This window comes from Sitophilus oryzae, unplaced genomic scaffold (assembly GCF_002938485.1).
Source record: "Sitophilus oryzae breed Bouriz unplaced genomic scaffold, Soryzae_2.0 scaffold_1583_pilon_pilon, whole genome shotgun sequence".
In the NCBI taxonomy this organism is placed as follows: domain Eukaryota; kingdom Metazoa; phylum Arthropoda; class Insecta; order Coleoptera; family Curculionidae; genus Sitophilus; species Sitophilus oryzae.
The window spans coordinates 827053-948948 of NW_022146262.1; the positions used below are offsets into that span (position 1 = coordinate 827053).

At 32.5% G+C, this 121896-nt stretch overlaps 4 protein-coding genes across 8 annotated transcripts; 1 reads left to right on the forward strand and 3 right to left on the reverse strand.

Annotated features, from left to right (window-relative positions):
- Positions 1 to 1596: 1596 nt before the first annotated feature.
- LOC115879653 (sodium/hydrogen exchanger 9B2) lies at positions 1597 to 34235 on the reverse strand. Of its 5 annotated transcripts, none has more exons than XM_030896560.1 (10): positions 34204 to 34235; positions 22806 to 22886; positions 17785 to 17953; positions 13412 to 13541; positions 11945 to 12090; positions 10901 to 11132; positions 10371 to 10604; positions 8984 to 9224; positions 6964 to 7365; positions 1597 to 2879 (listed from the first exon to the last, which is right to left on the reverse strand). In XM_030896560.1, the coding sequence occupies exons 2-10, from the start codon at positions 22881 to 22883 to the stop codon at positions 2538 to 2540; spliced, it is 1974 nt and encodes a 657-aa protein (XP_030752420.1). In that variant the 5' UTR covers positions 22884 to 22886; positions 34204 to 34235; the 3' UTR covers positions 1597 to 2537. The 5 variants fall into 5 exon arrangements, with proteins under 5 accessions (XP_030752420.1, XP_030752422.1, XP_030752419.1 ...); XM_030896562.1 differs by lacking the exon at positions 34204 to 34235 and adding an exon at positions 32247 to 32372; XM_030896559.1 differs by lacking the exon at positions 34204 to 34235 and adding an exon at positions 31778 to 31854.
- A 7453-nt stretch (positions 34236 to 41688) lies between these two features.
- On the reverse strand, positions 41689 to 81396 carry LOC115879652 (sodium/hydrogen exchanger 9B2-like). The gene is made up of 10 exons (XM_030896558.1): positions 81200 to 81396; positions 75901 to 76014; positions 65941 to 66037; positions 65660 to 65847; positions 65409 to 65604; positions 59592 to 59825; positions 55899 to 56139; positions 52825 to 53028; positions 51518 to 51715; positions 41689 to 42297 (listed from the first exon to the last, which is right to left on the reverse strand). The coding sequence occupies exons 1-10, from the start codon at positions 81246 to 81248 to the stop codon at positions 41743 to 41745; spliced, it is 2076 nt and encodes a 691-aa protein (XP_030752418.1). The 5' UTR covers positions 81249 to 81396; the 3' UTR covers positions 41689 to 41742.
- Positions 81397 to 87376: 5980 nt separating this feature from the next.
- Positions 87377 to 99446, reverse strand: LOC115879685 (eukaryotic translation initiation factor 2A). The gene is made up of 9 exons (XM_030896620.1): positions 99231 to 99446; positions 99023 to 99167; positions 98743 to 98961; positions 98474 to 98677; positions 98208 to 98419; positions 93920 to 94165; positions 89502 to 89858; positions 89110 to 89285; positions 87377 to 87600 (listed from the first exon to the last, which is right to left on the reverse strand). Exons 1-9 carry the CDS (start codon positions 99253 to 99255, stop codon positions 87475 to 87477), a joined length of 1710 nt encoding a protein of 569 aa, XP_030752480.1. The 5' UTR covers positions 99256 to 99446; the 3' UTR covers positions 87377 to 87474.
- A 136-nt stretch (positions 99447 to 99582) lies between these two features.
- Positions 99583 to 120903, forward strand: LOC115879687 (uncharacterized protein C05D11.1-like). The gene is given in 16 exon segments (XM_030896621.1): positions 99583 to 99931; positions 99994 to 100235; positions 102004 to 102213; positions 102265 to 102387; positions 103491 to 103745; positions 105762 to 106028; positions 106795 to 107220; positions 109912 to 110052; positions 110055 to 110085; positions 110147 to 110217; positions 110219 to 110396; positions 112304 to 112541; positions 112603 to 112789; positions 116533 to 116834; positions 117660 to 117812; positions 120189 to 120903. Coding segments are annotated over 16 exon segments (3060 nt in total). The 5' UTR covers positions 99583 to 99759; the 3' UTR covers positions 120253 to 120903.
- The last annotated feature ends 993 nt before the right edge of the window (positions 120904 to 121896 follow it).

Below are 121896 nucleotides of genomic sequence, written 5' to 3' on the forward strand. Positions count from 1 at the left end.
CGTATAAATGTATGTCCTAAAATGCTTAGTTTCGGAGATACAGGGTGTAGAAGTTACATTTTTATTTTGATTTTTTCCAAATAATTTCCGAAGTATCGTCAATATTTGGATGAAAATTGATCTCTGGGAATTTTTTCACACGAAAAAAATTTGATTTTGATGTCAATATGACTCCTACTTATAGAGGGCGCCACCTACATATTTTTTTAACTGGTTTGAAGAATAATAACTTTTCGTCCGTACCTGTATAAAACTATTAAGTAAAAAAATATACTTTTACGACGTTTTATGCGTAAAAAGGACCTCTTAATACGTGTCATCATTGACATAAACATGTTGACTAAATAGTTATTAGACTAAAATTATAAATTTGAAATGTTTTTGTGCCAAAAGTTCAACAGAAACTGTTTTATCATCATTTTTTCGAAGAAAAATTTATGATTAATTTAAAGAAATAAATTTCCCAAATTTATAATTTCAGTCAAATAACTATTTACACAACATGTTTATTTTTTGTCAATAATGAGAGGTATTGACTATTTCCATCCTAAATATCTCAAGAACGGTTGTTCGTAGCAATTTTTATCAAGAGACATTTATTACGTAAAAAATCACGGAAATGTATATTTTTTCACTCAGTAGGGTTTTATACAGACGAAAAGTTATTACTCTTCAAAAAGTTAAAACACGTGTAGGTGGCGCGACCTACAAGTAGGAATCATATCGACATCAAAATCAAATTTCTCGTGTCAAAAAACTCCCAGACACCAACTTTCTGCACCCTCTATCTCCGACATACATTTATACGAACTTGTTTACTTATTTTTATCTTTAAATTTCCGGAGTACAGTTCGGACTACCCTGTATAATATAAGTAAAGAGTACAGATACAATAAGTTTTTTGCAAAATATGAGTATTTTGCCAATAAAACAAAAATCTAAAAATAAAAATTAGATTTTATCTAAAGTCTTAACGTTAACAAACCTGCCTAACCAACAAAAAACTTAACGTTTAAGGAGAAAGAAGAAAAGACAAGGAAGAGAATAAAAAGTTACAAAAATATTCTTTTATACTTTAGATTTCTGTTTGAGTGGCAAGATACTTTGACATTTTTAATAATTAATTTAATATTTACAGTAATTTTATTTTACAAAATTCTATAACGAATGAGCTTCTTGTGCGCCTCTTGTTACATTATGAAGAAATATAAGTAATCATTAACTTATAATACTGAATAGATTAGGATTAGGATGAATATAAGAACAAAAATACAGATATGGTTGTGTAAAATACAATATAAAAAAACGGCGTCAGCGTTGATAATGAAATGAAGATCGCTGTTATTTTATATGTAAAAGTATATGGGAAACGTCATCGATGTTCATTTTCAAGCCAACTGGATGTCGATTTTCTTCGATCATACCGTAGCAACAAGTTTTAATTTCACAACCGAGTTATTTATGATACACAATTTCTAAATTATACCATTAATTTTTTAGGTATCACACTGTGTAACAGATCACCCTGTTTTCCTAATACGTACAATTTATATATGTGAGGAATTTGAATATTAAATCAAGTAACATATAATCTACATTCTTTCATAATATTATTTAAATAATATAGGTATATTAGGTTATAAATCATATTATACCACTCTAACGGTAGAATTTAATATCTTATTTTTCTAATAATTATAGGAATAATTTATTTTCAATACTTTCGAGAAACTAATTCTAGTATTTTTTTATTTATTTATAATCACAGTATATTGGTGTTTATGAAGGTACAAACTATAAAAGCAGTATACCTTTTAATACTGATAAATATAGTATTATAGGAAATAGTTTGCTTCATGTATAGCTTGCAATATAGGTAGAGTTTTTTAAGCATTATTAAAGTTTCTAAATAATCATATCAACTGAAGAATATAGTTTAAGCACGAATTATAGTAAGTTTTGGCTTGACATTTGTGACAATAGATTATTACATATTCAATACAACTTTTTGATAATAAAATTATTAAAGATAAAACTTTTAATAATTGCAGATAATAAAATAACCAAAAAGTTGTGATTAAAACTTACTTTAAATGAAATTTTAACTTTATAATTATGATTATTTACCATTGTAAGCAAATTTTAACACAGGAATGTAGCTCCATGGGAGCCAAATAAATGCTCAGTGATTGAAATAGTTGGCAATACAGTGTTAGGGCATTTTAGAATTAGTGATTGATACCAATGCTAAAACAAATTATGGACCAAAAAATTTTCGTTTATATTTTTTATTTATTTCGAGATACTTGTCCAATAATTAAATTAGAATTAATTCTCGTTTTGATTAGTTTCACCAATATGGAAAACTAATTTAAATATCATTAAAAAAATAATCATACTATTTACTTTTTGGTTTGTTTTGAGGCTAGTGATAACAGCCGAAAAATATTCGAATTTCTTAAATTTATTACTAACCAAATGATAAAAATCACAATAGATTCCATCTATTTCAATCATTTTACATTACTTTTAGCTTCCTAAAGCTTTGTTTTGACATCTATGCCTTTAATATCATCAGAAATGATATTCTTAATAGGCGAATTAGTTATAGTACTTTCAATGTCACCTCTTTCTTCCTCTTCATCAATGATACTGATGTCTCTGATGGAAGGCCGATGTGATCGTCTCCAACCATCTGTGATCTGTGGCGTTTTGGTTTTGGTCAGCAATCTGGGACCGGAAAGGGTGATGAGTATGGCTCCGGTGGGAGCGGTGAGCATTATGGAGAGGATGCAGACCATGCAGACTTTTTCTGCGTAGCCGTACTCTTTTGAGGTGTGGTCCGAGATGACGCCCATGGCTACTGGAGCTAAGGCAGCCTGAAATTGATAATTTTCAAATGATTTTAAATATTCTAAATAAAAAAACTGTGTGGGCACTATGTGAGCATATTTGAAGTGAAACTTCTAACTATCAGCTATTAAATTGAACGATTTGAAGGACATGTTTGAAAAAGTGACATATAATGCTGTTTTAATATAAATATTATTTTAAATTTATTTCTGTAATCTGTACATTTTCTGCTTCCTCAATAGCCTGCAAATTTTATGGAATACCACCCAAAAAAACTTTTATGCAAATACCTAATAATGTTAATGCTTAAATTTATTTAAGAAGAGAAAAAATTTTGACTCTAACCAACAATTCGTATTTACAGTGATTTACATAATTTTATTAAATTATACGAATATTATCTCATTTTGAAATAAATATGAAAGTATCCTCCCATGAAAATGCGAGTTATTAACTCTAATAACTCGAATTCTAAACTGGCAACTCAGCTAGATGCTTTACCTAGACCGTTATTTAGAAGCTACAGATCTATCGATGAAAATATACTATATACTATACTAGAGGATATTGGTACAGGGGTAGAGTATCAAGTTTATTATACTGATTTTCTTAGCTTCGTATGGCACAAATCGTTACCCAAAGCGAGTTAAATTGTTTTACAAAGAATATCTACCCCGAATGAAGTAGCTGTGACAACACTGCCGTTACCACTTTTCCTGACGCTAGCTTGAATTTTTACTGCCAACGCGCGTGTAAAGAAGTTTCACTTCAAAAAAATTATTAGGTACAGTCTGTCCAATGGATCAAAAAATATTTTGACAGTTGAATGAAAAAGTAACAGGAAATAAAATTTCCATTTCATGTAAATTAAAATGACAGATACAACTTTCTTTGCAATGGATCCTCTTGTTGGACAGACTATACATTATATATACAGGGTGGCCCATCGAAAACGTTCCGCAAGGCATAACGGCCAGGGTAATTTTTTTCTCAGAAAATTTAAAAACACGTCAATTTTGTTTTTGAGGGGGATCTTCAACCCTCTAAGAGGGGGTGTCATCCCCCAATTTTTTTCAAATGGAACGGGGGTCAAGTGGTACCGCAACGAAAAGGGTTTTCTGTTCTCTATACTTTCCTGCTTCGTTTTTGAAGATCGGTCGAGTCATTGAGAAAATATGAAGGATTGAAATTTGAAAAGTTTATTTAAACATTTATCAGAGTAAATGATAAGGATAAATTCCTTCAACCGATTTGCTGTTTTTTCTTATTATTTCTAGATGTTTACGCATTTTTTCACTTGCCACAAGGTTGAGCGATCAGATGGGGTAGTTGCTAGATAGCTGTTCTGTGACTTGTGCGTTGAAGTTCTTCTCAATATCGTTAAACTTTTTGACAATTCTAGTGTACTCACTTGCAGAAAAAGTAAAAATAATCGAACTAAATTTTAAAAATAATGAATGTGGCAATCGGGTTGCGCAGATATTCAATAAACGCCATCCTGACAAACAGGTTTATGGGAAAATTGTTCGCGAGTTAGTAGCAAAAAACTGGTTTCGTTATAAATAAAAAGATGCAGAGGGAAAATCCTGTAGTAAATGAAGCTATGGAGGTATTCGTATTGGGCCAAGTTGCCATGGATAATACACTGAGTACAAGAAAATTAGTCAACGAGACCGGCGTGAATCGTACAAGTGTCCAAAGGTTATTAAAAAAACACAACTTCCATCCGTACAAAATTCGGTTGGTATTTGAACTCAACGAAGACGATTTTGATCGTCGCTTGCAATTGTGTGAAACTATGAGTGAACGAGTGGCCAATGATAATAATTTCCTATTTAATGTGTGTTTTTCGGATGAGTGTACTTTCTTTTTGAACGGTGTAGTTAATCGGCACAACTGTCGGTACTGGGCTGAGGACAACCCCAGGGTTTTTCACGAGGTGCACACACAAAACCCTCAGAAATTGAACGTGTAGGTTGGTATTTTTGGAAATTCTATTGTGGGTCCTTTTTTTCTTCCTGGAAATCCAACAGATGACATGTACTTGGATTTACTGGAAAATACCATCGACCCAGCCCTAACTGACATCATAGAGAACAATCCTGGATACATTGAAGAGGAACTAATATTTCAACGAGATAGTGCACCTCCACATTGCTCTCAAAATGTGCGTAATTTTTGAACAATAATTTACCCGGTCGGTGGATAGGACGAAGGGGTGCAATTGAGTGGCCTCCCCGGTCACCCGACTTGACTCCTTTAGACTTTTTTCTATGGGGAGACATAAAAAGCAAAGTATATAGCACTCCACCCGCCTCATTAGAAGTCCTGCGAAGACGAATTATTGATGTTTGTCGCGAAGTGACCCACCCCGCAAGTTCTTCAGAATGTTCGAGAACGGTTTGAAAATAATTTGTATTACTGTATGGAGGTTGACGGGCAACATTTTCAGCATTTGCTTCATTAATAAATTAAGTTTTTTTTTAATTAATTCAATTTATGCGTTTTTTGCAAAAAGTACTTTTCAAATTTCAATCCTTCATATTTTCAAAATGACTCGACCGATTTTTAAAAACGAAGCGGGGAAATATAGAGAATAGAAAGCCCTTTTCATTGCGGCGCCACTTGAGCCCCCTTCCCATTTGAAAAAAGTTGGGGGATGACACCCCCGCTTAGAGGGTTGAAGATTTTGCAATCATTTTTGGGCCAAAAGTTGTCCCCCTCACAAACAAAATTGACGTGTTTTTGAATTTTCTGAAAAAAAAAATACCCTGGCCGTTATGCCTTGCGGAACGTTTTCGATGGGCCACCCTGTAGTCTGTCAAACAAGAGATTTGCAACTTTAGTTCAAACCAAAGATAAATAAATTTTGTATGTTTTAATATCTTTGGTTTAAGCTTTGTCTAGTCAGAAAGAGGACGATTTAGACAGTGAACATAAAAATTGAAAACATCATCACTTATTGAAGTTAAAATCATGTTAAAATAATAAAAACTGTTTCAAACAATAAAAATCATATATTTTTTGAACAATAAAAAAGATGTTTTTCTTGCAATCTGGTAAAAAATCATCATGGCATTTGGGAGGACATACGGAAAGAAAATAGAAGTGATACAAAGATGGCATCACTTCCGGTTTGCGAGATCCTTAGCAAGGTCTGCTAGTAAAAAATTTAAGCTTAAAGTATCACAACATCATTCATTTAAACAAAAACTCGTAAAACAAAAGTAAAATGTCAAAACTAGAGGAACTAAAATGTCATAAATAGAGGAAACAAGTTTAGATTGGAATACTCGGCTTGCCGCCAAAACTTATAATTGTTTTGGGGTGCATAGTTTGTAAGGGATCTTGTGCTGCTATAGCGATTGCTAAGAACAACCGTAAGCAAGAACAGAAATAATTTTCTCTTGTCAAAGTCAGAATCTTTAAAAATTATAAAATCTTTCTAACTTTAAACTGCCCTCGTTGAAAAAATACCCAAAAATGTTTAAAGCGTCCATTTTCAAAGTAATTGTTGCTATCTTGTGAATTTAATTTAAATTTTATTTACTCAAACCCGTGATAATTGTGAAAATGTGGCATTAAAAACTTAAAAAAACTGTGTGAACTGTGAAATGCTAAACTATCGTGGATCGTGGCATAACGTCGGTTTTCAATGTTTCATAGGTATTTCATACATGTCCTAATATACGAGTAAAATAAAGTTTCTTATATGCAACACACTGTATTTAATTTAAAAAATTAAAAAAATGTGAATAAATAATAGTTGGCGACATAATTCCGGAAAAACTCGAACTGTTCCGAAATTATAAAAAGCTTTGGAGAGCGACCGTTGTAAGAATTGCGCCAAATAGTATTTACATTGTCCTTATGGGCACTTTCCAATCTAAACTCGTTTCCTTTATCTATGGACAATGGCAGGAAATAAATAAATTAATGTGGCAAGTTGACATTTTTTACAGCAGATCGACCACCTGAATCCCCAGCGGGAAATTTAAATTCCAGTTATACAGCCCGGCGCGGAATATCTCCACGGTTGGCAACAATGAATTTAAAAACCGCGCCCTCAATTACGTAACTAAAAGTTTATTTGGTATCAAATATAGGTACCTGTACTGTAGCCTTGGACATCAACGAAAACGCGATAAACACCTTCTCCTTCAGGTTCAGCTTGCACCCAATCCCCACCACTATCGTGATCAATATCCTCAGCACTATGGCAGCAATCAGCACTCCAGCACCTATCGAAACCACGGTTCCGTCCAGCTCGCTGAACTTGATTTGAGCTCCGGTGATACCGAAGAGGATTGGCTCGAAGATCATCCAAAAAATCTCGAACGCAGTGGCAGCAGGGTTGTCCTCTATGTCCCAGCCCTGCCTGGACCAGGAAACTAGACAGGTGAAAGCGGCCGCTACGCAGGCTAGAGGGCCTGCGCCTCCGTAGCCTATGAGTTCGCTGCCAAAGACTGAAACGGTACCACCAACTAGAAGGAGAAGGATCCGGAGTGGTACCTAAAAAGAGAAAACAAATATTTAGGGCTTGTTAACGTTACTGGCTTTTTTGGGCTTGTGACTTGACACAAGCAGTCACAAGAATGAGCAAGTCACTTGTTAGGGTTCTCTTGTTAGCGAAATAGTGTAAGCAGTTTAATGCCGATTACTCTTGATATTTTGTCGATTTCGGCCTCCTTTATGAGATAAATGCAATTTTATTAATTTGCCTTGATCCAAGTCTAAGAGCAACCTTTAAAAAATGTTAATATTATTAACTTGCGAAAGTTTTAAATAAGTACTCATTGATTCCTCATCAAAAATATGAAAAAAAGTTCCTATAAACATGGGTATGGAAATGCATAGTTTTAGAGTTATAGGATAATAAAACTTTTCAAAATTAGCCTTCTTGCAATTATCTTAAATAGCATTATTTTTTTATTTGAAATTACTGTAGGTTGGACTAATAGTAATAATATTTAATAATAAATACACACACCGGAAAAGTCTAGGGATATTACAATTTTATCAAGCCATCGTCAGTAATTTTATTATTTGCATTTCTGATATAATAAAATTAAAATAAACAAATAGTTTACAGGACGTATTGGAAATAAAAATGCGAAATTTACCGAATTTTTCAAATTTACCTTGATTTTTATTGAACTCAAAAAAATACACACATTTTTTTTTATTCTAAACTGTGAATTAAAAAAAAAGGTAAAACCATTTTTACTTAATAAAGGGTATAGCCTCCTCTACTGTTCATTTCAGCCCTACATCGTCTCTCCATGCTCCTGATCAGGTTGTCGATCTCTTCGATGAGGTACAGCCTGCCACGCTGCATTCAGAGCCCAAACCAGATCCCTACGAGTTTTTCGAGGCATACCCATTCTCAAAATTCTTCTTTGGACCGCGTTCCATACGTGCTCGATGGGGTTGCAGTCAGGAGATTGTGCCGGCCAGGGTAAGATGTTTAATTGATGAGGTATTGATTACATTATGTGTTTCCTGGAGAATTAAACTAAGCTCTGGTGCTGTAAGAGTCAGTCGGCGTCGAACATTTAATTGTAAAAAATGATCTTGCTGAGGGGTAGTAATGCGATGTCGCCCTGTGTGCCTTTCAGCAACATCACCACTTTCACGGTAGCTTGCACTTAATCGCGATATTACACTTTGCGTTGTATTTAATGCTCTAGCTAGGTCGATTTGGGGCATTCCAGCTTCGAGCATACCCATGGCCCTTAGCATTTCGTCTCTGTTAAGATCTCTACGCTCCATAATGTCGTTTAATACTAAACAGAGTTATTTGAATGAATTCTGGTCAGTTATCATAAAAACATAGGCAGTACAGATTAAATTCGAACAATTGATGCTAGGTGCCTTTTATACATTTGACAAAAAATGCTTCTGCAAATATCCCATATTTAGAAATAACTAGTGTAACTACTTCGTTTCAATCGAAGTAGAAAGAATCGGCCTACAAATATGTGGTTGTTTATTCAAAACATTTATTTTTAACTTTAATAAAATGATATCCCTAGATTTTTCCGGTGTGTGTATATAATTTATTAATTTCATTTTAAACCAAACTCTAGGGTGGTGGTAAATTCAGCATCTAAATTCTTAAAAAACTTACCATAAACGGATCATGTTTCTCTGGAATATAGTTACACACTACGCCCCATAAAACTCCAAAACCAATGCCACCCAAGATGGATACAGGTCCTTGTAGAATCAACTGTGTTACGGAAGCACTAGAGAACATTATGCTTTTGACTATACCGAAGATAGCCACAGATATGGCATCGTCGATACCTGCGGTGGCGATAATGAGTGTAGGGATGCCTTTGGCAACACCGTAACCCTTGGTACGCAATCTGAAAATTAAAAAAAATGCCTTTAAATTATTTTTTATTGCGTTTCTAAATTTACATTTACTTTGTCATAATTCATAAGGATATGATGCTAATATTATAAATAAATGTGTTCTTTGTTCTATAACTTTCTGAACCAGTGTACTGGGTTTACTTAGGATTTTAAGGCATAATATCTTACATAAACATAAAGGTTGTTACAAGTAAGGTTATAGATATTTACGATACAAGTGAGTTAAGAGCATCATTAAGATACGCGTGCGAAAGTTGCACGAGTGCGTAGCACGAGTTGTGTAACCACACAAGTATCTTAATGGAGTTAACTCGCGTGTATTGTACAATATTTTATCTTCATCTAACTATAAAAACACACAATGAATTTTAAAAATTATTGTACTTAACTATATATGTACCTATCCTAAAAATCCATTACCTTTGTTCAAATAACACCATGCATGGCAATGTCAATATGACAATAAATAATATTGATGTCGCTAGTTTAAAAATTGAGCGATTCGGAAAGTATTCCCTCTGACATTGAAGAAGAGGCATTCAGAGCCATTTCTGGATTGCTTCCAGCAAGATCGAAACAGAAGTATGAATATGAAAAATGGTGCACCGGAAAAAAAACATCAACTATGGAAATGAAAAGGCACTCATAACATATTTTTCCAATTTATCCGCTATAAGCATTCATCTCTTTGGGCTTTCTATTCAATGATACGTACTATGATATCTATTAAAATGAATATGTATGCTTCATCAGGCATTTACTTGAAAGATTGTTCAAACTGTATCATTAACATTAATTATTATTAATAGAACAGTTTATTTGTATTTAGTGCAAAATAAATGTTTTACAAAATATTTTTTCTCTTTGGTAGTCATCTAAACAAGGAGTGCGGTAATGAAAATGCGTGAGTTAAGAGCTTCTTAACTCACTGACGTAGATAAATTAAATTTATTTAACTCGTTTATACCGTCTGATCGAATAAAAACGGCGTCAGCGATGGCTATGAAATGACAAACAATGATATTTCCCATATAAATTTTCATATAATCAGATCAATCAGACAGCGATTTTCATTTCATAGTCATCGCTGACGCCTTTTTTTCGATCATACGGTAGCATCAAAACCAAACTCTTACTTAAACAAGCAAGGGACTACTACAGCCGGAGACACCGCAGCCACGATAGACCCCAACAAAATAGCGTAGTTCCATGGGATATCCAGGAAGAATTTGGAAAGGACAGCACTGATAATCGCCTCGCAAGTCCATGGAATCAAACCTATTTTCACCAATGTAAACCTGAGGCGTTTTAGGGCTTGAGGATCCAAGTCCAATCCGGCCCTGATAAGGATAATAACCAGTGCTACATGCCTAGAAAAAAAACACAAAAACATTAAAATTATAAGTATAATGCTATACACGTAATGATCTAGTCATGCATTTTATTTCTGATCTCATCATACATTATTCATCATGCTTCTTAAGGCCAAAAGTGACATTAAATAATCAAGAAAAGTACGGGCCAAGTAAAAGACGTCTAGGGCTTGACCTTGCCAAAATTATCATAAACTGTAATCCCCCAGCCGTCTTTGACACCGTTTTTTTCTCCGACTGTATGGTACAAAATGATACAATAGAAATTTTTGTGTACATTAACGTGTTGTTACCTTAGCTCCTTAGTTATTTCCGAAAAACTCTCATTGATATCCACTATCCCCACATTCTGGAACAACAGCCCGGTAAATAGCATTCCTATGAGAGCTGGCAACGTCGTGAGAGTCATCAACCAACCACCGATGTGCGCGCAAATACTCAGCAGGATCAGTTGATACAACACGCCGTTCGGTGGGGCTGCTGTAGCTCCCACTATCGAATATAAGACACACCAAGCCAGAAGACCTATTTAAAAAAAAATACTGTGAAATTTATGTAAGGAGCGTACATTGTGAATCTTAGAAAAATATTTTAAAAAATTAGTCAACTGCGAGTCGGACTCGCGCACCAAGGGTTGTGTACCATCCATTATCTATACAACATTAGACACTATAATATTATTATAAACTTTTTTTCCGAATTAGCTGAAATTTTAAATGCGCGTATAAGTAATTTAAAAAAAAATGAAGAAACACATTACTAAAAATTGTATTAATCAATAATAAATATGTAAAAAGTAAAAATAAATATGTAAAAATATGTAAAAATTAAAAAGAAACGATTAAAAAAAGTCGTCTTGACTAGGATTCGAACCTGCCTTACTACGGCTCCAACGTCATAGCAGCGTAGAGTCCTAAGGCTTTAACCACGCGGCCACCGAGGACTTGAGAAAGATTCTATGTAAAATTCTTACTTAAAAGATAAGGTTTAGTGAAAGCACGTTTTTATTTATAAACATTTATTTAATTCTGTTTTTAGTATTTGTTCTTATAGCGGCAACATAGAACATTATCTGTAAAAATTTCAACTGTCTAGCTATAACGATTCATAAGATAGACCTTTGTGACAGACGGACGGACGGACAGCGAAGTCTTAGTAATAGGGTTCCTGTTTTTACCCTTTGGGTACGGAACCCTAAAAATTGTTTTAAAAATTGACTATGTTGATTGCATATGACTAAGGCCTCCTAAATATGAATTTCAAAATAAGTTTGAAGTGTTTTTTTATTGTAGTACCAAATTAAATTAAAAAAACAAGAATTTTATCGTATCACTTACCTATTAAACCTACTGCTAATATCCTGGATATTTGACGATATGTGGGACAAAATGGATAAGGACATAATTTGGGCCACACCGATGGTTGCCATGATGGTTCGGATGCTTCAGAGCGGCATTTGACACAGAACGAGTACCACCACGATCTAAAAATAGGAAAAAATATAGTTAGTAATTTTTTATACCGGATGGCGTCTCGAAAGTGGCTCACCCGTATAACTTTTTTATCTTTTCGATTAAAAAAAAACAAATATTATGGTATGTTTCGCCAGAAAAAACTACAACTTTTGAGTTTTAAATGGCACCCTTGGTATATTTCTACTTTATTCGATAGAAAATGAATGACACTCTGAAGAGAATGACATATCATATTTGATATGCCATTCGACATAGATAACATATCGTTCTTAAAGAAGAATGGGAAAGCATAATGCAATATGATATACCTATATGCAGCCTCAATGACAGTATGAACGGACGTATACAGGCAGTTATAGCAGCCAGGGGGAGGGGAGGCAATACAAAGTATTAGGGTATTTTTTAATTTTTTTTGTTTGTATACTTTAGTATTGCAGATGTTTTCTTTAATATTGTTAGTTCTGTTATCGTTATTAATGTTTATTATAACCAGGACTGTATCGTTAGTATTTAATGTTTTTTTTTCAATTTAGTATAGAGTATTCAATGCAGAGTAATATAACATTACGACTATAGTCACAAAAACCATCTCGTCATGTTAAAAAATTACATCAAAAAGTAATGATAATTGAAAAAATTGCAAATTGATCGTCATCAGTATTTCGCTTTGAAAAATTAACCAAAACATGAATTAAAATGAATGAAATCATGAAAATAGGGCTAAAAATAACAAAAATATAACACTTTAAATTTGACCAAAAATTTCTCCGTTGTGTTTTTTTGTATCTGAGTTTATACAGGGTGACAATTTGAAAACGAGTAGCAGTATTTAATATTGCCTCTACCGATGATAGTGTGAAAATTTGGCAAACCACGTCAATTTACATATCATGGGGGGACAATTTTTGAGGCATTTGTTGTCGTGTTACTTTCAACCCCTTGACCGTCAGGGCACCTACCCCTAAAAATTTAAATAGCAACCCCTATTTCTTTTACCATTTTTGTGTTTCTTATAGAATTCTACATAAACTGCATTATAATAGGGGTTGCCATTTAAAATTTTAGACGTAGGTGCCCTGGGGGTCAAAGGGTTGAAAGTAACACGACAACAAATGCTTCAAAAATTGTCCCTCTTGATATGTAATATGTAAATATTCAATTATCATCGGTAGAGATAATATTAAATACTGTTCGTTTTCAAATTGTCACCCTGTATGTGGATAGACCTTTTTTAGAACAATCTGTATATTGATAACTAGGTTAAATTAAAATCTCAAATCAGCTAATTATTTCTCAATTTAATAAATTACAATAATTGTATACACTTACCGATCACCCGCATTGCTGTCTTCATATCTAGCCGATCTGGAATACGTGGATCCTTTGGAATATACTGACTCAGTAGTAGAATGCTTCTTGTCTCTGACCGTGTCCCCGTTAGTGTACTGCCTGTCATTATCTAAGAGAAAAAACTGTTTAGGATCCAGATACACCGAACACTTGCACAAATCGTTTTCGCTAGAACTCTTAAATATTCGCTCGCTACAGTGCATACTTGTTGACTAGGTATCAACGAATCCAAACAAACCGTTGTAATAATATAAAAGCACAAAAACTATATACTTATCGACTTTCAGATCAACAAAAACATATGTATCGATTTACTAACATATCGATATATGTGAGGTGCGTTCAGTATATGTGTAAGAATAGCTTGTAATGAAATATATTATTGTGATTATAACGCCATTTTTAATAAGTGTCTGAAACGGTTTAGATTTTTATCAAATTGAGGATTTATTATTTTATTAAAACGACTATTTATCATATTAACTGGAATAAAAAATTGTGACATGAATTTAAAAATTTCGTCTTACAATAATTATTGTATACAGGGTGGCGCCTCTCATAGAACGCGGAAGCTCTAAGGAGAAGGACAGTATGTACTGAAATAAAATTTTGTGGTCATATGTAGGTTAAGTTAAAGCGTTTTTAAAATTATACAGAGTTCTACAAGGTGTCCTCAAAAAAGTTATACATCAAAGTTGTGTTTGTTGTAATGGAACAAACACCCTATATATAAATTGATTTTCGGATTCTAGAAAAAAAAATAAAGGTGGATTTTATAAGAGAAGCATATAACTAAAATGTAAGGTTTTTGGCATATTTATCATTTTCTAAAAATGAAGAACAGATTTTAAATTTTTTTTTTAAAGCTACTGAAATTGGAATTTACCCGGTATAGCGTAATATGTAGTTAAAATAACCATTTTTAACTTTTTAATTAAATTAAAAATTGACCCGAAAAATTATACAGGGTGAGACAAAATTAATACTGAACATTGGTCACATTGAAAAACAAGTTACTCTTTTGTTTCAAATGGAACACCCAGTATATTGTTCCGATATTCCATGGAGAATTCAAGCCTCATCAAAATACTGTTAAGGTTGCCTACCCCTCAGACAAATATTTTCCTACTTATTTTCATTTTTATAATTTAGTGTCAATAGATCTTTATTATTTGATAAAATCTAGGTGGCTGTGATATGCACAACGTTAATTTAACAAAAAGTAAAGGATGTAGAGCACAATATTCAACGGTAATAAAGAGGTACACATTTGATTTATAAAATATTAATAACTAGTTGAAAACATCAGGAAAAAAATACTTTGTTTAATAGATTTGAATGAAATTTTGAGGGTAAAAGTTACTATAAGTGCTACATATTTTAATGCTACAAAGTGTCGACAGATTCACCAAGGACGTGCATATGGGTTATACACACAACATGTGCGCCACTGACTTTTTTTCCTTTTATTAGCAAAAGAGGAGTCTCTCGAGAGATGGCACATGTTTTTTGAAACACCCCGTATTTTAGGCTATACCAGGTAAATTCCAATAGGTAGCTATTATTGAAGTTTAAAATGTATTCTTAATTTTAAGAAAATATTAAATATCTCAAAATCCTAGATGACCTCAAAATCCTTCTCTAATAAAACTCACCTTTATTTTTCTCCTAGAATCCGAAAATCGATTGATATTTTTTAGGGACACTCTGTAAAACTCCCTATATTGTTAAAAAAATGCTCTACATAGTACATAGCCTCACAAAATTTTATTTCTTTTAACACAAACGGTCGTTCTTCGTAGAGCCTCCGCGTCGTATGAGAGGTGCCACCCTGTATACTATATTTTGAACCATCCGGGAAAGTATTTTCTGTCTATCAATGTACCTAATGTGATAAATTTAGCGACAAATTAAAAAAAAATGTGATATTCATTAACATTAACCTACCAAAAATAAACAAATAGTATGAGTCTACCGGATCACGTTGCCCTATTTACTATAGTTTATTAATAATAATAATTACAATAAACAAAAAGAAAAATAGAAAAGCAAATAAACACCGAGGTGTTAAAATTGCAAATAGTTTGAGGCGTTTTTTTTCTGATATTTCAGTTGTTATCTTTATCAATTACACCTTGACTTTGTTGCTTGATGGACTACACTACAAATATTGATACGAGATGTAATGATATGTGATATACAGTCGATAATTGCTAAGAAAAACATATAGAACATGTAGTAAATAACAGATAAATATCTTTCAGTGAAAACATTATTTTTCTGTTTTGTGAAGTACCTACTAGCCTGCGAAAAATAATGATTCTGAGTATACTGATATACAGGGTGGTCCGAACTGTATTCCGTAAACTTCGGCAGCATATTCTGCAGATAAAATAACCAAAAAAGTTCGTATAAATATATTATGTCCTAAAATGCTTAGTTTCCGAGATTTAGGGTGTAGAAGTTTCATTTTTATTTCGATTTTTTCTAAATAATTTCTGAAGTAACGTCAATATTTAGATGAAAATTGGTGACTGGGAGTCTTTGACATGAGAAATTTGATTTTGAGGTCAATATGACTCCTATTTGTAGAGGACGCCACCTATATGTGTTTTAACTGATTTGAAGAGTAATAACTTTTCGTCCGCACCTGTATAAAACTACTGAGTGATAAAATATATATTTCCGTAATTTTTTACGTAAAAAATGTCGTCTCTTGATAAAAAAACGCTACGAGCAACCTATCTCAAGATGTTTAAAATGGAAATAGTCAATAAATGTCATTATTGACAAAAAATAAACATATGACGAGTAGAACGTTATTTGACTGAAATAATAAATTTGGGAACTTTTTATTTTTTTAAATTAATCATAAATTTGTCTTCGAGAAAATGATGATAAAACAGTTTCTGTTGAACATTTGGCAAGAAAACATTTCAAATTTATAATATTAATAATAGCTCCCGTATATAGCGTTAACGCCTTGGGAGTAGCAAGGTACAGCTTGCTATACTAGAGCCGTTCGGTATACAAGGAAGGTAATGTGGCTAGCACTACTCTTCAACCGCCTATTATTACCTCCGGATTGTGAATCCCAAGTACTCATTTAAGGCTGAGTCGACCTAGTTACCCAAACTATTTTTATTTTAATAAAAATAGTCGGCTGATGAAATGCCGGGTGTGGGAATCGAACCCACACCTTGAGATTGGTAGACGAGAGCCTGTACCTCTATGCCATGCCACCGAGCACCTCAAATTTATAATTTCAGAAATAACTATTTAGTCAACATGTTTAATTTATGTCAATGACGACAGGTATTGATAATTTTGATTCCAAATATTTTGAGAACCATTACTAGTAGCGATTTTTACTAAGAGAAATTTTCTACGTAAAAAACGTCGTAAATGTATATTTTTTACTCGGTAGTTTTATGCAGGTACCTACAGGACCATCCTTGAGTGACAAAAAAGAACATCTATATACAGGGTCGTCTGTACAGAGGAGTATTAAGTGCAAATATCTTTAGGGGTAGTATATTTCGACCCCAGAAACACGTTTATGAGGTGTCTTCCGTTTGAAAAAAAATACGGTATAGAAATATAATGTTGTACTTTTTTATAATAATAATAATAGCTCCCGTATATAGTGTTGAACCCTTTGGGAGTAGCAAGGTACAGCTTGCCATGCTAGAGCCGTTCGGTATACAAGGAAAGTAATGTGGCTAGCATTACGCTTCAACCGCCTATTATTACCTCAGGAATGTGAATCCCAAGTACTCATCTAAGGCTGAGTCGACCTAGGTACCCAAATTATTTTAATTCTAATAAAAATAGTCGGCTGATGAAATGCCGGGTGTAGGATTCGAACCCACAACCTTTAGATTGGTAGACGAGGGCTGTACCTGTACGCCACCGGGCACCTTTAGTATTTTCTTAATTAGGAAAATACAGGGTGTCCCAGAAATAAGTGCAAGTATTTTAAGGGGTGGTAGATCTCGATAAAAGAAACATATTTTCTCTTTATCGTTTTTCAAATAAGCCCAAAATAACGGAGTTATTTTACTTTGAAAATTTCCAAAAAAAAAATGATTTTGTGCTAAAATTTGAGAACCACTGGATGTTTTCTGGATTTTCTTTCTTGTAAATTTAATTTACTTCCTATGTTATATTTTAACTAGAAATTATGTTTTTAAACTAAAAACTAAAGAAATTTCAAAAAAAAATTCAAAAATTTCCGAATTTTAAAAAAAATCGCGAAAAAACCTCAGGCATGTTTCTCGGGTTGAACTATACTACCAATTAAAATACTTGCACATATTTCTGGGACACCCTGTATATATTAAGCAACATACTTGTTTTAACTGCGTCCTGTTCAAAAGCGTTGGTGACATGGTGGTAATGTAAAATGCTTTTTTTCCTTACTGGGCCCACTTCAGCATGCTCCGATGCTGCCGAGACTTTTCTGCTTCTCGCTGGAGATTCGAAAGCATGATTTTCATAACCACGTTCCACAATACTGACCTGAAAAAGACAGGCTATAATTAGTAAACAGTACATACAAAAATGTTTGCTTGTTCTAAAATGGTTAATCTCGTTTATACTTTTTCAAATTTCCATACAGTTTTAGAGAAAATTGCCAAAAACATGAAAATATGGTTGAATTGTTTAAGCTTCATTCAGAACCTCGGAATTAGTGGTTTCAATTAGCGTAAAAGTTTGTTCCTTTAATTTCAATGTAAGCATTCAGAACATCAAAATTAGTGGTAGACATTTTCAATTAATAGAAAAAGTTGTCAAACTTTTAACTTTTCCACTAATTATACTTCAAAATTTGCGAGAAATGTCATTTTGGCCTTTGATTATCTTCCGTCAAGAGAAATTGTGGTTAGAAATCCAAAGTTGATTGTTTTATAAGCTAAATATTAGGCTTTATTTATGGATACAACTGAATAACGCAAGCTTTTGCTAGGATATTCTATTAATTTTGTTTTTTAAACATTGTGAATGATCGTAAACTAATAAAAAAAAATTACAGGACTCGTGTATAAAACAACATTTTTTTCCATAGCGAGTTACGTTTTAAAAAATATTCAGAAATTATTATTTCAACGAATTTATTACGAGTTGAAAAAATATTGTGCTGGGTTGGCGTTGGTTTCTATGTAATTTGACAAATAAATAAAGCTGGCTCTTTAGTTTTCAGTTTTGAGTCAATATTTTTTAATTCTCTTTCGTGTCGATTGCTGATTGAATTGGAGCCAGAAATGGCTCAAAACGAAATAAGTAAATTACCAACAGATATTCAGGCTGAGGCGACAAACGCCATATCCAAACTACTTCCATTTAAATCCCAAATAACTTATGAAAAGGAATACAAACATTTTCAAAATTGGAAGCAATTAAAAAACGTGCGAGAAGAAATCAAGTTTTTAACCTATCCTCACTGTTAAAGTATCATTTAATTTACCCTTACGGTTAAGTACTATTTTATCTACTATTTTTGATGGATATAAGGCAATTTTAACAGTTACTATGGAAAAAAAGTATAAAGTGTAATTGAAACCACTAATTTATTCCACTAATTGCGAGGTTCTGAACGAAGCTTAAAATCCTTCAAGACAGTATTTCCAATAATTTCAATTTTATTATTGTTGATCACTCCGTTTTTGTCAATACATAATAACTTGAAGTTTGAGAAAAACAAACTACTATAAATTAATTATTTTCTTGCCAATTGCTTTAGAAAATTACTCAAAACAACAAAATCACTTAATTATACACATTTTTCCCCTTCTAAATTTTTAATTTGTACAATTAGATATACGAAAATCGACATGTTGGCGTTAAATTCGGCTTAATATTTTCACTACAAAACAATAGAAAGAGTGATAATCAGTATAATAGTTCAATTAGTATGCGAAACGAAGTAACAACGTGCCAGAAATAGACTTTAACAAAAAAGAATTTCCGCAAATTTTACTTGTGTGATCGCAATTATAATTAGACCGAGTTCTTGGACCCCGTGTTTTCGATTTCTTTTTATGGTGGTTCAATGTTTTGAATAAATTTAGACCCGAAATGAAAATGGGTGATTTTTTTTAGTTGAAATCGCTTATAAAAAACGAAACAAAAAATCTTAAGCCTTAAAAATCTAGCCTCACCCCTAGAACTTTTTTATTTTTTCAGATAAAAAAAAAAGATTTAGTATATTAGTATCTACAATATAAAATCCTTAAGTGACTGACTCACTGATTAATCACGATCCTGCTAAAACTACTCAACGTAAGAAGCTCAATTTTGGTATACAGGTTGATTCTAGGGTGTAGAGGTTCGATAAGAAGGGATTTTTTGAAATTCCAGTTCCAAGGGGGTGAAACCACCCCTCAAATATTACAATATGTTTTGTTTAAAAAATGGTCAAGTTTCCGAAAAAACACTTAAACAGGTACTATATTTTATTTTGTTTTTTTACATATTTTAAGATTTTTTAAAAATGGATACAGGGTGTTTCGAAAAATCTGGTCATTGATTAATCACAATCCTGCTTAAAGCGCTTGACGTAAAAAGCTGATTTTTGGAAAACGGGTTGACTTTAGGGTGTAGAGGTTCGATAAGAAGGGATTTTTCTAAGGGATGAAACAACCCCTCAAATATTAGAATACTTTTTATTTAAAAATCGGTGAGTTTTTCGGAAAAACTCTTAAACACGTATATTTTATTTTGTTGTTTTACATATTTTAAAATTTTTTTAAAATTTATACAGGGTGTTTCATAATTTACTACATCATATAGATTACTTAATGGTCGTATTTCATATGACCATTGAGTAATCACGATTCTGCTTAAACTGCTTGACGTTTAAAGCTGATTTTTGGCAAACGGATTGACTGTGGGGTGTAGAGGTTCGATAAGGAGGGGTTTCTCGATTGTTTTTTCTCATGCTGACATAAATGTGAGAAATTATTATTTATGATATTTTATTCGTGACTTTCTATTTGGAAACGCTTCCAAATACTAAATAAACAAATATTTCTTACATAACTAAACGAAAATTGAGTCCCGACATGTTACCAACATAAGATAAACGAATTATCTATAGATAAATTCGCAGATTTCCATGCAAATGATTGTAACTCGACAGGCTGGTTATAAATAGGTTGTGATACAACTATTATTTAGTAAACATATAAAAAAGTGACTATTATTTATTAAATTCTAATTTCCTATTCGATAATAATGAGAAAAATTACATAAGAAGAGATATAATATGTAATCTATAGAGAAATAGTCATAAAAAAACATAAAAATCATAAGTGCCAATTTAAATTTTATAGTAATTATAAGAACCATTAAAAATTTATATCTGAATTTTAATTAAGTATTTGTCAATAACAATTTCTCATTTATTTTCTCATTAAGTTATTTATTACACCAGAATGTATAGTAAAATATATTTTTTACTAAGTACCTAATATTCTGGTCACATCTCACTTCGTTACGTAATTTCCGAGATTTTAGGAAAATGATGTTTTCTAGTAATTTGTTTATTTAATTATTATGTAATGAAATTTTAGAAAATTTTTTAGCAAACTTTATTCCCGAAATTTTCTTTTTCCTACAAAACAAAAAAGATATTTTCTGAAAAAAAACCTTTAAATTGAAAGTATTGATGCTATTTATAAGTAATATAATATAGTACCGTATACGTGCAGTACCAGTCATGACCTATGCGTGCGAAACCTGGACTCTTAAAACGGACATTATAAGGCAAAGGCTGAAATTATAAGGGAGCGGCGAGGAAAGAGGGTAACGGCGCGGTAAACGGCGAGGATAGCGTCGCAAAACTTATAGTAAAAGCGGAGAGGATAGAGCAAAAATTGTGCGACATATTTTCCAGTAGCAATTCGACAATGGTCCGATTAAGTAATCGAAAGCGAAAGCTCTTACTTAGCGAAAATACGGCTGCTAAATTTTGTATCTTGCATAATTATTCCCAGCAAAGAAGAATTAGGAGATGGTCTGTTCATCCCGCTAATAGAGATCGAAGAGAAAACGGAGAGTTTAGTCGTCTTTATTTTAAATTGAGACTATTTAAACTATATGATGAAAAGTTTTTTTTTATTTCCTCGGTCTTTCTATACCTCAGGTGGCTACGAACTTATACGAATGTTGACGATCCCTCCCGACCGCGATCCTCGACGCTATTAAAAACAAACATTTTTGTTTCTCTTAGCGCCGCTATGTGCACCGCCTTCCTCTACTCTCGCCTCGCCGCTTTCACTATACGCACCTGCATATGAATACATAGGTTTGATTAAAAGAGGACGAACCTCGCCGCTCACCTCTCCGCTATCCTCTATCCTCGCCGCTCCACTATAATCGCAGACTCTGAACATAGTGCGACAAGGATAAGAGCGACGAGGATAGCGGCGAGCAAGCAGCGCGATACCGCGTCGAGCAAGCCTCGAGGTGCTGAAACATAGTAGAGCGGCGAGGTACTTGTGCAAATTTATTATTTTCATTTGCTTATTGATAATTTAAAATGTAAACAGTGGCTAAAATTATTGTTGTCGCAAACATTTGGTTATATGAAATTTTCAAAAACCAGCGAAAGTGTGGCAAGTTTTATACCTTTATGAAAATTTGTTGCCACTGCATCTCATAACTTACCTATCTAAAATGTACCGGCTATGGTGACTACTATCTTTCTGATCCCATAAAATCTCTCTTACAGATACTAAATCTATTAATTTTTGGAATTTATCATTTTCTACAGCGCGACGCGACAGAGCGACGAAAACAAAATTATTTCAATCGACCTCGCCGCTCGAGCAGATCGCTTTACTATGTTCGCACGTACTTGTCTTCACAGGTTTGTTTTGGACGTGATGTCGCGCTGCTTGCTCGCCGTTATCCTCGTCGCTCCACTATGTTCTTAGCCTAAGGAAACTGCAGGTCGCACAACGCTCAATGGAACGAAACATGCTGGGAATAACCAAGTAAGACCGTAAAAGAATAGAGTGGATATGACAAAAGACCCAGGTAATAGACGTCCATCCACAGAATCAAATCCCTCAAGCCTCAAGTGGCAAAGGGCAGGACACCTGGCAAGAAGGACGGACAACAAATGGACCATACAAATTACAGTATGGTACCCACGAGGAATTAAGAAGCCTAGAGGAAAATCAAACCTGAGATGCGACCATGATATTAGGAAATTAGCAGAGATAACTTGAGCCAGCATAGCCAACAATGGGCCCAACTGCAGAGAGAGTATCTAAATATGTGAGGGAGGCTACACCATAATTGGAAATGGTTGAATAAGCTGATAATGATGATGATGATAATATTTGAAAAAGATTATGGTACCTACCTTTCTTGCTGATGGAGTACTATCACTGTGTGGATTGGGATTATGGCTTGTATGATCCGTATCTGGTTCTGTAGCCATTTTCTGAAACAAAAACCATTTTTTAGTTATATCTATGTAATTTTATTTACTATTCTAACTTAGTTTCTGCCATTATAGTACAAATTACATGAAAAGTATTCTACGTTTGTTTTAAACCTATCTTTAAGCATTATAAATTTATATGGTTTTAAAGATCTACACACTAAACGTATTATTGTCATTTGATAATGATACACTGACATTTGATATAACCTCCAAAACTTTTGATAACTATAAAATTGAAATTAATAAGATTTTTTTCTTCCATTTTTCGTTTTGTTATATGCTCTAATAATAGATCTAATTTTAGACTTTGTATAATAGAACTATTATACCACATTGTAAATTTACATTTAGGTATAATTATATTGATTATAATGCAATATTCGTAGAAACTATATTATATGAAATTATAGTAGAGAATAAAGGTAAATGCAATCTTTTGATTAATATTTTACAGGTAGCCTTTTACACTAATTATACCGGGTGCGTCTCAAAAGTGGCTCACCCCTATAACTTTCTTATTTTTTCAGATAAAAAAACGATATTTTGTAACTTAGTATATAACATAAATTAGGATTGACTGATGTATTTAATTCTTTTCGGCCACTTCCTGTTTCACCGGTAAAGACTACAACTTTTGATTTTCGACTACAACTTTTGACTTTTGACACTCTCGGTATTGTTTTACTTCATTAGATAGAAAATGTCATTCTGAATAGAATGGCGTATGTCAACGTTTGGCATTTTCAATTAAAAAAAATAAAATTTTAAATTTTAATTTAGACTGCCAAGATGTAACGACAATTTGACTCGAAATACCAAGTGTGTGGTACCAAATTATTCATAAAAAAATGCTTTTTCCAAATATGCTCATGAACCAACATCGTTCCATTTGATCAAATTGAAATATGATTGAAAATACAATTTGGGCATGTTTTAACCGGCCAGGACACGAAACACATTAGACCATCAAATCTATTTTTCCAAGGTTCCTTGATTAAAAATTAATGTTTTTAACACAGCCATAGCACTCTAGATTGAAATTTAAAATACAATGTTTTTTAAAGCGAGAATATCAAAAGTTGGCAAATGATATGTCATTCTATTCAGAGTGTCATTTTTTATTGAATAAAGTAAAAAAATACCGAAGATGCCATTTAAAAATCAAAAGTTGTAGTCATTCCCGGTGAAACAGGAAGTGACCGAAAACAATTGAATACTACAATCAATCCTAATTTATGTCATATACTAACATATTAAATCTGGCGTTTTCATCTGAAAAAATAAAAAAGTTATAGTGGTGAGCCTCTTTTGACACGCACCCTGTATATCAGTAAATTTAGCATAATATTATGGCAAGCTAAAAAATGTAATTTTATTCAATTAAAATAATTGTAATACATATTGCAGCAAGGGATGACATTAAGAATGTAAATAAAATTATTAGAGAAGTTAGATGATTGTTCATTTTAATTTTATATTATTACTCAAAAAAAAAATTGGCATCTTGACTGAATAATGTCCCAAGGGAGTTATGGCTCTATTTGTGGAGTTTTACTGGTAAAATAAACTTAAATAAAATATTTAAATACAACTCTTCAAGAAAAAGTTTTTGATAAAATGACATTAAAATTATTTTACTTTATTAAAAAAAATAAAAACAAAAAGAATTACCTATAATATTTTTTCCTTTTTGAAAAATTTTAACCACCACTAACGAAACATCACAAAGAAAAAAACTAAATTCCTTCAACACTACAGATATTAGAAATTGTTTTTCTTGCGCGACAACTGACAGAGACGATTTGTTATTGACGCGTTACCGCTTCGGCTAACCGCGTCCAAATGAAACTTATATGGTAAATCTACCAGCTTACCTCCAACTTATCATTATTTACCCCTGGGCGGGCATTACGAATGCACGTCAGGTGACTCTATATTATATTTAAAGACGGACAATCCCGACAACAATCCCCCCGCCGTGTGAGCAGCAGTACGCTGTTTGTATTGACAGATTGTCGTTGGTGGAAAAAGAAAAATATAACGCTTTTCTCTGGTTTGGACGGAGCTGCTAATTGCACGCGAACACATTTCAAGTTCATAAACATAGTTCATAGACATAGACGTCGAACAAATACCGGCTATAACGAGTTGTTTTAAAGCCTTTAAAGGTACACATAATTATAATCTTACAAGATGTTCATAAAATAATTAAGCACTATATAGTATATAAGCTTGATGCATTTCAGTTGATTTCAAAAAATTTTGACCGCAGCGCTGTATACGGTAGAAATAAGAAATTTTCGCAATTTATTTCACGCCGTTCCAGTTAAAGTTCATGTTGATCGCATTAAAATAATATTGAACTATGGCTTTGTCATAATATTTAAGCATTTTAGTTTTTTGCTAGTGCAGTTATTGAAACTATAGGCTTTCAGTTGATTTCAACAAAATCCGAATGCAACCGGAACCGGAATCCAAATAACCGGAAATCACTGCTAACCAAATAACCGGAAATCACTGCTAACCAAATAAACGGAAATCGCGGTTAACCAAATAACCGGAAATCACTGCTAACCAAATAACCGGAAATCGATCTTAACCAAATAACCGGATATCACTGCTAACCAAATAACCGAAAATCACTGCTAACCAAATATCCAGCACTTTACGGCAGAAATCAGAAATTATCAATATATAGTTCACGCCGCGCCGATCGCATTAAAATAATATTGAAATCGGGGTTTTGTCATAATATTTAAGTATTTTAGTTTTTTGCTAGTGCAGTTATTGAAACTATAGGCTTTCAGCTGATTTCAACAAAATCCGACTGTAACCGGAACCGGAATCCAAATAACCGGAAATCACTGCTAACCAAATAACCTGAAATCACTGCTAACCAAATAAACGGAAATCGCTGTTAACCAAATAACCGGAAAAATCTGTTAACCAAATAACCGGAAATCACTGCTAACCAAATATCCAGCACTTTACGGCAGAAATCAGAAATTATCAATATATTCACGCCGCGCCGATCGCATTAAAATAATATTGAAATCGGGGTTTTGTCATAATATTTAAGTATTTTAGTTTTTGCTAGTGCAGTTATTTAATAAAAAAAACTTAACGCGTAAAGGAGAGCGTAGTTAGGGCGTTGTTGGGTGCAATAAAATTCAATAACTCAACTTTCCCGGATAATATTTAACTCTCCCGAAACAACATATTGTAGCTTCATAGTTCCTCGCACCGATTTGATCAGAAGCAAAAATGAATTCAAGCAGTTCGACGAAACAAGTGAGTAAACAAAGTGCTCGTTACATAATCAAAAAATTAAATAGACATATACTAATTTCGTTATAGCCGAAATAGGCCCCAATTATGACCTCACTAGCAAAGCCACTAGTAAAAATGCTCACTACCGTAGTTTTTTTTTAGGTGGAATAAAAAATTATAATACAAGTTACACCTTCTCAAGCTTTCAAAATATTTACTTTTTTATTTTTATTTATAGAATATTTACAAATTATACTTCCTAACAGTTTTAGAATAATTAAATAATAATTTTTTCGTATACTCGCTATTTAAACCTGTGTATTTGTATATATCGATTGTTTACGATATTCTCCGATAGTGGCAGCACCGGCAGAGAATGCGCCAAGCCTCTATACCACAGAATAAACAACTTAAAAGATATAATACTTTTTATTGATTCACATGCCTTAAAATTAAGTATTAATTTTAAGAATTAGTGATTATTGAAAGGGTTTACTTATCTAAAAGTAAAAACACTCTTAGATTGGATTAATGAAACACGTAAGATTAAAATACACTTACTGCTTATACTCCAATAACAACTGTATTGATTATATTTGTTTTACCAAGTTTATTTTGCAGTGTTATTGACTAGAGATGAGCAAAACTGCGATTTTCCAATCGCAGTTGAAACTGCGATTGTGATTTGTAAATCGCTGCGACTGTAACCTGCGATTGCGATTTTGATATTTTTAAATTGATACGCTGTAAACTGGGAAGCTCAATCCCAAAATTTTTGAGAAAAAACAGAATAAATAGGGGAATACTTTTTTTAATAAAATCTTACAAAGAAACTGTTGGGTGTTTCGATGCCATATGCCTTTTAAAGTGTTTTTATTATATTTTGCTCTGCACACATATTGCACTTAAAATTTTCATCAATTACCAAAAAAAAATCAAACCAAACCAAACCACAAATAACTTAGTTTCCTTTTTGATAAGAATAGACCGAATAAATTTAACTGGGAAAAAAATACATAAAATGTTCAAAATATTCGAATGTGCTTTTAGACAGTCTGTAGGTATACTAACGAAAAATTTATTATAAAAAAGGTTGCCGCCAACCTTAATTCAGATAACGAGAAAAAAAACTGTTTATTTTATCTTTTTTTTTTCTTTTAAAAACATTTTCTTTATATGTAACTCAAAAGAAGCCGACGCCGACGGCTTTGATACGGCCCGTCCAGTGCAAGTGCAAACTTTCGAACTTTTAGATAAATAAAAGGACAATATCACATTTTATTATATTTGAAATTTCTCTAAAATGAAAAAACTGATTGTAAAGGATGTATTTAAATTAACATAGCAGCCGATCCACAATTGTTCAGAAAATTATATTATATTATGGATTGTTATAAAAATGTTTATAATAATATAATATACATATAACAAAATATAATAAAGAGAAAGGGCTGTTTCTTTTTCGTGCTCTATATCTTCTAGTAAATAAAGGATAAAAATAGATAATTTTTTATAATTTGATTCCAAAACTGTCCTTGAATGAATTATTTTACCTGAATCATTACCTGGGAGCAACTGTAACTATAATTAGTCATAACCGAAAACAAGAATTTTTTAACCTTCTAAATCCATAATTATATTATAAATCTAAAACTATTATCAAAATTTAAAACTAAAAAATTATACATATATATTATGCGGTATATAAACAATATAAGCCTATTTTCCAACGCTTCATAAAAATTACGGGGCCATGATTGCGAATGTGATTTTGCGATCTAGTCTAGGCCGATGTGTTGAGAGCTGCGAACGAAAATCACAATCGCTGCTCTTCGTTGGCGTGCCCACTCCCGATGCCGCGCCGCCGGTGCCAACGAAAATCGCAATCGCAATGTTGGGATGAGCTGCGATTTTCGAGCTGAACGAAAATCGCAGCCTGCCCACTGCCGTGTTGATGACGCGCCGCCGCCAGCCGGTGCGTACGAGAATCGCAATATTGCGATTTTCGTTCCCAGCTCATCGTTCGGCTTCTCAGTGCCGTGTCGATGCACCGCCGGTGCAAACGAAAATCGCAATGCTGTGATTTTCGTTCGCAGCTCTTCGTTCGCGTGCCCACTGCGATTGCAAATCGCAACTGGTGTAATACTGGTTGCCTAAAAATCCAAAATCGGCAGATATATGTTTCAATCGCAAGTCGCAGTTTGTTATGGAAATGAATCACAGGTTGTGATTGCGAATTTACAATCGCTGCGATTAAATCGCAGTTTGCGATTTTCTGCTCATCTCTATTATTGACACAATTGTGGAAAATAAATAATTCTGATAATTAGGTAAAAATTAGTAGGTACTAATAAAGAATTTATTTTTTATTGATTAATATAGAAGTGGCTCAGAACTTTTTAGACATGAAATGTTTTTAGATACAGGTAGGTATTAAAATTAATTTTTTTTTAATTAAATAATATGTAATTTAATGTAAATTAATTAATATTTATTAATTCTATATTCAGTTTATTTAAAAAATAATAATTTTTTAAGTGAAATTTCTTAACTCGTGCTGGGAGTAAAAATTCAAAGCACACAAGCGCGGGACGAAAAGTGGTAAGGACAGCCTAACGGCTTAGAAATACGTAGTGACGCGACGTGTATTTATGAGCAGTCCATGTGTTTATCAAAAATATTGATATTTTAATACAAATTTTGTAAAAGTGATTCAAATAATTTTTATTAATTAGATACTATACAGGATGAGTTTCCTACGATGTTCTCTATGGGTATCTCGTAAACTACTTGAGATAGAGAGTCGGTTAAATGGGGAAAGAATTGCAGTTTTGTGGGGTCATAAATATGCGCCTTTCAGATTTTTGAAAAAAGCTCATGGCTTACTAGATATTTCGAAAAAAACTAATTTCGGCTAAGTATTTTAAAAATGGTCCCTTATTCCATTATAATCGATTTTTAACAAAAAGTTTTCAGATAAACGTTGTAGATAGTTCCCTAATGAGTTGAGTTGTTCTCTGATTTTTTCTAAAGCCTATCATTTTTGACATATGACACAAACATATGTTTTTTTTTAAATGGAAACCATAGTTGGCCATGACTTCATAGAAAGCGCCATTTTTTAAGCTTTTCAGCGATATAAGCTATAATATGTCTTTTTTTTTCGAAAAATCACTGAGTTATTATTAATTCTTATCTTTCTTGGCTAATTTCAATTAGTTATTATGATTTAGAACTTATAAAAAACAGAATATATTATCAAACGGTTCTTTGCAATTTACATTATACAAACTAAAACTTAAAAAAAGAATATCACTTCATACACTTTAAGTTATTTTGGAAAATATTTAAAAAATCCGCCATTGTTTTGAGTACATAAATGCATCTTTTTAAAACTGAATTACTATTGTTTTGAGTACATAAATGCATCTTTTTAAAACTGAATTACTAGCTATTCTCACAGAACGTCATTGACTTAAATAAATTTCTGTCGTACCTCCTCTTCGAGTGCCTGTCTTAATTGATAAGTTCTTTTGTAAACCTTGTTATTACCATACTGCATAAAAAAATAAAATTGATAGGTCAGGTGATCGAGGCCCACGCAATTAGCCCACCTTTTCCTATCCCTTAGATTGCATAATTATGATATAAATAATTTTTAACATTTCTTTCATTATGGGGGGGGGGTGTCATAATGAAAGTCATGTTGGAACACTATTGATGTGCATGTAACTAAATTTATCTTTTCTAATATATCTTGAAATCCGTTCTCTAAAAAATGTTAAGTAACGTTCACCGGTCAAAGTATCCTCGAAACTGTATGGCCAAGAAAAGTTGAACCAATAATCCTACACGCTTTTCTTCATGTGAAAAATTCATATTTACAATTTTTGTTTATTTTAATTTACAAAGTTTGGATGCGACAGTTTCACATTTCTGAAAGCATCGACGATTGAACTTGTTTCCATGGCTAACTAAGTGTAGTTGTTTAAAAATGATATAACTTTTTGTTTAAAATAGATTATAATGGAACTAGCGTGTACCAGCGACTTCGTTCACGTCGAATTAATCATTTGTAATGGTGATGATAAAGCAAAGCAAGAATTTCCATTAACATACAAACTGGATAAATTTTTCTCACATTTATGTCAGCATGAGAAAAAACAATATGGCTATATTATTATATAACTTAGTAATATTTGAGGGGTAGTTTCATCTCGTTGGAATTTGACTTTCGAAAAATCCGTTTGGCAAAAATAAGCTTTTTACGTCAAGCAGTTTAAGCAGAATCGTGGTTAAGAAATTACCCAGCTTTTTGGAACACCCAGTATGATTTTTTAAAAAAATTCAAAATATGTAAAAAAAACAAATAAATTATGCTTATCCAAGCGTTTTCCAGAAAGACTAACCGTTTTTTAAATAACAAATATTGTAATATTTGAGGGGCCTTTTCACCCTCTTTGAATTAGAGTCAAGTCAAATCTTCTACACCCCACAGTCAATCCGTTTGCCAAAAATCAGCTTTAAACGTCAAGCAGTTTAAGCAGAATCGTGATTACTCAATGGTCATATTTTATGAAACACCCTGTATACATTTTTAAAAAATCTTAAAATATGTAAAACAACAAAATAAAATATACGTGTTTAAGAGTTTTTCCGAAAAACTCACCGGTTTTTAAATAAAAATATTTTAATATTTGAGGGATAGTTTCACCCCCTTAGAACTCGAGTTTCGAAAAATTCTTTCTTATCGAACCTCTACACCCTAAAGTGAATATGTTTTCCAAGAATCAGCTTTTTACGTCAAGCGCTTTAAGCAGGATCGTGATTAATCAATGACCAGATTTTTCGAAACACCCTGTATACATTTTTTAAAAACAAAATAAAATAAACGTGTTTAAGCGTTTTTTCGGAAACGCCCGTTTTTTATATAAAAAATATTGTAATATTTGAGGGGTGGTGTCACCCTCTTGGAACTGGAATTTCGAAAAATCCCTTCTTATCGAACCTCTACACCCTAGAATCACAACCTGTATGCTGTATGCCAAAGTTGAGCTTCTTACGTTGAGTGGTTTGAGCAGGATCGTGATTAATCAGTATGTCAGTCACTTAAGGATTTTATATATTAGTATATGTAGATTAGGGACAATTTTTAAAATAGCCTAAATTTGTTTTTTTTTTCAAAATATCTAGTAAGCCAGAACTTTTTCAAAAATCTCAAAAGCGCATATTTAGGACTCCACAAAACTGTAATTCTTTCCCCATTTAACCGACTCTCACCCTATAGACTATACATAATTACTATTCAATACAGAAGGACAGGCGAGGCGGACAGACCGTCATTTTAATACAGATTTTGTAAAAGTGAATCAAAATATTCATTAATTTTTAATTTATTACTTTTTTAAAATTTCAAACTACACTTTTTCAAACATGTCCTTCAAATTCTTCATTTTAATAGCTATTAGTAAGATGTTTCACTTCAAATTTGCGCACATAGATTTTAAAATAATTTTATAGATTTTTGTTACAGTAGCAAAATAGTCAAGCTTCATTCAAGAAATGGGTGATATGCAATAATTTATGTTTATTTATTTCTACTACCTACAACAACTTACCTTGGCATAGCGTGAAGTCTTCATTTTATTTATTTTTCGGAAAGACGATAATTCACGAGGTAACTATAATAATTGTATAGACGTTCAGGTACTACTAAACTAATTTACTTTACATACTTACAGTACAATTTCATATTATCTTTCTGAAACAACTGATATTTAATGTAAACAAACTTCAGTAATTATCCCCAGAGATAAAATCGATTTTCAATTACAGAAAATAAAGTATAAAAAAATCCCGTTTATCTATTACTATAATAACCTACTAAAACTGAACTAATAGACCTACAGTTCATACCCATTGTTCATACCAAATAAACTTTTAGTCACGTGATTATGCTTGCCAGACATATGTAGGGTTGCCCACTTTTATATATTTTCTATTTTCTGTTAATCAAACATTTTAGGAAACAAAAATAAATTAATTATAAATATATAAACAGTTATTATTTACATAAATAAAACTCACCTTCTTAACAGCAATTAAGGGACATAAAGGACCATTACTACTGCTTTCCCGTTGAAAATATTCTAATAAAGTTGTGATCAGTTTTTTACGAGTTTTTTTACGGCAATTAAACTATCTTGTACACTTCACACTAAAAGAGGTTCTAAAAATAACAATGTTCGACTGCAAAGTCTGCTAATAAACATTTTCAAGCTTAAAGTATCACAACACTATTTATTTAAACCAAAAACTCGTAATACAAAACTAAAGTGTCAAAACCTTAGATCTTATAAACTTCGTGGATAAGTAAATTCGCCTTTGAATAAGAAGACTAAGGAAGGAGCATATCAAAAATCTTAGGTACACCGCGATGGGCCTCAAATATGGCCGACTTAAATTATCAGTGTCGTTCTAATTTTATTTAAAAAATGTAAAACTATGATGTAGGGTAGACGTGGGGTAGACTCAATAATTTGTTGTTTTATTTTACGTTGTGAATAAATGTTGGTAGTTATTAAAATTGTTATAAAAATATATAATTCTAATAAAAATAGATAAGTTATAATAAGTATTTATTAACACAAACATCCGATACGCTACTGAAGCAGGTAAGTCAAATTAACGTATCTAAATTCTTTGACATCTAATCTTTGACAAGTAATAAATAAAAGCTAAAATGCAAGAAAAATATATAATTTAGTTAATTTAAGTGAATTTCATAAATGATCGGTTTACTACACGTATGTATATTATATAGTCACTTACTAGCGAAAAGTTGTTCCATTATTTCACTCAATTTTTGCCGAGATCTACCGCACACTACACAACCAACTATTTTAGAGTCTTTTTCGATAAATCGCGATAGTGTCACTATTAATTTAAGTTCTGCCACAATTTCCATCTAGATTTACTACCTTTATACAACTATCAGTAGTAGAATAAATAATAAATAACATAAAATAAGCTCCATAGAGACTGACAAATCCACAAAATTTCAAATCAAATTCAAATGTGTCAAATGAATCGTCAAACAGAACTGTCAAGGATCCCCACCCTAGAGAGCTTTTATGGTGCCTTTTCCGCCCACCATGCATGAATACATGGATAGCATTATGCTTCTTCCTTAGTCTTCTTATTCAAAGAAATTCGCTTAATTTTTGTTGAAAACACATCAGCGACATTCGACTATCTGATTATCTTTATCTTTGACACTGAATGACCAATAGTCTGTCTTTGTTTTGTGTATATGTCATTTTTATGTCATAAAATAGAAAATGTAAATATATAAATTTGAGAAAATAATATTGTTATTCGTGATATTAATTATTTATTGGATAATATTTACTAGTATATTAACTATTTAACGAAAAAAAATCAAAGGTAAATTACTTAATAAGTATATAAAGTGATTAAGCTGAATAAAAGTCAGTTGAAGAAACGATTATAAATAATATATATCTTGTTTTTTAAAAATACGGAACATACTTCAGATGTTTTCATACTTTTATAGTGTTGTGGAGTTCTTTTAAGGATAAGATTTTACCCAACAATTGCCAACTATGGTTTCCACTTAAAAAACATATGTTTGTGTCATATGTCAAAAATGACAGACATTAGAAAAAATCGGAGAACACAAACTCAGTTATGTGATTATCTACAACATTTATCTGAAAACTTTTTCTCTAAAATAGATTATAATGGAATTAGGGACAATTTTTAAAATAGCCAAAATTTGCTTTTGTCGAAATATCTAGTAAGCCATGAACTTTTTCAAAAAACCGAAAGGCGCATATTTATGGCCCCAGAAAACTGCAATTCTTTCCCCATTTAACCGACTCTCTATCTCCAGTAGTTTCCGAGATACCATAGAGAAAATCGCATCGTAGGAAACTCACCCTGTATATCATTTAATCGTCAAATATTTTAAAATCAAACTTCGCAAATATTTAATTATCAAACCAAAATCAATCAAACTTACCAAACTGATTTATCCAAAATCTGAATCAAGACTAACTGTAATCGCACCAAATGGATAGGACTTTATAATGAAAAAACGATATAGTTTATTTTGCTGTATTATCTTTGACGGGTTTAAGCCAGCTTAAGCCCTAATCCATAAAAAAGCGTTTGTCTAAAAACCTTTTTCGCCGTTATAGATTTGGGCGCACTAAATCCCATCATCAGGCAGTAATCCGCTGGATATCAGGACGGTGTTTATTATTTTGACGTGGCAGCACAAGCCCGAAAAGATTTCCGCACTTTGATAATTAAAAACCGATTTAAAGGGATTAGTTTTTATTGAAAAGAAAAATTTAATGCTGTTAAAATATCGATTCTATCAGGCAATAATAAATTACGTAGCACACTACTATGTGTATAGTTATCATAGAATTTGTTGAATTTATATTTATTTGTTTATTCGTTTTCTTCGCTTTTCATTTATACAAAAACTTTGTGGTACTTCTTAGGGTGCAAAAGCAACAACACTTCGGATCTCCACCCTTGGTCTGGTATTCAGTGTGGCAGAGTATTGTGCACCCGTGTGGTTGAACAGCCACCATACAAATCTCATAGACAGACAGCGGAACAACACCATGCGGCTGATTACAGGGTCAATCAAATCCACACCTAGTTACTGGCTTCCAGTTCTGAGTAACATTCTACCTCCAAATCTACGCAGAAACAAGGCTCTTCTTAGAGAATTTGATAAAATAACAGCTACCCCAACGCTCCCTGCTCATGACACACTTCCTGTTTTACAGTTGAATAGACTGAAGTCGGACGGATACGGGATGAAGATCAATTCTCTTAAAACTAAAGTCATGATATTTGGAAAGAACCAAAATGTACCAATTCCTATTAAAATAGAGGGCAATGCCTTAGAACAGGTCTACAAGTTCAAATATTTGGGGTCCTGGATAGTTAACACCTTGAACAACGACGTGGAAATAAAAACCAGAATAGAACAAGCGAGAAATGCATTTTTAAAAATGAAGAACGTCTTCCAGAACCCCAGATTGGACCTAGAGTTGAGAACTAGGCTCGTTAAGTTTTATGTTTGGTCAATCCTATTATACGGAGCCGAAACATGGACACTGAAAGTTCAAGAGATGAATCGCCTCGAATCGTTCGAAACATGGATATATCGAAGAATGCTTAAAATTCCATGGACAGCCCATATCACAAATACCGAAGTCTACAACAGAATAGGCAGAGAGAGAGAATTGCTCAATATAATAAAAATAAGAAAAACGTCATACTTAGGGCATATATTGAGAAATAAAAAATACCACGTCTTACAATTGATAGTTAAGGGTAAGATTGAAGGAAAGAGAGGTCTCGGCAGGAAGAAACTATCTTGGTTGAGAAACAACAGAAACTGGACTCACCTAACTTTTAAAGAACTTATAAGGTAAGCCGAGAATCGTGAAGATTTTGCCAATGTGATCGCTAACCTCAACGAAAGAGACGGCACGTAAAGAAGAAGAAGACTGAAGTCGATAAATCCACCTTTGCGAACTAAAGAGCAACAACTAACTGAATTAACTGAACAACTAAAGAGCAGCAACTACAATTCTCGAGAACAGTGGCTTGAGTTATGGAGAGAAATGGCCGATGCGCACCTATACTTCTGGTTCGAAAATAACTATTGCCGATACCGGGTACCGATCTAAACCGGAAAACCTGGTCAACTTTGAATAGGATACGCTCTGGCTATGGAAGATGTGCGGATTCCTTTTATAAGTAGGATAAAATACCTTCCCCAGAATGTGATTGCGGATTCCCTCACCAAACATCGCATAACTACGCACTTATGGTGAAGACTGGAGGGACTTTGCCATAGATGTTGAAAAATTTTAGATTTGCCAAAAAAATTGCCCTTTTTTTAAATAATCTTTATGTTCGTTAATTCATTCCCATTTGCAGGGTATTTTGAATATCACATTTTCTGGTTTTGATTCGTATTGTGGTGAGTTATTGTTTTATATTGGTTCATAGTACTATGATGTTGGCTTGCTTTACAGATGCTTCAAGTTGCTGACTCTGCTTCTTTCGCAGAATCTCTTGTCAGGCTTGGTAAGTGCCGCCTTTGGTAAGTGCAGGGTCTGGTGACAAAAATGACGCATCTCACAATAACAGATGGTTCAGATTCTAATCTCTGGTTTAACAATAAGTTTCTGATATATTATAAACACTAATTAATGTCAAACAAGATTCATTATAATAATCTTAAGTGTAATGTTTAATGTAAACATGGTATGACGATAAACTTACGTGTGTAGTGGAAAATCAAGTGGTCGTTTGATCAATAAAAAAGGCGAGACTTTCTTGAGAGCGCTTGAAATCCAATAGAAATATTTTATAAAAGATGTTATCAAATGCACCAGACTGATATACTAACACATATTTCTTTAATTGCTACCAGTATCTGATGAGAGTGAAAATTAGTTCATATCAAATAAATGTGCGGTCAGTGACTTTAAAAAATTTATTTCATATGTATCTCAGGTTTAAACATAATACTAAAGGCTCGTTCACGTTTGTTAGATTTACTGATCATCTTGGAAGAATTATCCAAAGTGATAAGTGTAGATTGTCTCTATTTTTTGTTTCGACCTTCGGATGAACTGCTTCACTATGTTTTTACCCTAATACCTCAGGAGATTGAAGCTGACAAAAAACGGCGAATGCAGATTCTGTGGGGAAAATGAGGAGACAGCATTGACTGATAAGAACTACCCTCTGTAAAAGCGTCTCAGACACTGACATGGGAGCGATGCGGTACACCACGCAGCTCAGCGCGCAGCGTAATGCTCGTCAATGTGAACACTCTTATTTGAAACAAGTGGCATCGCGCAGCTCTCAACGCTCGAGCTGTGCCAATATGAACACGCACTAAGGTAACTCCTCCCCCCCCCCCCACTTATTCTACATTCTTCCCTAATATCTGAACTTGAACTATAGATCATACCAAATAAACTTTTAATTACGTGATTTAGCTTGACCGGCACAGCTTATATTTTCTTTTAATCAAAATATTTTAGGAAACAAAAATAAATTAATTACAAATGCATAAACAGTTATTATTTACATCAACAAAACTCACCTCCTCAAAGGTGAGTATTCACTTGCAACAAAACACTCCGAACGAACCAAACGCGCCGCGCGCGCTGTAACAAGTTTGTGTAGTCAGTACCACACGTTGCGCCGAACCGAACCGAACGCGCCAAACATTTTCCGAAGCTTGTCGGTAAACGGGATTTGCTCAAAAGAATTTGTTCGTTCGCCGGTGTTCAGTAGATACGGCAGTTTTGAATGTTCGTTGTGTTTGGGGTGTTTTTAAACTGTACCTAGCTATGGAGTGGAACAGAGAAAAGTATTTAGAGTTAATAGATGAGTTTGAAAGGCGGCCTATTTGTTAAATTAATAATTAATTATTAAATTAATTAAATTCTTCTTATGCATATAATCTAGGTCACTAAGTAAGGCCATATTATATTGACGGCGCAAAAAGAGGCGCGTTGCCCACGTTTTTTTTTTGGTACCCGCTAATGCCTCTATAATTAAAAAAGCACCAGCGGCTATGGTAATATCAGATGCATCCTTATCCTTATCGACAAACACACTAACACTGATTCAGACACTGATTACTGGTGGGAACGCAGCGAACACCGCAAACAGGCGGAACGCTCCGCGCAAAAGTTTTGTTGCAGGTCGTTGCAGATTGTTTGGAGTGCGCGGCGCGTTTGGTTTGTTCGGAGTGTTTTGTTGCAAGTGAATACGCACCTTAACAGCACTTAAAGGACATAAAAGGCCATTACTACCGCTTTCCCGTTCAAAATATTCTAATAAAGTTGCAATGAGTTTTTTGCATCGGCTATTAAGCTATCTTGTACACTTCGAACTAAAAGAGGTTCTAAAAAGAACAATGTTCGACTGCAAAGTCTGCTTTAAAAAATTTTTAAGCTTAAAATATCACAACAAAATTCATTTAAACCAAAAACTCGTAATACAAATCTAAAGTGTCAAAACGAATGACAATGTCAGGAAATAAATAAATAAATGTAGCAAGTTGGCATTATTCACAGCAGAGCTACCACCTGAATCCACAGCGGGAAATTTAAATTCCAGTTGGTCAGCCCTGCGCCGAATATGTCCATGGTTGGCAACGATGAATTTAAAAATCGCGCCCTCGATTACGTAACTAACAGTTTAGTTGGTATCGCTTATAAGTGGAAAATGGTATTATATACTACTTTCCAACTTTTTTTATTAAATTTATTTAAATTTTGTTTGTTTGCATGGTTTTGTAATGAGGATGATATATATTTATTTATACACAAACACAAGTTGTTCAATGACGCCAAACATACATATAGGGTGACCGATACAATAAACAAATAATGATTACTGACCACGAGACTAAAATTAGCAGCAATTAGATCCATTTTCCGACGCAAATACGATATTGTGTTAATATATACACGGCTCTTGTGTTTGTTCTATAGTTAATAGTATCGCCTTAACATGAATCTGATATTAAATCATCATACAATTACTACACATTAAACACATTTTATTAAAAAAGAATTGCGTATCACTTCTGTTTAACAAAAAGAGACTATTAATTACTTCTCTTCTTCTTCTTATGGCGCCATCTTCAATGAAGGTTTGCAACAATCTTGAAACATTGTCTGTTCTGTGCAGCTCGCAACAGTGCTTGTGAATCTTCTTCTTCTTGCAGTGCCTTGCCTGTCTTCAGGCGTTGGCGATCTCCATGAGTATTTCGTTGAAGATTTCTCTATCTTCTGCTGCATGAAACAGCCTCTCCACCCCCAGACCGGTCCAGTTTCTTTCGACCTACCCATCTTCTACCTTCGACTTTTCCTTGAATGATCAAACAAAGAATATAATATTTGGTGCCACGCATTGTGTGTCCGAAGTAGCTAACCTTTCTGGTTCTGGACTTAATGGTGGTTAAGAGTTCCATCTTTTTTAGCTGTTCAAGAACTTCTTCGGTGCTTGTATGTTCGGTCCAAGAAATCTTAAGGATTCTCCGGTAGCACCATCACATTTCAAAGGCTTCTATTTTATTTATATTCTCGACTGTTAGCGTCCATGTCTCGCATCCGTAAAGAAGAGTGGACCATATGTAACAACGTAGTGTTCGCGATTCCATTTCGCATAATATGGTCCAGGTATGTATTTATTTATTTTATATTTGTAAGAAAATCCCTACCCGAGAACATCTTCATTGTATACATCATCTGTCTGTCCAGGGTATTTTTAATAGTCTTCTATAGATCCAATTTCTCCTCCAAAAGCTTCTAACCGTCTCAGGGTGTTTGTTCACTTTGAACGTCCATCAGATTCATAGCCGTATAAGAGGATTGATTAAACATAACATTACTTCTCAATTTCACAAAAAAATATTCAAAGAATTAATAAAAAAACAGTCAACAGATAATAGAGTACAGAAAAATCTAATTATTTAGCAATTCAATAAAAAATATAGAAATGTTTTTGCGATACTCTTATCGTAAAAAATCGCTAAACTGGATTCTGGTTTGCCGCCAATAAAAATTTTTCGTCTGATTTATTGATCGATTAAAAAAAATCAATAATCATTTCGAAATAATCGTAAACTACTTAGCCGGGTTTCATCGCAATACATAAACTCTACAATAAATCAGAATTTTAATAATCTTTAGCAAATTATATTGATTTTTTTTAATTACTATATAACGTATAACCTTCGGCCTAAATAAAATAAGATTTGGGAGATTTACACACATGGCCAAAATTATTGCATATAGCGATATTTTTGTTTTATTTTGGACCTAATATGATTCTTTTTATATTTTTGGACATATTGGCTTACTACACGACTAACTAATATAAAATTAAAAATCTAATTGCAACTAGGCTGTTATTATAATTTTATTTCATAATGAGTGAAAATCAATAAAAACAAATTTAATTTTAAACAGAAAATATCGAAAACAATTTTAATTATTTCTCACAACTAATATCAACCAATTGCCTCAACCTATTGCCTCCTCGAGCCTCAATGCAAGCTGTGAGACGACGTGGCATGCTCTCAATTAAGTTGTCCAGAAGATGTTGAGGAATTTTTAATTCATTTAAGGTATGGGGGAATCATTCATTTTGGCAATATAGCGCTTTAGCACGTTCCAAGCATGCTCGATAACATTCATATCTGGAGACATCGGTGGCCACCACAGTTTTCTTATACCCTCTTCCTCACAAAATGGGGAGGAGCATTATCGTCCATGTAAATAAATTAATCCCCCACTGCCCCTCGAAATGGACGCACAATAGGCTCTAAAACGTCTCTAAGACATGAGGCACCTGTCATTGTGCCATCAATAAAAACAAGAGGAGTTCGAGCTCCGTGCATTATACCTGTCCATACCATAATGCTTCCGCCTTGAAACGGAACACCGGGTTGAGCTGCATTCAAGCGTACTCGTCTTCCAGATGCTCTCCAGACCAAAATTCGTCGCGAGTCTAACACTAGGCCTATTCTTGTTTCTTTCTTTTTTCCTTTTCACTAACTTTTTTCCTTTTCACTAAACATGACGAAATTCCAATTCGGTGCATTTGCTCTCATCTCCTCAGCCCATTGTAGTCGAGTAATTTTGTGATGTAAATAAAGCTTCGGAACACGTAGAACCCTCCTTAAATGTAATCCTCTGTCATGGAGTCTTCTTGCAATGGTCTTTCTTGAAACATTTACTCCTTCAAGGCGAGCTAACTCATTTTTAATAGCAGGGGATTGCGTCGTGCAATTAGGGATATTTGACGGTCTTGCGCAGCAGTAGTAACTCTCTTTATGCCTCTTCCAGACCGGTCTGTAACCTCGTTTGTCCCCCTGATTTTTTTTAATATTCGCAAAACATCACTTTGTTTAACTCCTACAATTTCAGTTATTGCAACTTGCCGGTAGCCTTGTTGAGACAGTGTTACTATTCTGACTCATTAAACTGTGAAATAATGTTTCTAGGCATTTTTAGGCCAAAACAATGGTAAAATTTCTTCTGAAACCCAAGAGACTTGAGAATTTGTAATAATATTGATCATAATGTCAGCCATTATTTTGGTTAATATCGTGTTGTTGTTGAATATTTCGGAGTAATTCCCGTTTTTTGTTGATTTTCATAGTAATTTTTTAAATATTGTACTTTTTAGCAAAAACAGTGAAATTAACAGACTATTCTGTTAATAAATAAATTAATAACTAAAATATTAATTACTAAATTAAAAATAAATTAAGATTCATCACATAAATCCATCACAATCTGACAGCGCTGTCGCTATCGCTTGTCACTGAAAGTTGATCACGTGCATCAGAAAGTGTTTTGCGATTACTTTATATGCAATTTTTGTATATTTTAATAGAAAGAATATTAAGTGTTCGAAAATAAAACAAAATATTTGTCTTAAAAAAACTACCATTTTTATTATACAAAATAAACACAACAACAAAATATCCTTATTCGTCTTTATCACTAACCTTCACATCTGTTTTTGTTTCCCTATCTTTAACATCTTCGTTCACTCTAAGTAAATTTTCGTTTTTTACATTTAACTTATTATCATCTTCATTAACCTTATCACTACCAGTTAATGTTTCATCTTTCGCTAAATCTAAATGATTAACTTCATCATCAGCACTTATTCTTCTTCTTATATCTACTTTTACGTCACTATCTTTATCATTATTAATATCTTCGATATTTTCATTTACAGATTCACTATCTTTATCTTTAGGGCTTTCTTCACTCTGATCACTATCTTCGGTTTCATCGTCATCGACTATGCTGATATCTCTTACAGAAGGCCTATGGGATCTTCTCCATTGCTCTGGTTCAACGGCAAATTTGGTTTTTCTTAGGAGTTTGCTGCCTAGCAAGGTGACCAGGGTGGCTCCTATGGTGGTAGTTATCATTATGGATAGGATACAGACTGTTAAGATCTTCTTGGCGTAAGAGTGTTCTTTGGAGTTGGGATCGGAGACCAAAGAAAGCACTATTGGAGCTAGGGCAGCCTAAAAAAGACAGATAAAAATTAAAAAATTAAGAATTTTTGTTGAATTTATTAAAATTATTTGTTTTTATTTTAGTTCTAATAGTAAACTAGCTTAGGAGTAGCTGAATGATAGAAACTGTCCCTAGACAGGGGGATTATAAATACACAAACCTTACTGTACAAAATGAAGGTATAAGGTCTGTTCTCAGAAGAATCTCTGACTAGTCAGCGCGTTTCTTATTGGTTGACATGCGTAGAAACTTGACTAACAATCAGGTTTCTACGCATTTTAACCAATGAGAAACGTGCTGACTAGTCAAAAATTCTTCTGGGAACAGACCTATAGTCTATAAAATGAATAACTTTGAATTTTGACCGTTATTTTTTACCAACATAGCAAATATAAAAGCCCTCTATCCAAAAAGTTACTGATATTCTTTAAAATAAGTGCCTGAACGAATCAGATAGGTAACTCTTTTTACTTTCGTGAAATAGAAAAGGAAAATCAACGCGAAATGTCATAATTGACAAAAGTAAAATGTCATCAGCCTTTGACAGCATTGGAGCGAGATTTATGACTTCACGCTAGTTAGATACCACAGATTAATAAATATGTTGTAGAATACACGGAAAACATAATTATTCCTCGTATTTTTAGTTTGTATTTTAAAAATGATATAGTTTACATGAACTATACATAATATACAGTTAATAAATACAATATATATACCTATTTATAGTAATAAATACTTTGGCAAATAAACTATGAACCATACAAATGCATCAAATGTTTTACAATATATATATATATATATATATATATATATATATATATATATATATATATATATATATATATATATATATATATATATATATATATATATATATATATATATATATATGTGATGTATTATTATTTGCATTCACAAAATTTATATGTATATTTTGCAAGCATCAATGTGCGAAAAAATATATTTGCAAATAATACAATATCACAGAAAAAAAGGCGTCAGCGATGGCTATGAAATATCGCTATGATCGCTGTTATTTTATATGTAAAATTATTCTAAAATTTTTTATTTTTTGGGATTTAGGTTCGGGAAAAACGCTGATTAAGTTTTCATTTGGTTTTTCATTATTTTTTTTTTTTGGTTAAAAAAACGTTATAGGTAACGTTTATAGCCTTCATCAGTGTTGTGTCATATGAAAAAAATAGTGTCGAATATAATCCAAAAAATTACATATACGAGGAATGTTTTCCATGTATTACAACATAATTAATCCGTAGTATCTAACTAGCGTGACGTCAAAAATCTCGCTCCGAGGCTGTTCTATTAGAGACGGCATTGCATCAGCATGGCCCGCAAGTTGCTAACCTAATAAAATTAACACTAGAAAAGCCCGCGGGAACTGTCAAATTCAAAGTTTTATTCGTTTCACAGACTATAACTACCCAACAGAGGCATGCATATAATGAAATCAAATATCTCAAACACAATCATAAAATTTCTTTTTTATATAATTCTCAAGCTAATGAGAAATATTTCGTAAAACATTTCGCAAAGCATTTCTCGAATTTTTTTTTTCGAGTTTTTATGCAACTCCAAATAAATATTGGTGGCGTCTGCCCAATATGATAAAAAAACGGCGTCAGCGATGGTTATAAAATGAAGATCGCTGTCATTTTATATGTAAAATTATATGGAGAATGTCATCGAATCATCATGTTCATTTATAAGGCAATTAGACGCCATTTTTCTTCGATCATGCGGTATTATATACTATTTATTATGATTACTAAATTTGAATTAAAATGTGGCTCTAAAAATATTAAATTTGTATTAAGTCTATAATAAGTAGTATATAATATGAATTGGATTGATAATTTAATATTATTGATAAAATAATCAATCCAATTTCGACAGTGTCATAAAATGTTAAAAAACATATGAAAGAATTGTATATTTCTTTTTCTGGTCCCTTAAATAATTGTCCGACCAAATTATCACCGGTAGTGCCAGTTACGATTCTTGTTTTTAGAAGTCGATTCAATATGAGAAATTGAATCGTATGATTCGATTCACTAAAAAGAATCGTAATGCCCATCACTAACACACACCAACTGAACACAGATGCATTTTGGGCAATTATGAAAAAGTTTGGAGTACCCAACAAATTTCTTACAGGGTGTAAAAGCCTCCATAACAACAAGTCATAAATGTCACATCATGTATCACTGAGCGATGCCTTCCTAACAAATACAAGAGTTAGGCAGGGATGTGTTTTAGCGGCTCTCCTATTCAGCATTTATTCATGGCAGCACTCTTCATTATAGTGGACAGCTAACTGCAGCAAAGAGGATTGGGCATTAGATACAGATCCCAAGTAGCAAATTTTATTTTATAAAGGCTGTATAAACAGCTATGTAATAATTTTGATAGGATACCTCAATTCATATAACGTGCTAAATGGCCGTAATATGATAGCTTTACAACCAAAAAAGGCCCATTTTTATACAACCGTTTAGTAGTATAGAAGTTCTATAAAAAGGGTATACCACTCTTATGCAACTATTTTACACAGCGTTATATGACTATTATAAAACTAGTTTTATTGTGTATTACGTGGTCACATCTAAGAAACAGAACAATAAAAACATTTGATCATTTAGCGAGGTACAAGAGTATTTTATTTTTTACCGAAGAATATTAGGAGCAAATTATATTTTAAGCGTGTCGTAAAATCAATCTAGGGGATGTGGATTGTTAAAATGGAGACTTTACTCGACAATGAAAATGGCGGGTAGAGCCAGAAGGTATAACAAATATGTAATATAAAAATGCATTAATAGGGTTTGAAAAGTAGGGACAATTTTTGTTGCGCCGAAAATTTTACTGGTAGATTATAGGTATGTATTTGGCAAAAAATTAAAGCGCTTTAATTTCGATTAAGGTTTACATATAAATTTAAACAATAAAATAAAATAAAATTTTCATAAATTCTTGTTTTTAATTTAATTAAACACTTTATTACTGTATGTGGGAATCTTTTCACAAAATAGTTCTCAAAAATAACATTTTACAATTTATTTTAATGTTTTTAATTTTGCTTCATATAATGGCGGCCATAGGCCATACAAAAATTCTGCCTTAAACATGGCGAATTATAATGCAACCGTTTTATTATAAATGAATCCCTTAAATAAGTCTTTGTTGTAAAATAAAACGCTATAGGATAAATATCTATCATTACGCAGAATTTCGAGGCACTATAGAACTATTTTGGACATATTGAGATTTGTGACAAATAGATGTTGCCAAATCTCATTTGATTAGTATTTAAACTAACCAACATGATCAGACTTTCATGGATTCATGTACGCAATGCATTTCATGTGAGCCCGACGAGTGAGAGTCAACCTAAGGACTTGGAAAAACAACAATAAAACAATACAAACATTACGACAGTAAAACTTTTACTTGAACGTGGCAACAATGCTTTGAAGAAGCCAGACAACCCGAGAGATTTTGGCTTTTGAGAATCCAGGGATTTCTCGAGATTATTTGCCGTAATTTCGAGGAGTTTTTTCTTACATGCTCTTTATAACTACCACTGCGTTTGTTAACTTTTTTCCAACTTTGTCCAGAATTCATAATAGCTGTGATTGATTATACTCGTCGTAGATATTACTTTTGCAACAACAACAATAACAAAATAAATAACTAGGTATACAATTTAATTTAAAATGAGGTTATATTATACATTACCAGTTTTATAATGCAGATATTACAGCAAATTTATTTTGTTACTCACAATTTTATCATATAAGGCTATATAACTGGTGTTGTATACAGCACCGTAGTTTAACGCAATAAAACATTCTATCATACAACGTAATACAACTTTAATAAGACAAGTTTAAGTAACTATTATATGATCTTGTGACTACTAGTTATATGAATATTATAGAACTCTTTCATGGTGGGTATAAGAGTCTAATAAAATAATATGTTTGTTATCATATAGCATTGCCTTATTAAGTGTTATATCATACTAAAAGAAATTATCGTTTAATGCGTTATAGGATACGTTGTAAAAACCACTAGAAAATAGTTTAATATGACAACTTTTATTAAAAAACATATTGGTCGAAACCAAACGCTTAATAAAATCAAGCAGTCCTTAAGACAACGCTATTCGACTGTTATAAAATAATTCAATCCTTTTAGAATTTCTTTTTGCTACTTGGGATACGACGGCGGACTGTTCAACCTAAAAAGACTCAAAAAGGGCAAAAACACGTACAAAATTCATCACAGAACTTCAATAGGCTAATGACTGCGCTCTAGTTAGTAGAGCAAAAACTTTACAGCAATTACAACAAATGTTAAACACATATACCTGGGCATACGAGGCTTTGAGCCTTAAAGCTGAACATCGATAAAACTAAAATCATGTGCACTCCCCCAAAAATCAGAGAAGAACTATTGGAATGTGTAGCGGACTTCAATTACCTCGGCAGTTTGATTTCGGAAAGGACAAAATCGTCTCTAAAATTCAGCACAGGATTAGCAGCGCCTCAATAATTCTGGAAATTAAAAGACAGAGTTTTCTACAATCATGGCTTGAGCACAAAAACGAAACTTGCAGTGTACCGAGCAATAATAATCCCCACCATGTTATATGGAAGCGAAAGCTGGGTGCCATACCGCCGACACATCAACACTTTAAACAAGTTGCCACAGAGACCTGACAACTCTTAAGAATCAAATGGTTCCACCATGTTTCAAACATATCAGATCTTGACAAAGATTAAAACCGCCTACCAAAATCTCTGCTTTACGGTGAGCTTGTAGACGGTAAGAGGAAACCGGGTGGACAACTCAAAAGGTACAAGGATATTTTCCATCAAAACTTAAGGAGGATAAACATACAGAATGAGTAGGAAGAAGCAGTGCACAATAGAACGCAGTGGAAAAGAATTGTAAACTCGGTTAACAGCGACAACCAAAAAGTAAAGAGGTAACAAAGCAATGAGATTTTTGAATGTTCGGAGTGCGGAAGAGAGATAACATCACGTATCGTGCTTTTCAGTCACAGAAAAGCTCATGAAAGGAAACGCCTTGCGTAAACATCTCCTGATGCGTGTCAAATACTCGTCATCGAGTAATGACAATATGTTGTATGTAGTAGAAATAGACACGTCGCGGAAGTAGCTCGAGACAAAACGAAATTGAACGAGACAACAGGAGACAACCGAAAGTCGCAAAAAAAATTCACGAGTAGTTTCGGTTTTTTTTTAAGAAATAAAAAAACAAAAAATGTTTATAACACTGAAAACCAATTATTTATATTTTATTGCAATATTTTATATTTCCAACAAATATTACACCGAATAATTATCTCTGTAAATCATTTTATTTATTGGGACATTCCACACCTTTTTTTCGGAAATTTACAATATATAAAAAAGCACACAATAGAAAAATTAAATTTATTCGTATCTAATTTCATTATATCCCCTAATCATATAAGCAAGGTATTGTTGGAAATATTGCAATCAAAACTTATTATTCCGTATTTATTTTGTACATTTATAACATTGTTGATAAAATTAGGACTTGGGTAGCTCTAATTATTGCTGAATAAAAATTGTAACAGATTCAACAAAGGAAAATATTTTATTTTAAAATTGTTGTAATTTTATTATATTATCAAAATTTAATAGTGTGTGTATAATAGATTTATCGTTAACGTAATTTGAAATATTTGGGAATCTTTTTGAACCATGGCGTAATACATCAGGTTATTTATTATTGGATTAACTTTCAGTGATTTTGTCACGAAAAATGTTAAAAATCTCTAGGTCATAATATTCCATTTATTTAATAAAGTTAATATTTTTATATGAGGTTTTTTCACTATTACTTATTTATTGTTTTAAGCTTCTCTTACGTTTTTATTGCATTTAGTATAAAATACAATAATTGAAGAGATAATTAAATATTGCTTTATCAATACATGATGGTAAAAAAGCATTTTTGTGTAAGTGCGATATATCATTGGTTTTGTGACATTAAAAGCTTTTAAAATCGTTAATAATGTTAATAAAAAATCCAGAGTCGAATTTTAAAAAGAGAGCTGATGATGGACGAAAATCTAAATTTACCTCCACTTATTTACTTCCTATCTCTTCTAGTTCTCATTGATGAGACTCAAATCTGAGACACTGTGTAGTAAGATTTATCAATTTATATTTTTATTTAAAATTCTTCCTATTTTTCTTGTAAATGTGTTAGTTATACAGGGTGGTCCGAACTGTATTCCGGAAACTTCGGCAGCATATTCTGCGGATAAAAAGAAGTAAAAAAGTTCGTATAAATGTACGTCCTAAAATGCTTAGTTTCGGAGATACAGGGTGTAAAAGTTTCATTTTTATTTAGAATTTTTCCAAATAATTTCTGAAGTTACGTCAATGTCTTGATGAAAAAGTCGGATGATACTTTTCCTTTAGAGGCTATCGCTTCTTTCATTATAAATTTGTCGCTATTAAAATTTATTCTGTGCCCTGTGTCCCATGAAAAATAAAAGAGTTTTTCTTTAATACAATCTAATAAAAATAAATGTATTGCTCATGCATCCGTAGATGTTAGTAATGTATGGCAATCGATCGCTTGTTTGATTTTAAAGAACATAACATAATTAAGGTGCCCGGTGGCGTAGAGGTACAGGCTCTCGTCTACCAATCTCAAGGTGTGGGTTCGATTCCTACACCCGGCATTTCATCAGCCGGCTATTTTTATTAAAATAAAAATAGTTTGGGTACCTAGGTCGACTCAGCCTTATGCCGCAACCGCACATGCGGCATTTGGCGATCTCCGAACGGGGCTTCGCCGATTTCCTATGTGTGTGGATGGGGAAGTCGGAGTTCGGCAACTCGATCGGCGACGGAAACGTGCGCTCGTCTCTGTGTTGTTGCTATCAGAGCCCGCATGTGTGGATGGAAAGGCAAAGTCCGATCACGAGCGCTCGGTAGTTGACGAGCGCTCGGATTTCGCTAAATGCCGCATGTGCGGTTACGGCATTAAATGAGTACTTGGGATTCACAATCCTGAGGTAATAATAGGCGGTTGAAGCGTAGTGCTAGCCACATTACCTTTCTTGTATACCGAACGGCTCTAGTATCGCAAGCTGTACCTTGCTACTCCCAAGGCGTTAAACGCTATATACGGGAGCTATTATTATTATTATTACATAAATAAACATAACATATGTAAAAATTAGAAATAATCATACAGAACGTTTGAGGCTTTTTGGTTTTACCTTATTAAGTAATTGTTATCAGGTAGTAATTATTAATTTTGAAGTTTAACCTGTGGTTTAACTTGATTAATGTCATTTTAACAGAACGGCAACGGTATTTGTATTAAAAAAAAGTATGAGTAAGTATCTGTTAAAAAAAAACTAAAGTGTTCTCGAAGTTGAATCTTTTAAATAGTTTTTTTCTTTATTCTTTGTATTTTTTTGCTTCCGACAACGGAAGGAGATAAACTTTCCGAAACGTTAAGCATTTTTTGTTCGTTAGGCAAATTTGTTTATCTGTAAACCTTGCTGACAAGTAGTTTCCGTTGGATTAACGCAGCAGTGTTTACAAAAAATAACTATTTTTCAGATAAATTTAACCGATTGTGAAAGGCAGCTAATATTCAATAAAAATTATCTAAAAAATGTTTTAATACCTACCTACTATTTAAAGCTAAGTTATTTTTCGTAAATTTAAAAATATTATTGCACAAGTTGTAATACAGGATTGTTTATTTCAATAAAGCAAATCAAAAAATTCCGTATTACTTTAGAAAAATTATTAATCCCTATACAATCTTAATTGGTTGAATGGTTTAACTGGATAAAATATAAACAATTTAGTATCAAGTAGGTATGTGTCTAGATTTTGTTCATTGAATGGGTATATAATTTTTAATTATCTCAAATACTATTTTTATTTTTTATTTTACTGTACTATTTTTATTTTAATTTTATTAATTGTTATTAATAAAACTGCGTTTATCGCATCAAGAAGACCAAATTCGACAAAATTCAAGATACAACTTTTAATCGGCATTAAACAGCCTACACAATTTTCCTAACAAGAGAAAAAAGTCAGTAGCGCACACATGTTTTTTTTTAGAAAAATATTCCAGTGTGGACTCATAAGTGTGTCCCTGGTGAATCTATCGACACGTTTTTAGTACTAAAATATATAACACGTATAATAATTTTTACCCTCAAAATTTCATTCGAATCGCTAAAAAACTTGGAAGAAAATTATGATAAATCGAAAAAAAAATCAAGGCTATCCCTCTGTAATTACGAAATAAAACAAAATTTGACCTATGTTGATATAAAAAAAAATTGGTCAAGTGCGAGTCGGACTCGCGCACGAAGGGTTCCGTACCATTCATTATCTAATTATCTATACAACTTTAGAAGTATAACATTACTAAAAATTGTATTAATCAATAATAATATGTAAAACGTAAAAATAAAATATGTAAAACGTAAAAATAAATATGTAAAAATTAGAAAAAAACGATTAAAAAAAAGTGGCCTTGACTAGGATTCGAACCTGCCTTACTACGGCTCCAACGTCATAGCAGCGTAAAGTCCTAACGCTTTAACCACGCGGCAACCGAGGACTTGAAAGATTCTATGTAAAATTATTACTTAAAAGATAATGTTTAGTGAAAGTACTTTTTTATTTATAAACATTTATTTAATTCTGTTTTTAGTATTTGTTCTTATAGCGGCAACATAGATATATTATCTGTGAAAATTTCAACTGTCTAGCTACAACGGTTCATAAGATAGACCTTTGTGACAGACGGACGGACGGACAGCGAAGTCTTAGTAATAGGGTTCCCTTTTTTACCCTTTGGGTACGGAACCCTAAAAATGAATCTTATTTTTACGTGAGGAATCTCCCCACGTGAGATGGCACATGCTTTCTGAAACACCCTGTACATCAACATAAAAAATCTGTTGATCTTAAAATAAAAAAAAATGTGTGGCAAAATAATCATATAAGATCTTCATTAGTAAACTTATTTGATAAATTCTAGCAATTTATTAGCATTTGCTGTTTACATCTGGTTTATATATCTCAGGTACCTTCATTTTATACAGTAAGGTTTGTTTATTTGTATTAATTTTTTGAAATTAATCTAGTTACAAATTACCTGAACTGTTGCTTTGGGCATCCAAGCGATAGCGCAAAATATTTTCTCCCTCGCATTGAGATTACATCCTATTCCAGTAACCATCGTCACCAGTATCCTGATAATAATTCCCATTATTAGAATGCCTATGCCTATCAGTACTACAGTTCCATGTAGTTCCTCGAATCTCACTTGAGCGCCAGTAATTCCAAAAAGTACCTAAGAAAAAAATATATTATTAGATCTCACATGCATACAATAGTATATTAAGTACCGAGGGGCGAAGTGCTTCATTACTGTCGAGAGATTAACTAAATCTCGAGGCAATAATGAAAACTTTCCTCCGGGGTTTGTATATTATTTTATTTACAACCACATCATTAAAAAATAGGGACAGTATTTTATTTTGAAAAAATAAATAAATATGCGAAAATTTGTCGTTTTCTGTTTTGGCATTTCCATATCTAGAGTTACCGGTACCAGTTGTTGTTATGGCGCAAACCTTCAACAGCAAAACAAACAACTAAGTGACAGTTATGAATTTCTCGTTTGCTTTTTCTAATTTATATAACATAGAAAGCCAGAATGGTGTCGGAAAGTTCTAATAATGAAGACTACTTTAATATTGGTACTCCACCAGAACTTACAGAAGCTGCAAAAAGAGCAGAAGCCAGTTTACTTCCAGAAAAAAGTAGAGGGCGATATGAAAAAGCATTGAAAGTATACGAAAAATGGTGTGCCGAAAGAAATACTAAGAATATTGCTTCGGAGACAGTCTTGGTGGCATATTTAGCGACATGGCAAGGCAGAAAAAGCCATCTCCTCTTTGGGCTACGTACAGCATGATACGGACAATGCTAGAATTAAGGGAAAAGACTGACATATCAAAAAATATCACAAACTCGTCGCTTTTTTAAAACGCCAGAATGTAGGTTTTAAGCCAAAGAAGTCTAGCGTTTTTACTTTCAACAACTAAATGTATTAAAATCTTCAATTATTATTGTTAATCTTCTTGTTTATTTTTGTTGATGTTAGGTAAGTATTTAATAAAGAAATTACAAGAATATTTTGCTTAATTAAATGAGGCGAGAAATAAGAAAAACCGAGTGAGGTAAATGGAAGAGGGAAGAAATGTAGATAATTTGACACTTTCAAATTTTTTAAAAGTCAGTAATGTCAGTATTACATATGTGGTTTTAAATAAAATTAATATATTGACTGATAATAGTATTAAAAGAAATAAAGACAAATCAAGTCCCCAAATTCTTTTAGTACCAATACTGAATCACTGCCTACCACATTCAAAAAAACGCTATAGGACGGCTTACCGGTTCAACAATCATCCAGAAAATTTGGAAGGCGGTAGATGCAGGGTTTTCCTCTATGCTCCATCCTTGTTTCGTCCAGAATATAAGCGATACAAAGGCTGCTACAACAGCTCCAAGGGGTCCTGCACCACCATAACCAAGATGCTCGCTGAAGTAAATCGCTGCCATACCTGCCGCTAACAGCATCAATATTCTGAAAGGAACCTATAACAAAGAATTGCATAAATCTTTAGATTTATAATCAGTTGAAATTCAGTTATGCAATTTTAATGGAGGCTTAGTAATATAGCATAAAAGTAATTATATTATTTTTCTCTTTATATTTTATTTTTTTTGTGTCAATATTTTGTAACACCTCTAAAATACCGTATGATTTGATTTTTACTATTTAACAATTCTACTTCTTTCGATATCGATTTTAGATAGATTTTATGAAGTGCCTATTTCTCTTGAAAATTTTACAGATCTACTATGTTCCTCTACTTATCTCTAAATTATATTCTTCAGTCTCTTCAGTTTCACAAAGTCTAATATCTGGGTGACTGAACCTTCTATAAAGCTTTGTTAATAGCTTATCATCAACTACTACAATAAAGAACCGCATATTTTCCAGACTAACGCACTGACATAGAATGAGTTTTGCCGTTAGTTCCAGTTTGTTCTAAATGACAGAATAAGCACATGGCTTAATCTGTCAATTCCGTCAGCTCTATAAGCCTATTGAACTTGCAGTGTCATTTTACCTAACTTAACTTAACTCTTCACAGTGTTGACAGTTTTCATATCTTTGCTCATCAGATCTGCTGTAAATTTTGGCGAGAATTCTATTATGATTCTACTCTACTGGTGAATTTTTTCACCAGAGCTTTGTCGGTCACCCATTGTTTTGGGGCCTTTTTTAATTGTTTTTGCAGCACCTCAGAATAATACTGAGCCTTATTTGACTAATTCATCCGCGTTTTTGTTGCTCTTGTTATCCTTGTTCCCCGAACATAACATAAGATTCACAAATATCTGGATAAATATGCAAATTTCTGCGCAAATGATTGTAAGTCGACAGGCTGGTTATAAATAGGCTGTGATACTACTACTATTTAGTAAGTATATAAAAAACCAACTACTGTTTAATAAAATCTAATTTCCTGTTCTATAATTACAGTTGAGGGTTGGAACCTTTGGTGTTTGGAATATAAACTCATAGTTTATAATCATCTGCTGATGATGCTAACATGGTTAACGAAACGCGCGTCCAGTGTAAAAGTAAAAGTGTTTTGGTGTATTGTGGTGATTTAGTGTTTTATTTTGCTGTTCTATAATAATGAAAAAAATACATAAGAGATATATGTCATCATATAACTACATAAAAATAGTTAACAAAACATAAAAATCATACGTACCAATTCAAAATTTTATAGAAATTATAAAAACCATTAAACATTTATCTGTTTTTTTTCTCAGGTAAGATTTCGACAGACGATGACAGAAGAAAAGCAGATGACGTCCATACCAATCTATTTATTTTACTAAAAAAGTTTCTAATATTTTTTAAGTTAACTATGGATGGGTTTAAATATAAATCCGTCATACGTCGTCTCTTGTTGTTTTTAACCAGTTTTATTGGTTTATTTCAAAAGTGACAGATCTAAAATGACAGAACTAATTCGCCTTTAGATTTTTGAGGCTTGTCAAAGTCTTGCCAAATTACAGGTTATAATTTTGTGTCAGCTTATGTCAAATACCCTGCGTTTTGGAAGATGATGCATTTTGATTCGTGTTATTACGTATGTTTTGTGTCTTTTGAAGTCAAGTGGAGGAAAAATCGAGGGAAAATTAACTGTAGACCCAGAGCACAGTTTATAGTTAATACTCGGTGACCAGGAAGAAAGTCTTATACACCAATAAAGTTACAATCATTAATGTTTATATACCATCTCGTCATAGATAAGTGCATCTCGTATATGGTGCAAGGATCGTACTAAACGTATACTATAAACTGGAGTATCTGTAAAATAACGACATCACAAAATAGGTAATAATGGATTTTAGTACTGCAAAAAAATAATCTCAAAAGGTACTGGTTTAAAACGATTAAGATTAAAGTTATCAACCTTTAAGGTATAAAATTCGGTAAATGTTATTATTTAATAAAATAGTTTGTTTTATTTATGTAGTTTTATTTATTCCTGTGGAATATTACAAATTTGTATTTGTACATAAGTTAATTGATAAATATAATAATAAAATGCGGAAAGTTTCTTCAAGCTTGAAAGTAAGAAATAGTTCTTTTTTATATTTTTTTGGTATGTGGTGTTTTGTTCTTGTTTGTTTTGTATTAACACATACCGTTTTTTTTAAATAAAATAACTCGGTTAGATTTTCTCAGTTTTATAATTTTTTTTCACAATATTTTGAAGTAATTACTTATCACTCAAATTTTAAATATATTAATTTCCTGCTATACGTTCCAATTGTACCAACTTATTTCTTTGTAAAATAAAATAAACTACTTTAAAATTAAAATGACAGACACATCTAACACTGTCAAAGATCTTGTCGTTGAACAGACAATTAAGTATTTTTCAATAACTATTTCACTTTTACTTTTTGCTAAATTTATTTATCACATCAGGATATACAGCAATGTAATATATTTTTTTACTAAGTATCTAATATTCTGGTCCCATCTCACCTCATTACATAATTTCCTATTAATGGTTGCTTGTATGCCTCGGCTGAATAGCTGAATATCATTTAGTTTAACTCCGGCACTCTATTTTAGTACTGCTAAGTTCCCAATTTGGAATTGTTCCTTTAATACTGATTTATGTAACATTTATTGATGTCATTAGAAACAATTATTATTTATGGCAAAGGATTCTTACATTTACATATTACAGACATGAAGGAATGTTTAGTAGTCTATTCTAAGAAAATTAGAATTTTTACAGGGTAGTCGCATATTTTTATATCAGTTTCACAGTTTTTTGAATAAACTTCTTTAAAAAGAAATATGGTGTCTTTTAAAAACAGCGTGTAAGCATAGATTTATCATTTTCTTTTAATTTCATACTTACAACAAACTTGTCATGCCTTTCTGGAGCATATTTTAGCAGTAATCCAAACAGAATCCCAAATCCAAATCCGCCAATTATGGATACCGGTCCTTGCAGTACTAAGGAGGTCAAAGAACTGTGAACAAACATGATGCTCTTTATGATACCGAACACAGCTATTGACGTGGCGTCGTCTATACTTGCTACAGCAATGATCAGTGTGGGGATACCTTTAGCTACACCATATCCTTTAGTTCGTAACCTGGAAAAAAACAATAATAAGATTAATTTTAATTTTAATACTGCTTTACAATATTAAACAGTACAAATATTAGTACAGCCCACTAAACAGAAAGAGTATACTTAACACCTTTTCAATTGCCTTTAATTTCACCTTTAAAGTAAAGTGCAGTCGTCTGTCCAACAAAATACTACTACTACTACTGGCATTACTCGCTGACGAGTATTTGACACGCATCAAAAGATGGTTAAGAAAGGCGTTTTCTTTCATGAGCTTTTCTGTGACTGAAAAGCCCGATACGTGATGTTATCTCTCTTTCGCACTCCGGACATTCAAAAGTCGCATTGCTTTGTTGCCTCTTTACTTTTTGGTTGTTGCTGTTAACTGAGTTTACAATTCTTCTCCATTGCGTTCTGTTATGCGCTGTTTCTTCCCACTGATTCTGCATGTTTATCCTTTTTAAGTTTTAGTGGAAAATATCCTTGCACCTTTTGAGTTGTCCACCCGGTTTCCTCTTACCGTCTACAAGCTCACAGTAAAGTAGATATTTTGGTAGATGGTTTTCTTGCATCCTACATACTTGGCCAGCCCATCTTAAGCGGGATTTAGTAATCATGACTTCAACGCTCTCGCAGCTAGCTTTTTTAAGAACCGATGCTTTGAGACATGGTGGAACCACTTGATTCTTAAGAGTTGTCTTAGGTGTCTCTGTTGCAACTTGTTTAATGCGTTCGTTTGTGGGCGGTACGGCACCCAGGTTTCGCTTCCATATAATATGATGGGAATTATTATTGCTCGATACACAGCAAGTTTCGTTTTTGTGCTCAAGTCATGATTGTAGAAAACCCTGTCTTTTAATTTTCAGAATGCACTTGAGGCGCTGCTAACCCTGTGTTGAATTTCAGACTCGATATTGGCCTTTTCCAAAATCATACTGTCGAAATAATTATTGAATTCTGCTACATATTTCAACAGTTCTTCTCCGATTTTTATAGCATTACTGTGATCTTCCAGGGGAGTGCACATAATTTTAGGCCCAAAGCCTCGTGTATGCCCAGGTATATGTGTTCAACATTTCTTGTAATTTCTGTAACGTTCTTGCAACTAGAGCGCAGTCATCAGCATATTGAAGTCCTGTGATGAATTTTGTATGTGTTTTTGCCCTAAATCTTTTTATGTTGAACAGACCGCCGCCATATCTGTATCTAATGTCCATTCCTCTTTCCTGCAGTTTGCTGTCCACTATAATGGAGAGCGCTGCTATGAATATGTTGAATGAAGGGGCGCTAAGACACATCCCTGCCTAACTCCTGGATTTGTTAGGAATTTGTTAGAAAGGGATCACTCAGTGATCCATGATGTGACACTCTTGACTTGTTGTTCTGGAGGCTTTATACAGGATGGTCCAAATTGTATTCCGGAAACTTCGGCAGCATATTCTGCAGATAAAAATAAGTAAAAAATTTCGTATAAATGCATGTCCTAAAATGCTTAGTTTCAAAGATGCAGGGTGTAGAAGTTACTTTTTTATTTCAATTTTTTCCAAATAACTTCTGAAATAACGTCAATATTTGGATAAAAATTGCTATCTGGGAGTTTTTGACATGAGAAATTCGATTTTGATGTCAATATAACTCCTATTTGTAGGGGGCGTCATCTACATATGTTTTAACTGTTTTAAAGAGTAATAACTTTTCGTCGGTACCTGTATAAAACTACTGAGTGAAATACATTTCCGTGACTTTTTATGTAAAAAAGTCTTTGGTAAAAATCGCTGCTAGCAACTGTATCAAGATATTTAGAGTGGAAATAGTCAATACTTGTCATTATTGACAAAAAATAAACACGTTGAGTAGAGAGTTATTTGACTGAAATAATAAATTTGGGATTTTTTTTAAATTAATTATAAATTTTTCTGCGAAAAAATGATGATAAAAGTTTCTCTTAAACTTTTGATACAAAAAACATTTCAAATTTATAATTTCACTCTAATAATTATTTAGTCAACATTTCCATAAAATCAATAAAATGAAAAATATACGAAATAAAATAAATGTACCGATTTCTTTCGAAAATCGACATCTATGAAAATAGGAACCCTTCCTGGACACAAACGGTACATTGTGAGACAGGAAATTGTAGAGAGAATCAAGCCCTATAACATAGGATACAACATTTTAATGAACAGTGCTTTCCATAAAATCAATAAAATGAAAAATATACGAAATAATATGCATGTTCTGATTTCTTTCGAAAATCGACATCTATGAAACTATGAACTCTTCCTAGAAACAAACGGTACGTTGTGAGACAGGAAATTTTAGAGAGAAACAAGCCCTATAACATAGAACACAACATTTTAATGAACAGTGCTTTCCATAAAATCAATAAAATGAAAAATATACGAAATAATATACATGTTCTGATTTCTTTCGAAAATCGACATCTATGAAACTATGAACCCTTCCTAGACACAAACGGTACATTGTGAGACAGGAAATTGTAGAGAGAAACAAGCCCTATAACATAGGACACAACATTTTAATGAACAGTGCTTTCCATAAAATCAATAAAATGAAAAATATACGAAATAATATACATGTTCTGATTTCTTTCGAAAATCGACATCTATGAAACTATGAACCCTTCCTGAACACAAGCGGTACATTGTGAGACAGGAGATTGTAGAGAGAAACAAGCCCTATAACATAGGATACAACATTTCAATGAACAGTGCTTTCCATAAAATCAATAAAATGAAAAATATACGAAATAATATACATCTTCTGATTTCTTTAGTTAATTAGTTTAATTGTCAATGATGATAGGGTATTGACAACTTCGATTCCAAATATTTCGAGAACCATTACTTGTAGCAATGTTTACCAAGAGACCTTTTTTAAGTAAAAAACGTCGTAAATGGATATTTTTTTACTCAGTAGTTTTATACCGGTACAGACGAAAAGTTATTACTCTTCAAACCAGTTAAAAAATATGTAGGTGCCGCCCTCAACAAGTAGGAGTCATATTGACATCAAAATCAAATTTCTCATATCAAAAAACTTCCAGACACAAATCTTCATCCAAACATTGATGTTACTTCATAAATTACTTGGAAAAAATCGAAATGAAAATATCTACACGAGCTTTTTTACTTATTTTTATCTGCAGAATATGCTGCCGAAGTTTCCGGAATACAGTTCGGACCACCCTAAATATATACATACTTTTACCAACAAATCATAAAAGAATATAATCAGACTGCATCCAAAAAATGACAGAAAATACAATTTCGCTGTGAATTAAAATGACAGACATCAGCTCTCACTCTCAGGTATTATCTCGTTATAGACCAACTTTACAAGATGAAATTCACAAGTTATTTTTTGACGAAGTCTGGATTTTCTCCGAATTTCAGAATACATTTGCCTTGAATTTACAAAAACTTGAATTAAAACCCTACTATGGCTTACCTAAAGAGACATGGTACCACAACTGCGGGTGCCACTGCTGCAATAATACTTCCCAGCAATATGGAGTAGCTCCACGTCATGCCAAACAGGAACTTCGCCGAAATAGCGCAAACTCCTCCCTCCGTGAGCCAGGGTATCAGGCTGAGGCGTACCACTACCCACTTCCATTTCCACAAGGCTTTTGGGTCCAGATCCAAACCTGCTCTGATCAGGATTATGACAAGGGCTCCATGTCTAAAATGAGAAAAATATAGTATGAGAAGTGTTTGACTTAAACGTTGATTGAAAAACGATTTCGTGGCACAAAATCTGTCCCAGATGTAGCTGACGTTACCGTCAGCCTGGCCAAGAGCTCTGCGCCTCACGGTGGAGTATTAGCATGAAAAAGGTGATCGAAATTCGAAAAAGCAAATGCGTTTAATATTTCCCAAAAAAAGATAAATAATAAGTTAAATCATGTCTGCCATCAATGGCGTTGCTATGGGTGTGTTTAGTTGCATTCATTTGTTTCAACGAACCGTTAAAGCTGTTACTTCTCACAGATATGAGGTAAATGGCTAAATTTTATGTTTAAAATTATAAATTGTTGTTGTTCTTGTGCTCCTTTTAAGTTTATATTATTGTTTTGATTGAAAATGGATCAGCAAGCTGCAGATATGTATTCTACAAAAACATATTATTTATTTTGATATTCTCTATACTAACGATTTTTTTTGCAACTAAAAGTTAGGCGTTCAGAAAATTTGATTAAATTTGTGACATTTTTATTATACTTAGAGATTTAGTTGCGCATTTCGAAGAATTCAGCATATTGTCTATATACGTTTTTACTTAGTAAACATTGAGCTTTCATACAGTAAAATAGAAAATATTCTTGGTTTCCTTTAATAATAATAAATCAGTCATATACTAATGCGAGGAGTAAACCGGCGATGGCATTTTTGTGTACAAAGCGATCGCATTACTGCCATTAGCAGTATAGCACAATTTGGCATTAGTAGCGGCTTTAGTGGTATGGGCATTGGTCGCGGATCAGTCGTAGCATTAGTAGTATTAGTTGCGATATTACTACTGGCATCAGTGGCACTGACCGTGGAAACACTGGAACAGTGATTTTTCTTTCTTTTTTTTTGAATCGACGAATTATCCTTTATTTTGTTCATATTATTTCCTCTTTAATTGAAAATAGCAATAATTTATATAAGGGCTACATAAAAAAAATTCGATCAACTATCGATGTCAAATACCCCACTGTGCGCCGCTTGGGTTTCTCAAAAGTTTCACAAAACAAAAAACGAGATTTGGTACGTTAGTATATGAAATAAATCTGGATTGATGGACGTATTCAAGAACTTTTGTTTTTAAATGACACCCTCGGTATTTGTTTATTTTATTCAAAAGAAAATGCCACTCTGAATAGAATGACATATCATATGTCAATTTTTGACATTCTCGCTTAAAAAAATCGTAGTTTAAATTTCAATGTAGAGTGACATAGCTATGTTAAAAATACTAATTTTAAATCAAGGGGCTTTGGAAAAATAGATTTGATCGTATGTTTTTCGTGCCTTGTTCTGGACAGTTAAGAGATGCCAAAATCGTATTTTTAGTCATATCTCGAGATGAACATCGAACGAGGGTGGGGGCTCATTAGCATATTTGGAAAAAAGCATTTTTTCGAACAATTTGATACCACACACTTGGTATTTCGAATCAAATTGTCATTATGAACCGTATGTTACAATTTCAAATAAACCATATGCGAAAATGTCAAAAGTTGACATATCATACATCATTCTATTCAGAGTGTCATTTTCTATAGAATAAAGTAAAAAATACCGAGAATTCCATTTAAAAATCAAAAATTGTAGTCATTTCCGGTGAAACAGGAAGTGACCGAAAACAATTAATTGAATACGTCAATCAATTCTAATTTATGTCGTATACAAACATACCAAATCTCATTTTTTTATCTGAAAAAATAAAAAAGTTGAAGAAGAAGTTGAAATAAGAAAGTTGAAAAGGGATGAGCCACTTTTGAGACGCACCCGTTATATTGTGTTCTAGTGGACCGATGATTTTTAAGCAATTTGTAGCTAAATTATTTGACTTTGTACCTTTGTAGTATCTCTTTCTAAATTAAAAATGAAAGTTTTCATCTGTCTATTATGCGAGGGAGAACGAAATATTGACATTTTGGTGATAGTTTGAAACACCCCGTGGAATATGTTACCAAAACAAGCAATTTAAAATTCACTTTATCATCTGGATTCATCTTTTCTCAATAGTTTGTTTTTCGGTGCATCTCAATAACTTTTTTATAAGATATTCGCTTTTGAAGAAGACACTAAAATTTTATATATTTTTTTATATGCCAACTTTTAACATTTCCACTTTTTGACACAATATGAGTAGACGGAGCTTAATTGATAATATAATCGGAATTTTCCTAGAATTATGCATTAATGCACATACTATTTTCATTCAAATATTCTTTTGAGATAGATAGATTATCTAACTGTTGTTAATAACCAATTAAAATCAAAACTCGTAAACTATTCGGAAAAACGAAAACAATGGGATTGAATATGTGTCGTAACCCATTATCGCCGAATGTTTTCGTTTGCGTATTGTTTTGCGAATCAGTCAAACATCACAGGATACAACAATTAAACAATAATGTTAAACCTTTAAAGGCAGCGTAATTGCAGGATAGAAAAGGTTGGATGCGAATGATTCAATAAACGAAAGGTATGTATGGTTGGACAATTTCAAAATGAGACCCAAGAAATCGACTACAAGACGGTGTATCCGAATTATAAACAAACGTTTCTTCTTTGATCTGCCATTTATAACTTTCTAATTCTAAATATCGTTGGCTATAACGATATTTAGATTACAATAGCCAACGATGTACAAGAACTGCAAAGCATTATAGATTCCGTAGTCCACTATAGTGAGATGTTTGGACTGCATCTCAATGTTTCCAAGACCAAACTATTGGTCTTTTCTAAGACTCCAATAAATGCACACCTGCATGTCAAGGGACAAATAATCGAACAGGTGACCTCAATAAAGTATTTAGTGCTACCCGAAAAGAGAAATATTTTCAAGAATTGAGCAAGCGAGAAAAATCTTCGTGACAATGAAATCATTTTTTACAAGACGAGACCTCGGTGCGGAACTCAGAGCTCGAATGGCCAGATGCTACATCTTCTCTTTGTTACTCTATAGATGTGAGAGCTGGACACTGGATTCACAGACCGAAAAGAGAATAGAAGCCTTCGAAATGTATGTGTATAGACGGATGCTGCGAATCTCATGGGTACAAAGGATCACCAACGATGAAGTACTCCAGCGCATGCAGAAACAAAAAGAGATACTGAACACCATTAAGGAAAGAAAAATGCAGTACCTGGGTCATGTGATGAGAGGTGGTAGATACGAAATACTGCGCCTCATAATAGAGGGCAAAGTGCAAGGGAAAAGATCAGTAGGAAGACGCCAGAACTCATGGCTAAAAGATTTAAGGAGATGGTTTGAACGCTCGTCTGCGGAAATCTTCCGGGCTGCAGTTTCCAGAGCCACAATTTCCATTTGGATCGCCAACCTTCGGCAGGAGAGGGCGTGATGAGAAGAAGAATTCTAAATACGGTTCTGGATTTCATATTAAAAATTTCCTGGTAAGATCTTACAAAAAATCTATTCTCTGTCACTCTTTAAGACATGGCTTCTTATGGAAAATGCCATTAATACTAAATGACATTAAAAATGCAACATCTATGGAGACTGTGTATTAAAAGTAGCTAAGTACTAAGGTACCATATTGGTTAAAGAAAATAAAGTCCTTCTACTCTGGGTGTACGCTCACCAGGGGATAGAAGGCAATGGAAAAGCAAATGATCTAGCTAGAAAAGGAGCGAACACTCCACTAACTGTACCAGAACCGTTCTGTTTTCCAAAGGGAAACCAACTAAAAGCGGAACTGAAGAACCTGGAAGACTCCATCCTTAACGTGGAATGGGACGGTCTAAGGCACTCTAAAAAGTTCCTCAGGACTTGGTACACGACCTAGAAAAATAAAATATTTTCCTTGATTTAAGCAAAAACAATCTTCGGATTGTCACGGGGTTTCTAACAGGACACTGTCTCCTCAACGAACTGCTCTTTTATACAAGGTTAATCAAGGGGATGTTTTTTTTACCATAACTTTAAAATACCCTGTGCAATAATTTCGTGTGTAAATTTTCCTAAAATATAATTTTACGGTCAGAATTATGTCTCCTGGGCATTTTGTTTTTTGAATCATGTCGATACATGCCTTGGTTAATTTTTAAGAGCGAAATGAACTTGCTACCAACAATTTGCAATTATCATTTCTTATGTTACAAGTTATTTTTCAATATTCCAAGGCTTTAGTGATTATTGTGAACAATATACTACTTTGAACATGTTCGACGTTTGGGAAATACTTGGCAGGAGGTCGCGAAGCTGTACCAACTTCATTAAATGACCTTCGCTTGGTTCTTAAAGAAGAATGGGAAAGCCATAACGCAATATGTAATATGCAGCCTCAATGACAATATGAACGGACGTATACAGGCAGTTATAGCAGTTTGTATACTTGAGTATTACAGATGTTTTCTTTAATATCGTTAGGTCTGTTATCGTTATGAATGTTTATTAAAACTAAGACCGTATTGTGAGTTTTTAACGTTTTTTTTTAATTTAGTATAGAATATCCGATGCAGCGTAATATGACGTTACAATAGTCACTAAAACCATCTCGTCATATTAAAAAATTACATCAAAGATTAACGATAACTGGAAAAAATTGCAAATTGATCATGATCAGTTCATTTTGCTCTTATAAATTAATCAAAGCATGTATTGACATAAATAAAAAAACAAAATGCTCAGGACCCATGATTCTGACCGTAAAATTATATTTCAGGAAAATTTACACACGAAATAATTGCACAGGGTGTTTTAAAGTTAGTAAAAACAACCCCTCGATTAACCCTGTACAATACGCCAAATACCAAAGTTCAAAAATAACTTAGTTTACGAGTTAAAGTTGATATAATTATATACAATTTGCTAAAAAAAATCATGAAAATAAGGCAAAAAATAACAAAAATACACTTTAAATTTGACCAAGAATTTCTCCTTTTCGTTTTTTTGCCTCTGAGTATAGTAAGGTACAATATTGTTGCGGACCGGTGTGGACTCGACCTAACCTAACTATATGGCCCGCCCTCAGATGACCTTAACATCGCATTAAAGAATAGACACCGTAATGATTCATTCGAAGATTCGAGAAGAATCGAGTTCCACTGGAATGGAGTAGTACATACGAGAACAATCGAAACCTTCTCTATGCACCTAACGATCTATGGACTATTCTAGAGATCTTTAGCTGTCGGTATAAGGCGGCTGGGGCCTAGAGAGGGCAGTTATAAATAGACGAGTGTAGTTGACGCGCTAAAATTCAAAATAAATTCTTAGTTATAAATCGTTTGTAAATAGTTCTATAAGTCTTTTATCGTTATTGTTTTTGTTAATTAGTGTTACATAAATAGTGTTTAAATAAATTGTGACTTTCTATCCACACGGAACCGACGAAAAACGTAACAATATGAAAAAAAAAACGGCCTAAGCGATGGCTATGAACTGAAGATCGCTGTCATTCTATATGTAAAATTATGTGGAGAATGTCATCGATCGTCATTTCCAAGCCAACTGAGCCCCGTTTTCTTTATCCTATCATACGGTAGAAATGTAGCAGAGTATTCTAGATTTTTAGTCACAACATACCTGATTTTGTTGGCGACTTCTGAAAACGACTCGTCCAAATCGACCACGCCGGCATTTTGCAAGAACAAACCCGTGAATAGCATGCCTATTAGAGCGGGCAGCGTTGTCAAACTTACCACCCATCCGCCCAAGTAAGCGCATATACTGATAAGGATGAGCTGGAAGAGCTTACCGTGTGGTGGCGCTGCAGTGTCACCTAAAATTTACTTCTAAAATATCCAGAATATTTCTTTTGTTAATCTTATTCTTACCTACAATGGAATATATGACGCACCAAAATAGTAGTCCTATTAGAATGAGACAGGCAACTCTAGAAAACTGTCTGTAAGTGGGAAAAAAGGGGTAAGGACAAAATCTTGGCCATGAATTCGGTTCCCAAGAAGGTATGTTTTCTTCGTCTTCTCCTCTGCATTTTACACAAAATCTGTACCACCAAGTTCTGCAAAATTATAGGAAATAATCTATTAACAGCAAATTAACAAAAAATCATATACAGTACGGATTTTTATAAAAAAAATTGTAAAAGACTTACTTGCTTTCCTTTTCAAGACTTCCAGAATACCTAACTCGTATCTGCAATGTGTCTGGATCAAATATTTTTGACATAGCGTTCCCATTTTCTTTCTTTCCTTAAAACAAATCACAGCACAATTAAAACACAAGTTAGTGAGTTATTGTTTGGTTCAGTCACATACAACAAATAATCAAAATATTAACAATTAATTAATACTTAAGTGCTTTACATCATAACATCGTGCATGTCAGTTATGCTACCCAGATATTTAATTTAATTAAAAGTGAGAACTCACAAATCTGTGTTGAAGCAAAGTGCTGATCACATTGGATCTAGTATAGAAAGTTGTATCTTGCTACTTCCAAGACGTGTAAACGGTATATCATTGATAACAATCATCATAGTGTTATGATGATTCATGGGTTTACAGTTAATCACTGAATTCTGAATTAAATAAAATGAGAGCAAATTTGCTTTAACATAATAACTCTGAAAAATCCATCGACCTGATTATGTCGAACTGCAAAAGATACTTATAGACTTACATCACATATTGCTTATATCCATTAGAGATGAGCAAAAAATCGTAACAACTGCAATTCAATCGCAGCGATTTTAATATCGCAATCGCAACCTGCGATTGGCTCTCATAGGAAACTACGATTGCGATTTCTTCTATTTGCGAGTTTCAATTTAGACAACCAAAATATTACAATAGTTGTGATTTGCGATTTTGCAAAGATGTAACAGATTATTTCCTTTATATTATTATTTATATTATTAACAGATTATTTCCTATGTCCTTTACGTTCAAGTCGATGTTTTCGGTTATTAGTTTCGGGAGAGGGTCTTTTAGCAGGAAGTAATAAAACAAACATCTTTCAAACGTGACTATTTTTAAATTCCCAAACTTATAGAAGGGCAAAGCAAATAAACTGTAGAACTTAGAAGTAAACAGAAAATTGTAAAGATAGACCGTAGATAAAAACGCTGGGACATTGTAAAACCAATAACCACCCTTGATAACATGTAACTATCGCCGGATGTTTGTAAAGGATCTGGGAACTTTAGGAAAGCACGTATCTAGACATAAACGAGAATTAAATACGTAAAATGGTCATAGTACTGCCATCTAACAACGGGAGGTCGAACCAATTTGGTGTGAAGGGCGGTGTCAAGCTGACCAATCAAGCAAAGAACAGTACCTTTAGGGATGATCCTATTGGCGAAGTACCGAATGCACCACCCTTCAACCCTGTAATGTTGGAACCTCGGGGCTGTTTTTAGGCAGAAAAGTTAGTTCGGTTTAAGTTTCTAAAAGAGACGGTTCTCCCTCGGGTTCGCGAAATTCGGTAAGGTTCACGATGTGACCCCCTGTAGGTTTTAAGTCTGGTGTCTGCTAATAGTATTTTTTTTATCGTCAAATGTTTTTAATTTCTGTTTTTAATTTTCTTCTCTAAAATTATTTTAATGTGTTGTAGTAAGTTTTAGTAATGAAGGTTCCATTGATTATGTAATTATCAGATTTTTCAACAAAGCAGACACCAGACAATTTTCTTGTATCTTTCCATCTATTTTCCATTTTTAGTAATAAGTAATTTCGATCATATATATATTTTTTTTTTATTTGTTCTTTATTTTCTTTCTAATATTAAATTTAAATGTTTTCTAAAAACTCGGCCGTTTTATTTCTATAGTAAAAAATAACCAAGAGTGTTTTAAAAGTATACAAATAAGATCCTTATGAACGGGCAGAATATCTCCAGAGCAGTCCCGAAAAGTCTCGAGAAATGAGCTACATATTTACAGACAGAGGTCGGGCCGTAATTAAGGTAAGTTATATAATAGATTTGAGAGACTAACAGGCACTAAGACAAAGCATTAAAACATACGCTCCAAAGAGTCGGTGTACTTTTTATCCAAGTTTGCCTTCCGTTCAACTTAATTAATTTTTCATAATTATAAAATAGTCACGCTACCCATAGACAAGTGATTAATCCGAAAAGATTTGTCACAAAGATCCTTGCAGAGGCAAGCAATATTGAGCCTGTTCTCCCAAAAAACGGACAAGTAAAGTAAAAAGATTTTTCGATGAAAACGCTGATGACGAAATTGGTACATTAACCCAAGAACAACAACTCAAAATTCAAATTTTTGAATCATTGGATAAAATAAATAAATGAGCAATTTTCCTGGAGGTTTAATGCTATGGAAGGTGTTGTCGAAGATTTTTATTTCCTTTCTGGAAAGTCACTGGCATCATTACCACTAGAAGAAATAAAAAAACATGCTGCAGATTTAGCAATTAAATCTAACGACTTGAAAATTTCAAGAATCACGCAACTTGTTGCTTCCAAACCTGGAAGCAGCTAGCTGTTTAGATATTCTTAATATGCTAGAAAAATATTGCTTAATTCTGAATTATCCGAAGTTGCAGACCGCGCTGCGAATATTTCTGACCATGCCAGTCACTTCTGTGTCATGTGAGCGGTCGTTTAGTAAACTTAAATTAATTAAAGATTTTAGGCGTTCAACTATGACACAGGAGAGACTGACTGACTTGGGAATATTAAGTATAGAGTATGAAATAGCCGAAAAAATTCACTTTAATAAAGTGAAAGATGAAATGGCTTCTGTAAAGGCTAGAAAAGTCAAATTTTAAGCGCAATGGGCTCTTTGACTATATTTTGGAATTAGCATAATTGAATAAAGCAATTAATTCTAGAATTTTCTGCTATCTCGCTTTCGAAAAATTTGAAGTCGTTCTTAAGAAAATAAATAAAAACAAAAAAGCCCAGAATAAAAATCCGCACTTTATTTTTAATGCGTCACACCTGGCATGTTGAAAAGCGGCAACACGGCCGCGGCCGGGCCACCATGCTGACCCACCACCACCTCCACAGAAGGCCATTCAACCTTTTCCAATATGACGGAGATAGAAGTGCTTTATTTGGCGCGTATTTTAAAACCTGTGTTATTTCCAAATAGACATTTTTCACACAAATGTCGGGTTAGGTTACGTAATATTTCACTATTTTTTTTAATATACAGGGAATCTAAAGTTCTCCACATAAGTAGTTACCTACCATAGTTTAGAATTTACTGAACGTTTAATAAATATATACTATTATGAACACTATAGCAAGTTACTTGTCTTAGTAAAAGCCTTGGTAAATGCTCTTGGAATTATAAACTACACTGGCTTGGGTCAAAAAATATGGAATAGTTTTTCTATGTTTTGCAGCATTACACAAATAGGAATAAATTTAAACTATAATAGGTGAGGATTATAAAAAAATAAAATATATAAAATATGTGTTTCAAGATTTTATATAGAAAAAAAAAACTAAATACCTTTTTGGGGGTTCGTAAGTAAAACTTACGCTTAGCTTAGTTTTCTTTACTCTTTCTCTTTACATAGGGCATTGTCTTTGTGGTAAAGACGTCATTCCTTTTTTTGCATAGTTCTTCAATACATTATTGGATATTCCAAACAATATGGATTTAATAATAAATTCTGACATATGTGAGGGGCAATTGTGACCTAAAAAAAGACTTACATCCAGGCCATTTATATTTTCAAATGTCAATGTTGTCAATATCTTTCTGTGATCTTTTTGATCTAAAAAGCTTGATTCTTCTTCCAATATTTTACATATAGTGAGGTAAGTGTAAGCAGTAGCCATAACTACATCCTCATTAGGGTAACAGAGGATTTGGCCTTTGGCCTTTTTGAGGCATATTTAAAGCACTTCTTACCCGAGAACTACTAGTAGGAGTGAAATTATCTCTTTTAATAGCCGTCAACCATTTTTTACGAAGCTCGTCGTTTTTGAAGAATATAAAAGCAGAAACCTTGGGACCCCCTCTATAATTCCCGTGACAATTTGGAACAGAGCATGTAAAAGGCATGCTACAATAAAATGTTAATACCTACCCTTTAACCCAGATATTGCCACCGTTCTTTTAAAAGACACATTACAGGTTTCCTATTTACTGAAACACCACTATTTAATCATAGATGACGCCACCAGTATGTTTTAAGCAGTAATAATCAGTTCGTGTTTTAACCGGCCGTTTTCGTGATTTCGATCAACTTTATTGAAAAATTGATTTTATATTTGCTATAATAAATTGTGATATGACATGGATACTAGAAGGTATGAACAATTTGTCCTGTTTTACTTCTATATGCAAAATATGTTATCAAAGTTGACAAAAATAGGTATAAATTAAATGTAGAAATAGGAGTGGGGTTATAATAAATGACGCCAAACAAATTGTACGCCTAATAACTCGCCTGTTTTTTTTAAAGAACAATGGCAAAATCAACTATATTCAACTATTTTTTCTATTAGGTATTGGAATAAGCCTCTGACGTTACATGAATTACTGGAGGAAGTTGAGGCTTTGGATAAAGACCCACACAATAATATCATCATATTTCCTCCAGAGAACGCAAATGACGATAACACTGATGAGGACTCTGGGGACGAAGAGAACGTGCAAATGTGTAATCTTCCAGGGCGTCAGTTACGTGCCGAAGCTGAAGTTTCGCAGGACGATACCGGAGACGCTAGTGTCTCTGTAATAACAGACACTTCTGATAGTGAGGATGACTTGCCATTGTCCACTTTTGGGTCAAGGATTATTGGAAGCAGAGTCCTAAAGAAAACACGAACTTATAAATGGGATAATAAGGATATCGACTCCGATATGCCTTCTTTCCTTCCAACATACGGACCAAGACAGCTCTACACTCCTCTTGATGCATTTTTCCTATTTTTTGATAATGAAGTCATCGGGATGCTGGTAAAGTACTCAAATATGTATGCTAATTCACATAACCGTACTGGAGATATTACTGACGACGAGATTCGCTGTTTTTTGGGTGTTTTGCTACTCAGTGGCTATTCTTCCCACCCAAGAAGGTCGATGTATTGGGAAAATTCTCGAGACACTAATAGTATCTTGGTTTGTGAAGCGATATCTAGAAATAGGTTTAATTTTATAATGCAAAATATTCATTGTTGTAAAAATGCTGACTTATCCGCTAATGATAAATTTGCCAAACTACGACCTCTTTTTGATGTCCTCAGTAAAAAATTTATAGATATGTCACCATGTGAAGAGTCGCACAGCGTCGATGAATCGATGGTACCATATTTTGGGCATCATGGTTCGAAACAATTTATAAAAGGAAAGCCAATTAGATGGGGCTATAAATTGTGGGTGGAAACAACTGTTGCAGGGTATATTGAATGGTTTGAACCCTATCAGGGTTCAACCACCGTCCTTTCGGGTAGGTATAAAGATCTTGGCCTAGGTGCAACAGTGGTGCTAGAATTTGCAGAAGTACTTCAAAAAAAGTACACTAAGGCTGTCCCTTTTCATTTATTTTTCGATAACTTTTTTACATCCCTTCATTTACTCGAAGAGCTCAAAAATATGGGTCTGAAAGGTACGGGCACAATAAGAGAAAATCGCGTCGGTAAAGACTCTCCTTTATCTCACTCCTCAGTGTTGAAGAAAAAGGAACGCGGTGCATTAGAATTTGTATCTTCTGATACGAATTCTATAATTTTATGCAAGTGGTGCGATAATAGCGTAGTAACGATTGCTTCAAATCACACCAAAATAATGCCCACCCTCCCAGTAAAAAGATTTTCCCAGAAAGAGATAAAAACGATTTACGTACCGCAACCACATGTAATAAAAAAGTATAATGAGAACATGGGTGGGGTTGACAGGGCGGATCAAAATATTAGCCTCTATCGAACTCAAATAAGAGGTAAAAAGTGGTATTTTCCACTAATATCTCACTGTCTAGACATGGCCGAACAAAATGCTTGGCAGATATATCGAATTGGAGGCGGAAAAAAAGATCATCTAAGATTTAGACAATCAGTGGCAACTTCAATTTTGGAGACATATAAAAAAACAACAAAAAGAGGTCCCAGCCGTCAGTCCGCAAATCTTCATGAAACATCTAGATATGATAGACTAGATCATTTGGTTGTGTATCAGGAAAAACAGACCCGATGTAATGTATGTCATAAAAATTGTAATTTTTTTTGTCAAAAATGTTCCATTACTTTGCACCCTAAAAATTGCTTTCTTAGCTGTCATACATTGTAATTTTTTCGTTTAAAAATATATAGGTAACATAATAAACCCTATCTTTAAAATTTGTTTGTTTTTCTTTCAAATAGTAATATTTTGCCACCGTTCTTTTAAAAGAACACCGGTTTTAGAAAAAACACAATGGTAAAATCCAAAATTTACTTAAAATATCAATTTTTGTTTATCCTTAGGACTAAAATTTAAAATCTGAATAAATTTTTCGAAAAAAAAAGTTTTGGCAGTATCTGGGTTAATACCTATCTTTTGATTATTGTAAGTAACCATTATAAAGTACTATGCAGACTGGCGGCGAAGGCTTTTTACTCATTTAGGTGTAATATCTTGATAGATACTTCTAGTTCTTACCTTAAAATAATTAATAATAGAGGAGTACGACAAGCACAAAAGTTTGCAGTTCCCTATGTGGAATGTCCGGTTTGGATTTTTATTACACTGTTATTTTATCACAATTTTCTGATCACACCATGCACTGAACACTAAGAACTAAACAAACGTGTTGCAGAAGCACAACAAACTAGAGATAATTAATTATTTCTGGTATGCAATCGGAACGAGAAACCACTACCGGCTTTTCAGATTAAAGGTAAACAATTTAATAATGCGCTACCTTCGCCGCCATATTTGCCTTGACCATATCATGTTGATTAGCCTTGAGTTGAAGTGGTGCTGGTCAAATCAAATTGCAATATTGCCGGTTGTTGGCTGGCGCACGAGCACGGTTCTGCAATGTGATTGGGCGTATTTTTCATACGTCATCAATTGGCACTTTAAAATTATTTCAAATTAAAGCAATTTTGAGGGCCTATAAAAAATTATTCAATGTCATGGAACTATTTTTTTTGGATAAATATACTGAAAATAGTCTTCTATTTCAGATTTTGTCCCTGAATTGGGTATTTTATTTTTTGTGAAAGAGCCCATTTCGTGCAATATTTTGTAGTAAGCAGGTATTTTCGTGATCTTCGCAGGGTTGCATGACTGCATAAGTACTAAATATGTTCTTTTGTTTTGTTTTTATTTATGTTTCAAGTAATATAACGTTTGAAATATTTTTTCATATTATATTTTTTATTTGGGGGGGGTGTCTATACAATTTTTGAAATGTGGAGGCGCCAAATTTTGTCTTTGCCCACGACGTATTTTACCCTAGATCCGCCACTGCCTAGTACAATATTTAAATATTAAAATCGCAATCGCATGTTGCAGTCGCTGTGATTTAAAAATCGCCATCTCAGAGCTCGAAGAGCTCCATCTTTTCATGATATTTTGACGACGTTTCGTACACTACGAAACCCCATCATCAAACCCCATGGTAAGAAACGTCAAAAGTTGATGTCGTCCGATCGCAACCAAATTTTACAAATGACAGGGTGAGGCTAAGGATTTCATATTGAAGAAAAATGTGGGTCGATTTCGGCATAATTGGGGACGGGCTACAAGACCCTCGACGTTTTGAACCGATATGCTTCTAAATGGACGAAGTCATCAGGATTTTTCGTAATTATGGGTCGGTTGGAACCAAACTAAGCACGTGGATGGAGGCACTCGAATGAAATGCTCAGACGAACAGATGGGTAGACGGATAGACAAACAGATGGAAGTAAGAAAAAGTTTCACTTCATATATGCCGAGATATATGCACTTAGTGCACACACAATTTTTTTATTTTGTGAAATTTCTTCCAATGGCGATCAGGTTTTTTTCAAGAAATTAAAACTAAAAAAATTCAAGTTTTCAAACATATGCTTTGTTTAAATCTAAAACTAGATATTTTTTTCAACCGTCATAGTAACCCATTTCAACAAATTTTTATAAAAAAAACAGGTCATGTGAGAGGATAATCGCGTATTTGAAAATAAAACGGCCACTAGTCCTTTACAATCCATTACACCGACACCGACTAGCATTACACGGTTTATTTATCAAATTAAATTTAATGGGTTACTTAATAAAATTTGTCTTAGGTTATTAAGGTCACACTTTTTCGTGCTTTTGTGTTAAATGTCGCACCACAAACCGATCACGGGACGCGACCTCAATTAAATGTAGTTATAACAATTATAACAATAAACACACATGATTTCTCAGCCAAAACCAATATATACCTTCTTTTTGTATGAATGGAGGTGTTAATAAAATATACAAATGTGTTTACTCATAAAAATTAAGACCAATTTTTGGAAATACACATGTATAATAAGTTAACACATTTAATTTCGATTGTGCTTGTTATTAAACAAATATTTTCTGTACGATAAAATAAAATTAGGCTCAATTTTTTATAATAACAATAAATAAATACATTCAGGTCATTGAGATATTTTCTCAAGCTACCGTTTCGTCTACCAGGCCTGGGTCAACCAGGCAGGCTAGACATCTAGACAATCCGTTGAGAGTAGGTCTTAGTGGAGCAGAAGTACGGAGATACCTCCGTCTGCTCCACGAAGAACTTGCTCCAGAGGAAGCAAAAGCACTCCTCGAAAAAGAGAGCCTTGGTGGCAGTGTTGCCAGAAATTTTCGAGCGAATTCCTTCAACACGAAGCGTTAATAGTTATTTTTGTATATAGTGCGCAAAGTGCTACTTTGGCGATTGCTACTTGAATTTTTTAACGAGGCGTAGCCGAGTAGACAAATTAGTCGAGATCACCAAAGTAGTTCGCGCACGAGTTGCAAACAACATTTTTTCTACAAACATTAAAATCGTGATATCCCTAAAAATTATTATTATTATATTATTGCTTCGAAAAAAAAGCGTGAGCTTGGAATATGTTTTTTTATTACTGAACATCGTCATCGATTTCCTTTTGGGTCGTTTTAATACTTGGCATTTCTGGTGCTTGCCGCCGTGAGGAACTCACTAAAATGACGGTCGATAACATAGATGATAAAGATTCAATTTTGATTGTTAAAGTACCCGATACAAAAACAATCATAGACAGAGACTTTACAGTGTCAAATTTTAATTATATTGAGATTTACCGAAGATACGCAGCTCTTCGTCCATGAAATGCTACCAGTCGCAGATTGTTTTTAAAATATCAAAATAAAAGATGTGTTAACCAAGTGGTCGGCATAAATTTTATTACTAAGATGCCTAGCATGATAGCAAAACACTTGAAGCTGCCACACTGTGCTACACTGTGCATTGTTCCCGGAGAACTTCAGCCACACTCCTTGCTAATGCAGGGGGTGATATATTTAGTTTGAAGCGTCACGGAGGGTGGAAATCTTCGACAGTGGCCGAGGGATACGTCGAGGATTCTATCAACAATAAAATTCAAATATCATTTTTCAGTAGTTTGGGTTTTTAGTCATCTGCTGATGATACTAACATTGTTAGCGAAACGCGCGTCCAGTGTAAAAGTAAAAGTGTTTTGGTGTATTGTGGTGATTTAGTATTTTATTTTGCTGTGTAACACTAAGGGTTCCAACCCTCAACTGTAATGAAGGAGTTATTGTTGTTACACAATAGATCCTTAAGGTCACAGTGATTAAACCCTCTCCTCACTCATTCTACGTTCATACCCAACAATATTAGAGAAGCCTTAACGTTAAAAACTACATTTCATCGTTTTTGAGGAGCTCTATAAACAACGAGTCTTTAGTTAACAAGCAATATCCTGGAACTAAATGTGTAATTTATGTGTAAAGTCAATTTTATTTTATCGTACATATATTATTGGTGTGTAATTTTTTTAAACATACATATTGAAGAATTTTAAGCTATTTTCTAGTATTATTATATAGTATGTGTACATACAAATGTCTAGATTAATCAAAAGTGATTATTTATATCACCAAAGTCAATTAAATAGAAAGTAGCTTTTAATTTACCATCTTCTGAACTAGTTCGTTCTTTTAAAATGCTGTGTAGCTTTGACACTTCGGCGTGAGTGTTTTTATCGTCGTCATCAGCAATGCTGACTTTCCTCGATACTTTTTCTGAAACTAATATAATTACAGTTAAAGTATGGACAAAAACAAAAACTGTTCGGACTCTAACAACAGTTTTCAAATTTTCTCCTAGTAAACTGGTAACAGAGTTAAAATGGTAACACCTAGTTAAAATGGTAACACGAGTATGCAACAACTGGTTTTCAATAAATAATTTCCAAAAAGATTGTTTATATTTATTTCAAAGGTATTGGTCTAGACTGTTGAGGAAGTACAAATATAACGTTTTATAATAACATATAATATAAATAATAAACAATTTTAAAATATTACAAAAGTAACAGCCAATGCCCCAATATATTTTTTTATCTATTATTATCAAGTCCTGTTGTCCTTTTAAAACATAAAATTGCTGTCAGAATCATCAGCAAACAAAATTGAAAACAATTGTAAGATAATGTTTGATTGAAAAGAAACTGAGTCAAAGACGGCTGAGAAATGACAATGTCAATATTTAGAAATCATTAACTAAAAATGTGGACATAAAATTTGTCAATAATTAGCATTAATTACAGAAAGATTAAAAAAGGATAGACAACAAATCTATTTCCAAAAAATTGTTTTCTCGAATTTTTTACTCATCAAAAATAAATTACAAACTTCTTAAGACCAACGGGCAGTAAGCGCCATTAAAAATAAGGGTCTAGGGCTTGACCTCGCCAAAATTATCGTCAGTTCCCATTCCCATCCTTCTTTGACACCGTTTTTTTTTCGCTAGTATGGTATTTTATTAATTTTTTTGTTTCCTAAATGACATTGTTGTGTCAAGTTTGTTTTTTATGCGGATTTATTAACATTGCATTGGTGCAATTTGTTGCTAATTGTGACCAAAAGGAAACGAATATTGGCACCTAATTAGATAGTACCTATATCATTATTTTACTATATCAAAAAAGAAATGATTTTGTTTTGAATATAGCGCAAAAACAAATCAAAATAAATTTGAAAAATTAAGTGAAAAATGCCTGCATAAATTCCAACACAGAGTGATAATCATTTAATCCAATTATTTTAATTTATTCAGATTTGTTGGAGTTTAGTATGAAAAAAATTGTTACTAAATCAGAAAATTGCTAAATAAGTAGCGGGAGCTTAGTGAATGCGATAATAGTACCCTCTGGTGTGATAATGCTGGTTCTAAAATGATTATATTGAATAAAGTGTAATTTTGTCACACAAGCTCGAGGACTAATAACAACAATTTTGTTCGCTATTTGTTGTTTCTTTAACAAAATGAGGATTATCAATACCCTATATATTATTTTTTCAGAATTAATTCTTGTGCTGAGTTTAAAGGTAGAGAAATAAACTTTACTCAAAATTTGTATTGCTTTCTTAAATTTATACAGGAGTGCGAAAAATTGCTGATCTATTTTAAATATTTATTTTACATAAAAACTTCGTTATTATTATAAATGCAACACCCTCTATTTTTTTTAATAAATCGAAGCAGATGCAAATGCTCTTTTAAATTATATTAGGGTTTCCTATACCTGTCTAACTCAGATTTTGAATAAAAAGCAACGAAACGGCAAACAAGATGGCTGGTGTCGCCATGCCAATTTTCTAGTGAGAGTAACTATTTTCAAAATCGACATTAGTTTATGGACTTTATTATTTAGATTTATAGCAATTTACCTAAATCTATCCAAAGTAGTTTAATAAGTAAGTATTCATTATTTTATCAAGAAAAATAAAGCAGTATCTGTTGGCGGACCAAATTGATATGTTACTAGTAATTTTATTTTGTGAGGAAAATTGCTTCTTGGCCACAAGGGCTTATGCTCAAATACATCCCAAATAGAAATCTTCCTGATAAGCATTCCTTTGAAAAACTACTTATAGTTCCAGAGCTGATAGTGTGGTTTATAAAATAAACCTATTATTAGGCAAAAACCTGTCGTTGGAAGTGAAGAAAATGAATTTCACGTAATTGGCTTCTTTATAGAAAATCCATATATCTACAAGTCATCGTAAAATAAATCAAAGAACTACTTTTTCTCGATAAAATGATAAATATTTTTATATATTTCTTAAAAGACTAATAATCGAAGTATTATTATACAGGGTGTATAATAATACGTAAAATAAATGTAAATAAGTTTGAATTGATTGATATGCTGCTAATGATTTAGGATAACAAAAAAAGCACACCCAAAAACACCCTGTATATTGGCTTGTTTTATTAATTTATGTCTGTGTTTGCACAACTATTCCATTTTTAAATTTCGTGACGATATATTAATCATACATAAGTTTCTTTTTTCCTATATAGCTTCAAATAAAATTAATTGATCGCCTATAAATAATTTAATAATTTAAATGCATGTCTTTAAATTCAACGATTTACACTGTAACTTTGTGATGTAACTCTCTGTATGATGATCGATAAACTATAAAACCGTATTTGATTTAACGTTAAATATGGCCTGTTACCTTGATGACTTATTCAGTAGTCGTAACTCTATGGTATTTGCACTAAAATGCATAAGAATGTTTAAAATGAGAAACATAAAAAACCTGACACTAATAGAAAATTCTAATCTAATAATGAATTATTAAAAATATTAATTAAAAATAAATTTTATAGCGACACAATTTTTAATGTATTTTTAAACCTATATAAAGTTGAACACAATGTTTGTTTTATGAGCATTATTATATATAAACAGTTATTATACAGGGTGCTACAAATTCGGGGTACGAGCATTGGTATCTCGATAACCGTAATAGATACCTAGTATTCGTCTGTGTCTCACAAATTATCAGCTAATTTGACAATATAAAAATACTATCAGATAGCCCTAATAAAGTGGCCATGAGAAAGTGCAATTAGCTTTTGATTTTCTAAAAAGTAACGAGAGGATAAAATAAAATATATTTTCAATAAAACCCGTTTTATCCAAATAACTTTTTAAAACTTTTTTGATAGTATCTTGGTGAACATCCCAAAGCGCAACTTTGCCCCAATTTAACCATGTTCGTATCTATTACCAATCAACGCTATTACGGTTATCGGGATACCAATGCTCGTACCCCCAATCTGTAGCACCCTGTATATGAGTATTATTAATGTTTTGTACGGCGATATACCGTATGTTCGAAAGAAAACGTTCAGTTGGTGTAAAAATCACGATCGATGACATTCCCCATATAATTTTGCAACAAACTGACAACGATCTTAATTTCCAAGCCATACCTGACGGCCCTGACGCCGTTTTTTTAATCCTACGGTATATTATATTCTTATACCATTTTAATTAGAAATACCGTATGATGGGAAAAAAATGGCGTCCAGTTGGCTGAGAAATGACGATCGATGATATTTCCCATATTTTACATATAAAATGTCAGCGATTTTCATTTCATAGCCATCTCTGACGCCGTTTTTTTTCGATCATACGGTACTTCATTTCTGAAAAGGTTTTGACAAAAATTGATTCTCAAAAAAAATTAAAGCAAATTTCCTTTGGATATTTTTACATTTTGTATTAGATATTACAAAAAATATTTTTATTTTTCTATAATAGATACAAGAATAACTGTTTGTGTACTGTTATTAATTAAATTATTTTTATTTAGTCGATGCTTTAAAATGAATTTGTATAGCACGTTAGTGTGAAATTTGAATATGTGTTTTCATTCGAGTATATCGATAGTAATTAAATATTTTTTAAAGTAGGTGGCTATGAACTCCAAATATGAATCATTTTTTCATATTAAACCCAGTTCATTTCACCCACTTTTATGAATTTTGAACAATTAGACATATCTAATATTCTTGTGGCTAAAAATTTATAAGTAATAATTACTGGCTTTAAACACAATAACTTGTTTATTTTAAATAGAACTTTCTGTATATTTTAGTGAACATGAGATATAAAAGTTATACCGTATGATCGGCAAAAAGCGGCGTCAAGTTGGCTAGGAAATGAACATCGATTACATTCACCATATAATTTCACTTTTTTTTTAAGTCAAAAATATTTTTTGCAATATAAATAGTTTCACATCGAAATATACGGATTGGATCTAGTTAGTCTAGAAACTAGCCAGATAAAGACTAAACGTAATATACAGTATGTCCCCTAATTGTCTTTACAAGAGGACACACTTTTTTATTATTAAGATTTTGAGGAAAATGCATTCTTCATAAAAATGTTTTTCCTTTTTTCAAAATGATTAATCAAGTTTATATTGTTACAAATTTCCATACCATTTTAGAGAAAATAAAAAAATATAGTTAGATTGTTATTGATAAAATTTTAATTAACGTCATATTTTTGCTGTTTTAAAATATTAAAGAAGCACAAAATTTATTTAGTTCAATACTAAGACAAGCGTAATTATAGTTATCGGAAAATGTAATACTTTAACAACAGCGAAAAATGTAAAGTAAATCAAAATTAATAATAACCACCAATTAAAGAATAAAATCGAAATTATATTACCATACAAATGTCTTTTGATTTTTAGGACCTAAAAAAAATCAACCATAATTTCATGTTTTTCTTAATTTTCTCTAAAACGGTATGGAAATCTGGAAATGTATAAACGGGATTAAGCATTTTAAAACAAGCAAACATTTTCCTCAAGAGAGAATCCATTTTTCTCAAAATGACAATATTTAAAAAGTGTTTCCTCTTGTAAAGACAATCCGGGGACTATACAGGGTGAGTCTTAAATAAGAGCAAATATTTTCACTGCTAGTAGATCTCGATAAAAGAAGATATTTTACTTTGAAAATTAAAAAAAATATATTTTTTGCTTAAATTTTGAGAACCACTAAATCTTTTCTGGGTTTTCTTTCTTGTAACCACTACCTATACTGTCATATTATCATGAAATTATGTTTTTTAACAAAAAACTAAAAAAATTTACTAATTTTTTTTAAAAAAATTCCTAATTTTCGCGAAAAAAACCTCATAATCGTGTTTCTGGGGTCGAAATACACTACTCATAAAAATATTTGTACTTATTTAAGACTCACCCTGTATACATTTAAAAAAATTGTGAATTTCATGAAATGTATGTTTTATTTAATAGTATACCGTATGACCAAAAAAAACGGCGTCAAGTTGGCTTGGAAATTTCTAAGCCAATTCTGTCATCGTTTTTTTTTCGATCGTATGATATTTTTCTCATATGTAGCAATTTTTGGGTGTCTAAAGGCTGTTACCTGTTTCTAGGGCGGCTGGGGTGATCTGTATCTGCGGGGGCGGTTCCATGGTTGTAGCACTGAGGCCGCCACCACCTTCAGGTGCGAAACGTCGTCTCGGCGGCACTGATGGGCAAGCAACCACCTCGCAACTGCACGACAACAACCACCGACTACCGCAGGTCCATCCGCTATTATGTTTCGATGGTTTAGGAACGGCCCACACACAACAATGTACGGCCGAAAGAAAATTATACTCGCATATATTCTTCGCTACTTTCAATTAGATACCTGCGTCATCACTATACAGACTGTAAAGCGCAATTTTTTTAAGCTACTTGAATGTACTAGCAGCAGGGTTGGTTATGTAGAAAATGTCATATTTTCTGCCGTATTTTCTACACGTAGAAAATTAATTTTCTACACCAATTAATTTTCTACATTTTTTACATGTCCAGACGTAGAAAATTAGTTTTGTATATTGTAAGCCTTTTTTTGAGTTTATATTTATTTCAAATACTTCAATGACAACGATTAGTATAAGAAATAAACTAATAACGATATCAAAATAAAACACTAAATCACCACAATACACCAAAACACTTTTACTTTTACACTGGACGCGCGTTCCGCTAACCATGTTAGCATCATCAGCAGATGATTAGAAAACTGAACTGTAATAACGATATCTCTAATTGTTATTTATTATTTAACAAATGGACAGTATACAGTATGTCAAAAAAACTCAACTATTAACTTCCATATTATTTTAAATTGATATGTACAGGGTGGTCGAAATTGGTCTGTTTTAACAGAGACAACCTATTTCCTGACTAGATAGAGCAAAACCGACATAGGTGTCATGAGCTCGATTTCTGAGACATGTTTAATGGCGTAAACCTCCTGTTGATATTTTCACTGCCAACTGAGATACGGGGTCTTTTTGAATTTTTTACCATTTTGAAAATTACCCATAACTTTTTTATTTCGCGGTATAATAAAATTCTGTAAAAACGTTCTCAAGGCACTTTTTTAAGCACAATCCAGTGGAGTAGTCAGTTTTTCTCTAGAGTTGTTTTTTTTTGTCCGAAATAATAAAAAATATAATATTTTAAATGGAAATCATAGTTGGCTATGAACTTAAAAAAATGCCAGAGTTGAACTCTTTCCAACGATATAAAGATATCGAAGAGGGCCTTGATTTTGTGTTGACCTAGTTGCCTAATTATTTTTTATCACAATTTAATATTCTATAGTATTATTTATCTGCATAATTAAAGACTTTTGAAAAGGTAAATCAACATTCTATACTGGTATTACCAATTAAAATTAGAACGCCATGGTTACAACTAAACTATTAAACGGAGATTTTAGAGAGACTTGGATTGGAAAAAGCCTCGTATCTTAGCCTGCTAGATCCTATGATTTAACTTCTTTCGACTTTTTTATGAAGAAAATTAAAAGACCTAATATATAAAAACCATTGGGACGAGAGAAGAATTACAGAAGGCTACTAAGCAAGCTTTTGGACTTATTACACCAGTTTGCCTAATAAGTCGCTGTAACTCTGTACAGGGTGGGTCAATTCGACACTTTTAAATGGAAACACCCTTTTCTATAGGAGATAGACGAAAACTAATATCGGTGTCTGGAGCTCAATTTTCATCAAAAACATGATGGTAAAAATCGCTGTAACTTTATTTTAAATATACAAAATTAATTTTGTACCTGTCCTCAGATTTTATAGATTTTCTACTTAATATTCTACATTTTCTACGCACTTTTCTACATACACGTAAAAAATTAATTTTCTACGCGTCGTTACCCAACCCTGATTAGCAGTATCAACAGATTTAAAAATGAAACTGATTTTTTAAACAACTCTTTCCACACTGCCATCTCAAAAATGACGATTAAAGGACCATTCCTATCTAAAAGCACGTAACGTGACAGACACTCAAGAAATAGTTAGTAGAGGCCTATGCAGACGAAGCAACATATTTTTTCGAATATTGCCAACGACTTTTGGTATTCTATAAATAGTCTGAAATTTTATAGGGTGAGTCAATATAAGTGCAAATATTCTTAGGAGTAGTATTATTATTTTAGTAGCAACCTTCAGACTCCAAAAACACGATTAAGAGGTTTTTTTCGACAAAATTTTTGAAAAAAAAATGAAAATTTGTTTAATTTTTAGTTAAAAAACATAATTCTTAATAATATGGCAACATTTTTTTTAGAATTAGAATTAGTGGGAGGGGGTTAATCACTGCGACCTTACAGGTCTATTGTGTCCCCCTTTCTTGAGTTATAACTCATCATACAGTCCCAGGGCTTTGACAAAAGCCCGTATCTGGGACGGTTTTATAGAGGGTAGTTCTCCATCTCCAATATCAGTCGTACCAAAATTCATGGCACGAATGGTTGTCGTCTCGGCGCACTCAGTGATGAGGTGTACTGGTGTTTCCCCATCTTCCCCACAGAATCTGCATTCGCTGTTTCTTCTTAGTTTCAATCTACTGAGGTGTTCATTGAGGAGACAGTGTCCTGTTAAAAACCCCGTGACAATCCGAATATTGTTCTTACTTAAACCCAGGAAGATCTGTGATTTTTCTTGATCATAAGCCCTTAGAAACTTCTTCGAGTGTCTTAGACCGTTGCAAGATTCCCATTCCAGGTTGCGGATGGAATCTTCCAAGTTCTTGAGTTCCGCCTTGAGTTGGTTACCACTTGGAAAGCAGAACGGTTCTGGTCCAGTTAGTGGAGTGTTCGCTCCTTTTCTAGCTAGATTATTTGCTTTTTCATTGCCTTCTATCCCTTGGTGAGCAGGCACTCAGAGTAGGAGGACTTTAGTTTTCTTTGCCTAATTTATTCAGCTTCTCTATGCATTCTTTGACCAATTTCGAATTGATTGATACTGAGTTGATCGCTTTTAACGCTGCTTGACTATCAGACAAGATAGCTATTTCTTGTTTCCGATAGTTCCTATCTAAGATAAGTTGTACGCATCTTTCGATAGCGTAGATTTCTGCCTGTAGGATACTAGGGTAAGTGCCCATTGGTTCGGAGTATTTAGCTCTCGACCCAAATACTATGATCCCTGTTCCCGTATTGGTTTTGGAAGCATCAGTATACCAAGTTATGGTATGGTCTTTTAACTGCTGGGCAAGCGTTTCGCTCTTCCAATCCTTTTTATTGCTCAATACTACATTGAGATGTTTCTCAAAGTTGTACGTTCTTGGCATATCGTCCACTGGGAGTTGCAGGAGTGGTATTTCCTTTTTATATGGCAACATAGGTACTAGATTAAATTTACAAGAAAGAAAACCCAGAAAAGATCCAATGTTTCCGACTTTGGTTATAACTCAAATTTCAACTTTAAAAATGATGTCAAAAAGTCATGATATTTCGAGATTTTTCATTTTTTTCTTTGATTTTAAACTTAAAGCTACCTAAAATTCAAAATTTGCTCTAGATAACAGGGACACCCTGTATAACGTTAAATATTTTATCTGTTAAGTATTCTTATTGTTATTGTGACAAATTATTAATTTTATATTAAACATGTGAAGTGAGGGTTTTTTGAAAAGGATATACATAAGAGTGTGAATTGTTCAAGAGGGTAAACAATTCGTACAAAAATCCCATTAAAAACTGTTTAGTATTTTAACAATAATTTGTAATTCAATTTTTCGTTTAGATGCTGCTAGATGAGCTTCAGGATAATAAAATAGAATATTCACACAATAAAGCCTCATCTATACATAAAGTTTTACCGGTCAGTTTTGCATGTCATGTAAAACGGAAGACCATCAAAAAACCTGACCACAGTTCTCACGACATGCGATAGTCTTAGCCCCATCTACAAATAACGTTTTACCTGTCTAGTAGGACGGATTAAAAACTAGCGTACACACTGTAGTGATGCGCATTACGATTCTTTTTAGTGAATCGAATCACACGATTCAATTCAATAGTGGGGATGTAGATCGACCCTAAGCATATAGGTACCTCCTTACGTGGTAGGCACTATAGATCTAAATATGTAACTATTTAGGACGTATGTACCTCTTTGAAAAAGTGCGAGTATACAGACGATTGCGATAGTCGAAACCGTTTTGTAACGTGATTATTTATCGCGGACGGAAATTTGTATTAATGCAATTTAAATGCCTGTGGCGGCGCGGCCGGCCATGGCCGACACACGTAGGATTCGTAGAGACATTTTTCTATGATATAAACGATTTAAAAATGTCGGCGTTCATCCATAGGATGAATGGCTAATGGCTAGAAATGACGAGTGGGTGTATGCAAAATTCGAAAATTTCTTTAACTGGTTATCATTTTCTTTTATATCCAATAAATGTCAGAAAAATTAAATGTACAGGGTGTCCCATTTTCGTATATTTTACAGGATTTCTATTTTATTAGTAGAAAAGTAGAGGTACAAATATACGGTTTTCACATCATATTGCTACTTTTTATGAAACCAGAGAAGCCACACAGATTTGTCCTAGCCCTATTAGTTCCTGAAATACAGGGCGAATTAGAAATTTGAATTACTTTACGTAGAATCCAGTGGCGCACTGTGGTCAATTTTTAAAAATTAACAGGAAAATATTAATAAATCTGATGAAGCTAAGCGGCGTCAAAAACTCCATAAGTAGGCTTTGAAATAGTTGCTAAGAACATTTCGTTAACAAATATGTCAAAGGTCGTTGCGAATTTACTGTTATTTTGATTGAAAATGTAGTATAGTTGACAAATTAAACTAAATAATCTTGTTATTTGCACATGAATAAAGTTTTTAATTTGCGTATTCCGTGCAAAAAGTTATATGTTATTAATACTATCTAAAATGGAAAGAGCAATTGTTGTTGGTATGTTTTTTGACATTAATGTTCTTCTGTTGAGTATTAAATATGAGTAAATAATTTTGATATGGTTAGATTTTTTTTTAAATTATTAGAATATACATTTTTTAACGAACTAGCAGAAAAAAGTCTTATGAGGTTTCAGTTTTAAATAAAGTTAAGTTGATAGTTAAACCATTAGACAACTTTACCAAACCTACAACTTTACCGTCCTAGTCCGTCTGTTAAGTCCAGGCCATTTTTTAGGACATATTGCCCATATTAAACGCTTGGAGGTTGTTGACTTTTTAAAAGCAACTGTTAGCAAAATCTGTAAGATCCATAGTAGTATTCTTATAAAATGATAATTTTTAAATATCTAACATATATGCAAATGATCGCGACCAAAATCTATTTAAAATAAAAGATAACGAAACTATTCCAAGTTTTTAATTATTATACACCCTGTATACGACCTGTTCTTATTAATTATATTATTAATGTAATTTTATGATACCTAACATATAAAATCGGATATAGTTATTAATCAAAGTTAAGTAATTTTCAGTAATATTTTTTTCCGGCTAATTTGACAAAATTGACCACAGTGTGGCGTAGATAGTTTTCCGCTGGGAGTTGTTATTGTTTTTAAATAGGACAGTCTGTATATTATTTTTTTATTTTATTTGCCTTATTATGAGCTGTCTAAAAATATAATATAATCTATACTTATTTTCATTAATAAGGTAAAAAATCCATTATTCAACTTTTTAAAATAAATCAACCTAATTTAAAAGAATATATTTTATTTAACCAGGTAATTCTGCTTTCTCTCTCCATCGTGTTATACTGTACTGAAAACAAACTTGTGCAGCTTTTCAATGCACCTGTTAATCAGAGTTATTGATATTTTTAGTGCACTTATTATACTTGCACTTATTGATATTTTTAGTGCAAGAATATTATATTTTTATAAAGCTCATAACAAGGTAAATAAAAAAAATAATATACTGGGTATGCCATTTAAAAAACGTAAGTTTGGGTCACCTCTCACAAATGATTGCAACAATTTCCAATTATTCCTGTATTATTTCAAGAACTAACAGGGCTACAACAAATATCAATATATAATTCACAAAAAAAGTAGCAAAATTATGTGAAATCCGCATCTTTTTATCTCTACTCATAAACAAAAAAACCCATTAAAACACATAAAAATGGGACACCCTGTACAGGATGTCCAAAATTCGAGCTACATCGTGACATTTCGAAAATTCAAAGTAGCGTAAAAGTTTGAGATTAAATGGTCTAAAATAATCGAATCAATCAAATAAAACAAATCCTATAAACTCAATCATATCATTTATTTCCATCAAAGCGCAACAAGACAATGTCATTAAAAAATATATAAAATATTTCTCCTTTTCATTTATATATATTTTTTTAGACTTTTAAATTCTCCAGTTCTTTCAACAAATCAGCCTCTCCTTTGATTTTCGCCAGCTGATTGATTTCCAGAGTTTTCCCGGAAGCTTGGTCTTTCTTCAACTTTTCTATCGCATCCAGTTTCTGAAGAAAAAAAAAACACGAATATTTTTAACTTGGACAATGGACTTTAACAAAACAATGGATTTTTTATTATATAGTTATTAAACATTTATTTGGAACAACAAAAATCATTTGGTCATGTCATGCGACAAAGGACACGGCGGCTAATTATAAGTAATGTATGTTTACTGGAGCTGTATCTACGAAAAGAATTTTAAGAATGCAGACACAATATTGGAGTACGATCAATTTTCTAGAAAACATATGTAAATAAACAGCAATATATTTTATAGATCGCTACCTCTATACATGCGGTAGTAGATCGAGCTTGGAGAACAGTGCAGTCCTTATGGGTAAAATAGTTGCGTGATTTATTTTTTATTGTTTTTCTTCTTTTTCTTGTTATTTAAAATATTTATAGCACGTCCAAGAATTGCTCGCTACCAGAGAATTTCGTTACCCCCCTTACGTGAACTGAAAGTAATTTTTTGTGTCTTTTTAACCTTTTTATTTTTTCCTATTATTACTTGCCTATTTAATTTTATAGGATTCTTTCATCATTATCATACATTACTATTACAGTTAGGGGTTGGAACCCCTTTAGTGTTACACAGCAAAATAAAACACTAAATCACCACGCGTTACGTTTAAGACTTAAAACAGTCTTAATCATCTGCTGATGATGCTAACATGGTTAGCGAAACGCGCGTCCAGTGTAAAAGTAAAAGTGTTTTGGTCTATTGTGGTGATTTTGTGTTTTATTGCTTTTATTATCATACATGTTAAAATGCAAATTAATTATTTAGGAGGGACATACTGGGTCAAAGTCTGTCCAATGAGAAAATACATAATAGACAATTGTGTCTATCATTTTAATCCAGAGGTAAATTACATTTACATCATTTTTTTTTATTTCATCTATCAAAATCTGCCAGTACTCGTTTGGCAGACTTTAGAGAACTTAATACATACTTAACTTTAAGACTTATTTTTCAAAAAAATAAATTATAAAAAAAGTATTAAGTGTAAAAAATAAATATCAAAATAGAAATTTTCCGTAATAGTCTAAGAGCAAGCAACGTTTTCGAGGAAAAAAAGTACAGATTTCAGTTAACGTCTCCTTTTTGCTGCCAGGGCTAATCTGGACGGGGCCTACTTTGTTTACGCGGCATCCGAACCGCGGTCCTCGGCCATATCATGGTCAGTGGCCTACCGACTTAGGAAGTGTCTAAATTAACTCTTACAAGATATCCGATCTCATCCCGCCTCGAACGGGCGTGAATGAGTAGTGTGTATCAATAGATTTTACACTTTTCCCTTGAACAACAGCACGATACAGAGTTTCGAACCGGTCACCCGTCCATCCCCCAGTATCGCCTTACGTCGCTTAACTTCGGTGTTCTAATGGAAATCGGTGTTCCCATTAGGTGTTCCCCCAAAATAGGAATATTTTCAATGCGCAGTAGTGAACGCAACGTTTATCGGCAGCCAGACGGCCTGCCGATAGACGTTTAGTAGAAAAATTCTTACCTTTTTGATATTTTTCAGCTTTTTGTCAATTTCTGGATCCCCTGTCAGTTCTACCTTCACGCTACTGACCAACGGTGCTGATTGCTGCTCTTCCCCATCTTCACCTTGCTTTGCTTTCTTCGCTTCTCTCTTCTTTTTGTTCTTCAGCGCCGCCTTAGATGGGTTATTATTTGAACCTGAATATACAAAAAAATCAACAAATATTAGCTCAATTAACCTAAAAACGTTAAGTTATATTTTGTGCAACACAGAATTTCAGCATGCAGTAAAAGTATTTCTTAGAGTTAGACTTAGAGACAAAGGCAGTGCCGAAATAACAAAAGAACCTCAAACCAGTGCAACTGACTTTGGCTATACATACCGATCATTCAAAATCTCCTACAGCAACTTACCGACTTTATGGGCTTCTTCGTCCTCATCGTGAAGCTTAAAATTCACCACCGGCTTATTCCTGGCTGATGGAGGCCTGTAAGCCTGTTTAGAAGCTTGTGGCTGGCTGGGAACTATGCCCTCGACCTTTTTATTTGTTATCTGTGGGTCTTTAAATGCCAGTTTAGGAAAGGGTTTCCACACGACTTCGTAGAGCTCCTCGCCTTGAGGCCAGCTCACTTCGTGTAACAGAGATCCGGAGTAGTGCCACACCTTAAAACCGTTTGCTGTCCTCAAACGTGGGGCTGTAGTGGAGGTTAGGAAATGTTCCCCGTCGGCAGCCCATTCGAGGTTGGTTGAATCTGGGGCTTCACAACTGCCTGTGTATAAGAAAAATATTGTCTCAGTTTCGGAGAAATTAGTAAGGAGTGTTCACCACATACGACACGAAGTATTGTAGCTAAACGATTAGATTTTTACAAATTGTAAGTTTTGGGTTGAAGGACTATTAGAGCCAAGAACAGTTAACCTAATAGGACTGCTCATTCAGCCAAAAGTGTCTGCCAGGTGCATGCGAAACTCCTCGCTTTGTGACGTCATTGTAGTCCTTGTCATGGTTATTCAAATACCTTTAAATAAAATACATGGATGGTACCGCTTAAATTCCTGTCCCCATATGAAGGATGATTATAGAATTTCAATGCATTTCCTACATAAGTCTATCCTTGTGTTCTAGGAGGTTTGACTAAACAAGGACGAACTTATGTCCTGAAACCATTCAGACTCGATTTTCTGTCCTTCAATACTGGGACGTAAATCCTCTCATTGCTCTTATGGGGAGGCCGTCGTATATTTTATTTAAAAGTTATTAGTCCTTATCCGGCAACCAATACTACACACACGTGCATTATTGGTTGCCGGATGCAAAACGTTCATTATTTAGTTTATTTATTTAAACACCTTATATGTATGCAGTATAGAAAATTAACTGTATAAATCGTATTAAATACTCGGATAATGCATTTTTAAGAACAGCAGTTCCCAGCATCACCTTTTGCAGGCATTCTTTTTAAAGTACTTCCATATTTTGCTTTAAAATAATAATAAACAATATCGTAAGCACTTAGTAAGCACTCTGTCACAATCCACAACATAAAATAAACGTATTTATACACTCTATAGCTCTAAAAACTTTAAAAACACCTTTTTCACATTTAACATTGACAAAATAATTAACTCAAAATTTCTCAGCTGTCATTTTTATATGTTTACCATTGGCAACTAATAATACACACTATCATGACAAGGACTACAATGACGTCACAACTGTCAGCTGAAGCGCGGGAAGAGGCGAACGTACATCTTATGAGGATGAGCAATCCTATTAGTTTACCGTTCTTGTATTAGAGCTACAATTTAAAATTAATTTTCGAAATACAGTGTGTGTCCCAAATAAGTAAAAAATATTAAAATTGTAATTTTTTAAATGGAAGACCCTGTATATTATTCTATTTTTAGATTCTACTATTGAAATAAATGTAAATTTGATTAAGGTTTATTATACTTAAACCTTACCGTTTTTGAAATATTTTCAATTTTGTAAAATTGGAGTAAAAAAAAATTAAGGCTTCATTTCTCCAAGAGTATCAAAGTTTTTAATACAAAATATTTACTGAAAGTTACTTATTGATCAGATATTGTGTTGCAATAATAAAAATTATACTATCTCATACCGACTGTCCAAAAATTTATATTAAATAATTACTAGCTTTAAACGGCAATAACTTGTTTAATTAAAATAGAACATCCTGTATGTTTTACAAGAATCAGATGCACAATTTAATTGTCTTTTACCCTTTTTTACCTATATCTTCAATTTTTCGTAGAAAATGCTTTTTCTTATAATTTAGACCTCATATATACCCATGGAATATTGACATTTTAGATTTTTTAAAGCAAAATATGTACAAAATGGACAAATAAAAAATGATGTTTAAAAAAAACTATTTAAATCTTTGTAAAAGAGTGTAACAATTAAATATACCACCATTATTTCCGCCCAAACATTAGTGAATTACATACTTAATTTATTTTTTAATTAATAAATTATTCTAAATAAATGTGGATTTGACTCAGAAATCAATATAATAATAAGTTATGAAAATGAACGTCTCTGTTGTTATAAACATTCGTCAAAAAATGAAATAAAATTTATAAGATTTTATTGCATTTTTTTATTTTTTCTTTATTTTTTTTTTTCATTTTATCACATACTAAACCAATGAATACAGAACAACAAACAGAAAATGTAATATACCAAATACCCTGTGAATGCGATAAATTTTACATTGGTGAAACATCTAGACCCTTAAATGTTAGAATTAAAGAACATAAAGATTATTTAAGAAAGGGAGATTTTCACAAATCTAAGATTTGTCAGCATTCTTGGGACACAGGGCACAGAATAAATTTTAATAACGCCAAAATTTTAATGAATGAAGCGATAGCCTCTAAAAGAAAAATAAAAGAGGTTTTTTTAATTCAATCTAATAAAAAAATAAATGTATTGCTCATGCATCTGTAGATGTTAGTAATGTATGGCAATCGCTTCTTTGATTTTAAAGAACAATAGATACAACAAGATAAATAAACATAACATACGTAAAATTTAAAAATAATCATACAGAAAGTTTGGGGCTTTTTGGTTTTACCTTATTAAGTAATTGTTATCAGGTAGTAATTGTTAATTTTGAAGTTTAAATATCAAGTTAAAAAAATGTCATTTTAACAGAACGTCAACGGTTTCTTGTAGACGTATCTGTTTTAAAAAAGTAAAGTGTTCTCGAAGAATTTAAATATTTTAAATAGTTTTTTTCTTTATTTTTTGTTTTTTTTTGCTTCCGACGACGGAAAGAGATAACTTTCCGAAACGTTAAGCATTTTTTTTTCTTTGTTAGGCAAATTTATATTACTGTAAACATAACTTCTGACAAGCAGCGTCCGTTTAGGTTTAACGCAGAAGTGTTTACAAAAAATAATTATTTTATTTTGTGGATTTTCTTGCAGTGCAGTGGCGAAATACCCATAAAGGATTTTTTGGAAAAATTTATAAGGTGTTAAATACTAATTAATTACATACTTAATTGTGTTAGTTAATAAATGATTCTTAATAAATATGGATTTGAATCAGAAATTAATATAATAATAAGTTATGAAAATGAACGTCTCTGTTGTAATAAATAAACATTTGTCAAAAAAAGAAATATAATTATTAAGGTGTTACTTTTTACCACACTGTAATACACATACAAAATTCAGTTTTTTAGTATTTGAAGCAATTATTAATCAACGTAAACAGTCAAATAATGTAGTTTGACTACTAGGATCATATTAATTGGTCCTCTTTCACAAAAAATATTTAAACGTTTTTTTATTTCATTTTTTAATGAAATAAGCGAACTATATCGATAATATCAGTATATGGTACTCTTTGAAAATTTCTTACATCTTTAAAAAGAATCTAAAATGTCAATATTCCATGGGTATAGTGATAAATGAGGTCTAAATTATAAGAAAATTCATTTTCTGCGCAAACCTGAAGAGATAGGTAAAAAATGGTATAATACAATATGATAGACAATTATATTTTGCATCTGATTCTCGTAAAATATACAGGATGTTCCATTTAAATTAAACAAGTTATCGCAGTTCACAGCTAGTAATTATTTAATATAAATTTTTAGACACTCTGTATAAGGTAGTTTTTGTTTATTATTGCAACACAATATCTGTCACATAAATAAACTTCAGTAAATATTTAGTATTAAAAACTTTGATGCCCTTGGAAAAATGAAGCCTTACATTTTTACTGCAATTTCATAAAACTGAAAATATTTAAAAAAGGGTAAAGTTTAAGTGTGATACACCTTGATCAAATTTACCTATATTTCAATCGCAGAATCTAAAAATAGAATAATATATAGGATATTCCATTTAAAAAAATACAACTATAATATTTTTTACTTATTTGGGACACTCTATCTTGTAAAAATATTTTTAAATTGTAGCTCTAATAGTCCTCCAACGAACCCACAACTTACAATTTGTAAAAATCTAATCGTTTAGCTACAATACTCTGCGTTGTATCTGATGAACAATCCTGTATAGAAGATGTCCCAATATTCCGTGGCCATAGAACTACTACGATTTTTTGGCATTAAAATACGTTAATTGGACACAATTCACCTCTATACAAAAATTCTTTGTCTTTTAGAGGGTATCAAATTTTGTATGCTTTTTTTAGCATCAGTTTCTTTTGTAGCATTGTATTGAGTTCTGAACATAATGACTTTATTTCCTTACATATTATTATTGATAAAGGTACAAAATTCATAAACACTAAGAGTGTAAAAAAGTTAAAGAAATACAGTTAAAATATTACCTATTTTCTTCTTGTTGACAGCATCCCATGTCTCAATCTGACCTCTAAGATTGCCAAATCCACCCAACAACAGTATGTTACCCTGAGGATTGTAATAAACAGAATTCCTGGACCCAGTACCCAACTCAAACACCGGCTCGCATTTCAAATTGAAAATTGTAGCCTTAGCCGGCATAAATCCATACACTACGCAGAATTCTTGATTTTTCGGCGACCACTGTACACTGTAAATAGGTCCTTCTTTATCTAGAAAAAAAATATATCACTATAATTTTTTTTTTCGACTTTTTATTTTTGCTGCCGCCCCACTGTGGTCAATTTTTAAAAATTAACAGGAAAATTAAAAAATCTGATGAGGCTAAGCGGCGTCAAAAACTCCATAAGTAGGCTTTGAAATAGTTGCTAAAAACATTTCATTAACAAATATGTCAAAGGTCGTTGCGAACTTACTGTTATTCATAGATAAATGAAACATGTTTAGATTGGAAAGCATAGATAAATGCAACAAGTTTAGATTGGAAAGCCCGTAAAAATTTAAGGTCGCGAAATTATTTTGGGTCGCGACCGTTATACGCGATCTGGCGCTGCTATAGCGGTCGCTAAGAACAACGGCCAAACAAAAACAGAAATAATTTTCTCTTGTCAAAATCAGAATCTTCAAAAATCATAATAATCTTTCAAAATCTAAACCGCTCTCATTAAAGAAATTCCGAAAAGTGTTTATAGAGTCCATTTTCAAAGTAATAATTGCTATCTTGTGAGTTTAATTCAAGTTTTATTTACTCCAACCGGTGATAATTGTGACAAAGTGGCATTAAAAACTTAAAAAGCTGTGCTGTGAACTGTGAACTGCAAAAACCATCGTGGATCGTGGCATAACGTCGGTTTCCAATGTTTCATAGGTATTTCATACATGCGTCCTTATATAAAATAAAGTTTCTTGTATGCAACACACTGTTTTTTATTTATAAAATTAAACGAATATAATAATAAATTTGAATAAACAATATTTGGCGATATAATTCCGGAAAAAGCCGAACCGCTCCAAAATTTTCAAAAGCTTTGGGTCGCGACAGTTGCAAGAATAGCGCCAAATAGGGTTTACATTGTCCTTATGGGCACTTTCCAATCTAAACTTGTTTCGTTTATCTATGCTGTTATTTTGATTGAAAGTGTAGTATAGTTGACAAATTAAACTAAATAATCTTGTTATTTGCACATGAATATAGTTTTTAATTTGCGTATTCCGTGCAAAAAGTTATATGTCATTAATACTATCTAAAATGGAAAGAGCAATTGTTGTTGGTAAGTTTTTTGACATTAATGTTCTTCTGTTGAGTACTAAATATGAGTAAATAATTTTGATATGGTTAGATTTTTTTTTAAATTATTAGAATATACATTTTTTTAATGAACTAGCAGAAAAAAGTCTTATGAGGTTTCAGTTTTAAATAAAGTTAAGTTGATAGTTAAACCATTAGACAACTTTACCAAACCTACAAATTTACCGTCCCAGTCCGTCTATTAAGTCCAGGCAATTTTTAGGACGTATTGCCCATATTAAATGCTTGGAGGTTGTTGACTTTTTAAAAGTAACTGTTAGCAAAATTTGTAAGATCCATAGCATTATTCTTATAATATGATAATTTGTAAATATCTAACATATGCAAATGATCGCGACCAAAATCTATTTAAAATAAAAAATAACGAAACTTTTCCAAGTTTTTAATTATTATACACCCTGTATACGACTTGTTCTTATTAATTATATTTTTAATGTAATTTTATGATACCTAACATATAAAATCGGATATAGCTAGTAATCAAAGTTAAGTAATTTTCACTAATATTTTTTTCCGGCTAATTTGACAAAATTGACCACATTGCGCCCTCTGAAATTTTAGTTTTTGCTCTAAAAAAATGATACAACGTAAACAAGCTCTTAATTTTTAATCTAAACCGTGCCGGAATCGTGATATTTTTTCCATTTAAATAACATGGGATTTTCTGACCTTTTGCATTTAATTTTTTATCTCCAAAGCAAATGAACCTACAGACGACAAAGACATATTCTAATACAAAATTTTTTCCATAAAAATACTCCTTTAAAAGTTATTCGCGGTCAAAGTTATGCACATAGTTTATAATCAAATTTTTCTATAATTCACTGCAAATTCTAATTGCGCCTTTTGATTTTGACTAAAAAAGGATCTAGAGCCATTCTTTTTTCAATAAAACAATGTTTCTTTACCAACTATATGGAAAATTAATATTGCGCCATCTATGATAAATTGATCAAAACTATAATTTAAGGTTACTGTTTCATTGCCTTTCAGTGTTCCTAAATATGTGTGTCAATTGAAAACACAAAACATCCCCCTTTAGAACTCCGTCTGTCATGTTAAGAAATGAAAGTAAATAATAAAGCGCCTCTCGTGTTTGTTCGCACTCAAAAAATTTCAATTAATGCCTGTATATATTTTTAATATATTTTTTAAATTTACATTTTTTAAATTGTAAAGTAATATATTACATTTAAATGGAATATATTACATAACAATTATGTCAATTACAGGATTACAAGCTTGTTTTCTAACATTTTTTAAATAAAACGAATTATAAAATTTTAATATATCTATATTTGTCGTAGGTATGAAAAAAGTAAAATATAAAATGGACAAACGCTTACTTACATTGCAATAAAACTTCCACTTTTAGTTTTGCAATCCAAACGCAATATTTCTATTTCACAAATAAAAATATCCGACAACACTAAAATCACTGAAACTTCCGCGGCTGACGACGAAAACTAAAAATATAACGGCACTTTTTGTTTTGGACCTGCATATCAACATTACGCTGTACTATTATGTGTTTGTTGTTGAAATAATATAAAATATCTAATTATAACTTGTAAATTTTGATATTTTAACATGATTTTAACTACTTTTGACAATAACTAACTTTTTGTTATCAAGATGACATTTTAGACGGCAACTGACATATATGTCATAATATTTGAATCTTAAATATGTATGTAATATAATTTAAATTACTATAATGCAACTTTATACTAAGAAAACATTTATACATTCACAAAATACAACAAAGTCTAATAATATAGTATGAAAACAATAAATATTGAATTAAAATTGAAAAAGATAAGCGCGACCCCTTGTGTCAAAATTAGATTTGATGACCGGTGGCGCCTCTGGTGTTCGGGCGGTTGGTCTTTTACTCCCGCTTATGGCCATTAAAGAAAAGGTTCTAAAGGGGGATGTTTTGTGATTGAAAAGTATGAACAAATTTCGAGTGGTTTTTATCTTAAATATTACTTGTATCAAATTAAATTTAAAGAATTTGCAGGAAACGATAGAAAAACTTGATTATAAACTATGTGCATAACTTTGACCGCGAATAACTTTTAAAGGAATGTTTTTATGGAAAAAACCAAAGAGGCCTTTTTTGTAGAGCGTAAAATTTTGTATCAGAATATGTCTTTGTCGAAACTGTAGGTTCATTTGCTTTAAAAAAAAATATACGCAAAAGGTCAGAAAATCCCATGTTATTTAAATGGGGAAAGTATCATGATTCCGGCACGGTTTAAATTAAAAATGAAGAGCTTGTTTACATTGGATAATTTTTTTAGAGAAAAAAATTATCCAATGTAAACAAGCTCTTCATTTTTAATTTTTAATTGAAATGTTTTGAGTGCGAACAAACACGAGAGGCGCTTTATTATTTACTTTCATTTCTTAACATGACAGACGGAGTTCTAAAGGGGGATGTTTTGTGTTTTCAATTGACACACATATTTAGGAACACTGAAAGGCAATGAAACAATAACCTTAAATTATAGTTTTGATCAATTTATCATAGACGGCGCAATATTAATTTTCCATATAGTTGGTAAAGAAACATTGTTTTATTGAAAAAAGAATGGCTCTAGATCCTTTTTTAGTCAAAATCAAAAGGCGCAATTAGAATTTGCAGTGAATTATAGAAAAATTTGATTATAAACTATGTGCATAACTTTGACCGCGAATAACATGAATAAAATGAAGAGCTTGTTTACATTGGATAATTTTTTTAGGAAAAAATTAAAATTTCAGAGGACGGCAGCAAAAAAATAATCAACTTGGGAAATAACGGACACCCTATTTGTAATATATATATCAGATATTCTTTTAGCTTCTTTATAAACATATTCAGTTCATTCCTACTTACCAGACTATACAGGGCTTTATTAGTTTGTTCTACACAAATTAAAAAATAAAATCAGACTTACTCATTGTGACAAGAGAAGTATATCCATTTAAACCAAGAAAATGAAGCCCTTGCTTGCCATAATAAGATCCCCCAGTTTTATCCACCTCAGTTGACGTCAACAGCAATGCATTATTTCCCTTCGAGTTCCATAAATAATCCATATTATCGGCTTGGAAAAAACTTTTATTCGCAATCGACTGCTGATTATCAAAGTTTGGATATTTGAACAGCCTAAAATAGTTAAAAAATTATTTAAAATTCTTGAACATTATAAATTATTTTGACCTTCCAAAAGAGGGTTGGCCTGGGCTTCCCAGAGTATGACATAAGACAAAATAAGAGCCAGTATTAGGGGACAAACTGTAAGATACAATTTTATGGCCCGATAGTCTTGAAACAATTTTTTCAAAATTAAGGTCTTCATAAAATACAACATCAGTATTAACTGGCCTAGTAAATAACTTTTCATCATTACTCCACTGTGGTTCCCTAACCAAGCAAAAACGTAATTTAAAAAAATAATCATATAGGTATTCAATAGATCCTTTCCATACCAGTTGGTTTGTTTCTTCTGAACAAAACTTTTTATTAGTTCCCCATTTTCTGTTCTATAAATTTTCAGATTTGGATTGCCCTGAGGATTTGCATTGCTCACAGTAAACGGTTCCCAAGTCATTAAGAATGTACTTTTTGGTGAAAAAGCCAAATGATACGTTTTTGTATCTTGAATTGTGGCAACTGTTTGCCAGTTTCCAGTTTTAAGTACAGTAATCCTAAAATACAATGCCACATTAATTTTGAAGTGTATACAAGAAATGTACACGAATATCTTACGTAGATCCCATAACATAAGCAAAATATGTTCCATCTGGACTAAATATCAGAGTCCGACATGCTTTACTTTGAATTGGTGGTACATCTTTCAATGGCTCGAAATTCGGAGGACCCAAAACAGCACTGATTCCACTAGATCCCCTAGCTATAAATCACAATAATATATAACTAATTAAATACAAAATAATGTGGAACAAACAAAACTTACCGAAAATTGGTATAGAAAGAGCCATGTTAGGTTATAATGATTTTAAGGACTATAAAACCTAATTCCTTTGGGTTATCGTAAAAATATCAAAAATTATTCAAACCATATTTAAATAAATAAGTAATATTTAGTATATTTAACACAAAAACTATCATTTTGGATGTGCACGAGCCAACATACCGACAGAAGTTTTGGAAATTAATGAATTGTCAAAAACACATGGTAAATGTTGACAAATGTCATTTGTATTTCACAACGACCAATCACAACAAACGTTTCAGGGAAAATCGGCCAATAAAAATCACAGAACTTTGACAGATAACAAGATTTTAGGTTATCTATGATTTGCATTTCATCTTCTGACGACATTTTGTGTATAGATTTTGTCTGTGATTTTGTCATTACTTTTTTTAGCTTACTTACCGCATTCCAAAGCGTAATTGTTCTAAAAAATTGTGTACTCGGCTGTCTGAAACCTGAAACCAAAGTCAGGACGAGTTGATTAGAAGTAGTTTCATATTGCCGCAAAATGCCTCCAACTGATTCTACCCCGAACAACGAAACCGGGAATTTTGAGTTGTATTATTCCCTGAAGGCCTTTAATAAAATACCGGTTGCTGAGTATGTTTCGAAAAAGACCGGCCTCACAGTCTGCATTGCTGAAGTTGAAGGTCCTATAGTTAATGGATACTTTTGTTTAGGTTAGTATAACAGCATAATTATAACTTCTAAACTTGTTATTTGTTTTTTTGTTTGTTTCTAGTTACCGAAGCATTTGATGACGATGGTCTACCTCATACTCTCGAGCATTTAATTTTTTTGGGTAGTGAAAACTATCCTTTTAAAGGGGTTTTAGATCTATTGGCAAACCGTTGTCTGGCTTCTGGTACGAATGCCTGGACCGATATTGACCATACTTGTTACACTATGGAAACTGCTGGGTCTGAGGGATTTCTATCGTTAATGCCCATATTTTTGGAACATATTTTGTATCCAAATTTGAATGTAAGATTTTATTTATACATGTTACTGCTAAAGTGCATACTTTTGGCTAGTTTTTAAACTAACCAGCTATTTTACAAACTAACTAAAAACGCTGTTATTTTGTAAAAATTTGTCTATTTTTGCAAAGGAGCTGGTTTCCTATAGCTAGTTTTCAAACTAGTTAACTTGCTATTTGTTTCAGTTAATATCATGAGTTTATATTGATATTTTTCAGAAAATAAATTGAAAAGAAAAACCTACCTAACCTAACCTAAAATTTTAGCTGAATTTAAGCGGTTTATTACATTACATTATTTACTATTAATGTTGCCAATACATAAAAATACTGTTAATACATGGAAGTGTGTTTTAATAATCAATATTATTTTAATATTTGTGGTCTTGTATATTAAAATATTCATTATCGCTGGCGTACGCTGACTGTGTCGCTGCGTTAGAAAACAAAATAGTTTTGACCGTTGGAGTGCCTTGGTTCGGCGATTTCTTCATCGCTTACTATCAGAGTCGATACACGACGTACGGCAGTCTTCTGTCTCTGTCTAACTCATCGTGCGGTAGAAGTGCGGTAGCGACGCGACGTAAGGCGGAGTTGCATCGTATTAAGGCGGGACTTAGGCGAAATCTCCGGTCGCCTTCGCATGAAGTCGTGGAGGCTCGGTAGGCTTAGAAGTTAAGGGGATATTCCCGATATTTCATAAGGGGATATATCACATTTCGTTAAGGGGATATTTCATATGATTCACATTATACGTAGCATTTAAAACTTTTATATGAAAATTCAAAAAACGTTTAAAGCAAATTGGAAACATTTTTCGGGCTTGTCCGAGATTATTCAAAATGATATAACCGGTTGTATTTCAGAACACGCCACAGAAATAAAAGAATCCGAAATAAAAAAGCGCGTTATTTTACTCGGCGCAAGAAGACGATACAACAGATATTACAGAATTCGATATGTTAATAACAGCGGCTAAGTCAAATATTTTTGCGAATTTTATTTTATGAAATATTAGATAACATTGTTATACGTTTAGAAATAAGGTTTGCAGATAGGTACTGGTATGTCTCAATTATTTTTATTTATCTCTTGCGGATCCGAAATTTAAAGAATCCTATAAAAAATTTCCAACGCATTTAACATCTGATTTAACAAACTTGTTATATTGATTTAATAGCGATTTAACAAACAAAAAATGTTATTGTTGACCAACGTACTTTAATGAATAAATTGCAGGTATTAATAATAAATATGATAATTTCGATTATAAAATAATTTAAGGAGAATAATCCTGGAAATATATTTCCAGAGGCTTTCAACTTGTTTGTTTTGTTCGTTACTACACCATTTACAAGTACCTGGGTTGAGAGACATTTTTCATGTTTGAAATGCATTAAAATGTATAGTAGAGATTCCATGAAAAATAAACGTTTATCGTCACTTGCCTTACTTTCCATCTAAAAAGATCTTTTCATAGCCGGAGAGCTGGCGACATATTTAGAGAACATATTTTAGGCAAGTTAGAATAACAAAAAAAATAAATTTTAATAACTTGTGAACCCAGAATCTAAGTCTGGCTGGGGGGTTGGGGGTATTTCGCTACTGCGTAACCCATACAATTTGCAAAAAAATAAATCCAAAAAACATACTTTAGGCAACTTGAAATTTGTTTATTCTTAAATTTACGCCACTAAAATTTTGTCGCCTATTAAATAATACTGGATAAATTAATTCTGTATAATATTAATATAATTATTGTAATTAACTTAGGAGGAAAGTTTTGTTACCGAAGTTCATCACATAACAGGAGAGGGTGAAGACGCTGGCGTTGTTTATTGTGAAATGCAAGGCAGGGAAAACTCAGCTGAATCTCGATTGCATTTGGCTGTAGCTCGAAACATTTACCCCGGCCGTTGCGGATATTCTTCTGAAACTGGTGGTATAATGAAGAATTTGAGGGAATCAACTAATAACACAAAAGTATATCATTAAGAAAACGATTTGACGATTTTTATCTACATATTTTTTTAGGTTCGATCGTATCATAAAGAGCTTTATAGACCCGAAAACTTGAAAATTATAGTTACTGGGCAAATCAATCCGCAAGATGTTTTCAAAGCTTTGGAACCTCTAGAATTTCAAATACTTTCTAAAGTATGTTTTTACAGATCTTGTTTATTATTATTTAGAACAGTTTGTGATAGCAGATTCTGTAGATAAAACTGTGTAAAAAAGTTCGTATAAATGTATGTCCTAAATTGCTTAGTTTCGGAGATACGGGGTGTACAAGTTTCATTTTTATTTCGATTTTTTCCAAAAATTTCTGAAGTGTCTTCAATATTTGGATGAAAATTGGTGTCTGGGAGGTTTTTGACATGAAAATTTGATTTTGACGTCAATATGACTCCTATTTGTAGGGGGCGTTATCAGCATGTGTTTTAACAAGGTTTTAACATATTTGAAGAGGAATAACTTTTCGTCCCTACTTGTATAAAACTACTGAGTGAAAAAATATACATTTCCGTGATTTTTGCATATATCGATATTTTGCAAAAATCGCTACGAGCAACCGTTCTCATGATATTTCGAATGGAAATAGTCAATATACCTGTCATTTTTGACAAAAATTAAACACGTTGAGTAGATAGTTATTTGAGTGGAATAATAAATTTGGGAAATTTTTATTTTTTTAAAATTAATCATAAATTTTTCTGCGGAAAAATGATGATAAAACGCTTTCTGTTGGCACAAAAACATTTCAAATTTATGATTTCAGTCTAATAACTATTTAGTCAACATATTTAATTTATGTCAACGATGTATTGATAATTTCGATTCCAAATATCTCGAGAACCATTACTCATAGCGATTTTTACCAAGAGATCTTTTTAATGTAAAAAACGTTGTAAATATACATATATTTTTTTTACTCGGTAGTTTTATACAGGTACAAACGAAAAATGATTACTCTTCAAAACAGTTAAAACAGATGTAGGTGTTTCAAAATCAAATTTCTCATGTCAAAAAACTACCAGACACCAATTTTAATCTAAATATTGACGTTACTTCAGAAATTATTTGAAAAAAAATCGAAATAAAAATGAAGCTTTTACACCCTGTATCTCCAAAACGAAGCATTTTAGGACATACATTTATGCAAACTTTTTATTTATTTTTATGTGCAGTATATTTTGCAGAAGTTTCCCAGTTACAATTCGGACCACCCTGTATATTTATTATTAATAAATTAATTTCAGGGTGAAAGAGGACCTTTTCAAAGACCATGGCAATCTCCTGTACCGCCACTGGATTCTTCTAAGGAATTGGTTATTAAATATCCGTCTGACGATGAAGATAATGGTCTGTATGCTATAGCTTGGAGAGGGCCGTCGTGTGTTACTGATTTATACACAATGACAGCATGTTCGCTGTTATTAAAGTATTTTACTGAGAATTCTGTATCTCCATTGCCGAAGGCATTTGTTGAAATTGACGATCCGTATGCCAGTAATGTAAGTAAACATGCAAACACACAATATTTTTCTTTGATTTTTTTGTACAAGGTGTTTTAAAGTGAGGGTATTTGGAGAAAAAAAATCTATTTGCTATTTTTAAAAGCAGTTGTAAATTATTTGACGCCCTGTGTTCCCACACAGTATTATGTTTATGTGCTTGAAATGTGCTAAAAGCCCATATGGAATAATAACGCCAATATCTGCAAAACCGTTAAATATTTTGAAATACTTTTAATACAGAAAATGTTTATTAAAATGTTTTAATTCTCTCTCAATCAAAAAATAATATACAGGGTGTTCATTTAAAAGAACGAAGAAAAATCGTTTTATATTGTAGAAAGTTTGACGTGGAATTTTGAACACCCTGTATGATTTTATATTACTATATTCATAGCAAACTAAATAAAGACCAATAATTATAGTAAATATCTAATATAGTTTTGATTCCAGGGTATTTTTGTATTTTTAATATTTTTTTAAAAAGGCTGTATATTTTTATTTATTTATTAATATCTCTGAAATTATCAAAACATATTTAATAATATCTTAGGATTATGTAAAGTGATCAGAAAGAAAGCCAAAAATGCAATAATATACAGGGTATTTTGTTTGAAAAAATGTATCCCAATCAGGGTTGGAAAAAATCATGATTTTTTTTTAAAATCAAAAAAATCAGATTTTTTTATTTAAATCAGATTTTTTTGATTTAAATCAGATTTTTTTGATTTTAATTCAAAACAATATTTAAATCGGATTTACAAATGACTACGACTTATTTCCAATTAAAGTCCTATCGTAAATGGCTATATCTAAACCCCGATACCGATAACATTAACAATTCTATGGGCCCTTGTGATTTTTCCACATCTGTCGTAACCTAACCAGTATATTCCGCAAAAAAAGTCGTTCGCTTCAAATGAAAAGGATTTTTTTTTCAAACGTCTGAAAAGTATTAATTTTTGTCATTTTAACGCCTAGGCATAAAACTACAAAAATATATTATTAAATTGATATTAAGTGTAAAATTCAACGAGTGTACAAATTGTTGCTCGATTACTGTTTTTTTTTTATTTGTAATGTTTGTAATTGACTAAAAAATTATTTGTAATGTTTATAAAATATAGTATATGTTCTATTCCGAGTAAAAATGTATTATATATTATACATACTATATATTATTTATACTCCTAATAAAACAATACACTATTGTTCCGAAATATTCTTAAGTAGAGAAGAAATTAGTATGTATTATAAATCTAATGTCAAAGTGTAAAGTACTTACTGCAGATCAAAATGTCGCTAGGAATTTGTAGACATACAACCGTTTCAAAAAAAAATATAAAACATATTTTCTGACAACGATTATAGATTCTCGGGAATAAAGATATAGTCTCTATATTAGAAGAACCTAGTTCTGCACTAGACTGCGAATATGCGAATGATATGTATTCAAACAGCGAATTTTTGTCACTTATACATAAATTTTAAAATAAATGTGTTTAGCGGTCTAAAATGGATTCACACGAAATTACTTCAAAAATCGGTCAAAGAATTAAATTGACGAATAGATATTTTTCTATAGTTTTATAACATTTACAATTATTTTTCGATTTATTTTCTGTTATACCCGTTACAGAAATATGTTTTATAGTTGTCTAGGACACATTTTTGTAACTTTTACATTTATATTTTGATTTATAATAAAGTTTCAATAAAACATTTTTTTGATTTAAATCGCATGATTAAAATTTAAAAAATCACTTGATTTAAATCACGATTTAAATCATGATTTAAATCATTTGATTTAAATCATGCCAATCTCAATCCACTGATCTCAATCCACTCATACTTTTTTGAGCCACCCTGTAGAAGTTAAAATATTTTCCTGGAATACATCCTAGTACATATTTTACGTTTGCACTTAAACAAAATTACTAAGATATTTTTTTGTATACTACCAATACTGGCATTTATTTAATGTACACCCTGTACATTTTACATCTATTTTTTTAGGTGTGTTACAACTTATATGAGAATTCGGAAACTTGTTTCTATATAATGTTTGAGAATGTGCCAGTATCAAAATTGAGTGAATTAAAAAGCAAGTTAAAAGAGGAATTGCAAAGGATTCTAAACAGTGAAGAGATCGACATGCAAAAACTTGAAAGTATTATTAACAGATATAAGTTGGAGAATATCAGTAACATCGAAAACAATCCCCATCATTCAATCGCCTTTATGATAATTGGGCATATGTTGTATGGAAATACCAAGGAAGATGTAAGATATTATCTTTTATAATTCTTTGCGAAAAAAAACTGTTTTGGTCAATTTTTTTCATATTTTATAATTCCGATTAGGGATGGACGATAATACATTTTAGAAAAAAAAAATTTTTTTTTTATCTATCGATAACTTATCGTAATTTACCTATCGATATATTTTAACTTCGGCAGCATATTCTGCAGACAAAGATAAGTAAAAAAGTTCTTATTAATTATGTTCTAAAACGCTTAGTTTCGGACATACAGGGTGTAGAAGTTTCATTTTTATTTCGATTTTTTTCAAATAATTTCTGAAGTAACGTCAATATTTGAATGAAAATTGGTGTCTGGGAGTTTTTTGACATGAGAAATTTGATTTTGGTGTCAATATGACTCCTATTTGTAGGAGACGCCATCTACATGTATTGTGTTTTAACCGTTTTTAGGAGTAATAACTTTTCGTCCGTACCTGTATAAAACTACTGAGTGAAAAAAATATACATTTCCGTGACTTTTCACGTTCTCAAGATATTTAGAATGCATATAGTCAATACATGTCATTATTAACAAAAAATAAACACGTTGAGTAGATAGTTATTTGACTGAAATAATAGTGTGTCCACTAACTAAAAATTACTATCACCAATTTTGACGTTCTGAATGCTTACATTGAAATTAAAGGAACAGATTTCTACGCTAATTGAAACCACTAATTTATTCCACTAATTTCCAGATTGTTTGAATGAAGCTTTATTCTGATGATTATCTTTTTATTTTATTAGCTACAACAAAGAGTTAATCCACTAGACGATCTGGCTAAACTAAGCAAAGAATCCAAATCATTCTGGCTACAAATTCTCGACAAGTACTTCGTTAATAACAAGTATATATCAATCCAATGCTATCCGAGCAAGGAAGAACAGCAAGAAATGGCGAAAGAAGAAAAACTAAGAGTGGAGAAACAAAGAGAGACTTTGGCTCTCGAAGGCTTGAAAGAGAAAGCTGACATTTTGCAAAAAGCCATCGAGTTCAACGACAGAGAACCGCCAAAAGAAATGTTGACCTCTGTGCCCATCCCGAGTTTGAAGTCGATTAAGTTTCATAATTTAGACAGATACAGAACGGACTCGAATCCGGATGGTAGACTGGATCTGTCTCAGACACCCATCTTTACTTACTTTGATCATTTGAAAACAGGATTTGTGTTTGTGGGTTTTCTATCATTGACAGGTTAATAACTTGACTGATCTATATCTATTCAGCAGTGGCGTGCTTATAATATAGGCAAAGAGACGTTGCCTACCTCAGACAAAATTATAAAATCTTTTTTTTTTTTCATACCATTACATTATAACTTATAACTATTGTAATCACAAAACAACTTCCGGTGCACGTCATCAATCATATCGACATTGACACTAAAGTCTATAAACCTGACTAAATGAAATGTTGGCAAAAATGTTTAACTTTGTTGTATAATTTAAGATACCGAGCAGTTCCTCATTTTACTTTATAGAGCAAATGATTCTAACAGATATTTTATTTAGATTAAAGCTGCAAAAATTAGTTTAAACCGAATTTTATTATCTCTCACATTGCGCCGTGTTCAGAAATGTTGTCCTTTATTATTTGACAATAATTATCCTAGTGTCAGTCATTATTTTATATAATATCGTGTTGTTGAATCTTCGTGAGTAATTCTCGTTTTTTTGCCTATTTTCATAGTTTTTTTTAAATTGAATTGAATTTTTTTTAAAGCTCAAACAGTTCTTTCAAGAACTAAATTTTCGATTTTTTGTTTTGCAGTTCCTGAAATTGTGTGTTGAAAATATGCCGAAGCATTTAAACAGTCGAAGCAAAAAGCTTGTAGCTTCCCTGTTTTTATAACTATTTTGAAATTCTGTGATTAATAGCACCCTCTTACTTGTTATTACCATTTATGGCGTTGTAAGTTGTACATCAATAAATAAATAACCCATAATAACGTTTATAATAATCTTCATAAAGGACTAGTTTTTGCTAATATCTAATAAGTAAAATAGGCTATAAAACAAATAAAACAATTAATCACTAAAATATTAGTTATTAAATTAAAAATAAAACGTAAAACTCTTTAAAATATGATATAATAAATATGTTTGTCAATTTTAAATTAATCTCATAAATATATCACAATCTGGCAGCGCTGTCGCCATCGCTTATCGCTCAAAGTTGATCACGTGCATCGGAAATTGTTTTACAATTACCATATACAGCAGTGGCGTGCTAATAATATAGAAAAAAAGCCATTGTCTACCCCAGACAAAATTATAAACTTTTTTTCATACCATTGCATTATAACTCGTTACCAATCCATCAAGGTATTCGCAATAAGCATTTTTTATCATATTTTTACTCTAGAGATTACACTGTCGTCGATTTTCGAAAGAAATCAGTACATGCATATTATTTCGTATATTTTTCATTTTATTGATTTTATGGAAAGCACTGTTCATTAAAATGTTGTATCCTATGTTATAGGGCTTGTTTCTCTCTATAATTTTCTGTCTCACAATGTACCGTTTGTGTCCAGGAAGAGTTCATAGTTTCATAGTTAATGATTATCGAAAGAAATCAGTACATGCATATTATTTCGTATATTTTTCATTTTATTGATTTTATGGAAATCACTGTTGATTTTAAAATGATGTATCCTATGTTATAGGGATTGTTTGTCTCTACAATTTCCTGTCTCACAATGTACCGTTTGTGTCCAGGAAGAGTTCATAGTTTCATAGTTGTCGATTTTCGAAAGAAATTAGTACATGCATATTATTTCGTATATTTTTCATTTTATTGATTTTATGGAAAGCACTGTTCATTAAAATGTTGTATCCTATGTTATAGGGCTTGTTTCTCTCTACAATTTTCTGTCTCACAATGTACCGTTTGTGTCCAGGAAGAGTTCATAGTTTCATAGTTGTCGATTTTCGAAAGAAATCAGTACATGCATATTATTTCGTATATTTTTCATTTTATTGATTTTATGGAAATCATTGTTGATTTTAAAATGTTGTATCCTATGTTATAGGGATTGTTTGTCTCTACAATTTCCTGTCTCACAATGTACCGTTTGTGTCCAGGAAGAGTTCATAGTTTCATAGTTGTCGATTTTCGAAAGAAATTAGTACATGCATATTAGTTCGTATATTTTTCATTTTATTGATTTTATGGAAAGCACTGTTCATTAAAATGTTGTATCCTATGTTATAGGGCTTGTTTCTCTCTACAATTTTCTGTCTCACAATGTACCGTTTGTGTCCAGGAAGAGTTCATAGTTTCATAGTTGTCGATTTTCGAAAGAAATCAGTACATGCATATTATTTCGTATATTTTTCATTTTATTGATTTTATGGAAAGCACTGTTCATTAAAATGTTGTATCCTATGTTATAAGGCTTGTTTCTCTCTACAATTTTCTGTCTCACAATGTACCGTTTATGTCCAGGAAGAGTACATAGTTTCATAGTTGTCGATTTTCGCAAGAAATCAGTACATGCGCATATTATTTCGTATATTTTTCATTTTATTGATTGTATGGAAAGCACTGTTCATTAAAATGTTGTATCCTATGTTATAGGGCTTGTTTCTCTCTACAATTTCCTGTCTCACAATGTACCGTTCGTGTCGGGGAAGGGATCATAGTTGTCGATTTTCGAAAGAAATCAATACATGTATATTATTCCGTATATTCTAAGTAGATCTTTTAAAGTAACTTATATCAAAAATTCAACTTTTTACCAAAACTTCGTATGTGAAGGCCTATTTTCTTGGACTAATGACCAGTCAATTTATTACCTTGTCAAAGATGTTAGGTTAAAAAAGGTTGAGGCAACCTTAAAAATAAAATATTGATTTTAGATTTATGGGTTACTAGATACTTCAAAAGTTCCTCAAGATTTGAGGGTATACTTACCTTTACTTTTGGAAAGTTTGCTAGAACTACCAATTGAAAGAGATGGTCAATTAATTCCTTATGAAGATGTAAGTAGCTCAGTTGAATGATCGATACAGTTACCACAGGAACTTCTATAGGTACTAGATTTCTTAGCTTATACATATACTCTGTATTTATTGTATTTTTTGTTATTTTTAGGCTTAGGTGGAGGTAGTTTGTTCTCCTGTGGGTCCTACTCTCAAACAGCAACATTAGCCATACAGGTAGAGGCCAAGCAAACACGAGAAAGGAATGCAATGGCTGCAAGAATTGCTCTATAAAACCAAATTTACTCTAGATAGAATTAAAGTTATTGCTTTAAAAATGAACAATACAGTTGCACAGGCTAAAAGAAGCGGTAGAAATGTCGCTTCTTATGCCATGAAAACTTGTGGTATTCTAAAGGTAAGTGTTTTATTATAATAATGAAGTCGGTATATTTCAACTACTTTTGTTTTATCGTATAAAACGATATTAGAATAGTCAAATAAATGCATAGATAAAAGAAACAAGTTTAAATTGGACTGCTCAGCTTGCCGCCAAAACTTATAATTGTTTTGGAGCGCATACGCTGTAGGGCGCTGCCATAGCGGTTGCTAAGAACATCCGCAAACAAGAACAGAAATAATTTTTCTCTTGTCAAAGACGGTATCTTCAAAATTATAAAATCTTTTAAAATTTAAACCGCCCTCATTGAAGTGTATGCGTCCATTTTCAAGTGTTTAAAGCGTCCATTTTCAAAGTAATTATTGCTATCTTGTGAGTTTAACTTAAATTTTATTTACTCAAACCCGTAATAGTTGTGAAAAGTGGCATTAAAAACTTAAAAAGCTGTGTGAACTGTGAACTGAAAAAATCATAGGTATTTCATACAAATCTTTATATAAAATAAAGTTTCTCATATGCAAGACACAGTATTTGATTTAAAAAATTAAAAGAAAGTAATAAATTTGAATAAATAATATTTGGCGACATAATTCCAGAAAAAGCCGAACCGCTCCGAAATTACCAAAAACTTTGGAGAGCGACCGTTGTAAGAATAGCGCCAAATAGTATTTTTACATTGTCCTTATGGACACTTTCCAATCTAAACTTGTTTCCTTTATCTATGAATAAATGGCATTTTACTTTGAAATTTACTGTGTTTATTCCTGAGTTAACCGAAGTTTTTATTAAATGTTGTTAAAACAAAAGGTATGTACGGGATGTCCTAAATTCGAGGGCGATTATTGATATCTCGGAAACCATAATACATAAGAAGGTTAAATTATAGAATAGTTGGGCAATTTTATGACTAATAAAATGCCGTTGTGCAAATTAAAAATAACAGAATCCTTCCGGAAGATATCCAAAAAAAAACGAACTATTATACAGGGTGCTACAAATTCAAGGTACGAGCATTGGTATCTCGAAAACCGTAGTAGATACAAAGATGGTTAAATTGGAGCAAAGTTGCTCCTGAGGATGTTCATAAAAATTTCAAAGATTGTTGAGTTTTTTGGAAAAAACGGATTTTTTTGAAAATCAATTTTATTTTTTCCTGTCGTTACTTTTTACAAAATCAAAAAAAAACTAATTGCATGTTCTCATAGCCACTTTATTAGGGCTATCTGATAGTATTTTTAGATTTTCAAATTGGCTGATAATTTGTGACATACAGAGGCCCACTTAATTTTTTTAAATACGGACCTGCATTTTTTATTTCAGGTTTTGAAAGAACTCGGTCTTTTGAGTACAATGATATGACACACTTTATAGTTTTTTTTTGTTTTGAGTACCTTAACAATAACAAAACTATTTAATTGTTATTTGAAATAATTTCAAGTCCGACTATGTTTTTTTAAATTATTTAATCTGATTGTACTCATCGCAACAATATTGATCAGCGTTAATTAACATTGAACATGGAAAATCGAGCCAATTGAAAGATTCAAATAAATAATATCCAGGCCAGCAATTGAAAAATATTATTTTTAACTTTTTTTATTGTGAGTTTGAAATCTCAGTGTATGATCAAATAATACGCATAATATTAATCGTAGTTATTATAAATAAATCAACTTCTACAAACTAGTTTCTAATGCTCTATCTATCTCTGTTTGATCAGGTTGAATTAACTGATGTATTCAATTATTTTCGGTACCGGAATTGACTACAACTTTTGATTTTTTTAACGGCACCGTCAAAAATACGTAGTAGTTCTCTGTCCACGGCATATTGGGACACCCTGTATACTGTACCCATTTTTATTTGATCACACTAACTTCCTTAATTTTAGCCTTACTGATACTGTATTTACTTTACAACTCGTTTTAGGAACTAACGTTTATGTAAATGGAATACTTCTTCAAAGCAAATTCTTATCAGAACTCACCGAAAAACTTAACGGAGACCAATCTCAAGAAGTGCTAGATCAGCTTGAGAAGCTTAGATCCAACATAACTAGCTCATCTAATCTAACACTTTATCTAGCAGGAAATTTAGATAACTTGACTGACCCAGCAAAAACATTGAATCAGTTTTATGTTACTGAAAATCTATCCCAAATTCAAAAGTAACTATTTTCCTTTATTTTTGAATTTGAGGAAATGAAAAGTGAACTCTATTTTTTTTAGGTTAAAGTGTATTCCAGATTACGATCTTTTAAGCGATCCGGAATATGCTCCTAAGCCTGGTTGCATAATCGGTTTAGGATGTATTGAATCGTCTTTCTTCTATCAGACGACCAAGTGTATTACTTCTTTTGAAGATAAGGATCTTCCAGCCTTGATGCTGTACGTTCAGTATTTGGTACAAGCGGAGGTAAGTACATGATAATAATTCTAATTTAATTATTTCTTTTTCTTTTTTTTTCTTCAAAATAATAGTAGATCTGAGTACAAAGATTTTATGAACAAAAGTAAACTAATTAGCAAAATTAATCGCATTATAGGCTTTAGGCCTATAAACCTAACTAAATGAAATTTTGGCATAAATGTTTGTCATATAATTTAAGATATTGAGCAGCACTTCATTTTACTTTATCATGATACACGGCCTTGAATGACGGCCGTGACGCACGAGCTAGCGAGAGGAAAAGTGGTAACGGCAGTGTTGCCACAGTCATCCCATTCGGGGTAGATCTACCCCTTTATAAAATAATTTAACCCCGCTATCTCTTGATAATCTACACCGATGAAAAATGAACTTGTGGCAACACTGGTTAACGATTGTACCATAAGCGGCTATAATAAACTTGATACTGTACCAACCTTGATGTGTACCAATATCCTCTGGTTGTGTGCTGGAAGTAAATTTTCACTAGTAATACCACTAGAGCTCAAATTTTTTATTTAATTTGACCTCGTGTGGTATTCGGTAAGAAAATTCCACACCAAATTGTGTTTGAAAAAAAAATAATTAAAACATATTTTTCGATTTTTGGTCGACTTGATTATTTAGTTACTATGGTAACTAAGTGACACCCAAACCTAAAAACTATTTCAGTTTTGAAGCTGTCAAGCGGCACGACTTAAAAAAATGTTTCGCTTCGGTCAAGAAAGCAAAGAAAATATTCGCCAGGAGATTAAGCAGTTGACACCCGCGAATACTAGGAAATCGAAGTCAAGCGTATGGAAGCAGTTTACAAACTTTTGCGCAGAAAAATCGTATGATTTCGACAGAGAGGATATACCTAGACCTTTAAATTGTTGACTTCTACTCGTTGTAGTTGCACGAAAATATCATCTCAAGACACAACACAATATATTCTTCAATTTTGCATAAGTTTTGAGTAACTACAAGTGGTAGAAAATTGCTTTTTTGCATTGCAACGCTTTATTGGTATGGAATTCATAACCAGCGCGCAGCGTCAGCAAGCGTCAATCATAAAAGGCTGTGATCATCGTATTTTGACAGTTCAAAATATCAGAAAAACTCGCGTTTTGTTGTAATAAAGAATATCGTGCAGCATTTAAAAAACAACAAAATTCTTTGTTTTAAAAATGAATTGGTTTGAAAATCATACTACATGCAAAATATGCGTGAAATTGTCTGATGTAATGATCAATCATCGTACGATGACTTATTTACCCTATTTTATTTGCATTAATGGAGGATTGTGGCTCCTACTTGAAGAAAGAAAATTTGTTTCGAATTGATCACGAATATTTGCATCTAAACTACTCAAAATTCAAAGTACTAAATGGAAAAAAGGTGAAGAAAATACAGTGGCGTAGCAAGGCGGGGGCGGGACGCCACGGGCGGCGACCTTCCAAGTACCTGTGGGGCGACAAGAAATTGTTATAAAGGGGGCGGACTGATTCTGTAGGGGCGGCAAACCTCTCTCTTAGTGGCTCTCCACCCCGGGCGCACCTAATCCACGCTACGCCACTGAGAAAATAGTGTCTAAATATTATATATATTTTATTACACATAGACATTTAATTCAGTACATTCCAAGTCGTACATTTTCGCCATTAAGAAAAAAGAAAACATCTCAGCTTTGTAATTGAAATGTATCAAAATTATCATGTAAACAAATAAAAACCAGACTCTCAAAAAAATATTCTGTCATTATAAACGTCAAAAAATTTCCAGTATAATTCGCTGTTGGGTGCCCACAAGGAAAAAATTATCACTAAAATGTATCCGTTGCCATGATGATTTGTTAAAAAACACGTTTTGATTGGTTAAAAATTACAGGTGTGGAATTTTCATGCATATTTTCATCGATTGGTTTGTAACTTCTGAATATCGGTCTAGATAAGACATCTAGCTCATTTGCCAGATCAGAATTAGAATTTAGAGTTAGTAACTCGTATTTTCATTGGAGGACAGGCATATTTATTTCAAACCAATAATTAACGAGAATATTCGTATAATTTAATAAAATTACTATAAATCACTATAAATATTGAATAATAAACAATATAATAACAATAAACAGAACATTTATACAAAAACAAACCGCAATTCACACAAAACAAATTGTTAGATGTTGTTAACAATTGTTGTTGGTTAGTAGTGGTCAGTGATATAGATAGATGTGGTAATGTTTTGGTTTAATGGCCAGAGCTGCCAGGGCTATCCGGCCGGGTGATAGAATTATCGTTTTTTAATAAAAATTAAAAAAACAACATTATAAAATTATTATAAAGCTAGAATAGTATACGGTTTTATATTAACTGTCATTTTTTTGAAGTTTATAAAAAACGTTCATAAACAAATATACTAAGGGCTGGCAAAGGTTAGTCTTGGATCGAGATTTCCGTATGTAAGAAGAGTACAATGCGTTTATAATGTACTAAACAAAGAGAGGACAATAAACATGTTGCCAAACGTACGAAATAAACCGAGAAACTGTGCACATCGCTAAGGGGATATAGCAGATTTGTCGCAGTTGACTGGTCGACCCAATCAATATCTCTGTCAATACTTAAAGTTCTAGGGAAAGGTGTACGTCATGCGTTCAACTTCACGATTTAATTACATCTCGTGACACTTGATTTGTTTATTTATTAACGAGTCGTTGTAATTTTCCCTATAGCTTGAATTTTTTTAAGTGCAAGCTAGAAAGACTTGCATTTTTGGTAAAAATAAGTGGAATTGAGTGGGTGTTCGATAGTGGTCGAACTCTGAATTCAAAAATCGATATCTCGAAATCTATTAGAAATAATAGACTGTAGTTTTTTCAAGAACTTTGTTAATATTCCTGCTGTATGTCGTCGGGCACGTGTTACGCGTCAGAGTTACGCGAGAGATGCGCTACGCGTCAGAGTTGACAATACAATGTCTACAAATAATAATCTTAAACCCCCACTCGGTGGCCGTATCGATCCTTTTCTTGAGTCAGCGGCGCGCCGCAGCCAGCATGTATTTTCTTTGTACACAGTATGTGAAAATCTTTATCAATAAAAAAATTACACGATTGCTGAAAATTGCTATGCTCTAACAGTACATGTATGAATTGTTTACAATTTTTGAATGGAAAAAACAACCTTATCGAATTTTTCTTATTGAAACATATTGTAAAATATCCGATCTTGAAAATAAAAAAAAGTTTCAATATCTAAAGTGGTTCTTGAGTTATGGCCTGTTATATTTTAAAAAGTTGAGTTTTTAAATTATCGCGATTACTGACGTTTTCTCGTTATAAAAAAATGACACCCTCACAATATCCTTATAATTCCATTTCAGATGCTCAGAAACATGTCTAATGATTTTATCTAGTTATCTCTTGAAAAAAAGTCTTTTAATTTTACTTTTACTTTCACCTCTTGATTTTACTTTACTTGATAGGGAAAATCTTATTATCGTATCGGCAACGCCGCAACAGCACACCGTCGCGCGTCGCGTCGGTCTGTCGCATTTCTCTCACCCCGACTTAGTAAGATCCCTATACGATTTACTTCCACACATGTAAATGCCGACCCAAAAGTAGCAGTTGCCAGCACGGTATACCCTTCAAATCATTCAATTTAATAGCTGTTAGTAAGAAGTTTCACTTCAAATATGCGCACATAGTGCACACACTGTTTTTTTAGTTTTTTTTATAACATTTTTAGGGTCCAATGTGGAAACAAATTCGTGGCAAAGGCTACTCGTACGGTTACAGAATAGCAGTCAAGGTTAGCGAAGGCCTGCTCTATCTGATCTTTGCCAAGGCCACCAACGTCCTTAGTGCCTACCAAGAAGCAAAAGAGATTGTCAACAAACACGTAAGCACCAAAGAGTGGGACAGTACTCTACTAGAGTCGGCTAAAAGTTCCTTAATTTTTGATATAATTGAAGAGGAAAAAACGATCGGCAGTGTGGTCGGCTTGTCGCTTCGATCGTATTTTGATGGTGTCGATTATTCTTACAATAGGTATGAAAAATTGTTTAATATGTACAGGTTGTCCCATTTTCGTATGTTTTATGGTGTTTCACGTTTACGAGTAGAGATATAAAGATATATTTTTTTTTATTAAACTAAAGATGTTTATCCTAGCCCTCTTAATTCCTGTTTTTCAACTCCCGTCGCGTGTCGTATCTCGGTTTTTATAACTTGAAACAGTCCTGTAGAGTTTTTCACATAGAATCCAGTGGCGTAACTAGTTTTTCGCTGGAAGACTTATGATTTTTTAAATGGGACAACCTGTATATATTTCTTTTGCTTTGTTATGAACTTTCTAGAAATATAATATAGGCTTGGTGCATTCTCCGCCATTGCTGCCACCGTCGTAGAATATCGAAACAACTGGTATATACAAATACACGGTTTTAAATAGCGAGTATACAAAAAAAAAGGTTATATAATTATTCTAAAAGTGTTTTAGGAAGTATAATTTGTGAAAATTCTAAAAAAAATAAAAATGTAAATACGTTGATATCTTTAGAAGGTCTAACTTGTATTATAATTTATTATTGAAGCTAATAAAACTTTTTAGATGAGTTCAACTACGGTAGCGAGCATAGTTTTACGCACCGGTTTTGCTATTGGAGATATAACTTGTGTTATTTCGGCTGTAACGAAGTTTTTTAAAGGTACTATTTACTAGTTATACATAACATAATTATAATTTTAAAAGATGTTCATAAAAAATTTATGCTAGTTATGCACCAAGCCTATCGCAGATTTTTGCTACGTTGATAAATTTGATAAAAATATGGATCATTGTATTGAACAAATGTATATTATTATACTTTTCAGGAAACTTTTGGAAGCTTTGGAATATGTTACAACTGAAGACTTGAACAGAGTCGGTGATCTCTACATAACCTCACTTTTCGATCCTTCGAAAGTTAAAACTGCTTTAGTTACCGACCCTAGCAAAATACCTGATACAGCTGCAGGCTTCAAAAAGTAAGTAAAATATCGATGTTTTAATGAAACACGCTTTTTGATGTTTCATATTTAATGAGATTATTTTTATCTCTACATATTATATCCTCGTCTTCCACACAAAGTGTCGTAACATTTTGAAAAGTTTGCAGTAGAGCGAAAAAAACGTCAGTTATGTCACTTTGTGTGGAAAGCGATGATATCTTTTGGTTTGTTAGGCCTTTTTCAAGAGTTTCTCAAAACGATGTTTTAACTCCCAGCCTCACATGTTTAGATACTCTCTTTGTAGTTAGACCCATTGTTGTCTATGCGGCTTCAAGTTATCCCTCCTAATTTACTAATATCATGGTCCCATCTCAGGTTTGGCCTGCTTCTAGGTCGTTTAATTCCTCTTAAGTACCATGCTGTAATTTTTGTGGTCCATTTGTTGTCCTGCCTTCTTGTCAGGTATTCCGCCCATTCCCATTTGAGTCCTTTGATTCTCTGGATGACATCTATTACCTGGATCTTTGGCCGTATCTACTCTATTCTTTTACGGTCCTTCTTGGTTATTCCCAGTAGTGATGGGAATACCGGTTCCACATGAGTCGCGTTACAATAGCGACCATTCCAGAAAAATACCGCGACAAAATACCGCGATTTTGTAATCGAGGTTCCAACTTCCTAAGTGTCGCGTCCTCGCTTATGTAGTATTTCTGGCATTGGTACCAACTTTTATTTTATACTACCTACCTACTCCCACAAACCACTGTCAAAAAAATTCTTTATTGGTGATCGGTTTCGGCAATTTCAGCCATCATCAGACCTTAAAAATAGATATAAACAATAAAACTTATATAAATGTATAAAAGCAAATAAAATTTTCATTTTATTTTATTTGCTTTTACGTTTCATCTTTCAAACAACGTTATTTTATACCATGCTTAGTACATACCAGAAATCGCTATTTCAAAAGTAACGTAGCGACGGCAACGGGAGCACCAACGCCAATAGTAACCGACCCAATCGCTACAGGCGAAAACGAAACCCTATAAGCGCTCCAGCGACTGCAGGAACGAAGTAAGCCACCTCCGAGGTCGAGCGTCGATAGCCAGTTACAGCAGTTACTTCTGTTCGCGACAGGGAACTGAAACTCTAGGAGCGCGACGGCTGGCTGGAGCGAAGTAGGCCGCCGCGCCGCCGAAGTCGAACGTCAATGCCCAGTTACAGCAGTTACGCGTCAGGGAACTACAACTCTAGGAGCGCGACGGCTGAAGCGAACACGTCGCTGTCGCCATCGAAATCGCTCGATGCTACGTATAGTTCCAGTAACTATTGTAGGCGACCGACGAAATCGCGACAGCTGGAGCTAAACACGTCGCTATAGGTTACTACGGTTCAAGCTAACCTCAAGAACGATTATAAATAATTTATTTGCAAATTATAAATAATTTATAATTTTGTCGTCATTGTGATCGTCGTTCTTCAGTAACAGGTTCCCCATTCGTTGTGGAGCGCGACACGGCGTTACAAAAGAATACCGCTCCAAAATCGCGTTACTCAAATACCGACACATCACTAATTCCCAGCATATTTCGTTCCATTTTGAGCGTCGTGCGACCTGCAGTTTCCTTCATAGTATTTGTTAATTATGGCAACGCAATTGAGTGAGCAATATCTTGTGATCATTTTAAGAAAAATGTTTATACCAAGTTTATACAATACCTGTCAAAAAGTTCACGGAAAATTAAAACAAAATTGAGTTTGTGTACAGGGTGTGCCATTTTCGTGTGTTTTACAGGGTTTCTCGTTTATAAGTAGAAATACAAAAATGCGGTTTTCACATTATTTTAAAATTATACAACGCCCTGTATTTCAGAAACTAACGCTTCGTCCTACGTGGACGACAAAAACAAGCGTGCGACGCGTGCGACAACAAAGGGCGATGAGCTCGACACGCGCGACATATTTCAATTGCCTCCGATGCCGCTTCCTACCTAGGACAGCTTCGTAAGAAAACATTGTTTGATAAATACGCCGTCACTCGCACCGCCCGAATCGCGCGTTTTTGTGTCCCACGTAGGACGAAGCGTAAGAGGGCTAGGACAAATCTGTGTGTAGAAATGTAATTTCATAAAAAATAGCACCATCTCTACTCATAAAGGAGAAATTCTATAAGACACACGAAAATGGGACACCCTACACAGGGTGTCTGGAATTCGAGGGTGACCATTAACTTGTGAAATCTTTGCCGTTATTTCACCTCCTTTGTATGGCATATAGATTCCCAGATTCCAATCCTCGAATTTTGGACACCCTGTATAAGATAATCTGAATAATATATCCGCCTAGATATAAAACACCCTGTGATAACATGCCCTAAATTGTTTACTACATTAATATTTTTATTTTATTTAGGTTTGGTCTGGAATTAACTGAGTATACGTCACTAGGCGACAGCTACCTTAACAAATTAGTTTGAATTATTTGTTGTTGATAAGTGTATCATAAGCAGAATGTTGTATTGTTTTCAATTTATAAGTTAGAAAAAGGTTATTGATTTAAAAAATCAAAGTTCAGCAAATTTTGAAATACGAAAAAAACCGTCGCCACAGTAACCTTTGAAATGACAAACGATGATAATTTTATCGGGCCAAACTCTATATTATGTTATTTATTCGAAATTTACTTAAAAACTTGTCAAAAATTAATATTTAATATAGAAAAAAGTAGAAAGTTTTGAAGACAAATTTATTTTCAAAAAATATTTTTGTCTGGAACCTTTTTACTTTTCTCAAATACTAATTATCGACAAGTGTTTTGTCAATTTTAATAAATGACCTATAGGGGATCGACCCGAGAAAATTCTCATTGATTTTCATTCCAAAGGCCACTATGGCACCTTTTTTGATAGTAAGTATGTGATAGTAATCATTTTTTATTAAAAATTATTTTTAATTTAAAATTTTGTAACAAATGGATAAATGCAATTTTAATGACAGTTACCTAGAATGGATATTGAAATTAAAAAAATTATTATAATTATTACAATCTAATTTTAAAATATTATGCACCACTCTGTACTTCTTTGAATTATTCTGGTTCACAAATGAAAGTTTTACAGAAAAAAAAATAAAAATTCTGAAACTTTGTCTAGGGTACTAAAAATAATGTGTAACGAAAGGCTTTTGAACCACTTAAAAAATACTTTTTCAACTTTATATCTTTAATAATCAAATGTAAAATGAATACACCTCTTTAAAAATAATTATTAAACTTAGCTGTTAGCACTGGAATTACTGGATTTATGTAATATATTCATCAGACAGTATTTTCTAAAGTAATGTTTAACATTTTTTATACCTACGTACTATACTATGCATTAAATGGTATACACTTAATTCAATTGTCACTTGGCTTTTGTCACAGAAGACTGAGTAGGGGATATTAAAAATGTTGTCTTAGAACAACGTATTATAGTATTTGTTATTAATTTTTACGTCTGTCACTTATTCGAATAAAATCAATCAAAAATATATAATAAAGTTATTTAATATCATGTTTGTTGTTTTATTTTTAGTTAAAACCTTTCTTCTTTATTTTTCGAAAATTTTCATAATTGCTTCATAATTAATTTTCTTATTAAAATTGTTAGATGAAAAGAAAAAAACGTAATTTCTAAAATATATCATCCAATTTGCATTCATTGTCATGAAGTTTTTCTTTCCAAATCAGATATTTGTCATTTTCAAGTTTTACTAATTTCTCTCTAGCATTGGCGGCTCGTGACAGTCGTGACCCGTGTGCAGGGTTCGGAAGTAGTTAATAAAGACGTAATTTACCTGATTAACTACGTGTAGTTTTTCTTCAAAAACTACGTCTTTTCCCGTTCATTAACTACATGAAAACTACGTTAATAAACTATGTATTGATATTATGAATAATTTTCCTTTGTATGAGGTGTAATAGAGATAATATGATGTAAATATTATACTTTAAATATATTTAAAGCCATATTTCTTCTGTTTTCTTAAATACATTATGTGTTTTTAAAGCTTCAACTTATTATAACCTCACCTCAAACCTTTGATATTTGAAAGTTACATACATAGGTTACATAAACTAC

Excerpts from the sequence above, each read along its gene's own strand:
- LOC115879653 (XM_030896559.1), bottom strand. The coding sequence starts at position 31,801 with ATGAAGACTTCACGCTATGCCAAG. Across the intron at positions 17,954-22,805 it reads GTACTCCATCAGCAAGAAAG|GTCAGTATTGTGGAACGTGG; the intron begins GTAGGTACCATA and ends TGTCTTTTTCAG. Across the intron at positions 10,605-10,900 it reads GAAATAACTAAGGAGCTAAG|GCATGTAGCACTGGTTATTA; the intron begins GTAACAACACGT and ends TTTTTTTTCTAG.
- LOC115879652 (XM_030896558.1), bottom strand. The coding sequence starts at position 81,248 with ATGGAACCGCCCCCGCAGATACAGATCACCCCAGCCGCCCTAGAAACA. Across the intron at positions 65,605-65,659 it reads CGTCATATATTCCATTGTAG|GTGACACTGCAGCGCCACCA; the intron begins GTAAGAATAAGA and ends AGTAAATTTTAG. Across the intron at positions 59,826-65,408 it reads GAAGTCGCCAACAAAATCAG|ACATGGAGCCCTTGTCATAA; the intron begins GTATGTTGTGAC and ends TTCTCATTTTAG.
- LOC115879685 (XM_030896620.1), bottom strand. The coding sequence starts at position 99,255 with ATGGCTCTTTCTATACCAATTTTCG. Across the intron at positions 99,168-99,230 it reads TCTTTCTATACCAATTTTCG|CTAGGGGATCTAGTGGAATC; the intron begins GTAAGTTTTGTT and ends TGTGATTTATAG. Across the intron at positions 98,678-98,742 it reads CAGAAGAAACAAACCAACTG|GGAACCACAGTGGAGTAATG; the intron begins GTATGGAAAGGA and ends TTGCTTGGTTAG.